The following is a 144,179-nucleotide window of genomic DNA, read 5'->3' as shown; positions in this document are numbered from 1 at the left end:
GTTGATCTTCAATAAAGTGAGTTCCTGTTTTACCCTTCATCACGTTGAGGCTGGTGTTTGGGTAACTGATCGACACTGGGGATTGCTATACGCTGAAGATTTGCTATACTCCCCTGGCTATAACTACTAGCTCTTGTAAGACCTGTTCCTGTTCCTGTTCCTGGTTCCTGTGGTGGTTTTGGTGTAGAGCGGAGTGCTTGGAGTCCTCGGGAAGCGGTAGGAGCATCCATCAATGGAGGTACCCAGTCAAAGTGCTAGGAGATCCGTTACAGCTAATTATGAAGCAAAAAAAAACTGTGGATGTCCATAGCACCCAGAGCATGCTGAAAGTAAAATTAAACAAAACATATAATTGTCAAAAAAACAATACAAGTTAAGAAAAATTCCCCTAAAAGCAAAACAATCTTGTAGAAATCCTGCAGGTTACTCAAGGGTTAATCTATTTCGAGGGTGTAAGAAGGTACAAGGAATCATCGTGGATGATAGGTACGATGTAAGAGCCGGTTTTTATGTTTCAGCAGCAGTTGCTGTTTGACACCTTGGTACTTAGCATGGCTGTAATAGCTGATCCGGGAAGGCTCTTACTGGGAGTAGTCAAAGTGCTGGGTGTCTCCGGGGATAATTTTGGTAGTGCACAACACCCAGACCCCACCCTATCCCGAGCCTGGCAAAATGTATTAATAGTAGATGGTAAACCACAACAAGCTGGGGCAGAGTCGGTGTTCCCCCGTTTTGTGGTTCAGCAGGATATGTTGTATCGAGTAAACCAGCTGCAGGGTGAACCCATTGAACAGTTGGTGGTGCCCCAGGCTTATCGCAAGCTTGTGTTAGAGTTAGCCCACCAACAAGTTCTCGAGGGTCATCTGGGAATGCAGAAAACACATGACCGGATTCTACGTTTTTACTGGCCCAGTGTGTTTAGGGAGGTGAACGAATTGTAAGTGTAAGTCTTGCTAGTCTTGCTAGACCTGCTAGGCAACAAGCCCACAGCACCTTTTCCGTAGTCCCTTGGTACTTCTCCCAATCATCGAGGTACCGTTTGAGCGTTTTGCTATGGACCTCGTAGGCCCAGTACAGAAGTCCGCTAGAAGACTTTTTGGTCGTCCTAGTTAACGCCACTCTGTACCCTGAGGCCGTGCCACTGCAACATACATCTGCTAAACTGATAGCTAAAGAGCTAATGGAATGTTCGATCAGGGGACCCCTTTTATGTCCAAGGTGATGAGGGAACTGTAAGTTGCTGCACATAAAACAGCTATGTTTACCATCCACAAACAGACGGTCTGTTAGAAAGGTTTAACCAAACATTAAAAATATGTTGAAAAGGGTGGTGGCTAAAGATGGGAAGGACTGGGACCTTTTTCTGCCTTATCTCATGTTCGCAATGTGAGTGGTACCCCAGGCCTCTACTGGGTGCTCGCCTTTCGAACTGCTATATGGCAGACACCCTTGCGGTCTCTTGGATGTAGCCAAAGAGGCATGGGAAAAACAGCCCACTCCACATAACAGCGTTATTGAGTTCGTTACCCAGATGCAAGATCAGATAGAGACAGTGTTGCCTCTTGATAGGGAGCATATGGAGGCAGCTCAGCGAGCCTAGAGTCGGGTCTATAATCGGCAAGCTCGGGTCCGGATCTTTAACCCAGGTGATCGGGCTTTGGTTCTGGTACCGACCGTGGACAGTAAGTTCCTGGCTAGGTGGCAGGGTGCTTACAAGGTACCCGAGAAAGTTGGAGATGTGAACTACAAGTTACACCAGCCGGGGCAGCGAAAGCCAGAATTTACTTTAGCCATGGAAGGATAGGGAGACCTCTACGGAAGATAGCCCTCTTCTGGGTTTTCTAGGGGAAGAGATTTCGGCCCCTTCTGATGCAAGGGAAGCGGTTGCTGCCGTAAAAGTTGCTGATAGCCTCTCCTCTAAACAGGCTCAGTAGACCAGGGAGTTTGTTAGTCGGAACACGGATGTGTTTTCAGACCTCCCTGGATGCACTTCCACAATCCAGCATGACAGAACCTCTCCACAGAACCTCAGGCCAAAGTCTGGTTAAAACCATACCGGGTACCCGAGGCTCGGCGACAAGCCATCTTGGAGGAAGTGCAGTTAATGCTGCAACTAGATTTCATTGAGGAGTCTAAAGTGAGTGGGCCAGTCAAATAGTCTTAATACCCAAGCCAGACAGGACGTTATGGTTCTGTAACGATTTTCGTAAACTGAACAAGATTTCCAAATTCGATGCACATTCCATGCCTCGGGTGGATGAGCTCATCGAGATGTTAGGACAAGCCCAATATTTTTCTGCTTTGGACCTCACCAAAGGGTCCTGGCAGGTGTCCTTAACGGAGGCTGCCAAAGAGAAAACTGCCTTCATCACACCTGAAGAGCTGTATCAGTACAAGGTGCTACCCTTTGGTCTGCATGGTGCCCTCGCCACTTTTCAACGGCTTATGGACATTGTGCTACGTCCACATCGTCGGGCGCTTCAGCTTACCTGGACGATATTGTCAGTCACAGTACCGACTGGGAAATTCACCTACCGAAAGTGCAGGCTGTAGTGGACTCCCTTCGGAAGGCGGGACTAACCGCTAACCCCAAAAAAGTGCAATAGGGATAAAGGAGACCTGGGGTATGTCATTTGGCACGGAGTCATCAAACCTCACGTCAACAAAATAGAGGCAATACGAAATTGGCCCCGACCTGTCACCACTAGGCAAGTAAAGTGATTTCTGGGAATGGTGGGCTATTACATGAGGTTTGTTCCCCACTTTGCTACAGTGGCCGCGCAATTGATACGGCTCTTGAAGGGACACAAGTCAGTGATGGTTTTCTGGGGTGATCGGGCGGAAGAGGCTTTCTCCGCTTTGAAGTTGGCCTTGTGCTGGTCCCCGGTTTTGGTGACACTCGTCTTCAAAAGGGAGTTTATAGTACAGACCGATGCCTCCGAAGTAGGCCTCGGTGCTGTACTGTCTCAGGAAGTCAACGGGGAGGAACATTTGTTGTCTTCTTCAGCCGTAAGCTCACCCCAGCCGAATCCAGGGACAGCACAGTGGAGAGAGAGTGCCTGGCTATCAAGTGGGCACTCGAGTCTCTCTCGCTATTTTTTGTTGGGCAGAACATTTCGCCTGTTGACTGACCACTCCCCTCTCAAGTGGATGAGCCAGGCCAAAGAGAGAAATGTCCGAGTCACCAGGTGGTTCCTGTCCTTACAAAACTTTAAGTTCTCAGTTGAACACAGTGCAAGACGGTTGCAAGGAAACGCGGATGCCCCGTACCGAGTATACTGTATGAATAGTGTTAACCCCCTCAAGGTTTAACAAAGGGGCATCATGTGTGAATAAACACTGAAGTTTGAATTAAACTTTGAATGAAACTTGTATTTTGCCTCTGTACTGTGCCCGCTTATCCTAACTATCAGAGCGAATCCCCACAAGGGGCAGACAGACTTAAAATACTCATGTCCTGGTTTAGATGGGCTACTAGGGTAGGAGTGGAGAGGGTGTCTCCTGATACAGCCAGCTGCCTTACACCCAGGACAGAGAGGAAGGAGACATGACTGATCTCCTGAGAAGATTTTATTGTGTAGTTTTTAATATAATCACAGGGTTTTCTTTTCTTTTTTTTTCTTTTTCTGCATTTCCTATATTTAGTGTTCCTTGAAGAAGTTAAAAGATGTCCCACAAGAGGACAATTCAGGAGCGCTTTAATCCCCACCCCCACCCCCACACAATATTTATATAATGGCTTGAATTGCTTTTTAATGCTATCCAATAAAAGTGCACATAATACAACCACACGCTGTACAGAACACGCAGCCGAGCCTCATGTAATCACTGGGAGCTGCATTTTCCAGGTAATGATTACCGCAGAGATGTGCAGGGTAATGCAATAAGAGGCGATGTCTCCGATCCAGGCATGTAGTATGTAAGGGCTGCTATATATATTATTAAATCCTCCGGAGCCGCAGGGACGACTGGAAACAGATTGAACGCATTAAAACATAGCGAAATACAACAGCGACAATTGCGGAACGATGTGTGGCAGCTCAGCTACATGTCCAGGGGATGTTGGGCTGCAGGCTTCCGCGGTAACATAATGGATGCTAAACGCTGCCTGGATCTGAAGCTACTTAATGCTGGGCGTTTGCATACGGCATATACATTTCTCCGTGCATCTGAATCCCACAGGAGCAGACGATACAGATGATACGGCTTCATCTCCTTGGAGGCTACAGACACTTTGCTTTTCATTTTTACATTTGATGAACGACACAAAAATGTAAACATTTTACGTTAAATGTGTTGCACGTCATTGTTTGAGACTGCTCAATTTACAACCAAAACTATTAAAAGGGTTGGTTCTCCAGTTTTTGGGCTTTTATGGAGGAGGCTTTTAATTATGTTGATTTTTTCTTTTTTTTGGGTGGGGGAGGGAGTAGTGGTATATGAAATATACATCAAATGGCTTTGTATTAATAATTTGCATTCATGTAAACGAGGCATAGAGGTTCGGAATACACTGCAGTACCTGGATTCTTGGAGAATACCCTCACCAGTCAGCAAATATGTACTTTCAAATCTAGTCCTTGGGTCTGAACCTGGCGGGACTGGTTACTGTAGCAGGATCGACAGGTATTAACAAGCCCCGCCCCCATTTACGTGAGATAAAAATGCAATTGTTTTCAAAGTTCCATGTGAGACAAAAAATATAAATCAGAAGATTTTGTTGTTTCTATGCAGATTTGTAAGATTTCATATCGTTCACCCGGCACGGCTATTATAAAAAGATCTCCGTGTACATGAGCCAAGGATTCTGAGGATTTGTTATATTTTTTTTCTATCTCCTCTGGTGAATACATTTAGAAGAAATTCATATAATATATCATATAAGAAATACCTATTAAAGAGAGAGAAAAAAAAATCCCTGCTCTTCTTTGTAAAATCTGGAATCTTCTGATTTATCTTTTATTTAAAAAAATCTACAATGTAGTATCTATCTATCTATCTCATATCTATCTATCTATCTATCTATCTATCTATCTCATATCTATCTATCTACCTATTATCTATCTAATATCTATCTATCTATCTATCTATCTATCTCATATCTATCTATCTATCTATCTATCTCCTATCTATCTATCTATCTATCTATCTATCTATCTATCTATCTATCTATCTCATATCTATCTATCTATCTATCTATCTCATATCTATCTATCTCATATCTATCTATCTATCTATCTCATATCTATCTATCTATCTATCTATCTCATATCTATCTATCTATCTATCTATCTATCTATCTATCTGTCTATCTTATATCTATCTCATATCTATCTAATTCTCTATCTATCTTTCTATCTATCTATCTATCTATCTCATATCTATCTATCTATCTATCTATCTATCTATCTATCTCATATCTATCTATCTATCTCATATCTATCTATCTATCTCATATCTATCTATCTATCTATCTATCTCATATCTATCTATCTATCTATCTATCTGTCTGTCTGTCTATCTTATATCTATCTCATATCTATCTATATATTCTCTATCTATCTCATATATTTCTATTATCTATCTATCTATCTATCTATCTCATATATATCTTTCTATCTATCTATCTATCTATCTATCTCATATATTTCTATTATCTATCTATCTATCTATCTATCTATCTATCTCATATATATCTTTCTATCTATCTATCTATCTATCTATCTATCTATCTATCTATCTATCATTATATATCTATCCATCTATCTATCATCTATCAAATTTAAATAAGCTTTATTGGTGGGTCTAAATACATATTAGCATTGCCAAAGAACATGGGAAACAATTAGATAGGAATGGAGAATGGGGATGGGGATACAACCAGGGGGGGATATAGGAGTGCATGGTGTATCAGGCTCCTCTCAGTCTATGGCAGGCAGTAATATATTGTGCTGCTGTGGCCGCTGTGTTCTCCTCTTCCCCCAGCAGTATGGAGAGTCTCTCTTCCTCCTCCATGGAGGTGAAGTCAGGGCAGAGATCAGACAGTCTCCTGAATTCAGTCTCCCTCACTGCTGAGTATTTAGGGCACCGCAGCAGGAAATGAGCCTCATCCTCAGTCTCCTGGTCGCACTGATGGCACTTAGTGATCACATATTGATGACCAATCCTGAAGATAGGTCATCCATATAAAGCCCCTTTAAAAGTTTGAACTTCATTGGAATATTACAGGATCCTGCAGCTTTGGCAATGATGACTTCTCCTTATACTTGCAGTGTAGACGCCCCACACACCCCTCTATAAACCTCCATTGCTGTCTGTGAAGTACAGGGAGGATGCACATCACAGATTTAATACAGTTCTGACCGACAGAAAGAAGCAGTTCTGTGTTTTAGTTATCCCACTGTGACAATGAAACGTGCATCTTGTTAAAGCCTCCCTGTGAGAACCCCCTGACTTTGATTCTCATTTCGACTTGTGTTTTCTCTAGCTGTGCTGCACACAGTGCACATCACACAGCACAGGCTCCTTCCTGCCGAGGACACCACTTCTAATTACTTAAAGGGTGACACTGCACTTGTGAGTCAATGCATGATTCAAGATGGTCGCCTCTCCTTCTATTATCAGAACATTATAATCAAAAAAACTTTCTGGCTGCTTTTGTCCTAAAATAATATCAAAATTATTGGAAAGGTTACCAGTTTTATTGTGCAGTTTGTGCCAAACTAAAAGGAGTTTCCAAAGAATGAACCTCTGCTTATATGTTTCTACTACCTGTACCGTATATCATAAATCCAAACATAAGTGATGAAAACTAGGGGTATTATTATAGTAGTTTTATTCTTGTACATAGGAGCAGTATTATAGTAGTTATATTCTTGTACATAGAAGCAGTATTATAGTAGTTATATTCTTGTACATAGGAGCAGTATCATAGTAGTTCTATTCTTGTACATAGGAGGCAGTATTATAGTAGTTATATTCTTGTACATAGGAGCAGTATTATAGTAGTTATATTCTTGTACATAGGAGGCAGTATTATAGTAGTTATATTCTTGTACATAGGAGCAGTATTATAGTAGTTATATTTTTGTACATAGGAGCAGTATTATAGTAGTTATATTCTTGTACATAAGAGCAGTATTATAGTAGTTATATTCTTGTACATAGGAGGCAGTATTATAGTAGTTATATTCTTGTACATAGGAGGCAGTATTATAGTAGTTTTATTCTTGTACATAGGAGCAGTATTATAGTAGTTATATTCTTGTATATAGGAGCAGTATTATAGTAGTTATATTCTTGTACATAGGAGCAGTATTATAGTAGTTATATTCTTGTACATAGGAGGCAGTATTATAGTAGTTATATTTTTGTACATAGGAGCAGTATTATAGTAGTTATATTCTTGTACATAGGAGGCAGTATTAAAGTAGTTATATTCTTGTACATAGGAGGCAGTATTATAGTAGTTATATTCTTGTACTTAGGAGGCAGTATTATAGTAGTTATATTCTTGTACATAGGAGCAGTATTATAGTAGTTATATTCTTGTACATAGGAACAGTATTATAGTAGTTATATTCTTGTACATAGGAGCAGTATTATAGTAGTTATATTCTTGTATATAGGAGCAGTATAATTGAAGTTATATTCTTGTACATAGGAGCAGTATTATAGTCATTATATTCTTGTACATAGGAGCAGCATTATAGTAGTTATATTCTTGTACATAGGAGCAGTATTATAGTAGTTATATTCTTGTACATAGGAGCAGTATTATAGTAGGTATATTCTTGTACATAGGAGGCAGTATTATAGTAGGTATATTCTTGTACATAGGACTAGTATTATAGTAGTAATATTCTTGTACATAGGAGGCAGTATTATAGTAGTTATATTCTTGTACATAGGAGGCAGTATTATGCATCAGGTTCAAAATTATTATGCAAATGATATTTCTCTCTGATTTTCATAAATGGTCTATGTTTATTCAGTAAACTTTCTAATGACAACAGTATTTTTTTCACAATTTAAAAAACTCTAAATGTTCCAAATTATTCTGCACAACAAAAAAAATCCCAAATTTACCAAAACTTTTGAAAAAATTGCAATTGTGAAAATTTCAATTTCTCTGCTTTCAAAACAGAAAGTGATACCTCATAAAATATTCATTACTTAACATCCCGCATATGTCTACTTTATGTTGCCATGATTTTGTAAATGTCATTTTATTTCTTTAGGATGTTAGAAGGCTTAGAATTTGAGAAGCAATTCTTAAAACATTTAAGAAAATTTCACCAGTTCAGTACTAAAGTCACTTTGTGGGGCTTACATAGTGGAAACCCCCCATAAATGACCCCATTGTAGGAAACTGCACCCCTCAAGTTACTCAAAACTGATTTTACAAACTTTGTTAATCCTTTAGGTGTTCCACAAGAATTAAAGGAAAATGGAGATAAAATTTTAATATTTTTTTTTTGTTTAACACATCGAGGGTTAACAGTCAAACAAAACTTAATATTTATTACCCTGATCCTGCAATTTACATAAACACCCCAAATTTGGTTGTAAACTGATGTAACGGCACACTGCAGGGCGTAGAAGGAAAGAATGTTTTTTGGAAAGCAGATTTTGCTGAACTGGTTTTTAGATGCCATGTCCCATTTGAAGCCCCCCTAATGCACCCTTACAGTAGAAACTCCAAAAAGTTGAACCCATTTTGGAAACTAGGGGATAAGGTGCCAGTTTTGTTGGTATTATTTTGTGGTACATATGATTTCGAATTGCTCTATATTAAGTTTTTTGTGAGGCAAGGTAATAAAAAAATGGCTGTTTTGGCACTGTTTTTATTTTTTACAACATTCATCTGAAAGGTTAGATCATGGACTATTTTTAAAGATTAGGTTGTTACGGACGCAATGATATCAACTATGTCTACTTTGTTTGTTTCAGTTTTACATATTAAACCAGTTTTGAGAAAAAAAATATGTTTTTGTGTCTCCATTTTAGGAACGCCATATTTTTTTTTTATGCCAATCGTCTTGTGCAGGGGCTCATTTTTTGCAGGAAGAGTTGTCGTTTTTATTGTTACCATTTTTGGGTACATATGATTTTTTTGATTATTTATTATTACACTTTATAGGGCAAGGTGCCCCACAAATTGGTTGTTTTAGCACAGTTTTTATTTTTTTATTTTTACAGTGTTCATCTGAGGGGTTAAGTCATGTGATATTTTTATAGAGCAGGTTGTTACGGACATGGCAATACCTAATATGTATACTTTTTATTATTTATTTAAGTTTTACACAATATTAGCATTTTATAAACCAAAAAATGATGTTTTAGTGTCTCCATAGTCTGAGAGCCATAGCTTTTTTATTTTTTGACCAATTGTCTTAGTTAGGATCTCATTTTTGTGGAATGAGGTTACGGTTTGATTGGCCGTATTTTGGGGGGCATAAGCCTTTTTGATCATTTGGTGTTGCAGTTTATGTGATATTAGGTGACAAAAAATGGCTCTTTTGGCACTGCTTTTATTTTATTTTTATTACGGTGTTCATGTGAGTGGTTAGGTCATGTGATATTTTTATACAACTGGCTGTTATGGACACGGAGATACCTAATATGTATACTTTTTTAATTTATTTCACTTTAACACAATAATAGCATTTTTTAAACAAAAAATGAAGTTTAAATGTCTCCTTGTTCTGAGAGTTATATATTTTTTTATTTTTTTTTAGTGAATTTTTGTAGGGGGTCATTTTTTGCGGGATGAGGTGACGGTTTTAGTACAATTTTGTGAGACATACACCTTTTAGATCACTTGTTGCACTTTTTGTGAGGTGTCAAAAATAGCTTTTTTTTTACATAGTTTTTATTTTTTATTTTTGATGGTGCTTATTGAATGGGATGGATCATGTCATATATTTATAGAGCTGCTCATCACTGAGGCAGCAATACCAAATATGTCTATTTTATTTTATTTTTTCTAGTTTTACCATTTTTTTTTATTACTTAATTGGGGATTTATTTATTTATTTTTTAATGTGAAACCTTTTTTTTTTTTTACACTTTGCGTCCCCCCCATAAGGTCATACAAGACCTCTGGGGGACATTTAACTCTCTTTTTTTTTTCACTGTTGATTTCTCCTGTAACTGGGGCTGACATAGTAGCCCCAGTTACAGGGGAAATACACCCCCCAGAGGGGCTGTACAGCATAATACAGCGCTGTACAGCCTCAGTGCAGGGGTGATCGAGGTCTGTAGAAGATGGGACAGTTCCTGCACTCTCCCGGCCCCAGCAGTCACATGACCACCGGGTCGGAACAGGAAGCGCATAGTAAGAGTTGTGTATGCAGCAATCTAGAAGGCAGGGACACCTGGGAACTGTCATTGCCTTCTCTTTGAGTTGCCCTGCTGTCACTGACAGCGGACCCCCTGCCATCTCTAAATGGACTTTTTAGAATGTCCATTTAGAGATAAACAACCGCCCATAGGACATTTATATCCTATGGGCGGTCAGGCAGTGGTCTTTAATTGGGTTCACCTGGCAAACTAATCACAGGTGATTTGAGATTGATTTCAGTGATCCAAACAGACTAAGGCTTAAATGATTATCTATTGAATCGAGTAATTCGATACCAAAAAAATCCTCAATGCGGGAGTGAAGCGCCTGCTATTACTTATAGCTCTGTGGTCAGCCGCCGGCCTGCACCGCGCTGCACTGTACTGTATCCTGACACATCCTCAGGTCATAGTGCACGTGAGTGCGCACTATGACCCGACGCTGTGTGACGTCAGGAACGACGGAGAAGAAGATGGAGGAGCTGTGGAGTGGCGCCCCTACAGGAAAGGTAAGTACTGCCGCTGGGGACATGGCCAGGAGGGGGAGATGGTGCCACTGGGGGGCAAGCTGGTGGCACTGGGAGGCAGTTGGTGGCACTGGGGGGAAAGCTGGTGGCACTGAGGGGGCAGCTGATGGCACTGGGGGGAGCCTGATGGCAATGGGGTGGCAGCTGGTGGCACAAGAGAGGAAGCTGATGGCACTGGGGAGTAGCTAGTGGCACTGGGGAGCAGCTGGTGGCACTGAGGAGCAGCTGGTGGCACTGAGGAGCAGCTGGTGGCACTGGGCGGCAACTGATGGCACTGGGGGGGAAGCTGATGCACTGGGAGGCAGATGATGGCATTGTGGGGGTGGCTGGTTGCACTGGGGAGAAGCTGGTGGCACTTGTCTGCAGCTGATGGAACTGGGGGGGCAGCTGATGGAACTGAGGGGTAGCTTATGGCACTGAGGGAGAAGCTGATGGCACTAGGGAGGAACCTGATGGCATGGGGGGGCAGCTGATGGCATGGGGGGGTAGCTGATGGCACGGGGGGGGGGGGCTGATGAGTTTTTATAAAGAAAAATGTTAATTTTTTTGTTATTAGAGTACTCTATTAATTATTGGATTAATTGATAGAATACTTGATTACAAAAATAGTCAATAGCTGCAGCCCTATTTGATACACCATACCATACATCTTTATGACAATTAAATCCAATTTGCATAATAATTTGGAATGCAGTGTAGTAGTTATATTCTTGTACATAAGAGCAAAATTATAGTATATTCTGACATGGATAATCTCAAATGAATCAAGAATTTGAATGAATCAAATGAATCAAGAAGATGAGAGACGTTTTGAAAAATTATATTTGTCAGTTTCCCGATGTTCGACTAATAATTTGATTTGTTGCAGATTAATTAGTCATGAATCGCTATGTTAAAACCTCATTGAGCCTATCACTGAATGGGACAGTTTTTTAGCGCCCACTTAGACAGAAGTTCCCCTGTCTTTCCATTATGATCACATGGTGACGTGATCAGTCATTATGCTGTGAGCGTTAAGTGACATCATCACGCTCAGCGCAGATCTTTCAGGAGGTCTTTTTCAATCAAGAGAGGAGTGGATTTCCCCTGCGCAATGAGGTGAGTTTTTTTTTTCTTTTGTTCTTTCTAAGACAACTCTAGCTGCAATTTGGACTGAACTCAACTTTGGATGCTTTGCTTCGCTCAACACGAAATTTTATATTTGAAGAAATTTTAAGAATATATGCAGCCACAGTTCAGTGTTTTAAATAGGGGTGTGCGAATTGCGCTTCAGATCCAAGATCCAAAGTCGATTTATTCCCCAACTTCGTTTTACTGCTGTCCCCGTACAGCATTCAAATGTATGGTCTTCGCGCAGGCAAAACTCATTAAGTCGAAAGTCGCTCGAGACTTTCATGACTAACTTTGGTCTTCGATTCTACAACTTTAAAAACATTTTAAAACAGGAATCCGAAGTCTGCTTCCTCGGTACCGAAGCTGAATTCGTATTCCTGTTTTAAAATGTTCTTGAAGTTGTAGAATCAAAACCTGAAGTCTCGCACGACTTTGGACTTAACGGATTTTGCCTCTTCGAAGCCCATCCATTTTAAAGCAGGTTTCCATACAGCATTAAAACAAAGTTGGGGAACGAATTGACTTTGGATCTTGGATCTGAAGCTTCAAATCGCTCACCCCTATACACTACGTGCAGAATTATTAGGCAAATGAGTATTTTGACCACATCATCTTCTTTATGCATGTTGTCTTACTCCAAGCTGTATAGGCTCGAAAGCCTACTACCAATTAAGCATATTAGGTGATGTGCATCTCTGTAATGAGAAGGGGTGTGGTCTAATGACATCAACACCCTATATCAGGTGTGCATAATTATTAGGCAACTTCCTTTCCTTTGGCAAAATGGGTCAAAAGAAGGACTTGACAGGCTTAGAAAAGTCAAAAATAGTGAGATATCTTGCAGAGGGATGCAGCACTCTTAAAATTGCAAAGCTTCTGAAGCGCGATCATCGAACAATCAAGCGTTTCATTCAAAATAGTCAACAGGGTCGCAAGAAGCGTGTGGAAAAACCAAGGCGTAAAATAACTGCCCATGAACTGAGAAAAGTCAAGCGTGCAGCTGCCAAGATGCCACTTGCCACCAGTTTGGCCATATTTCAGAGCTGCAACATCACTGGAGTGCCCAAAAGCACAAGGTGTGCAATACTCAGAGACATGGCCAAGGTAAGAAAGGCTGAAAGACGACCACCACTGAACAAGACACACAAGCTGAAACGTCAAGACTGGGCCAAGAAATATCTCAAGACTGATTTTTCTAAGGTTTTATGGACTGATGAAATGAGAGTGAGTCTTGATGGGCCAGATGGCTGGATTGGTAAAGGGCAGAGAGCTCCAGTCCGACTCAGACGCCAGCAAGGTGGAGGTGGAGTACTGGTTTGGGCTGGTATCATCAAAGGTTAGCTTGTGGGGCCTTTTTCGGTTGAGGATGGAGTCAAGCTCAACTCCCAGTCCTACTGCCAGTTTCTGGAAGACACCTTCTTCAAGCAGTGGTACAGGAAGAAGTCTGCAAGGTAAGAAAAACATGATTTTCATGCAGGACAATGCTCCATCACACGCGTCCAAGTACTCCACAACGTGGCTGGCAAGAAAGGGTATAAAAGAAGAAAATCTAATGACACTGGCCTCCTTGTTCACCTGATCTGAACCCCATTGAGAACCTGTGGTCCATCATCAAATGTGAGATTTACAAGGAGAAAAAACAGTACACCTCTCTGAACAGTGTCTGGGAGGCTGTGGTTGCTGCTGCACGCAATGTTGATGGTGAACAGATCAAAACACTGACAGAATCCATGGATGGCAGGCTTTTGAGTGTCCTTGCAAAGAAAGGTGGCTATATTGGTCACTGATTTGTTTTTGTTTTGTTTTTGAATGTCAGAAATGTATATTTGTGACTGTTGAGATGTTATATTGGTTTCACTGGTAAAAATAAATAATTGAAATGGGTATATATTGTTTTTTTGTTAAGTTGCCTAATAATTGTGTACAGTAATAGTCACCTGCACACACAGATATCCCCCTAAAATAGCTAAAACTAAAAACAAACTAAAAACTACTTCCAAAAATATTCAGCTTTGATATTAATGAGTTTTTTGGGTTCATTGAGAACATGGTTGTTGTTCAATAATAAAATTAATCCTCAACAATACAACTTGCCTAATAATTCTGCACTCCCTGTATAATCTTCCAGTTTTGTTCTGTCTATAAAACCTCCCGGTGCTCAGATTGTAGCACATTTAACTGGACAACGCCAGTGACTTGGGTTTCAAATGCCAAATCATTTTTACAGTAATAGATGTATTTGTTGTTTTCTTTTTATTTTAAATACATCATAAAGAATAAACTTCTGAAAAATTGCAATAAAACTTGTCTAACATTTCTATGGCATATTTTAGTTTTCTGTTGAAAGAATCCGAGCTCCTGGATCCAGCACATTAGGACATTAGATTTAGATTACAGCTAAAGGGATTAAAACAAAATCATAGGAGTAAGCTACAAACAGGCTGGAACCCCCATTGTCTTTCTTCTTCCTGATCTTAGACACAGAAGTCTCAGCGCAGTGTTATCAAAAAATTAAATCAAAAATTAAAACATCAGGGAGTCTGAATGTCTGCAGCCGGCTCAGAGCAGTTCTCCTGCGAGCTTCATCTCTTGCTGCTGCTGGAGCCGTCCTGCTTTCGCTCATAGACAGTGTTAAGTTACTTCTAAAGTGATGGATTTTGTGCTCTGTACATAAATATATTTTTTTATTTTACTGTCTGCAGCCTAGAAATCGATACCCGTAATAAATACATTAACACGTTTATTGTCCTAGTGGCTAGAGAGAACACGATCGGCTTCAGGCCTCCTGACCCCATGAAAAGAAGACGTTACAAGTGGATTGTGGGCAGGCGTCATGTGCCGCTCTGGTCATAATTCAGGATGTGACATTTATGCATTTCTTTAGACTCAGAGATGTATAAGCTTCCTTCAGTTTTCTGTGATCTGCAGAAAAACTCTATGCAATCTAAAGCCTCATGCATACAGTGGAGTAATGTGCACTGTGCCTGTACTGTGGAGTATTGCTCTATGTTCACATCTGCATTTCAGTGCCCATTTATAGTGGAAGCCACGGCACAGGTCCGGTCACATGGTAGATCAGAAACCAACAGCACCCAATGCGCTTTACCCAAAGAGGGGCCACAATGACTCTGTGGAGGTATCCATTGTTTTCACAGCAAAGATAATTTTACCTGCTGTGTTTTTCTTACTGCCAAATGTGAACAGAGCCCTAGGTCCCCTGTGTGCTGCCATATGGTACCTACATACAGCACTATAGCGGGAGGTGCCATATTAGCGACTATTCGATTGAATATTCGATTGAATTTTCGAGTTATATTTGGCAAAGTCGAATATTCGTCATTATTCTATTTATCGTGAATAATATGCGATTTAATTATTCACGTATTGCGATTTTCTTTTAACTGTATAAGGCTACTTTCCTATTGGTTGGCTATGGCTATTGGTTAATATGTGTATTTTCTAATATTCGCTATATTGCAATATATTCTTGTTTTAGAATATTACGAATATTCTAAAAAAACAAAGTTATAACAATATAGCGAATGTTCGTAAAATACACATATAGACTGCAATTTAGCTAATATAGTGTTATAGTATTTTTTTATAGTCTAATCTTTTTTGTCTCTTATGAACTTCAGATTTGGAAAAAATGTACACTATTAATAAAAATACTATAGCACTATATTAGCTAAATTGCAGTCTATGTGTGTATTTCACAAATATTTTCTATATTGCTATAACTTCATGTTTTAGAATATGACGAATATGACAAATATTCTAAAAAACTAAGTTATAGCAATATGGCGAATATATTCGTTATTTAGAATATTCGTCTTTTTTTTCTTCAATCTGTACTGTTATTCCACTTTGGCATACTCCTCACCGACAAGCGTCCCCGTCACCATGGGAACGCCTGTGGGTTAGAATATACAATCAGATCTGAGTTTTCACGATCGTAAGGAAAACTCAGATCCGATGGTATTTTCAAACCCACAGGCGTTCCCATGGTGACGGGGACGCTTGTCGGGGAGGAGTATATGAACAACTGTACAGATTGGGAAAAAAATGCAAATATTCTAAATAACGAATATATTCCCTATATTGCTATATATTTGTTTTTTAGAATATTTGTCATTTTATTTTCCATATGAAAACATGATTCCTTCCTGCTTAAGTTGCTCTATCGGATTTTCAGTGCAGCAGAGATTTTTTGTCCCCTTCTCCAGATCTGTGTCTCTACACAATCCCGTCTCTGAGCTCTACTGTCAGGGTGGGGGAAACCCCCCACCATACAGTGTCAGGAAAAATGGGGAAGCAGCTAGGCCAGGATACCGGAATCAGGGAGAAGGTCACCTCCTAAAGAGTCCCTAATCCTCGCCCTAACTCCTCACCGTATGAGCAGACCTGGATGGTAGGACAGCTCATACCCAGGATACCTAGGACCCTGAGTCGCCCTGATAATCCCTCAGATAGGAGCAGGGGAGAGACGACCTGTTCTTCCACGACTCGGATGAACAGGAGTCTCAACCAGGCCTAGTTGCAGAGAAAAGTGGAACAGCAGGTAAGTTTCCAGTGGCAGGGATAACCACTGAACCCAGAACCCAGGAAGGCATGGTAACTTACCCCTGGCAGCTGCTGGACAGCACAACAGAAGACCACAACAAGGTAAACTGGAACCCATAAAAACATACTGCAATCCAAACACAAAACAGATGCGGTATGTACTGACACACAGGAACCAGCACTCCAGCAACAGCTCACAGACTTGACATTTGGTTCACCCCTCGGGAAACCATGACACCCCCTTCAGGAGGCCATGACAGACAAACAGGGGAATATCTAGCATCCATGCCGGACAGAATAATACACCAAACACTGACCAGACACAGAACAACAACTAGACGAACAACCACCCCAGAACATGTACCCACACAAACATAACCACAGGTAAGGTAGGAAAAAAGGAGGAGACATAAGGAAGACATCGCTGTAGACCTCGATGTCCCGCTAGGAGGCCCTCAATCTGGGAGATGAAATATGAAGACCAGGAGCATAACTCCAGCACACATGATGGCTGGAGTCCCACTGACACCTGGCCTCTAGCCACAGGTAAGATGAAGCACCTAGTGACCACGCCCAACAAGGTGGTTAACCCCTTCAGCACCAGACAGAGGAAAAAACAACTGACAGGGGAAGTGAACACACACCAGCATAAAAAGCTACACGTTGCCGCAGGCAACAACATGCAAGGCAACCATATCACGGCACACACCACAAAGGCCTGTGACACTACCACCGCATGCTGAAACAGCAACACGTTGACACAGGCAACAGCAAGCGTGGCATAAGTGTCACAGAGCACACCAAAGGCCGTGACATCTACAGGCAGTTTTCTTCCCATGGCTTGGTTTTTGCTCTGATACATTATCAGCTGTGAGATCTTATATAGACAGGGCTGTATCTTTCCAAATCATGTCTAATCCACTGAATTTTCCACAGGTGACTCCAATCAAGGTGGAGAAATATCTCAAAGATGATTTAGAGAAATAGGAGGCCGCAGAGATAAATATCAAATGTTATAGCAAAGGGTATGAAACTCTGAATACTTAGTCCTTGTGAAATTGAAGTTTTTCCATTTTAGTAAATCTGCAAACATGTTTAAAATTCATGTTTTTACTTTCTCATTGTGGGGGATCGAGTGCAGAATTATGGAGAAAACATGACATTTTTACTTTATTTTAGCACAAGGAGCAACATAACAAAATGTGAGAAAAGTGAAAGGATCCAAATGCATTGTATACAGTATTTATTGCCTTTGTTGATGGAAGAACTGATAAGGGCTAAATGAAACATGTAACAAATGTAACAAAAAAATTTTAAAATTATTTTCCTCTCGTCAGAAGTATCTACAGTCAATGATGCCTGTGACGGGGAACCAATAATCAGCCTCCTCCTGCGTCTTTTATGTCACTGGTGAAGCGAACAGCATGGAAGAACGTGGTCTACTAGAAGTCAATGTCGCAAGAAATTGTAGCAAGAAAAATGACTGATCTTCCAGAACCTAGATGATGTAAATGATTGCCACTGGATCACCATGGTGAAAGCTATCTCCTATTCATTTATGAAGGAGAAACAAGCAAGGACATAAATCCAAAGAAAATGGTCAGATCCCACCAATGACACTTATAACTTGGTCTTTCAGTTGATTGCACCTCATAATAGATCTGCTTTCTAGACCCAGATCCCCAAATCCTCTGCTTCTCTTCACATAGCCATAGCCATACACTTCCCAGATTATTGGAATCATTCTTTCCAGATCCATTTTTCAAATGGGATCCTTCAAATTTTGATGATGGTTCCAGTCCTTTTAATGACAAGAATTTCACAGCAGATTTTGCCTAATGTGGATGTATTTTACTGTATGTTAAAATTCTGTCCACATGCAGCTATCACTGGGTAGAACTTGACAAGAAAGTTATACATTTCTCATTAAACTCAATTATAAATACGTCCCTATTAAGATGCTCCTAGTGGTGGCTGCCAGCATCTAAATTCTTATTATAAAAATTATTGGTTGTGTAAAGTAAGCTAGGAGATTGGAACACTATATCAGAAAAATGGAGTTCTTAAGACATATTATGTACAACGAAGTCTGGTCTTTAAAGGTGGCACCTGCCCACAACATTAAAACTACCACACCAAGAAGGATAAAGCCTGAAGCTTCTGCAAATCGAGAAAGTAGCAGGTGTTGCTAAGATCTGTATTTGATGGAATTATCCTATCTAGCTCCAATCTGTGGTATAGGGGAGTATCATAAAAGCCAGCAAACAAAGTTTATTAGCCACATGAGACCTCCTATTCATCAATGTGTCTGTTATCACCACTTGTCACAAAAAGATGGACAGAATCCTTGAACTGAGAGACCTTGGGTTATCACTCCGGCAGATCGATCTTCGCCTAGGCCTTGATGTCAGCACTGTTCAACGTTGTGTGTCCCAGTGGTTGGGAGAACAACGCCAAACTGGAATGACAGCAAGAGGTGCACAGAGAACTTCTGTCCAGGCAGATCATCTGATTAGAAGATGGGCACATCATAGAGACCTTGCTTACAATGGAGAAAGGCCAAAGCCAATTATTAGTTCTCTGCTGCCTGAAGCAAAAGATGAAATGATGCCCCCCCCCCCATCCCCAGTGCCAAATTCTCAATTGAACCACTCCCCTCCAGCCCTACTGCTAAAGACAAATTTGGATGGACATTACCTACAGTGCTACCAAACATACAGGAGAATACAGCACCAAATACAGTTTCTATTTCATCCAGTGATGACTCTTCTGATGTAGACATTCTCTTTCCTTATGTTCTCAATTCAAACCAGATTGCCATGACAACTTCTTTCAGCCATGTCTTGTCTCTGCATAGTTTGCCACACATACATCTTAGAATCTTTATTTTACAATCATCCTCCCACCATTCTCAACACAAACGCCATTTCCTGGTGCCCCCCAGTACTGAAGCCACTATGCTCCCCAATGCCCCCAAACATTAGTGACATACAATAGTACCACCCATGGTAATTGTACTCCACAAAAGTCAAAACAATAGTAATCATTTTCTGCCAGTGTGCCCTCACTAATCATATGTCCCCAATATTGAAGATGCTCCCCAAGAATGCCCCTATTAGTAGCAATGGCGTTCATATTGTGACCAATAATAATAATGTCTTTACAATATTCCCCGTAGTAATAATTCTGACTTAAAGATCCCAGTTTTTATAATGCCCCCAGTTATTACCCCCTAGTAGTACCATTTGTATTATAATGCCCACTGTAGTGCTATGTATAAAGATCTCATGTCCCCCCATAGTGCCAGTATAAAATGCTCCTCTATCCCCACAATAGTATCAGTATATATAATGTTTCCAATTCACCATACTGCCAGCATTTAATGATCCTCCATCTCCCCACTGTACTGCCAAAATATAATGCTCCTTTGCCCCACCTTGTAGTGTCAGTATGTATAATACTCCCCAAGCTCCCTATAGTGCAAGTATATTTGATGCTCCCCAGTCCCCCCCCCCCCCCATGGTGTTAGTATATACTGTTCTCTGTCCCTCCTGTAGTGCCAGTATATATAATCTTCCCCAGTCCCCCCACTCATAGTGCCAATATATAATGCTCCTTCCTCCCCCTGTAGTGTCAGTATAAAATAATCCTCCATCAACCCTCCCAATACTGCCCCGTTTAGTGCTGATGTATAATTCCACAACTTTTCCTTTTTCATGTTGCAAATTCAATATTGAGGAAAGAAAATTATACATAATCATACAGCAAGTTATACTGTATATAGTGATATGGAGCATGCAGGTATAACCTTGGCATCTCCAGTATATAATTACAGTCTGGTCCATAAATATTGGGACATCGTCACAATTCTAACATTTTTGGCTCTATACACCACCACAATAAATTTGAAATGAAACAAACAAGATGTGCTTTACCTGCAGACTGTCAGCTTTACCTGCAGACTGTCAGCTTTACCTGCAGACTGTCAGCTTTACCCGCAGACTGTCAGCTTTACCCGCAGACTGTCAGCTTTATCTGCAGACTGTCAGCTGTAATCTGAGGTATTTACGTCCAAATCAGGTGAACGGTGCAGGAATTACAACAGTTTGCATCTGTGCCTCCCACTTGTTAAGGGATCAAAAGTAATGGGACAATTGGCTTCTCAGCTGTCCCATGGCCGGTGTGTGTTATTCCCTCATTATCCCGATTACAATGAGCAGATAAAAGGTCCAGAGGTCATTTCCAGTCTGCTATTTGCATTTGGAATCAGTAGCTGTCAACTCTCAAGATGAGATCCAAAGAGCTGTCACTATCAGTGAAGCCATCATTCGGCTGAAAAAACACAACAAACCCATCAAAGAGATAGCAAAAAACATTAGGTGTGGCCAAAACAACTGTTTGGAACATTCTTAAAAAGAAGGAACGCATCGGTGAGCTCAGCAACTCCAAAAGACTAGGAAGACCACGGTGGTTGACCAAAGAATTCTTTCCCTGGTGAAGAAAACACCCTTCACAACAGTTGGCCAGATCAAGAACACTCTCCAGGAGGTAGGTGTATGTGTGTCAAAGTCAACAATCAAGAGAAGACTTCACCAGGGTGAATACAGAGGGTTCACCACAAGATGTAAACCATTGGTGAGCCTCAAAAACAGGAAGGCCAAATTAGTTTTTGCCAAACAACATCTAAAAAAGCCTTCACAGTTCTGGAACAACATCCTATGGACAGATGATCCCAAGATCAACTTGTACCAGAGTGATGGGAAGAGAAGAGTTTGGAGAAGGAACTGCTCATGATCCTAAGCATACCGCCTTATCAGTGAAGCATAGTGGTGGTAGTGTCATGGCATGGGCATGTATGGTTGCCAATGGAACTGGTTCTCTTGTATTTATTGATGATGTGACTGGTGAAAAAAGCAGCAGTATGAATTCTGAAGTGTTTCGGGCAAAATTATCTGCTTATATTCAGCCAAATGCTTCAGAACTCATTGTACGGCGCTTCACAGTGCAGATGGACAATGACCCAAAGCATACTGCAAAAGCAACCAAAGAGTTTTTTAAGGGAAAGAAGTGGAATGTTCTGCAATGGCCGAGTAAATCACCGGACCTGAATCCGATTGAGCATTTCACTTGCTGAAGACAAAACTGAAGGGAAAATGCCCCAAGAACAAGCAGGAACTGAAGACAGTTGCAGTAGAGACCGGGCAGAGCGTCACCAGGGATGAGACCAGCGTCTGGTGATGTCTATGCGTTTCAGACTTCAGGCTGTAATTGACTGCAAAGGATTTGCAACCAAGTATTAAAAAGGGAAAGTTTAATTTATAATTATTATTATGTCCCATTACTTTTGGTCCTGTAACAAGTGGGAGGCACAGATGTAACTGCTGTAATTCCTGCACCGTTCACCTGATTTGGATGTAAATCCCCTCAAATTACAGCAGACAGTCTGCAGGTAAAGCTGACAGTCTGCAGGTAAAGCACATATTGTTTGTTTCATTTCAAATCCATTGTGGTGGTGTATAGAGCCAAAAATGTTAGAATTGTGTGGATGTCCCAAAATTTATGGACCTGACTGTATATATGTACAGCTGGGATAAGTTATACAGTGCCTTGCAACATTATTCACCCCCCTTTGACTTTTTTTCATGTTTTGATGCCTCATAACCTGGAATTAACATGGATTGTTTGAGGATATGCATCATGTAATTTACAGAACATGCCCACAACTTTGAAGATTTTATTTTATTTTTTATTGTGAAGCAAACAACGAATAGGACAAAATAACAGAAAAAGTAAATGTGCATAACTATTCACCCCCCCCCCAAAGTCAATACTTTGTAGAGACACCTTTTACAGCAATCACAGCTCCAAGTCACTTTAGACAAGTCTCTATGAGCAGTTGCCACATCTTACCACTGAGATTTTTGCCCATTCCTCCTTGCAAAACTGCTCCAGCTCCTTCAGATTGGATGGTTTCTGCTTGTGAACAGCAATCTTTAAGTCTGAACAGATTTTCTATTGGATTGAGATCTGGGCTGTGACTCGGCCATTCCAACACATTTATATGTTTCCCCTTAAACCAGTCAAATGTTGCTTTAGCCGTGTTTGGGGTCATTGTCCTGCTGGAAGGTAAACCTCCGTCCTAGCCTCAGATCACGCACAGAGTGGTACAGGTTTTGCTGAAGAATATCCCTGTATTTAGCACCATCCATCTTTCCCTCAGCTCTGACCAGTTTCCCAGTCCTGTCCCCCCAGCATAATGCTGCCACCACCATGTCTCACTGTGGGGATGCTGTTCTTTGGGAGATGTGATGTGTTGGGTTTGCACCAGACATAGCTTTTTCTTTGATGGCCGAAAAGTTAAATGTTAGTTTCCTCAGACCAGAGCACCTTCCTCTATACATTTTGGGAGTCCCCCACATGCCTTTTCACAAACTCACAACGTGCCTTATTGTTTTTTTGCTGAATGTAATGGCTTTCTTCTGGCCACTCTGCCATAAATCCCAACTCTATGGAGCGTACGGCTTATTGTCGTCCTATGTACAGATCCTCCAGTCTCTGCTGTGGAACTCTGCAGCTCCTCCAGGGTTACCTTAGGTCTCTGCGCTGCCTCTCAGATTATTGTCCTCCTTGCCCAGTCCGTGAGTTTGTGGGCGGCCGTCTCTTGGCAGGTTTTCTGTTGTGCCATGTTCTTTCCATTTGGTTATGATAGATTTGATGGTGCTCCTGGGGTTTATCAAAGATTTGGATATTTTTTTTATAACCTAACCCTGACTTGTGCTTCTCCACAACATTGTCCCTTACTTGTTTGGAGAGTTCCTTGGTCTTCATGGCAGTGTTTAGTTAGTGATGCTTCTTGCGTAGGTGTTGCAGCCTCTGGGGCCTTTCAAAAAAGATGTGTATATGTAATGACAGATCATGTGACACTTAGATTGCACACAGGTGACATCGTGTCACTAATTATGTGACTTTTGACGGTAATTGGTTGCACCAGAGCTTTTTATGGGCTTCCTAACAAAGGGGGTGAATACATACGCACATGCCAATTTTCAGTTTTTTATTTCTAAACAATAGTTTTATTTATATATTTTTCTCATTTCACTTCACCATCTTAGACTATTGTGTTCTGATCTATCACATGAAATTCAGATTAACAAAACATTGAACTTAAGGCTGTAATGTAATAAAATACCAAAAAAAAGTCAAAGGGGGTAAATATTTATGCAAGGCACTGTACATCTTCTTGTATGTAGTGATATGGGCCATGCTGGTATAGCCTGGGTATCTCCTGTATATAATATTATATGTACAGCTGGTATAAGTTATACATCTACTTGTATATAGTGATATTGATCATGCTGGTATAACCTGGGTATCTCCTGTATATAATTATGTATGTACAGCTGGTATAACCTGGGCATCTCCTGTATATAATTATATATGTACGGCTGGTATAAGTTATACATCTTCTTGTATATAGTGATATGGATCATGCTGGTATAACCTGGGTATCTCCTGTATATAATTATGTATGTACAGCTGGTATAACCTGGGCATCTCCTGTATATAATTATATATGTACAGCTGGTATAAGTTATACATCTTCTTGTATATAGTGATATGGAGCATGCTGGTATAACCTGGGTATGTTCTGTATATAATTATGTATGCATAGCAGGTATAAGTTATACATCTTCTGGTATGTAGTGATGTAGAGCATGCTGGTATAACTTGGGTATCTTGTTTTACATTTGTATAGTATTATTTCCGTTTTGTATGTTTGTAATTCGGGTATACATTGTATGTTGGTGTTTTACCTACACGACTTTTGTTGGGCTCATTCTTGCAGCAATCCATCATTTCTGGCCATGTGGTTTGGCAGATGAGAAGTGTAGATGTGTTTTATCACATTCTGTGCATTCAGATGCCTGTAATGTGGTTGTTTGTCTAAATGGAGGCACACAGCCAAAGATTATTGATGCCTTTGTAAATTCCAACTATAGCTGCAGTTTTCTGTCACAGTTATAGCAGTAGCACATGGAGAAGTTTAACTCTGGGATCCTCAGCGGTGAAGAGCTTTGTTAACGTGAAGCTGTCATCATAATTTTTTCCTTACATAATACCTTAGAATATATTTGGATCTGAACTTCTTACGGAAATCGTAATTTCCCTTCCATTACTTCTTCCATGGGCATCTGGAGAATCACTTTAAAGAAAAACATTGCAGAAAGTCTCACAGATAAACCTGTTCATGTAATGTTCCATAAATGTACAAAATATGTAGTTTCAAATATTTGCATTTCATACTTTTCATCTTTATGTGTTATGCTCCTTTCTAGGGATAAGCAAATCAAATTATATCGAATCGAGTTTGTTTCAAATTTCACAACAATTTGTCTGAAAAACAAACCCGAAGCTTTTCAGGTTTGCTTCAGATGATTTGGCGGGCACGACCACGAAGAAGGAAGAAAGATGCAGTCATGATTGTGTGCTTACATGAACGTGGGAGGAAGTGGTTGAACGTCTTGGCCTGATTGGCTCACAGGCTGACAGACAACCTATATCAGCCAATCAGTGGGCAGCAGGCAGAGAGGTGGGTGGTTGAGAGCCGTTCTATGCAGTGTCTGCTCGAAAAACAATCTTACAGAGTATACAGAGACACAAGCAATCATCTCTTTTAGTGACAGTGTAGGGAAAGTATAGAATAAATAATTGAGGGACTTTGATCAGGGAAAGCAGTTTGAGGGAGTGAGGGGCCAGGGAAAAGTTCTTAATAATGCAGCTGCCGCATAACTTCTTGCTGTGCTACAAAACTAGCTACCTGCAAGAAAAGAAATATATATATGTTTCTTATTTGACTAGAGAGACAACTGTTTATTCACAAAACCTCAAGCTTCTATACATTATTATTATTAGCAGCACAGCACATTTTTTCAGTGCATTATATCTGTCCGATGTTATTAAACACATTGCATTATAGCAAAAGTATTTTACAGTACTTACACCATTTTTATACCAGTGAAAATAAACTTAAATTACACCATAATTTTACTGCCTTCCCTGCATCATTATACAGGTGAAACTCAAAAAATTAGAATATTGTGCAAAGTTGATTTATTTCAGTAATGCAACTTAAAAGGTGAAACTAATATATGAGACTCATTACAGGCAAAGCGAGATGTTTCAAGCCTTTATTTGTTATAATTTGGATGATTATGGCTTACAGCTTATGAAACCCTAAAGTCACAATTTCAGGTCCCCTTTGCTAAGGGGGTATGGATTGATTAGCTGACTAGAGTGCGACACTTTGAGCCTAGAATATTGAACCTTTTCACAAAATTCAAATTTTAGGCTGTATTAATGCAATTCCTTTTAATTTGCATTACTGAAATAAATGGACTTTTGCACGATATTCAAATTTTTCGAGTTTCACCTGCAATGTTGGTGTGCGGATAAGAATAATTACATTACAAGTTTGCAATGCGTGTTTTACAGTCCCGAAAGGTGTTTTCTGAAGCCGAGATTTGAACACAAATAACACAGTAGTCAAATCATACACTGGCCTTTCTTGCATGGTTATATTGGGGGGAAGGGGGACAACAATTGCATTGCAAGTTTGCAATGTGTGTTTTACTGTACAGTCGTGGCCAAAAGTTTTGAGAATGACACAAATAGTAGTTTTCACAAAGTTTGCTGCTAAACTGCTTTTAGATCTTTGTTTCAGTTGTTTCTGTGATGTAGTGAAATATAATTACACGCACTTCATACGTTTCAAAGGCTTTTATCGACAATTACATGACATTTATGCAGAGTCAGTATTTGCAGTGTTGGCCCTTCTTTTTCAGGACCTCTGCAATGCGACTGGGCATGCTCTCAATCAACTTCCGGGCCAATTCCTGACTGACAACCCATTCTTTCATAATCACTTCTTGGAGTTTGTCAGAATTAGTGGGTTTTTGTTTGTCCACCCGCCTCTTGAGGATTGACCACAAGTTCTCAATGGGATTAAGATCTGGGGAGTTTCCAGGCCATAGACCCAAAATGTCAACGTTTTGGTCCCCGAGCCACTTAGTTATCACTTTTGCCTTATGGCACGCTGCTCCATCGTGCTGGAAAATGCATTGTTCTTCACCAAACTGTTGTTGGATTGTTGGAAGAAGTTGCTGTTGGAGGGTGTTTTGGTACCATTCTTTATTCATGGCTGTGTTTTTGGGCAAAATTGTGACTGAGCCACTCCCTTGGATGAGAAGCAACCCCACACATGAATGGTCTCAGAATGCTTTACTGTTGGCATGACACAGGACTGATGGTAGCGCTCACCTTTTCTTCTCCGGACAAGCCTTTTTCCTGATGCCCCAAACAATTGGAAAGAGGCTTCATCTGAGAATATGACTTTGCCCCAGTCCTCAGCAGTCCATTTTACCATATTTTCTGCAGAAGATCAATCTGTCCCTGATGTTTTTTTGGGAGAGAAGTGGCTTCTTTGCTGCCCTTCTTGACACCAGGCCATCATCCAAAAGTCTTGGCCTCACTGTGCGTGCAGATGCGCTCACACCTGCCTGCTGCCATTCCTGAGCAAGCTCTGCACTGGTGGCACTCCGATCCCGCAGCTGAATCCTCTTTAGGAGACGATCCTGGCGCTTGCTGGACTTTCCTGGACGCCCTGAAGCCTTCTTAACAAGAATTGAACCTCTTTCCTTGAAGTTCTTGATGATCCTATAAATTGTTGATTGAGGTGCAATCTTAGTAGCCACGATATCCTTGCCTGTGAAGCCATTTTGATGCAACGCAATGATGGCTGCACGCGTTTCTTTGCAGGTTACCATGGTTAACAATGGAAGAACAATGATTTCAAGCATCACCCTCCTTTTAACAGGTCAAGTCTGCCATTTTAACCCAATCAGCCTGACATAATGATCTCCAGCCTTGTGCTCGTCAACATTCTCACCTGAGTTAACAAGACGATTACTGAAATGATCTCAGCAGGTCCATTAATGACAGCAATGAAATGCAGTGGAAAGTTCTTTTTTGGGATCAAGTTAATTTTCATGGCAAAGAAGGACTATGCAATTCATCTGATCACTCTTCATAACATTCTGGAGTATATGCAAAATGCTATTATAAAAACTTAAGCAGCAACTTCTCCAATTTCCAATATTTATGTAATTCTCAAAACTTTTGTCCACGACTGTAGAGAAAGTTATTTTATAAATATGCATTTTTGAATGCACATAACACAGAAGGCACAAATCTTAAGTAAGTTGTCAATAGCAGTATTCACTGTGTTTGTAGAATTAGGTCATTTAATTGTGTCTCTGTCTTTAACTTACAAAAAATACAGTTGCAGTTCTGCTATAATTGTTCCATAATTTATGTGACTGTGTATCAAACTGGTAACAGGAATACTGTGAGTTTACACTAGGCCTCATAATAAAATCTCTGGAATTTGGAAGGGTTCAAAACTAAAGCCGAGGTCTGTTTGCTATTTAAGCATGAAGAACCATGCATGCTTGAGAAAACAGGTGCAACCCCAAAAGGTCACAAGTGTGTGGATACATTGACTGTCCTCTCTGACCCCTGTGAACAGTCTCAATGCTACTGAGCCACATAGCCGATAAGTATATCTGTTACTGCACTTTATGCGGAACTTAACTTTATTGATTTTTAAACAGGAAGCTTGTATTTTGGATGACATTGAAGTGACTTCTGAGTCTGACACCATGCCTTAGAGCCAGGGGTCACAGAGTACCTCCTGCTCCTCCAACTTACAACCCCAGAGAAGGCTTTCAGTGGAGTCCACTCTGTCTTGACTGCCCTTTTCTAGCGGAGCATCTTCTTTTTTCCTAAGTAGAGGCAACAAAATCCCTCCCCGCACTTCAGTAGATCAGGGTCTCCCTGTGGATGACTTGTGTGTGAGCAGTCAGTGTTTGCACTGCCATGCGGGGAAGGTTTCGGGGAGGCTGATGATCCCATACCTAGCTGTGTTAGTGGTAGCGCTGACTGCACTTGTTGCCACGGTTGTGGTGGTAGGGGCAGTGGTAATTGGAGTAAATAAAGAGGAGGGAATTGGTGATAAAAGTGATGGTGAGGGTTAGGATAATGGCGATTATTGGGTGTTGGACAGGACCTGAGAGCTGGATCGGGGTGCTGAGTAAGAAGAGGAGACATGTACAGCCAAAGTCTCCAGAACAACTGTCAGGGCCTGATCTGCTTTTATTGTGGGCAGATCGGGAACTGGTGATGTCCCTGATACTGTGGGTGCAGGCACAAAACGTTCCAGACCTAGGCCAAACTCAGCTGCCTGTACCTCGGTGAGAATAATTCCCATATAGCATTTCTCCCAAGACCAGCAAACAAAACCATAGCCATGTGTAAGATCTGCAGGATCAAAATAAGCAGAGGATGTCCGAACACAAACTTTGAGCCTAGAATATTGAACCTTTTCACAAAATTTTAATTTTAAAGGGAGTCTTTCACCAAATATGACCATTACAGACCACTCAGATCAGGTTCTCCATTACATTCCCCAGATTACTATGGTACCTTTCATATTGCAGTCCATCGCCGATTTGCTCCAAAAAACACTTTTATACCATATGGTAATTAGGTTCTGAAGGTGCCCAGGGGCGGCGTTCATACTGCCAGTGCCCAGGCCCCTCGGCGCTTTGCTTACCAAACCCCTCCTCTTTAACCCCTCTGACCCGCCCTTGTTTTATCTGATTACCTCCTCCTCTCCGTCTAACCCATGTTATAAGGGAAAATAATAAAATCTACACCAATCCCAAACCAGACCTTTTGTGAAGAAGTCCGGGTTCGGGTCTGGGTACCAAAGATGCCGATTCAATAGGGCCGTAAAAGATGCGGACAACACAGTATTTCCACAAAATAATAGAACGCTTTCACAGACTAGAATAGGACTGTTCTATAAAGGCCAGGAAGCTACGTTCCACTAAACACTTTGTGGTTCTGCAATTTGCGGACCACAAAACATCCAAGGGTAGTGTGCATGAGCCCTAAGGAAAATGCATGGAAACTAGTGCAAAAGAAAACTGGAGCAGTTCTCCTTGGCAGCGAATCAGATTCCGCTTTTTTCAATTCAAAGCAGTGGCCTTATTAGTTACTATTGGCAACAGAGTTTATACTTCTCCATGGATGTATTAATACAGGCAATTAGCAGGATTGTAAATGCAGCTCTCGTAGTAACTAGAGAATAGCTCAAAACAGGTTCAACATAGCTATCATTTCCTTAATTTCTTAGAAATGTCCCGTCATTGAGATTGTTGTGATACAAACAGTTTGCTTTTACTTAAAGCCAACATGTAAAATGTAAAGGCCATTCTACATTAAAAACTTTATTTACATTGTATCTTTTTTTTTCTGTAAAAGTCAAATCCCAATTGATATACTGTATCTTCAGTTTTTTTGGTTTTTTTTACAGGACAGAAGTACGGCTGGACTATGTCTTAGCTGGTGACTCCTCCTTTAGTAGGGCACCCATGGGTAAAGCAACTAGATTGGAGGTCCCACGGAATGCATAATATTGGGGGCTTGTATATTGTTTTTACGTCCCTGCACCTCTGCTTCCTATGTGAAACTTATCAGGTCCATCTTTTGTCTCATGTGCCATTTAAAGGAAATGTTCACAAAGATTAATTCCAGACGCAAGTCGTCTCCTTACCAACTTTCAGTCCTCCTCGCGCCGTCCAATAAAAGCAGCACAACACTGGGAGAGCAAGGGTTAACCTTCTCCTTTATTCTACCCAGGTAAGAAATGTTTTATTCGCAGGTTTTAGAGAATAATCTCACCGGTGCAGGCTGAAAGAGGAGTGCAATGTGCTCATGCTAGTTTATCACTTCATGTGAGAAGCCGCGCAGCAGGAATGCAGAATCGCACATGTGCCCAGAATAAAGAGATTGGCAGAAAATGCAGCCCGCTGTTCTACGTGGGGCATCTCATTACCAGGACCAGCAGCACTGAGATCTCCTCCACTCGAGGAAAGAACGTGTGATATCCAACCTGGCAGCCCCACTTCCTTCACTACATCCTCTAATTCTGCATTGTGCTGCTCATCATCTCTGAAGGCACTCAAAGGGTTAACACTTGTCAATAAAGAGGAGGAATATCTGAAGCTTTGTGGCAACCCAGGGTGTTTCTTAAAGGGACTATATATATATATATTTTATTTTTTATTTTTATTTTTTTATTTTGCTAATAAATGTGTTTGGTCAGAAAAAAAATGTTTTCATTGTGTATCATTCTCCAGGTCTGTGAATAAAGCCTGCAGTGTAAAGAATAGTGTTGGCATGGCTACATCCACACAGACCTAAAGCTGAAGGTTTCATACATAGAGGGGAGTAAAACTGTCTATCAGGGGCATCCAGTCTCCTACCGCTCCGGGCAGTAACGACTCTCTGATTGTTGGCGGCATACAATTGATATATTGATACACCATAAAAACGGGGGGGGGGGGAGGGGGAGGTGATTTTGGGGGATACTTAGAGGTCCTTCTTACAGGGGATTCCTGGTTAGTTGTCTTTCTGTCCAGCTCTGTTCTCTAGGATTTCTTGCTGACATTAGTTATGGGGGAACTCTGGATGGGTCTTTGCTGAAGGAGATCTGAACTACTCAGGGGTCTATTTCATGTCCTACAGAAGTTCAAGAAGAAGTTCTGGGAAAATGTCTTTGCCCTGTTTTCAAGTGGGGGAAGCCTTGTGGTTTGCTACAAAATGACCTTATTAAAGAGAACCTTTCATCTCTCCTGACACTTCTGTTTTAGTAATTTCATGCAAAAACAATTCTGGTGCATATAGGAAAGTTGTGCCTATCCTCTATTATTCCTACTAGAAGTTTACTAATAATCAGCATTAGAGGTCCAACTGGGTGTTACCAGTTGAGGTGGTGTTTCTGCCCAGCCTGGCACTATCCAGTCAGAGCTGCCAGTGTTAAACATCCTCAACATAAGAAGCATGTAACATCAGGGGGCTCTATAACTAGTACCTAACAGCAATATCTAGACGCAAGATCACATTTTTTATCTCATTTGAAACATTGCTACGTTTCGATTTTTATGATTTAGAGAGTGAATTATAACCTGATATAAGGAGACAGGTGTGATGGGTGTGCAGGGTCGCATGCTACGTATAGAGGTGACATCACGAGGTATGAAGCCACCAATGCAGATACATCCTCCATCCCCAGTAACAACACCGACCTCGATTCTGCTCTGGAAAATAATAGGACATTTTCATGTCTAGGGGAGAAAATGAGAGTGTCCTCCTACGTCACTCGTCACAATGCGAGCCTCGTCCTTTGTGTCTTTATTCGCGGCGGCATGAAACGTCTTCCTGCAGAGAGGTGGACAGCTAGATTGCTCGGGCCACACTAATCCATTCTTCTTCACTTAAATCTAAAGCCGTGATTATCACCAATAGACAAAAGTGGCGCGTTACCCTCTAATGCCCCCTGTGCGGGAAGGAGGGGCACAAACAATTCACTGCACTGATGGCAAGCAAGGCTTTTACCACCCCCGGGAGCACAAAGCAGATTCTTCACAAGGGCCTCGCTGTCAAGACGCTTCAGATACAAGGAAATAATGGAAATCTCCAATGTTCCTGGTCAGCGTTCAGATTTCTGTATCTAATGCAAAATCCCAAGAAACAAGTTCTTCTTAATAAATGTGGACAATGTAACTGATAAAATGTATCGCATATATTTATACTATATATACTGTACTGTAAGGCAGCAGCACCATACATGCCAGACATAGTACGTATATAGTATCATCAGGTATAGTATAGATGCAGTATACGGTAATAGTGCGTATATAGTGCTACCAGGTATAGTACAGACACAGTATACAGTAATAGCGTATATAGAGTGTTATCAGGTATAGTGCAGATACAGTATACGGTAATATTGCTTATACAGTGCTATCAGGTATAGTGCAGATACAGTATACGGTAATAGTGCGGATATAGTGCTATCAGGTATAGTGCAGATACAGTTTACAGTAATATTGCTTATCCAGTGCTATCAGGTATAGTACAGATACAGTATACGGTAATAGTGTGTATATATCGCTATCAGGTATAGTACAGACACAGTATACGGTAATAGTGCGTATATAGTGCTATCAGGTATAGTGCTGATACAGTATACGGTTATAGTGCGGATATAGTGCTATCAGGTATAGTACAGACACAGTATACGGTAATATTGCTTATCCAGTGCTATCAGGTATAGTGCAGACACAGTATATGGTAATAATAGTGCGTATATAGTGCTACCAGGTATAGTACAGACACAGTATACAGTAATATTGCTTATCCAGTGCTATCAGGTATAGTACAGATACAGTATACGGTAATAGTGTGTATATATCGCTATCAGGTATAGTACAGACACAGTATACGGTAATAGTGCGTATATAGTGCTATCAGGTATAGTGCAGATACAGTATACGGTAATAGTGCGTATATAGTGCTACCAGGTATAGTGCAGACACAGTATACGGTAATATTGCTTATCCAGTGCTACCAGGTATAGTACAGACACAGTATACGGTAATAGTGCGTATATAGTGCTACCAGGTATAGTGCAGACACAGTATACGGTAATATTGCTTATACAGTGCTATCAGGTATAGTGCAGATACAGTATACGGTTATAGTGCGGATATAGTGCTATCAGGTATAGTACAGACACAGTATACGGTAATATTGCTTATACAGTGCTATCAGGTATAGTACAGACACAGTATACGGTAATATTGCTTATACAGTGCTATCAGGTATAGTACAGACACAGTATACGGTAATAGTGTGTATATAGTGCTACCAGGTATAGTACAGACACAGTATACGGTAATATTGCTTATACAGTGCTATCAGGTATAGTGCAGATACAGTACACGGTAATAGTGCGTATATAGTGCTATCAGGTATAGTGCAGATACAGTATACGGTTATAGTGCGTATATAGTGCTATCAGGTATAGTGCAGATACAGTACACGGTAATAGTGCGTATATAGTGCTATCAGGTATAGTGCAGATACAGTATACGGTTATAGTGCGGATACAGTGCTATCAGGTATAGTACAGACACAGTATACGGTAATAGTGTGTATATAGTGCTACCAGGTATAGTACAGACACAGTATACGGTAATATTGCTTATACAGTGCTATCAGGTATAGTGCAGATACAGTACACGGTAATAGTGCGTATATAGTGCTATCAGGTATAGTGCAGATACAGTATACGGTTATAGTGCGGATATAGTGCTACCAGGTATAGTGCAGACACAGTATACGGTAATATTGCTTATCCAGTGCTACCAGGTATAGTACAGACACAGTATACGGTAATAGTGCGTATATAGTGCTACCAGGTATAGTGCAGACACAGTATACGGTAATATTGCTTATACAGTGCTATCAGGTATAGTGCAGATACAGTATACGGTTATAGTGCGGATATAGTGCTATCAGGTATAGTACAGACACAGTATACGGTAATATTGCTTATACAGTGCTATCAGGTATAGTACAGACACAGTATACGGTAATATTGCTTATACAGTGCTATCAGGTATAGTACAGACACAGTATACGGTAATAGTGTGTATATAGTGCTACCAGGTATAGTACAGACACAGTATACGGTAATATTGCTTATACAGTGCTATCAGGTATAGTGCAGATACAGTACACGGTAATAGTGCGTATATAGTGCTATCAGGTATAGTGCAGATACAGTATACGGTTATAGTGCGGATATAGTGCTATCAGGTATAGTACAGATACAGTATACGGTAATATTGCTTATCCAGTGCTATCAGGTATAGTACAGATACAGTATACGGTAATAGTGTGTATATAGTGCTATCAGGTATAGTACAGACACAGTATACAGTAATATTGCTTATCCAGTGCTATCAGGTATAGTACAGATACAGTATACGGTAATAGTGTGTATATATCGCTATCAGGTATAGTACAGACACAGTATACGGTAATAGTGCGTATATAGTGCTATCAGGTATAGTGCAGATACAGTATACGGTAATAGTGCGTATATAGTGCTACCAGGTATAGTGCAGACACAGTATACGGTAATATTGCTTATCCAGTGCTACCAGGTATAGTACAGACACAGTATACGGTAATAGTGCGTATATAGTGCTACCAGGTATAGTGCAGACACAGTATACGGTAATATTGCTTATACAGTGCTATCAGGTATAGTGCAGATACAGTATACGGTTATAGTGCGGATATAGTGCTATCAGGTATAGTACAGACACAGTATACGGTAATATTGCTTATACAGTGCTATCAGGTATAGTGCAGACACAGTATACGGTAATATTGCTTATACAGTGCTATCAGGTATAGTACAGACACAGTATACGGTAATAGTGTGTATATAGTGCTACCAGGTATAGTACAGACACAGTATACGGTAATATTGCTTATACAGTGCTATCAGGTATAGTGCAGATACAGTACACGGTAATAGTGCGTATATAGTGCTATCAGGTATAGTGCAGATACAGTATACGGTTATAGTGCGGATATAGTGCTATCAGGTATAGTACAGACACAGTATACGGTAATATTGCTTATACAGTGCTATCAGGTATAGTGCAGATACAGTACACGGTAATAGTGCGGATATAGTGCTACCAGGTATAGTACAGACACAGTATACGGTAATAGTGCGTATATAGTGCTATCAGGTATAGTACAGACACAGTATACGGTAATATTGCTTATACAGTGCTATCAGGTATAGTAAAGATACAGTATACGGTAATAGTGTGTATATAGTGCTATCAGGTATAGTGCAGACACAGTATACGGTAATATTGCTTATCCAGTGCTATCAGGTATAGTACAGATACAGTATACGGTAATAGTGCGTATATAGTGCTATCAGGTATAGTGCAGATACAGTATACGGTAATAGTGTGAATATAGTGCTATCAGGTATAGTACAGATACAGTATACGGTAATAGCGTATATACAGTGCTATCATGTATAGTACAGATACAGTATACAGTAATATTGCTTATACAGTGCTATCAGGTATAGTACAGATACAGTATACGGTAATAGTGCGTATATAGTGCTATCAGGTATAGTGCAGATACAGTATACGGTAATAGTGTGTATATAGTGCTATCAGGTATAGTACAGATACAGTATACGGTAATAGTGCGTATATAGTGCTATCAGGTATAGTACAGATACAGTATGCGGTAATAGTGCGTATATAGTGCTATCAGGTATAGTGCAGACACAGTATACGGTAATAGTGCGTATATAGTGCTATCAGGTATAGTACAGATACAGTATACGGTAATAGTGTGTATATAGTGCTATCAGGTATAGTGCAGACACAGTATACAGTAATATTGCTTATCCAGTGCTATCAGGTATAGTGCAGACACAGTATACAGTAATATTGCTTATACAGTGATATCAGGTATAGTGCAGATACAGTATACGGTAATAGTGTGTATATAGTGCTATCAGGTATAGTGCAGATACAGTATACGGTAATAGTGCGTATATAGTGCTATCAGGTATAGTGCAGATACAGTATACGGTAATATTGCTTATCCAGTGCTATCAGGTATAGTGCAGACACAGTATACAGTAATATTGCTTATCCAGTGCTATCAGGTATAGTACAGATACAGTATACGGTAATAGTGTGTATATAGTGCTATCAGGTATAGTGCAGACACAGTATACAGTAATATTGCTTATACAGTGATATCAGGTATAGTGCAGATACAGTATACGGTAATAGTGTGTATATAGTGCTATCAGGTATAGTGCAGATACAGTATACGGTAATAGTGCGTATATAGTGCTATCAGGTATAGTGCAGATACAGTATACGGTAATATTGCTTATCCAGTGCTATCAGGTATAGTGCAGACACAGTATACAGTAATATTGCTTATCCAGTGCTATCAGGTATAGTACAGACACAGTATACGGTAATAGTGTGTATATATCGCTATCAGGTATAGTACAGACACAGTATACGGTAATATTGCTTATCCAGTCCTATCAGATATAGTACAGATACAGCATACCTCACAACTTTGTAAATTAACAAAGAGGGGCACATTATTCGACAGATTTTTTCCACACTAGGCCACAGCTCTAACTCCGCCCAAAACATAACTGTACTCCCACCCAGTCCCCTTAATGCTCCCACAGTAATAAGCCCAGCTGTGCCCCCAGTAATATGCCCAGCTGTGCCCCCAGTAATATGCCCAGCTGTGCCCCCAGTAATATGCCCAGCTGTGCCCCCAGTAATATGCCCAGCTGTGCCCCCAGTAATATGCCCACATTGTGCCCCTCACAGAAAGTAAAAAAAAATAAACTCCACATACTTAGCTTGTTTGTAGCATCAGCAGGACATTGGCTGCTCTGGTCTGTGAAGGAGGCGGAGCCAAGGCTGACTGCCAGCCGGCTCCGCCCCCGCACAGACCAGTGGAGTGGAGAGCGGCAGGAATGATGAAGCAGGGAGCTGATGCTGGTGACCGCTCTTTGCTTCATTATGGCAACTGTCTCTGATTCCAATGGATGCAGAAACAGCTGCCAGAAAGCGGGACATACCTCCCCCGTACCGGGACAGAGGGACAGCCACTGTAATCCGGGACTGTCCTGCTGGACCTGGGACGGTTGGAAGGTATGTATACGGTGATAGTGCGTATATAGTGCTATCAGGTATAGCACAGCTACCGTATATGGTAATAGTGAGTATATCGTGTTATCAGAAATATATTATAGTGCCAGGCATAGTGCATATACAGTAGTATTAAGTATAATACTAGCTATAGTACACATACATATAATAGTACCATGCATAGTGCATATACAGTAGTATTACGTATAATACTAGCTATAGTACACATACATATAATAGTACCATGCATAGTGCATATACAGTAGTATTACGTATAATACTAGCTATAGTACACATACATATAATAGTACCATGCATAGTGCATATACAGTAGTATTAAGTATAATACTAGCTATAGTACACATACATATAATAGTACCATGCATAGTGCATATACAGTAGTATCAGAAATAGTACATATATAATAGAAGCAGGCATAGTGGACACCATTGATAGCATCAGGCAGAGTTCATATATGAAATTATAAGGTATAGTACACATTTTTTAATGCTAGGAATACTACATACAGTAAATAAAAGTACCAGGCATAGTACATTTAAAATAGCATCAGGTGTAGTGTATGTATGGTAGTGCCAGGCAAGTTATAGTACATTTACTGTATAATGGCACCAGTTACAGTCCACATTTAATAGTGGTAACCATACATAACCGTACACCGTTAAGTGTTACCCGTACATAATAGGTATGTTACATATATAATAGTACCAGCCATAGTATGCTGCATATACATTATAATTGTGTTAGGTATAGCACCTACAGGGAGTGCAGAATTATTAGGCAAATGAGTATTTTGACCACATCATCCTCTTTATGCATGTTGTCTTACTCCAAGCTGTATAGGCTCGAAAGCCTACTACCAATTAAGCATATTAGGTGATGTGCATCTCTGTAATGAGAAGGGGTGTGGTCTAATGACATCAACACCCTATATCAGGTGTGCATAATTATTAGGCAACTTCCTTTCCTTTGGCAAAATGGGTCAAAAGAAGGACTTGACAGGCTCAGAAAAGTCAGAAATAGTGAGATATCTTGCAGAGGGATGCAGCACTCTTAAAATTGCAAAGCTTCTGAAGCGTGATCATCGAACAATCAAGCGTTTCATTCAAAATAGTCAACAGGGTCGCAAGAAGCGTGTGGAAAAACCAAGGCGCAAAATAACTGCCCATGAACTGAGAAAAGTCAAGCGTGCAGCTGCCAAGATGCCACTTGCCACCAGTTTGGCCATATTTCAGAGATGCAACATCACTGGAGTGCCCAAAAGCACAAGGTGTGCAATACTCAGAGACATGGCCAAGGTAAGAAAGGCTGAAAGACGACCACCACTGAACAAGACACACAAGCTGAAACGTCAAGACTGGGCCAAGAAATATCTCAAGACTGATTTTTCTAAGGTTTTATGGACTGATGAAATGAGAGTGAGTCTTGATGGGCCAGATGGATGGGCCCGTGGCTGGATTGGTAAAGGGCAGAGAGCTCCAGTCCGACTCAGACGCCAGCAAGGTGGACTTGGAGTACTGGTTTGGGTTGGCATCATCAAAGATGAGCTTGTGGGGCCTTTTTGGGTTTAGGATGGAGTCAAGCTCAACTCCCAGTCCTACTGCCAGTTTCTGGAAGACACCTTCTTCAAGCAGTGGTACAGGAAGAAGTCTGCATCCTTCAAGAAAAACATGATTTTCATGCAGGACAATGCTCCATCACACGCGTCCAAGTACTCCACAGCGTGGCTGGCAAGAAAGGGTATAAAAGAAGAAAATCTAATGACATGGCCTCCTTGTTCCCCTGATCTGAACCCCATTGAGAACCTGTGGTCCATCATCAAATGTGAGATTTACAAGGAGGGAAAACAGTCCACCTCTCTGAACAGTGTCTGGGAGGCTGTGGTTGCTGCTGCACGCAATGTTGATGGTGAACAGATCAAAACACTGACAGAATCCATGGATGGCAGGCTTTTGAGTGTCCTTGCAAAGAAAGGTGGCTATATTGGTCACTGATTTGTTTTTGTTTTGTTTTTGAATGTCAGAAATGTATATTTGTGACTGTTGAGATGTTATATTGGTTTCACTGGTAAAAATAAATAATTGAAATGGGTAAATATTTGTTTTTTGTTAAGTTGCCTAATAATTATGCACAGTAATAGTCACCTGCACACACAGATATCCCCCTAAAATAGCTAAAACTAAAAACAAACTAAAAACTACTTCCAAAAATATTCAGCTTTGATATTAATGAGTTTTTTGGGTTCATTGAGAACATGGTTGTTGTTCAATAATAAAATTAATCCTCAAAAATACAACTTGCCTAATAATTCTGCACTCCCTGTATATAAAAGGTCCATAATGCATAGAGTAATAGTTACAGATGTAATGCACACAAATGTAGCAAATGTTAACTTGACATTTACTGAACAATGCTTTAAATGCACAGTATATAACAGTGACAGTCATAGTACATACTGTATATATAGTACCAGCTGTAGTAATAGCACTTACATAATAGCGATGTAAGATTTAATACATATATAATATTGTCAGCATTTGTTCACAAGCCATAAAACCCTCGTCCTTACAAAATATTGGGGGGTACAGCATAAATGCATAAATAACAGTACCAGCCTCCCATGTGCCCAGTATAGGGCGGTGTATAGATGAAGTCCAACCATTACATTATGTAACCAGAGCAGAGAGCTCTAAGAATAAGCCATCCATATGGTGTCCCCTCAGAAGGGTGAACATTAGGGGGAAATCATCCCGGCCCTGGCAGGACTGAGCCCATGTATGTCTGATGAGGCAGAATCGGGGGCCACCTTTACTGTGTCTTCACTAATCACATTTCCCTCCTCCGTCCCCCGCTGCATTTGTCGTAAAGGTACAATATATATGCATATTACAGCAGCCGGTTTATGACACCATAAAATAGTTTTTATTCGTTTTTATCGTCTCCCATAGAGGATAATTAGCTGTGGAAGTTGAAACGTAATTATATGATATCTATATTTCCTGCTTCCAGTGGATATTATTGTAAAAATAGAGAAAAAAACTGAGCTGCAGTCGAATCTGAAGCTCAAAGGAAATATTATTCCCTCCAATCCCTAGAATGCTGTTTAGCGGAGTGAACGTGATTGAGGCGCCAGGAAGCAGAAGGCACTCTAAAGCGTTTTGTAAGTTTGCTGAGTGTTCAGTAAGAAATGTACAGTCAGAAAAATGCACATGATATGCAGGGGGGCACCGCCAATGATACGCAGGGGGGCACCGCCAATGATACGCAGGGGTGCACCGCCAATGATACGCAGGGGTGCACCGCTAATGATATGCAGGGGGGCACCGCCAATGATACGCAGGGGGGCACCGCCAATGATACGCAGGGGGGCACCGCCAATGATATGCAGGGGGGCACCGCCAATGATACGCAGGGGGGCACCGCCAATGATACGCAGGGGGGCACCGCCAATGATACGCAGGGGGGCACCGCCAATGATACGCAGGGGGGCACCGCCAATGAGGCGAGGTGAGGCAATGGACTCAGGCTGCACCAGGTAGGAGCAAGAGGGGGGCAGCGGAAGGGCCATGGGCAATGAGTGCTTTCATGGTACATATTCAACTGCAGCACTGTACTCAGGACAGCGATACAGGTGAATGCTGTGATGGGGCATAGGAGCGATGTCTCCCTGAGCCACAGTTTCCTCCAATAGGCTTTATTACTAGTTCCTGTAGCCTATCAGAGGCGGTGACATCATTATCGCGTTGCATGACCCGGGCTACATGGAGCTCGGTGCACAGACTAGAAGAGGTCGCTGACAGCAGAATGGAGGTAAGTATTTGAGTTTATTATTATTTTTGGCCGCATGGTGTTAGGCCACAATGGGGTGGGAGCCATTATTGTAACTAGAGAAAGAACTATGAGGACATTGCTGTAAAATGGAGCATTTTTGTACTGGCACACATTATATGGGGACATTCGTTCTACTGGGGCCACTAAAAGGGGATAGGTTTTGTACTGACACATGATATAAGGGAAAAAATGTTGTATTAGCTCATAAGGGGGCATTTTCTGTACTTAGCGCACATTATAAGGGAGCATTTTTGTACTTTCACACATAATAAGTAGTGTTGGGTGAGCATGCTCGGCCGAACACCTTTTACACTCGAGCATCGCGATGCTCGGCACATCGCTGTGTTCGGCCGAATTAAGTTTTTTTTTTTTTTAGGGAGTTTTGAGTGTTGAAAAGTGTTAGAGATCCAACGGTCCTTTTAAAGACTTTCATTTTATCTGGCTGTGAAATATATTAGTGCAACGTGCGCTAAATTGCATGCAATTGTTTGGCTGCTGGTGACAGCAGCAACATTACCTGCGCTGAATCCTCTGTATAACGTTTGCACATCCCAAATAGCTGTGGCATTCCCGGTAATTTTTTATTAGCCACTAGTGACAGCGAAATTACCTGCGCTACATCTCCTGTATAACGTTTGCCCATCCTAAATATCAGTGACATTCAGTTTAATTTATTTGCGCATACACTTACAAAACCTGCGCTACTGTACGTGTGACATACTTGCAAGCATATATACCATTTAATATGCTCAAGGTGAGCTGTAAGGGACGGGGCAGTGGTGTGCTGCTGATGGTGCACGTAGAGGCCGTGGCCCTGGGCGCGGTGAAACTGTGTCTGCTGCCAGAGCACAAGAAACACACTCACCCACGATACCTAGCTTCATGTCCAAGTTTGCAGGACGGCGCAGGACACCACTCTCAAAGTCAGACCAGTGCGACCAGGTGGTCGGTTGGATTGCAGCAGATAATGCTTCCAGTCGGTTAAGCACCACCCTCTGTCTTCCACCAAGTCCAGATCTCAGTAGCCAAGAGTCTGGTCAACAGAATCCTCACCCTGATCCTCCTTCCTCCCACCATGGAGAGTCTTGGCAAACAAGTGATCCCACACTCTGATATTCCGAGGAGCTCTTTTCATTGCCATTCCTTGATTTGGGCCTCTCGCCAAGCCCGCTTGAAGAGGGACATGAGGAGATCGTGTGCACTGATGCCCAAACTCTTGAGTATCCACAGTCAGAAGAAGATGACGGTGGGGAACAGCAATTAGTATCTCATGAGGTGGGTGATGATAATGAGACACAGTTGCCAATAAGTCAATGGCAATTAGTGTCTCAAGAGGTTGATGATGAGAATGAGACACAGTTGTCAATAAGTGAGGTTGTTGTTAGGTCAACAAGTCAGGAGAATGACCAGAGTAAGGAAGTGGAAGAGGAGGTGGTGGACAATGAAGTCACTGACCCAACCTGGGAAGGTGGCAAGCCGAGCGAGGACAGCAGTACAGAGGGACAGGGATCCTCAGCACCGCAACAGGCTGGAAGAGGCAGTGGTGTGGCAAAAGGGAGAAGGCGGTCCACACCAAGAAGGCTCGCAACTGTTCCCTGGAGCACCCCCTTGCGGCAATCTCCCTTCCCTAGGGCTAGGTGTTCCACAGTCTGGCGCTTTTTTGAGGAAAGTGTGGACGATAAAAGAATTTTAATTTGCAACCTGTGCCATTACCAAAATGAGCAGGAGCGTGAACACTAGCAACCTCACCACCACCAGCATGGTCCGCCACATGGCATCAAAGCACCCTAATAGGTGGGCCGAATGGCTGGGTCCGCAATCACTGTCTGCGGGTCACACCACTGCCTCCTCTTCCCCTGTGTTACGTGCTGGGGGCATAATAACTGATAAGCGCGTCCGCGTGTCAACTGAAAATGCTGACAGGTTGACTCTTATTCAAATGAACAAGGCCTGGATTGCCCCTGACTTCTGTACTCCACCAGAGGAAAGAGGCTGAACATAAAGGCACTTTAAATGTGGATTTTATGGTGTATTGAATTCCCATGTACCCCTTCCACTGCAAAAAAGGGTATATTGTTCAATCTTCCTTTTCTCGTTCTCCTTCTCCTCCATCATTTCATGCTTATTAGGCTGCCCTCGCTACTAGTGTTTTAGAGGGTCAGCTCAGCAGTAAACCCTTACCCCTAATGTTTTAGAGGGTCACCAGAGGGCCCTTGCCCATAATGTTTTAGATGGTCAGATCAGCAGAAGATCCTCGCCCCTAATGTTTTAGAAGGTGTGGGGATTCGCTCTGGTAGTTAGTACTAGCGGATGCAGTATAAAGGCAAAGTACACAGTTCTTGAATCAAACAGCGGTGTTTATTCACACATTGGTGTATAACAAAATGCACATAAGGTGTATCACAAAACACAGGAGGCTTGGTGTTTGTTCACACACAAGGAAAGTCCATAAACAATAAAAGTCACCATTTCTCCTGGGTTTTAATTTACACCCTGTTAGCAGTTCAACCTCATCAAGTCCATAGGCGGCCTGTTTCCCTTTAGAGAGGCCTGAGTCCTCCAGCCCAGCTCAAACCTCAAATCCCATCACAGGCCTCAGTTCACGGCACACAGACTCTTGAGCTCCACTGTCAGAGGGAGGTAAATCCACACACCTGGTAGTAATGGCTGGTTTTTATGCCTGGCAAAACCCGGCCTGGAACATGGGGAGTAGTCACCCACCCAGCACTTTGACTACTCCCAGTAAGAGCTGTCCCGGATCAGCTATGACAGCCATGCTAAATCTCAAGGTGTCAATTAGCAATAGCTGCTGCTGACACATAAAATACCAGCTCTTACTTCACTGAGGCCAGGAATCTTGGTAACACATACCTTCGATTCAGGATGATTCCAGGTACCTTCTTACAAGGGTCAGTTCAGCAGTAGACCCTCACCCAAATTTTTTAGATGGTCAGATCAGCAGCAATCCCTCACCCCTAAATTTTTTGATGGTTAGCTCAGCAGCAGACCATCATCCCTATTTGTTTAGATGGTCAGCTCAGCAGCAAAGCCTTAACCCTAATGTTTTAGATGGTGAGATCAGCAGCAGACCCTCAGCCCGAATTTTTTAGATGGTCATCTCAGCAGCAGACCCTCACCCCTAATGTTTTAGATGCTCAGATCAGCAGCAGAACTTCACCCCTAATTTTTTAGATGATCAGCTCAGCAGCAGGCCCTCTACCCTAATGTTTTAGAGGGTCACCAGCAGTCCCTTGCTCCTAATGTTTTGGAGGGTCACCAGCAGGCCCTTGCTCCTAATGTTTTGGAGGGTCACCAGCAGGCCATCAATCATAATTTTTCAAGGCTGTGTAATATTTTTTCAAGGCTGGATCAACTTGCAGGATAACAGGCTGAACTGGATGGACAAATGTCTTTTTTTGGCCTTATATACTATGTTACTATGTGTATGATGCCCTCCTTTATGTGTAATAAAGGGTGTATTGGAGTGCCGGTTCCTTGTAATTTTTGGCAGCCCTTTCACTTAGTGCATAGGCTTTATGTGTGTAGGAGTCCCACTACCTGAACACTTGTACCACAATGTGAATGAGGCCCTCCTTTATGTGATATACAGGTTGTATCGGAGCCTCTTCAGTGTAATTTTTGGCAGCACTTGCACTTTATATACAAGTAAATATACAGGAAAGAATGTTTCCTAACAATTTTTCCTCTAAAACCGATTTTATCTTCGGTTTGGTGCGTATTATTGTCAGTCTGTAAACTTGGCGTACTACTCGGACAACATCGTTCCCAGCAGCGACCTGGGAGTCCAAGATGCATCCAGACATCCTCCCCATGCTGTTCCCGAACCATTTCAGTGGTGTTTCCATCAATTTCTGTCCTTTTCCTGTGAACCAGACACCCCCCCCCCCTTCTTTAGAGCAGGGGGGCCTGGTTTAATGCTCGGGTTCTTCCATTGACTTCCATTGTGCTCGGGTGGATGTTTTCTTAGTATGACCTATGACATATTATGAAACATTGGTTAACATTGTGCCTTTTATTAACAATGTTTTTTATGGTCTCCTGATTAAAGTCAATGCACTATTATATTATCTGATCCGTGGCCGTCCTGGGATGGAGGGCGTCTGACTCCGCTGATCTCAGCCCTGACCTTTACTTACTGTCAGCTAATAACCATTGACTTCACTTTTAGTCATTTGAGAACGCTGTAAACATCGGTCAACAATCTTCTTATTGCTGTTTGAATCGTGACCTTTCCAGATGACATCTCCATTCTGAGGATCCTCCAAGGCGATATTGCATCAGAAATAGATATCAGATCAGCAGCTATCAATTCTAAGACGACACAGGCTGAGGATGGAGACATTCTGAGTAGACGTACGTAGGTAGGTAGGTGTATGATCCGTGCTGCGATGTCCACTACCTGCTATGTTATGGCGCCAGGTCCATGCAATGTCGTCCTGCATTCTTCTCAAATGGATAATCTCATCATGATGAATGAGCTAGAACGTATCTAATGTTAGCCTCTCACCGGCTCTGAGGGGAATTATGACGTCATCTTACTAAAGTCTGTGTCGGTAGAATTTGTGTCAAAATTATCAACTTGAAAAAAGCATCAAATATTATCAACTATTAGATACGTTTAGTGCATCTTGAAGTCTAAGGCTGGCTGCACATAATGCGGATTACAAACCCTTTTTCTTTGTGGATTTCACAGCGTAGAATTGTACCAGCAAAGTGAAGGAGATTAGACACACCTAATGCCTGCTCGGCTTTTCTCCTTAGGTGCAGAAATTATTCTGCTGTTCAGATTTTAAAATCCACCGCATGTCAATTCTTTGTGCTATTCCGCACCTTATGTAGAGGTTTTTTTCCTAAAGATTTCAATGGGGTTGTTTACGTAAAAAAGAAAAAAATCACATTAAAAACTGCATAAAAATGTACAAAAAATGCACCAGAACCTGATAAATAGTGAAGATTTATGTGCATTTTTTGGGCAGTTTTGGTGCAGATTTGATGTGATTTTTTGCACATAAAGGTCTGCACTGTGTGCAGAGACCCCTACACGTCTGTCTTCAGATGACTTTACTTCCTACACCTCCCCTTTATTAGAGTGTAATTCTGAAAAGTGTTACTTTTTAAAAAGGCACAGTTGATAAATCTGTCTTCAGTCAGCTCCGCCGGCTAACCCGTCCACTTTGCCACCAACTTGTGAGTGAATGATAAAAGAATAAAAAGCTGCAAAAACATTGTTTCTGCAACTTTTAGAAAGCAGAGTTCTGGAGCACAGGAAAAAATCTCCCCTGATGACTCATCCATGAGAAATCAAAATTTAGGTTCATAATTTGCACAAGATAATGAACAGGATGGCTGTGGTTTTATCAGGCATAAAGAACACAATTAGTGCAGACCTCCGAGAATAGCCAGTCTAGAGGACGACTTCTCCAAAATGAAAATTTTAAGTAACTAAGAGCTTCTATTAGACTGTTCCTTATAATCAGTGGAGATGGAGTAGGTTTTACTGGACTGCAAAATCAAATTACAAAAGCCAAAGGAAAAGTCAAGAAAATGTTTCTTACAACTATTATTTTAACTCATTAGGTGTCAATTTTGGGACTTCTACAACAGTTTGAGTCTATGGTGCAATGTTTAATTCTGCATATGAAGCAGTGTTATAGTTGTTACTGTATGTTACTGTACATAGGAGCAGTATTATAGTAGTTATCTTCTTGTACATAGGAGCAGTATTATAGTAGTTATATCCTTGTACATAGGAGACAGTATTATAGTAGTTATATTCTTGTACATAGGAGCAGTATTATAGTAGTTATATCCTTGTACATAGGAGACAGTATGTACATAGAAGCAGTATTATAGTACATAGGAGCAGTATTATAGTAGTTATATTCTTGTATATAGAAGCAGTATTATAGTAGTTATATTCTTGTACATAGGAGCAGTATTATAGTAGTTATATTCTTGTACATAGGAGCAGTATTATAGTAGTTATATTCTTGTACATAGGAGCAGTATTATAGTAGTTATATTCTTGTACATAGGAGGTAGTATTATAGTAGTTATATTCTTGTACATAGGGGCAGTATTATAGTAGTTATATTCCTGTACATAGGAGGCAGCAATATAGTAGTTATATTCTTGTACATAGGAGCAGTATTATAGTAGTTATATTCTTGTACATAGGAGGCAGCAATATAGTAGTTATATTCTTGTACATAGGAGCAGTATTATAGTAGTTATATTCTTGTACATAGGGGCAGTATTATAGTAGTTATATTCTTGTACATAGGGGCAGTATTATAGTAGTTATATTCTTGTACATAGGAGCAGTATTATAGTAGTTATATTCTTGTACATAGGAGCAGTATTATAGTAGTTATATTCTTGTACATAGGAGGCAGCAATATAGTAGTTATATTCTTGTACATAGGAGCAGTATTATAGTAGTTATATTCTTGTACATAGGAGCAGTATTATAGTAGTAGTTATATTCTTGTACATAGGGGCAGTATTATAGTAGTTATATTCTTGTACATAGGAGGCAGCAATATAGTAGTTATATTCTTGTACATAGGAGCAGTATTATAGTAGTTATATTCTTGTACATAGGAGGCAGTAATATAGTAGTTATATTATTATACAAACCGGATTCCAAAAAAGTTGGGACACTAAACAAATTGTGAATAAAAACTGAATGCAATGATGTGGAGATGGCAAATGTCAATATTTTATTTGTAATAGAACGTAGATGACAGATCAAACGTTTAATCCGAGTAAATGTATCATTTTAAAGGAAAAATACGTTGATTCAAATTTTCACGGTGTCAACAAATCCCAAAAAAGTTGGGACATGTAGCAATAAGAGGCTGGAAAAAGTAAATTTGAGCATAACAAAGAGCTGGAAGACCAATTAACACTAATTAGGTCAATTGGCAACATGATTGGGTATAAAATGAGCTTCTCAGAGTGGCAGTGTCTCTCAGAAGCCAAGATGGGTAGAGGATCACCAATTCCCACAATGTTGCGCAGAAAGATAGTGGAGCAATATCAGAAAGGTGTTACCCAGCGAAACATTGCAAAGACTTTGCATCTATCATCATCAACTGTGCATAACATCATCCGAAGATTCAGAGAATCTGGAACAATCTCTGTGCGTAAGGGTCAAGGCCGTAAAACCATACTGGATGCCCGTGATCTCCGGGCCCTTACACGACACTGCACCACAAACAGGAATGCTACTGTAAAGGAAATCACAGAATGGGCTCAGGAATACTTCCAGAAACCATTGTCAGTGAACACAATCCACCGTGCCATCCGCCGTTGCCAGCTGAAACTCTACAGTGCAAAGAAGAAGCCATTTCTAAGCAAGATCCACGAGCTCAGGCGTTTTCACTGGGCCAGGGATCATTTAAAATGGAGTGTGGCAAAATGGAAGACTGTTCTGTGGTCAGACGAGTCACGATTCAAAGTTCTTTTTGGAAATCTGGGACGCCATGTCATCCGGACCAAAGAGGACAAGGACAACCCAAGTTGTTATCAACGCTCAGTTCAGAAGCCTGCATCTCTGATGGTATGGGGTGGCATGAGTGCGTGTGGCATGGGCAGCTTGCATGTCTGGAAAGGCACCATCAATGCAGAAAAATATATTCAGGTTCTAGAACAACCTCTGCTCCCATCCAGACGTCATCTCTTTCAGGGAAGACCCTGCATTTTTCAACAAGATAATGCCAGACCACATTCTGCATCAATCACAACATCATGGCTGCGTAGGAGAAGGATCCGGGTACTGAAATGGCCAGTCTGCAGTCCAGACCTTTTTTGGGGATTTGTTGACACCATGAAATTCTGATTCAACATATTTTTCCCTTATAATTGTACATTTTCTCCGTTTAAACTTTTGTTCCGTGATTTATGTTCTATTCTGAATAAAATATTAGAAGTTGGCACCTCCACATCATTGCATTCAGTTTTTATTCACGATTTGTATAGTGTCCCAACTTTTTTGGAATCCGGTTTGCACATAGGAGCAGTATTATAGTAGTTATATTCTTGTACATAGGAGCAGTATTATAGCAGTTATATTCTTGTACATAGGAGCAGTATTATAGTAGTTATATTCTTGTACATAGGAGACAGTATTATAGTAGTTATATTTTTGTACATAGAAGCAGTATTATAGTAGTAATATTCTTGTATATAGGAGACAGTATTATAGTAGTTATATTCTTGTAGTTATCTTCTTGTACATAGGGGGCAGTATTATAGTAGTTATATTCTTGTACATAGGAGCAGTATTATAGTAGTTTATCTTGTACATAGGGCAGTATTATAGTAGTTATATTCTTGTACATAGGAGCAGTATTATAGTAGTTATATTCTTGTAGTTATTTCTTGTACATAGGAGCAGTATTATAGTAGTTATATTCTTGTACATAGGAGCAGTATTATAGTAGTTTATTCTTGTACATAGGGCAGTATTATAGTAGTTATATTCTTGTACATAGGAGCAGTATTATAGTAGTTATATTCTTGTACATAGGAGCAGTATTATAGTAGTTATATTCTTACATAGGAGCAGTATTATAGTAGTTATATTCTTGTACATAGGAGCAGTATTATAGTAGTTATATTCTTGTACATAGGAGCAGTATTATAGTAGTTATATTCTTGTACATAGGAGCAGTATTATAGTAGTTATATTCTTGTACATAGGAGCAGTATTATAGTAGTTATATTCTTGTACATAGGAGCAGTATTATAGTACCTATATTCTTGCACATATGAGCAGTATTATAGTAGTTATATTCTTGTAGATAGAAGGCAGTATTATAGTAGTTATATTCTTGTACAAAGGAGCAGTATTATAGTAGTTATATTCTTGTACATAGGAGGCAGTATTATAGTAGTTATATCCCTGTACATAGGAGCAGTATTATAGTAGTTATATTCTTGTACATAGGAGCAGTATTATAGTAGCTATATTCTTGTACATAGGAGCAGTATTATAGTAGTTATATTCTTGCACATAGGAGCAGTATTATAGTAGTTATATTCTTGTACATAGGAGGTAGTATTATAGTAGTTATATTCTTGTACATAGGAGCAGTATTATAGTAGTTATATTCTTGTACATAGGAGCAGTATTATAGTAGTTATATTCCTGTACATAGGAGCAGTATCATAGTAGTTATATTCTTGTACATAGGAAGCAGTATTATAGTAGTTATATTCTTGTACAAAGGAGCAGTATTATAGTAGTTATATTCTTGCAAAGGAGCAGTATTATAGTAGTTAATTCTTGCACATTGGAGCAGTATTATAGTAGTTATATTCTTGTAGATAGGAGGCAGTATTATAGTAGTTATATTCTTGTACACAGAAGGCAGTATTATAGTAGTTATATTCTTGTTCAAAGGAGCAGTCTTGTACATAGGAGACAGTATTATAGTAGTTATATTCTTGTACATAGGAGCAGTATTATAGTAGTTATATTCCTGTACATAGGAGCAGTATTATAGTAGTTATATTCCTGTACATTGGAGCAGTTTTATAGTAGTTATATTCTTGTACATAGGAGCAGTATTATAGTAGTTATATTCTTGTATATAGGAGCAGTATTATAGTAGTTATATTCTTGTACATAGGAGCAGTATTATAGTAGTTATATTCTTGTACATAGGAGCAGTATTATAGTAGTTATATTCTTGTACATAGGAGCAGTATTATAGTAGTTATATTCTTGTACATAGGAGCAGTATTATAGTAGTTATATTCTTGTACATAGGAGCAGTATTATAGTAGTTATATTCTTGTACATAGGAGCAGTATTTTAGTAGTTATATTTTTGTACATATGAGCATTATTATAGTAGTTATATTCCTGTACATTGGAGCAGTATTATAGTAGTTATATTCTTGTACATAGGGGCAGTATTATAGTAGTTATATTCTTGTACATAGGAGACAGTATTATAGTAGTTATATTCCTGTACATAGGAGCAGTATTATAGTAGTTATAATCTTGTACATTGGAGCAGTTTTATAGTAGTTATATTCTTGTACATAGGAGCAGTATTATAGTAGTTATATTCTTGTACATAGGAGGCAGTATTATAGTAGTTATATTCTTGTACATAGGAGCAGTATTATAGTAGTTATATTCTTGTACATAGGAGCAGTATTTTAGTAGTTATATTTTTGTACATAGGAGCAGTATTATAGGGGTTATATTCTTTGTCAAATTTCTTTTTATTAAGTAAAGACAATAACAAAGGGAAGGATCCAACCCCTCTCCTCATTTGCACAGTCAATACAGAGACATTAAAGGCAAACATAGACAGGCAATGCATATAAGCACATCATACAGTACATTAGAGTTTCACCATCATTGTATATATAGTATGAAGTACTAGTCAATCGTCTTTTGCAAACAGTCCCATATATGTAAAGTGCCACCACCATAAGTTCGCTTTGTGCAGAGAAAGCCAGACTTTTTTCAATAATATACAGGTTGGGTTCTGCTACTAAGTGATAACTCTGTCCCCTAGTAACCAGGCAAACATGGCCCATTTCAAATTAGAAGTATACAGAAGCTAAAAAGAGGACCAGGATCCGAATGGGGCAGAGAGGGAAGGGGGGGAGAGGGAAGGTCACCTTCCTATAACTGGGGGTGGGGGAAATGGGATAAGTAGGCCTCGTGTAGGAGGCCCTCCTGTACTCGCATGTCTCAAGTGCTTCCTATGTGAACATTGCCTTAGAAGAGCTCTAATAGGCGGTACCACTGTCTAACCGTCTAGGATAAGCTCAGAAGAGGGTATCTAAATTAGTGTACAGACTCACTACCTACTACCCATAAAGTTTTACTCATGACTCCTAAATGTCAGCCATGGGGTCCATATTTTCAAGTAATTCTCATGTCGTCTGGCTTCCCACCCGACCAGCTCCTCCATTCTGCACAACTGGTCCACTTTTAACTCCCAGTGCGATAAAGAGGACGGATCCTCACTGAGCCATTTCTGTGGTATTAGTAGCCTCGCTGCTTGTATCAAGTGTGTGGGTAAGCTCCGTTTAGATGGGAACAAGGCCGGCGTGGGGAGCCAGAGAAGCACCAGCTCTGGTGTCAGCTGGATGTGAGTGTTCATTACTTTATCTATCGTAGCTGAGACCCCATCCCAATACGTGCGAAGTTTTGGGCAAGCCCAAAATATGTGAGTTTGCGTTCCAGTCGCTTCTTTGCACCTCCAGCACAGGTCAGATTTACTTAGGCCCTTGGTGAATAGTTGCTTAGGAGTCTGGTACCACTGGGTCAACGTTTTGTATGAGTGTTCTTGCACCTTCACGCATCTCGAAAAGCCATGTGAGTGTGCGTGAACGCGCAAAATGTCAGTTTCAGAGAAATCTAGATCTAGTTCAGTGGCCCAGGTCTTTAAGTAGTATGGGATCCCTGTAGGAGTTTGCACATTAAGTGCTAAATACAACTTGGAAATCGCTTTTCTAGGGGGAGAATCTAACTGCATCAGCTTCTCAAACCAAGTGGTGTCTGCTGTGCCCTGTCTACTATCCAGCAATGGTTTACTAACAGAGTTGAGTTCTATAGTATCTAGGAAGTTGCTAGAAGGTGATAGGGTACCATTGACTCTAATCCTGGCGCTAGGGTCACCGTACAGCGACATGATAGCGCTTTGGAACTGTTGTGGGAAGCCGAACTTTTGCAGGGTTCTCATCATATAGGCCCAGTTCACCCGGTCGAAGGCCTTCTCCGCATCTATACCAAGCAGGACCAGAGGGAGGCGTTTGTTCACGGCTAGCTGTATGGTGGACAGAATTCTACAGAAATTATGACTGCCTTCCCTACCAGGGACAAAACCCGCCTGTTCAGGGTTAATGAGTTTCGGTAGGAGAACACTTATCCTAGTTGCTAGGAGTTTCGCCCAGACCTTGACGTCGACATTTAAAAGCGAGATTGGTCTATAACTGCCACATAACTTCGGGTCCTTCCCAGGTTTAGGGAGAATAGTGACTGTGGCCTCGAGGGACTGTTTAGGTAGACTAGAGCCAGTCATGAGCTCATTGCACCAGGCAGCTATGTAGGGAGTAAGGGTGCTTGCAAATTTCTTATAATATCCCACTGGGAAGCCGTCGGGGCCCGGGCTCTTCCCCATTGGCATAGATCCTAGGATGCTAGTAATATCCTTCTCCGTTACAGGGGAGAGTACAGTTTGACCTTCCTCCTTTGTCAAGGATGGGAGGTGTAGGTGTTGTAAAAAATTATCTATCAGTGTACTCCTCTCTGCAGTAGACCCAGATACCTCATCAGGGAGACCATATAGGTTGCAGTAGAATCTCTGAAATTCGTCTGCTATATCTGATGTTTTATGTAAGGTAGTGCCATCGTTCGTATTAATTCCCGCTATATACATCGACTCCTTTTTTTGCTTAAGAAGGGAAGACATGAGTTTCGTGCCTTTGTCCCCATGGGAATAAAATTGAAATTGAGAATATTGATATGTTTTAGCATATCCGACATTCAGGTGATCTGTCAGCTGCCTACGTAATATGGTCAGCTGCTCTTGGGCCGTCAGGGCTCTAGAACGTTTATGCACCGATTCAATAGCAGCAATCTTTTTGAGTAAAGAATTTAAATACTCCTGTCTGTCTTTTTTAACCTTGCTGCCCAGTGCAATGAGCTCACCCCTCATGACCTGTTTGTGCATCTCCCAGACAGTTGTGAGTGGCATACCCTCTGTACAGTTCTCTTTAAAGAACCAGGTCATTTTCTGGTTGAGATCTGCTTGTTTGTCTAAAAGTGTCTCATTTAACCGCCATTGTCTGGTATGTGTTGGTAGGGTTGGAAACTGGAGGGAGGCAGTCACTGGTGCATGGTCGGAAACCACTATGGGTTCAATGGTAGATCTCTCCACCCTATCAGCACAGCTACCCGAAATCAGGACATAGTCTAACCTCTTATAGGTATTATGCGGGGCTGAAAAGAACGTATAGTCTTTTTCGGCAGGGTGGAGCAACCTCCATGAGTCTACTAAATTGACATCAGCCAAATATGCGTTAACCCGTCCCAAGGCCGCCTGAGTCAATTGAGACGTGCCATCAGACGCGTCTACCAAGGGGTTTAGAGTCATATTAAGGTCGCCTACTATTAACCTGATTCCTTCCGCAAAGGATGCGAATGTCTTCAGGGTATTAATGAGCCATTTTGTCTGGCCTCGATTAGGGCCGTATAGACTGGCTAGGGTAACTACCTGGGTACCTATTGTGCCCTTAACGAATACATACCGTCCATCCGGGTCATTTTGCGTGCAGTTTAATTGGAAAGGGACTCTCTTCGATATAGCGATACCCACCCCTCTTGCTGCCCCACTATACCCGCTAGTAAACCAATGCTGAAAGTAATTTTTGGGGAGGGTGGGGACATGCACTGACTTAAAGTGCAGTTCCTGCAGGAAACAGACATCTGTGTGTAATTTCCTCATCATGCGAATTACCTGTGACCTCTTCTGCGGGGTGTTGAACCATCTAACATTAAATGAGGTACATTTAATCAGTGCCATAGTACAAGCTAGATGGGTACCATAGAGCTATCAGCAGTTTGTGTACATGCGTGTGACCAGGGAAACATGTTAAAACAAGAACCGTTAAGAACAACCGGAAAATGGAGTAGATCTCCAACATAGGAATCGGATGACTTGTGCCCAACGCGCAGCTCATCAGAAGGAGGCAAAGCGCGAATGGCCCAAGCCAGCCTTTTTTGAGGCGCTTGCACCAGGATTGCGCCAATAAATCCCTGGTGATTGTCATTTAGGTCCGAGTACCAACAGCGGTACGGGGGGAGGGAGCCGTTTAGTCTCCCACGCCATAGCAAACAGAATCTTATATAAGACGAATAGCTTATCAACCTAGCTATCAATCTAATGGTCTAACCAACCCCAAGGCTCTCTAATAGGCCCAGACAGACCATACCACATTGCCCCAGCAGTTAAGTAGTGAAACACATCATATGAACTACTACAAACTATTTGAACCGATATACGGGATATACATATAGCTGTCCGGAACGTAGTTGCACACCTCGTCTATGCTAGAAGGGAGGGTGTTGCATAGAAGTGTACCGTGGACCACCCAGCCGGGCCGGACCACCCGGGAGCTGCATAACCGCCACCCAGCAGCTAGGTGTATCCCATTCTGGGCCTTGTGACCCGATGTAGCGGCCGGACACCTCCCAGTAGGTAGCAAACAAACAGGCATATAAAGTGTCAGTGTATACTTGCATAACCGAGCGCTGGAAGTGTCTATGACACAAGTCGGCCCAAGTTCTCCGGTTCAGGCAGCCGCCCTCTGCCAGCAAGATGAGCGCTTAAAAGCAAGACATACAGATCAGGGCCTGTTATTAAATCTTCTTTTTCGCCGCCGCTTTGATCCATCTCTGTTCCGATGGCTGTTCAGGCAGTGGGACTCCCGTATCTGCAGACGGGAGCCATGACGGAACGTCCAGGGGAGTCGTTTGGAGCAGGGTCCACGCCGCTGGTAGGTCCGCCGGGGTGCTGATTGTGCATCTTCTACCCTCAGAGGAGAAGGTCAATCCAAATGGGAAGAGCCACTTGTAGGGAAGCTTGATAGCCCTCAGATGGTCTGTGAGCGGCCTCAGGGCTCTCCGTTTGGCCAATGTTGACGGTGCCAAGTCCTGGAAGAAGAGAACTTTGGCTCCTTCATAGAGCGGTTCCTTCTGCTCTCTGGCGGCTTTAAGGATCGCCGCTGTATCTGTGTACCGCAAGAGACCACAGACTACGTCCCTCGGTGGGTCAGTGTCCTTTGGCTTCGGCCGTAACGCTCTGTGGATTCGTTCCACACAAACTTCTGCGGCTCGTTCGCCGCCCAATAGGCCGGAGAATATGGCGGCCACCGCTTCCGGAAGTGCTTCATGCGGCACTAGCTCTGGGAGACCCCGCAGCCTGATATTTTTTCTCTGACTGCGGTTCTCCTGGTCTTCTATTAGAGCGTACGCAGTGTCCAGAGAGGAGGCAAGTGCAGCGCTGTTGTCACCCAACGTCTGGGCAAAAGTTAGTATGGCCGCTTGTGTGTGCTCCAACTTCTCCACACGGTGCCCAATGTGCTTCACGTCGCTCTTGATTTCATTTAGATCTTGTATCACTGGAGCCAACGCTGATGTCAGGGCCTGCTGTATGAATTGGCGCGAGATGGGTGCTGAGGAATAAGCACGGGGCCCAGCGTCTATATCTGAGGAGACGCCGTCCGCTCCCTCTGCATCTTGTAGACAGTCCTCATGCTCCGGCGGTGCCATCTTGGCAGCACTCGCGGCTGGAGGTTTCTTGTTCAGAAATTTGTCAATTTCTTGCGGACCGCGGTCCAATCTGTGGGGTTCAGGCTTGCCACTGGGTATATATCGACCCACTTTGCCCATTCTTTTCGAGCTAGGTAGCAAAATTAACTAGTTTGCTGGCTCACATGGAGAGGAGCTCTCTCACATGCGTCTGGCTTGGTCAGAAGTCAAGCTCCGCCCCCCATAGGGGTTATATTCTTGTACATAGGAGCAGTATTATAGGGGTTATATTCTTGTAAATAGGAGCTGTATTACAGTATTTATTTTCTTATTCATAGGGCAGAGTAATATATAGTCATATTCTTGTAAATAGGTATTACATTATCTTAAATACTGCTAGTTACTCAGGTTGTCAGGTTAGGACTGCAACAGTCTGTTTTCCAAGTGGTAATTAATTATGCATACAAATTAAGTTGAGTTCTGCAAGTTTTGCCAAGTCCCACATTCCTGACATTACACAACTTTTTCTGATTCATTATTTGGGACTTTAGAAATATATATGTAGATGTTCATGTGAGAAGTGGACAGCAAAGCCTCATTAGTGCCATGACAAATTAGAATTTGGATAACAGGATTTTGTTGGGGAGAAGTTTAGATTACGTAGACAATATACGGAGTCATTAATGCTCAATTATCTGAAAATGAGGCCACACAATTTGAATCATCATCAGGAATATTCCATTAGTCCCTCCAGCAATGTCTTCCAAACATTGATTACAAAGGAATGCAAGAGTCATACTGGAGTTGATTGCCTGTCAAGGTGATTAGATCACAATTCCTGACATTTATGAATATGAAGCATCAGAATAAGAATTCGGAGATAAGCTAATAGGAACTCCAAAAAATCTGCAATTTCATTTGATATGAACGGAAATAAAGTATACAGTCAATGAAGTATATCGCCAGCGCCATGGAATGTGTAAGAAACACATCGGTAACCTAAAGATTATCTAACCATTTGTTGACAAAACTGCTCAGAGTGCTCTTCCCCTTCAGCATTCATGGGCTCTGCTTGGCTTTCTGAAAGTGTGGAATACAGATTCCATATCGTTTTATGAACTCATACTCCACATGCTCAAAAATCTGTGTTGATAAAAGCCAAAGGTAAAGTCTTCTCTAAGCAATTCTTCCCCTTTGATTTTTGATTTTTTTTGTTTTTCTATCATTGGTTTAGATACCCATTAAATGTACTTATGCACACAGAGCATAAAACCACTTTTGAATACAGTCTATGACCTGCACCAAGATTATTAAAGAAATATGCACTTGTACTCAGATTTTGTTTGGTGCATAACGTAGCCCAGTTGTACTTTTTAACAAGAAACTCCTCTGGCTCTCCCCATCTAACAACATATGACAACTACCGCTTTTTACTGGCCTCATCAATGAGGAGAAGCAGAGCAGTGGAGCTGTACCTACTAGGTGAATAATTGTCAATTTTCTCGATGAAAATGGACAACCCTTTTAGGCAATTTTTGGGGAATTTTTGTCATCACAATTAGAGATGAGCGAATCGAAGCTGACAAAGTGGTATTTGCACCGAATGTGAATTTCCTTACGCTTTGTGGTAATGAATCACATTTTTCCTAAAATGGCTGCTGCACGTGTGAGGACATGGAGCAAGGAACTCTGGGAAGGCGGGATCACCCATACTGACATGCATGCAGCCAATCAGCAGCCAGCCAGCCCTGTGATGTCACAGCCCTATAAATGCGGCAGCCATCTTAGATTCTGCCATTTTTCAGTGCACTTAGTGCAGGGGGAGACGTGTCCGCAGGCGCTAGGGACAGTGGCAAAAAAACATCATTGTGCTAAGAAAAAATGATTTACAAGTGCAGGAAAAGATTATTCAAGGTGTAGGGAAAGGACAGGGAGGAATCATTCCACAGCATTTATGTAGAACAGGGTTCAGTCGGGGAGGTTACAGCCTGGGTAATAGGAACAATCCTATTACACCTGACTGACTGCGGATCCACATTGCCATTATACAGCTCTGTAATTACAGCAAACCGTTCTTGTTATTGGGGTGCAAGTGCTGTGTGATACCGCCATTAACAGGGTTTATTACAAGGAAATATTTCTAAGTCTTATTTTCCCTTGTGCGGTGCAGTTATCTGTTCTAAAGCATTTTTTGGCTTGTATTAGTGGGAAAAAAGGGCTTATTAGCCGTTGTGTGGTGAAGTGCAAAAATTACAGCCCTTTTAGTCATGTATTAGTGGCAAAATACAAATATACTCGCCTTTCATCGTTGCACTTATCTGTTGAAAAGCCTTTTGTGTAAAAATATAAAAAAAGTAGGTCCTAATTGCCGTTCAGCGGTGCAGTTATATGTGGTGAAGCACTTTTCGCAGGCTGGACCGAATGACGTATTGGTGAAATTTTTTATGTGAAACAGGCTTTTTTGGGGAAAATTGCTGGGTGAGAGTAGACTTTCTTCTGTATGAACCAAATTCCATTATCCTTTCCTTGGTGAAAAAAATATTTCTTCAGGAAAATTTATGCTGATTGTACACCTCCTTTTGTGGTATGGAACAACTTACTTAGTGGTGAAATTCTGTATGTGACATGGGCTTTTTTGCAGAAAATGTATGGGTGAATGTACATCTCCTTTTGCGGTATGGAACGATTAACTTTGTGGTGAAATTCTGTATGTGACATGGGCTTTTTTAGGAAAATGTATGTGTTTTTTGAAACAAGCTTTTATGGGTAAAATTGATTGGTGACTGTACACATCCTTTTGCTATATGGGCTGAATTACGCAGTGTTGAAATTTTAAATTTCAAAGTAAACTCCACTGCTCTGTATTTCTTGTGAAGTCAATGCCCCTCTTGCGATTTACACCAAATACATTATTTTGATGTAGAGATCTAAGAATTATGTTGGAGGCATGTTGTGTATGCAAGCCATGTGTGACCCCTCTCATCACTCTCACACTGGTTTGCCTCGGCGAACGGAGTCACACAAGGAAGAAATCAAATCCTGGCTTTCTCCGCAACAACTGAAAATCGTAACCATGGTGACCGACAACGGGAAGAACATGGTGTTGGCGCTGCATCAAGGAAGGCTGAGCCATGCGCCCTTTATGGCACACGTATTTAATCTGGTTGTCAAGCGGTTCCTGAAGTCTTCCACCCATCTGCAAGACATCCTAAAAATGGCCAGGAAACTTTAAATGCACTTCAGCCACTCGTTCACAGCAAAGCACACCCTTTTTGAGCTACAGCTGCAGAACGGCGTCCCCCAACATAGGCTGATATGCAACATTTCCACCTGTTGGAATTCCACCCTCCATATGTTGGACCGACTGTACAAACAGAGAAAGGCCGTAAACGATTTCTTGATGATGCAAGCGGACAGGAGGACTCCCCTGTGTAACTTCGATGTCAGCCAGTGGCAGCTCATGTGTGACACCTGCCGTTTGCTAATTTTTCATTCGCCAGGACTACGGGATGAACAATGGCATTCCACTGCTTCATGTCCTGGAACAGATGCTGGTAAATCTGGCTGATCAGGGGGCTGGAGACGTGGCGCCTAGATCTCATGGCCACATGAGCCCTGTGGGGGCTGAACTGGAGGAGGAGGAGGACATTGGAGCACAAGCAATCTGTAGCGAAATGGGTGGTTTTTATACACAGGGGACAGGAGAGGAGGAGCAGGAGCAGCCAGGGGGCAACAGGGTGATGAGGAAGATGAGGCAGAGGACCCAAACACACCGTGGCAGTATGCAGTGGAGATGGAGGCAGGGAGTCCCTCCGAGTCACTTGCGCAAATGGGCCTCTGCATGCTCGATTGCTTGGGTAGTGACAGCCGAATTGTCACCATTCGGCAGAGGGATGACTACTGGCTAGCTACTGGTCCAAAATGGGTACCTTTTTTACACCAGCTGAGAGGGAGGACAAACTGAACTACTATAGCTGCTGGGGATGGGTAGGGTGGCAAGAGCAGTGCCAGCTCCATCAGCAGCAGCTTGAGTCTAGAGTCGCTGATGAGCAGCTTTCTTCACCCGCCTAGTGAAGAAACTACTCACCAGCAGCAGCATCTAGACCTGGAGAAGAACCTTAACCAGCAGGTGGTGGCATACTTTACTTGGAGTGCACCCTGCCAGCCGTCATTGAAGATCCGCTTGACTACTGGGCATCCAAACTGGATTTGTGGCCACAACTGGCCTAATTTGCCATGAAAAAACTGTCCTGCTATGTCACTATGTCATAGGGCCCTTCTGTAGACTTATTATGCTGTTCTTACCCTCCCCACTTCATGACTAGGTCACTATTTTGCCTTTCGGCCTGGCTGACATCATCATTTTTTTTTAACCTTCTTCTGATCTGTCAGAAGGAAGGAAAAATTAGATGCACAACAGATCCTGTCTGAGTAGCAGCTGTAAGGCCTGTATGGTCCTATTAGAATTGGCTTTTAATTTGGTAGCCAAAAGCAGGAGTGGGTACAAAACACAGAAGACATGCAAATATTCCATTCACGTGTCATCTCTGTTTTAGATCTACTCCTGTTTTTTTGGCATTAGTAATACTGATGGATTACTGACCAAATGCTGACCGACTGAAGGCGGATGCTGAACAGACAGGATCTGTTTTTTTGTGGTTTACTGTTCTGACGGATCAGAAGAAGGGCAAAATAATCAGTGACGTCAACACAAACTTACTGCTGACACCCTCTCCACTCTGTCAGGTGGCTCTACTTGTATAAGCGTTTAATAGAACAAGTTCTGTAGACATCTATGTGGAATCAACTGACGACGGTGTAAAAGGAGTGCGCTTCTTCTTGGCGCTAACATCGACCTGTAAGATTGAGTTCACACTTGAGTTATTTGGTCAGTTTTTCACCCTGTGACTGCCCAAATAAGTGAAGTGCTTGATAAAGGCTATGCTGTAGCCAAAATGTAGCAATCTTTTAAACACGTTTTACATGTAAGCAGTTCCCAATAAAGGGATTTTCACCGGACATGCTGCCTCCGTTATCACTTATTGGATTCAAATAAGTGAAGTGTGCAGTGATTCTAAGAGTGACGCCTGTCATCTGCATGTCATACAGACTCACATTGTTATTTCACTACCAAAGCAGACTCCCTATGCGTGTTACTGCAAGGCACAGTGTTCTACACCGCTATACAGGCACAGTGTTCTACACCACCATAAAGGCTCTCTGCAGCCAGGAAACAGCAGTTTTTAACGCGATTCGTCACAAATATATTTGGACCGAACCAAATTTTTTTTTTAAATTAGGCGAATCAGCAAATCGAATTTCTGGAAAATTTGCTCATCTCTAATCACAATTCAAAAAGCACAGCTTTTTATTTTTTAGTTATTGTAGCCATAGGTGTTCTCATTTTTGGTAGTAAGAGTATTTTTATGGTAGAAATTGAGGTGCATACAGGGTACCACTGGTCAAAAAAGCATGTTCCAAAAACAGTAGTCATTGATTCTCCTAAGAAGCTCTGAAAATGAAAATGGTTGAGGTCTACAAAGCAAGAGAAGGCTATAAGAAGATAGCAAAGCGTTTTCAGTTTGCAATTTTCTCAGTTCGAAATGTAATTAATAAATAGCAGTTAACAGAAGAGGTCAAGCGAAGGTCTAGAAGACCAAGAAAAATTTCAGAGACAGCTTCTCGTAGAATTGCTAGAATAAGCAAATCAGAACCCTCCTCTTGACTGCAAAAGACCTTCAGGAAGATTTAGCAGACTCTGGTGTTATGATACATTGTTTTACTCTTCAGTGACACCTGCACAAATATGGCCTTCATGAAAGAGTCATCAGAAGAAAACTTTTCCTGCATCCTCACCACAAAATTCAACATCAAATGTTTGCACACGAAAATCTAAACAAGCACATGATGCATTTTGGAAACAAGTCCTGTGGACCGATGAGGTTAAAATAGAATTCTTTGGCTAAAATGAGCAAAGGCATGTTTGGTGAAAAAGGGCACATTTTATGAAAGGAACACCTCTCCAAACATTAAGCAGGTGGGGTGTCAATCTTGCTTTGAGGTTGTGTTGCAGCTAACAGCATGGGGAATGGGAAGATTAGATTCAATGAAATTCCAGCAAATTCTGGAAGTAAACAGAACATCGACTGTAAAATAGCCAAATCTGAAAAGAGGATGGCTTCTACAAGTAGATAATCATCCTAAAAACACCACAAAATCCACAAAAGACAACCTCAAAAGGTGCAAGCAGAGGATTTTTACCATGACCCTCATAGTTCCCTGATCTGATTATAATTGGAAATCTGTGGCTAGACTTCAAAAGAGCAGTGCAAGCAAGATGGCCCAGGAATCTAACAGAAGTGGAAGACTTCTACAAATAGAAATGGATGAAAATCCCCCCCAAAAAATTAAATTCTCTTGACTGGCTATCAAAAGCATTTACAAGCTGTGATACTTGCCAAAGAGGGTGCTACTGTGTACTAACCATGCAGGCGTCCTACATTTTTGCTTTGGGTCTTTTTCCTTATTTTAAAAATGTAAAAGATAAAAATATATATTTTTTTTTGTTTAACTATCTAACTGTTTTGCACAGCCCTGGCAGAAGGGGAAGGAAGGGAAGGAGGGGATATTTAGTTGCTCATATGTCCTGATTGGTAGCTAAAGATATTGGCCTAGTCTTGTTTGAAAGCCCACGATAAGCAGGCAATATCACTGTTAGAATTTGATTCAGAATAAAAGTGGCAAACCCTGCATTTATTTTGTTTCAACTGCATTCACTGCATCCTAAATTCTAACATGGATATCTTCCCATGACTGGAGATAATGCTGTGATTCTGGTATTGTTTGAAAGCTTTGAATGTCAAGTCTCTATCTGCTACCTATCCAGAGATATAAGCAGTTAAAGTAACCACCCCCCTCCGCTTCAGTATGTAGGAGGAGGGGTCAGCTGGGAAGCTGATAGCCTGCAGGAGGAGAGAATTTTTATTTATAGAAATGTGGCATTATCATCATTGTAGCGACCCATATAAAAAAGTTATGTTATTTATACTACTCAGTGAATACCTTAAATAAAGTTATTTTATAAACTATATATACCCCAAATATTTTAAAAAAACCTACAACTAATCCCACAAAATAAAAAGTTACAAATTAAAACGTTATGACTGCTGGAACACGAAGGAGGAAATTGTTACTGGTCCTTGAGGCTAAAATTAATTACTTCAGACACAGATTAAAAATCTACAATAGTAGTGACATTTTTGGGAGGGTTTTTTCCAATTTTAATGTGACTGTTTGGAAGTTAAAATACAAAGGGAATGTGACATATTTAAGTTTATGCCTTTTGGAGATCATTTCATCTTCAACTTGCTTAACTCTTCGCAGTCACAGTCATTTTCACCAGGGATTCCCAAACTTTTGCATGCTTCTGTATAATGCACTACTTTTTATAACTTTTTTGTAGAAGGATAAAAAACAACAGAAGCGCTGCCATAGTTTTTTTACTTATAATGTGTTCACCGTGCAGAAATAGAACATTCTGTCGATCGATAAGTAATCCTGCAGCACAATTATGTAGCTGCTAAAAAAAATGCTACTTTTGCACAAAAAAATGTTTTTTTGCATAGTTATATTTTAAATTTTTTGGTTTAAAAAAAAAAAAAACACATGAAAAATGTTTTGTCTGTTTCTGCATCGCTATAACTTTGTTATTTTATTCTCTCGATAGAGTTGTGTGGGATGCTTTGAAGTTTTAACTGCCACCAGTTTGGGGTATATACAACTTTTTGATCAGTTTTTTATTCATTTGTTTTGTAAAGAAAAATGAACCAAAAACAGCAATCCTGCCATTGTGATATATTCTTATTTGTTCACAGTGCAAATATTGCTTAATACTTATTTTATGCATCATATTTTTTTTAAATGTCACTATTATTGCAGTATGTAGGAATTTTGTAAGAAAAGGGGATTCTGCTGTTTATATTTAGCCCTTTTTATATAAACTTTATTTTTTTATGACTGCAACCATCTGATCTCTTTAATAATACATTTCAATACTTCTACTGTACATTATACCAGTGTCAGGCACAGTTTTGCCTTTTCTGTAGTACATGCAGTATGGAGGCTGTAATTTTTTTTTCTTTTGTAGTTTATCCATTCATATTTTTACCTGGGGATTTATGTTTGTGTCATTTTTATATGTGTATTTTTATTTATTTGTTGATAAGGCAGTAAAAATATAATGTCTGGCCTCTTTAATTAAAGTTCAGAGGGAGCAGCAGATGCAGAGAGAGACGAGTCTCTAGGTGTAATGGCAACGCCCCTCTTGCTCCTAGAGGCTCATTTTCATATGCTAAAACTTCAATATAGGTAAAACTAAAGAACCTACCTGCACTACCGCTTAAATAACTGTGCCTTTTTCTCTCTCAAACTAAAAATGAGGAAAGAATCGCTGCTGGACAACCTATATGTGGGTAAACTGCCCATACCCAATAACACACTAGCATAAGTAATACAAAGGATAAAAACTGGTACCCACGCTGGTAATGTCACACTATTGAAAGTCTTGATTGATAATAATTCTAAAAAAGTATACTTGCTGTGATGGACATATATGGGAGGGAAACCGGAGACTTGGTCCTTTCTCCTGTAACTTAGATTGCATTATTCCTCCTCTGCTACTTCTGCTTGCACCCATTGGCAGTGTGCAGCTTCGGCCGGAAGCTAACACGCGCATGGGGAAGGCAGCAAGTAGTTGCTGTATGGGAGCTTCTGTGTGATGTCACATTCCTGTTCGGATACCTCAAAGGATCAAAAACCGTTTTGGATTACAGAATACGAGAGAATATGTGTATTCAAAAATGCACATGAGTTACACAGCATTACCCTAGCTGAGTACCACAAACTCGGCAGGATACCCCATGGACTCAGGTGCCATCTACGTCTGAAGACCAAGACTTCAGGAATCGCTTTCAACAGATACTGAACATGTGCTCAATGGATCTGATTTTACTAAACCTAGAGTTCCTTCAAAAATCCGTAGCCAATCGAAATAAAATCTCAATGCTATAGAGTCACAACTGACCTCCATTTTTCCATCCAAAGACCTCACGGCTTTGAAGATCAAGACACATCAAACAATGAAAGATCATTCAAGAAAGAAAACGGAAATCCAACAAGATGCTAACGACTATACTTCTAACTTTGTGTTCAGATGGGTGGAGAATCCATTTTGCAACTACACAAGATCATGAAGAGAGGACCGTCACTACGATTCTACCAGCTCTGGCAGCAAACCTCTCATGGACGAAGACAAGCATCGACTTTTTTAGGACAGGCAGAAGAAGGGTAAACCAACCCATAGATCGCAACGTTCCAGAAAACACATCAGGCCAATCCAGACACAATCTCAGGTAAGACGACACCTGAATTAATTATAAACATTTCCTCTTACACCTCATCTGAATTACAAGTGTTACAGAAAGGCCTCTTTTTCTGCCCTGATACCTTTCCCTTAGCCCAAGAACTGAAAAGGTTCTACAGAACCTTGAAAGTAAAAGCCCATTTTGGGGAGGAACAGTATGTAACTAAAGAAAAGGACATTGTATTTCCATCAGAATTGTCAATAGAAAAATTAGTTTTACGCATACCAAGCAACTAAGTCAAACCATGGAGTCGAAACTTACATTACTTTAATCAACCGTGATATTTAAAAGATCACCACTGAGTTCAAACAAGGCACATACCCTACTTAACAGAACATGACGTAAAATAAACAAGCCGCCCTCCGTAATCTCAAGAACAACCAAAATATAATTGTTAAACCAGCCAACAAAGGCGGTGCGATCGTTGTCATGGACAAAAAAGACTATATCACAGAAATTGAGCAGCAATTTTCTGACACAACAACCTACTCTAGACTCACAGGCGACCCAATCCACTCTATCCGGTCCAAAATACAAGGAACGCTAGACAAATACCTAACAAACAAAGCCATTGACAACAAAAAAATACTATTTTCTTATCAACCCACATCCAATTACCCCGGTATTCTACATCCTCCCCAAAATTCACATATCTTTTACTAACCCACCTGGTAGACCTATTGTCGCATTCACAGAATCCATTCTAGCCCCGCTTTCAATTTTCCTAGAAAAGATTCTCACCCCACTCACCCGTAATTCCAGATCTTTCCTCTTGGACACAGGCCACTTCTTAAACATTTTACAAGATATGTCCACAATTCCTCCTACATCTCATCTGGTGACACTTGATGTGAACAGCCTATATACATCCATTACCCATGACCTTGGTATAGAAGCCACATGACTGTCCCTCATTGATACACAAACTCTAACCCACGATTCCATCAACTTCTGTCTTGACTCTTTGACACTAGTTCTCAAATAAAACTATTTCCTGTTTGGAGATACTTACTATATTCAGACATGCGGGACCGACATGGGTTCAAATGTGGCGCCGCCATATGCCAACACATACATGGCACAATTTGAAACTACCTTCATTTATGAGAATTCACCATTCCAACAGTTTGCCCTTTGCTGGTACGGATACATAGATGATGTATTCTGTATATAGACAGGCCCTGTTCACACTCTCACACAGTTCGTGGACAACATTAATCAGATAAGAACAGAACTACAATTTACCCAACACTATGACTATAATTCTGTCAGCTTCCTGGATACACTGGTCCAAAAAGATGAGAACAGTATTCTTTCTACAGATCGCTACACAAAACCATCAGACAGGAATGGCCTCCTTTAGTACACCAGCTGCCACCCTCATAACACCAAAAAATCCCTAACAAGATCCCAATTCACCGGATTACAAAGCATTGTGTCCAACCCGACCAACCAACTGATCCAATTAGAAAAAAAATGCACAAAAAATTCAGAGACAGAGGATATCCAGACCATTTCTTAGTATAAGAAACAACTAGGGCACTACACCCCCACAACATCCCCATAAGAACCACTACTAACAGAGTGGCTTTTGTTCACACATACCATCTCATTGTCCCCAACATACAACATTTGGAAACATTGGCCCTTATTACAGCAAACATACCCCCAAAATCACAGAATTCTAAACACTGGCTTTAATGTGCCTCAAAAGACCTAACACTTCAGAGACTACCTAATACGGGCAAATATCAAAACAAACTTCCCAGAGAGTTATTCTTGCATACCAAAATCAAAAGCACATTTCCATGCTTACATTGTGCAAGCTGTAACAATGTTCTGAAGGGCAACGTGATATATCATCCACACACAGTACACCCCTTCCCAATCAAGGATTACTACACATGTGACTCTAACTTTGTCATTTACCTAATCAAATGCCCATGTGGACTCATCTACGTCTGCAAAACTATCGAGACAATTAACCACTTCAGCCCCGCTAGCTGAAACCCCCTTCATGACCAGAGCACTTTTTACACTTCGGCACTACACTACTTTCACAGTTTATCGCTCGGTCATGCAACTTACCACCCAAATGAATTTTACCTCCTTTTCTTCTCACTAATAGAGCTTTCATTTGGTGGTATTTTATTGCTGCTGACATTTTTACTTTTTTTGTTATTAATCGAAATGTAACGATTTTTTTGCAAAAAAATGACATTTTTCACTTTCAGCTGTAAAATTTTGCAAAAAAAACGACATCCATAAATACATTTTTCGCTAAATTTATAGTTCTACATGTCTTTGATAAAAAAAAAATGTTTGGGCAAAAAAAAAATGGTTTGGGTAAAAGTTATAGCGTTTACAAACTATGGTACAAAAATGTGAATTTCCGCTTTTTGAAGCAGCTCTGACATTCTGAGCACCTGTCATGTTTCCTGAGGTTCTACAAGGCCCAGACAGTAGAAAAACCCCACAAATGACCCCATTTCGGAAAGTAGACACCCTAAGGTATTCGCTTATGGGCATAGTGAGTTCATAGAACTTTTTATTTTTTGTCACAAGTTAGCGGAAAATGATGATGATTTTTTATTTTAATTTTTTTCTTACAAAGTCTCATATTCCACTAACTTGCGACAAAAAATAAAAAATTCTAGGAACTCGCCGTGCCCCTCAGGAATACCTTGGGGTGTCTTCTTTCCAAAATGGGGTCACTTGTGGGGTAGTTATACTGCCCTGGCAATTTAGGGGCCCAAATGTGTGAGAAGAACTTTGCAATCAAAATGTGTAAAAAATGACCGGTGAAATCCGAAAGGTGCACTTTGGAATATGTGCCCCTTTGCCCACCTTGGCTGCAAAAAAGTGTCACACATCTGGTATCGCCGTACTCAGGAGAAGTTGGGGAATGTGTTTTGGGGTGTCATTTTACATATACCCATGCTGGGTGAGAGAAATATCTTGGCAAAAGACAACTTTTCCAATTTTTTTATACAAAGTTGGCATTTGACCAAGATATTTTTCTCACCCAGCATGGGTATATGTAAAATGACACCCCAAAACACATTGCCCAACTTCTCCTGAGTACGGCGATACCACATGTGTGACACTTTTTTGCAGCCAAGGTGGGCAAAGGGGCACATATTCCAAAGTGCACCTTTTGGATTTCACCGGCCATTTTTTACACATTTTGATTGCAAAGTACTTCTCACACATATGGGCCCCTAAATTGCCAGGGCAGTATAACTACGCCACAAGTGACCCCATTTTGGAAAGAAGACACCCCAAGGTATTCCGTGAGGGGCACGGCGAGTTCCTAGAATTTTTTATTTTTTGTCGCAAGTTAGTGGAATATGAGACTTTGTAAGGAAAAAAGAAAAAAAAAGAAAAATCATCATTTTCCGCTAACTTGTGACAAAAAATAAAAAATTCTAGGAACTCGCCGTGCCCCTCACGGAATACCTTGGGGTGTCTTCTTTCCAAAATGGGGTCACTTGTGGCGTAGTTATACTGCCCTGGCAATTTAGGGGCCCAAATGTGTGAGAAGTACCTTGCAATCAAAATCTGTAAAAAATGGCCTGTGAAATCCGAAAGGTGCTCTTTGGAATATGTGCCCCTTTGCCCACCTTGGCTGCAAAAAAGTGTCACACATCTGGTATCGCCGTACTCAGGAGAAGTTGGGCAATGTGTTTTGGGGTGTCATTTTACATATAACCATGCTGGGTGAGAGAAATATCTTGGCAAAAGATAACATTTCCCAATTTTTTATACAAAGTTGCCATTTGACCAAGATATTTTTCTCACCCAGCATGGGTATATGTAAAATGACACCCCAAAACACATTGCCCAACTTCTCCTGAGTACGGCGATACCAGATGTGTGACACTTTTTTGCAGCCTAGATGCGCAAAGGTGCCCAAATTCCTTTTAGGAGGGCATTTTTAGACATTTGAATCCCAGACTTCTTCTCACGCTTTCGGGCCCCTAAAAAGCCAGGGCAGTATAAATACCCCACATGTGACCCCACTTTGGAAAGAAGACACCCCGAGGTATTCAATGAGGGGCCTGGTGAGTTCATAGAAATTTTTTTTTTTTTGCATAAGTTAGCGGATATTGTTTTTTTTTGTTTTTTTCTCACAAAGTCTCACTTTCCGCTAACTTAGGACAAAAATTTCAATCTTTTATGGACTCAATATGCCCCTCACGGAATACCTTGGGGTGTCTTCTTTCCGAAATGGGGTCACATGTGGGGTATTTATACTGCCCTGGCTTTTTAGGGGCCCTAAAGCGTGAGAAGAAGTCTGGAATATAAATGTCTAAAAATGTTTACGCATTTGGATTCCGTGAGGGGTATGGCGAGTTCATGTGAGATTTTAATTTTTGACACAAGTTAGTGGAATATTAGACTTTGTAAGAAAAAACAAAAACAAAAACAAACAAAAAATTTCCGCTAACTTGGGCCAAAAAAATTTCTGAATGGAGCCTTACGGGGGGGGTGATCAATGACAGGGGAGTGATCAATGACAGGGGGGTGATCAATGACAGGGGGGTAATCACCCATATAGACTCCCGGATCACCCCCCTGTCATTGATCACCCCCCTGGTAAGGCTCCATTCAGACGTCCGTATGATTTTTACGGATCCATAAAACACATGCGGACGTCTGAATGGAGCCTTACAGGGGGGTGATCAATGACAGGGGGGTGATCACCCATATAGACTCCCTGATCACCCCCCTGTCATTGATCACCCCCCTGTAAGGCTCCATTCAGACGTCCGTATGATTTTTACGGATCCATGGATCGGATCCGCAAAACACATGCGGACGTCTGAATGGAGCCTTACAGGGGGGTTATCAATGACAGGGGGTGATCAGGGTGATCACCCCCCTGTCACTGATCACCCCCCCTGTAAGGCTCCATTCAGACGTCCGTATGATTTTTACGGATCCATGGATACATGGATCGGATCCGCAAAACACATGCGGACGTCTGAATGGAGCCTTACAGGGGGGTTATCAATGACAGGGGGTGATCAGGGTGATCACCCCCCTGTCACTGATCACCCCCCCTGTAAGGCTCCATTCAGACGTCCGCATGTGTTTTGCGGATCCGATCTATGTATCCATGGATCAGTAAAAATCATGCGGACGTCTGAATGGAGCCTTACAGGGGGTGATCAATGACAGGGGGTGATCAGGGAGTGTATATGGGTGATCACCCGCCTGTCATTGATCACCCCCCTGTAAGGCTCCATTCAGACGTCCGCATGTGTTTTGCGGATCCGATCCATGTATCCATGGATCCGTAAAAATCATACGGACGTCTGAATGGAGCCTTACAGGGGGGTGATCAATGACAGGGGGGTGATCAATGACAGGGGGTGATCAGGGAGTGTATATGGGTGATCACCCGCCTGTCATTGATCACCCCCCCTGTAAGGCTCCATTCAGACGTCCGCATGTGTTTTGCGGATCCGATCCATGTATCCGTGGATCCGTAAAAATCACACGGACGTCTGAACGGAGCCTGACAGGGGGGTGATCAATGACAGGGGGGTGATCAATGACAGGGGGGTGATCAGGGAGTTTATATGGGGTGATCATGGGTGATCAGGGGTTTATAAGGGGTTAATAAGTGACGGGGGGGTGTAGTGTAGTGTGGTGTTGGGTGTGACTTTACTGACCTACCTGTGTCCTCTGGTGGTCGATCCTAACAAAAGGGACCACCAGAGGACCAGGTAGCAGGTATATTAGACGCTGTTATCAAAACAGCGTCTAATATACCTGTTAGGGGTTAAAAAATTTGGATCTCCAGCCTGCCAGCGAGCGATCGCCGCTGGCAGGCTGGAGATCCACTCGCTTACCTTCCGTTCCTGTGAGCGCGCGCGCCTGTGTGCGCGCGTTCACAGGAAATCCCGGCCCTCGCGAGATGACGCGTATATGCGTCGTTGAGCGCAGGGCTGCCGCCTCCGGACCGCACATCTGCGTTAGGCGGTCCGGAGGTGGTTAAAGATAGAATAGCCAGCCATAAATCAACAATATGATGCCAAAAGACGTGGCTTTCATTATCAGACCATTTTAAAAAGGAGGGATACAACGTTGCAGAGTTACGGTTCATCAAAAATCATCAGACAGTTAACAAGACCAAGACCCAACGGCAACCACGTTGGACTTCTAAAGAAAAGGGAATCCTATTGGATTCATACCTTGGGGACACTGGCCTCCAGAGGCCTCAATCATGAATATGACATTTTTACGTCATAACCCTGATAATGTATCTCATACATATTTGTGTATATGTGATTTCTCATTTTAATTGACACTATTTTTTCTTTTCTTTCTTAGACACGCTGTAAACACTCTCCCCGCCCCCTTACAGGTAGTATAAGGTCCCAACTCTAGTCCTTACCCTCCTCTCCTTTCCACCTCTTACTCCCCCTTCTTCCTTCTATCCCAACTATCACCTTCATTTATTCTCTTTTTTTTATTATGTATTATTGAATCTAGTATTTTTCACTTTTCTTTATCTCTATTCTCCCCTTTTCCTACTTTTTCTCATTTTTCCTATTATTTGTTCATTCTATTCATGTATTTCACTTTCATTACGTATCCATCTTCCCCTTCCTATCTCCTTCTCTCTCCTTCCTTACCTCACACACATACCATTTCCTCTCCCTCATTATCATACTTATTTTTTATTACATCTTATCTACTCATAGTGATTCCATCCATAATACACTGCCTGTCCAAATAAAAAAATTGCACACTCTAATATTTCGTTGGAACGCCTTTAGCTTTGACTACGGCACACATGTGCTGTGGCATTGTTTCGATAAGCTTCTGCAATGTCGAAAGAATTATTTACATCCTGTGTTGCATTAATTTTTCACCAAGATCTTGCATTGATGATGGTAGAGTCTGACCACTGTGCAATGCCTTCTCCAGGACGTCCCAAAGATTATGGGGTTAAGGTCTAGACTCTGTGGTGGCCAATCCATGTGTGAAAATGATGTCTCTTGCTCCCACAATTTGAGCCCGATGAATCCTGGCATTGTCATTTTGGAATATGCCCGTGCCATCACAGAAGAAAAAATTCATTGATGGAATAACCTGGCCATTCAGTATGTTCAGTTAGTCGGCTGACATTATTCTTGGAGCACATACTGTTGCTGAACCTAGACCTGACCAACTGCAGCAACCCCAGATCATAGCGCTGCCCCCACAGGCTGGTACAGGAGGCACTAGGCATGATGGGGGCATCACTTCATCTGCCTCTCTTCTTACCCTGATGCGCCCATCACTCTGGAACAGGTTAAATCTGGACTCATCAGACCACATCACCTTCTTCCATTGCTCCAGAGTCCAATGTTTATGCTCCCTAGCAAATTGAAGCCTTTTTTCTGGTTTGCCTCACTGATTAGTGATTTTCTTACGGCTACACAGCTGTTCAGTCCCAATCCCTTGAGTTCCCTTTGCATTGCGTTTGGAAATGCTCTTACTTTCACTATTAAACATAGCCCTGAGTTCTACTGTTGTTTTTCTTCGATTTAGAAACATAGAATGTGTCGGCAGATAAGAACCATTTGGCCCATCTAGTCTGCCCAATATACTGAATACTATGGATAGCCCCTGGCCCTATCTTATATGAAGGATGGCCTTATGCCTATCCCATGCATGCTTAAACTCCTCCACTGTATTTGCAGCTACCACTTCTGCAGGAAGGCTATTCCATGCATCCACTACTCTCTCAGTAAATTAATACTTCCTAATATTACTTTTAAACCTTTGCCCCTCTAATTTAAAACGATGTCCTCTTGTAGCAGTTTTTCTTCTTTTTTTTCTATCATATCCCCTCTGTCTCGTCTTTCTTCCAAGCTCTACATGTTAAGGTCCTTTAATCTTTCCTGGTAAGTTTTGTCCTGCAATCCATGTACTAGTTTAGTAGCTCTTTTCTGAATTCTCTCCAAAGTATCAATATCCTTCTGGAGATATGGTCTCCAGTACTGAGCACAATACTCCAGATGAGGTCTCACTAGTGCTCTGTAGAGCGGCATGAGCACCTCCCTCTCTCTACTGGTAATGCCTCTCCCTATACACCCCAGCATTCTGCTAGCATCTCCTGCTGCTCTATGACATTGTCTGCCTACCTTTGATTTCACCAAACGTTTAAGAGATCGCCGATCACGATCATTCAGGATTTTTTTTCCCACCACATTTCTTCCTCGAATACGATGGGTCGCCACTATCCTTCCAGTTTATAATAATGGGTTTGGACAGTTCTTAACCCAATTTTAGTAGTTTCTGCAATTTCCTTAGATTTTTTCTCTGCTTGATGCATGCCAATGATTTGACCCTTCTCAAACAGACTAACATCTTTTCCACGACCACGAGATGTGTCTTTCGACATAGTTGTTTAAGAAATGACAAGCAACTTATTGCACCAGTTGGGGTTAAATAACTTGTTGCTGAAAGATAATCGCCCATGCAGTAATTATCCAATAGGGGGCTCAGAACTATTTGCTTAATTAAATCCAGGTGGCGACTTTTTTTTTGGACAGGCAGTGTACATTCTGATGAAATTCCAGCTTCCGAGATGGCCACCGTCACTTCAGAACTTCCAATACGCAAGCACACACTGCTCACACTCCCAATGAAACACAGCACAAGCGCTCCCTTCTGTAAGATGGCTGACGCTAACCTCACATCCTCTATACACACAGTCCGCATGCTCCATCTTCTCCAAAATGGCTACCACATGCCTCACATCTCTAGCGTGCATGCGTAATCGGCCACGCTCACACACAGGAAGTGGTGTATAGCGGGCGTATTTACGGACACCCACACCACAGCCCCACATAGCAGCTCTATTCTGAGTCCACACCTGGACTGCCATCTCTCCATCCGACCATCCCTCTGGTAAGCTATACTCTTTCTCCCTTCCATGCCCCTCATTCTCTGACCCGGCACCTGCCCCATGGTCTCCTCACTTACATAGTATCTTGGCTAACTTCTCCCTGCCTCATACCTGGAGTTATGTAGTATTATTATTTCAACTTTCTTATGTTCCATTATACCTCTACACTTTGAAGCTCACATCTCATGCCCCTAAGTCACTCTGTGCATAACTGCTCCTCCCGCTTCCTCTGTCAGCCCCTCCACCTCCTTCTCGATTGGCAGGACCAGCCAAGATGACTATGGAGGAACCTGGACTAGAAGTGAAAGCTACCTGTCACGGAAGGTGTACAGAAAACTAGAAGACACAAAATGAAGATCCGACTGACTGGATCCAAAACTAAGGAATCAAAGGGAAAGTCCTGCAACAGACCTGGCTCTCTCCCTAACTGCTCAGCCTATGCAAAAATCTTAATGGTAGATGATCGCATATCCTCGTTCCTCGACTGTATAACACCTGAACACCCTATAATAGTGAGGGGACACGACCACCGGCTCCCTACACTTGATACGGAGGGAGTCAGGGTCACCTGGGATCCAGCAAACAGGAAAACACAAATGAATGAAACAAAACTTATCTGGAGAAGACTCAGTAGTAGCATCCAGCATGCACACACTCCAGGAAGTTGTATAAACCGCAAAGTGATGCAGTATGGGAAGGGATTTAAAGGGATGCAATCAGTGCAACTACATGACAGCTGAGAGAGGCTAACGAGATGAGAAAACGAAAGCAAAACAAATGGAACCTCAAGCAGGAGTTTCTGAATGACGTCTGTCAGAACTTCTCAGATGTCTGGTGGTGACACTACCATTACATATAGCCAAGCTAGCCCTAAAAGGCTTAACAGTGAATCTTGTGGTTACACAGTCTCACATAGCATCTCTGCCTTCTCTCTCTGGAGGGTCCTGCTGTCTCTGACAGTGGCTCTTCATTCCTCCAGCTGTAACAACTGTGGAGACTTTTAGAAACATCTCTTCATGTATATGTTCTATGTAGACTAATCGGACATCTATAGACACTGGACAGTCTTTGAGCCATTAAATACCTTTACCAGTAATTAATATAGTATTTGCTGAAAAATTCAGTAACTTTTCCAATGAAAATGTCCGTCATTCGGCCAGAAGTAATCTTAATATTAGAAAAGTGCAAAGCTGGCAATCCAGGAATCCATCTGACAGTTCGTGGTAAGAAGTCATTTTTAATAGCTGACATCCAGTCCAATCCTTCCAGAATGTGAAGATCATCTGCAGCCATCTTCTGCTCTGTCAATCACAGGGTGTAATTCATCATAATTACCAGCTCAATGTAAATTCTTCTCGTCGGATACTTAACAAAAATAGAGTCTATGCTTAGGAAAAGCTGGGCTTGCATTTTTTTGAATTTGGTGTTTTTTTTGTCTATTGTGGACTTGCAAGAATCAGTGTAACCCTAAGCAGCACCGGGCTGTATTCACACAAGGAGATACTGTCACAGTGTAACGTTTACCTCATTCCATAATATTTACTTTATACACATTGTCCACATGGCAGGATTGTAGTCTATCGTCTGGTGCACCGTACTAATACGAGCTATTGTAATGTAATGCTGGATGCATCGTTTCATTTAGTTTTCTGCCTTATAGCTGTTAAAGGTTACTTTCACACAGGTTTTTGTTGCCATTTTTCAGCATTTTTTGCTCCCGTATCGTTTTATTTGCTGTATTAATTGCAAAAAAAAAAACATCAGCTCCAGATGCTAGTCTATGGGAAGTATGAAATTCAGGACAAACAAGTGTTTTTTTTTATTGGGTTCTTTTTTTTTTCCTTCTGGCTTCTTTTCAAAAACATACCATGCTGGAGCACTTGCCATTTTTTTTAAATGTTTTCTAAAATGTCACTGTCTGCAAACATACCAGAAAAAAACCACCTCAAAACCACAGAAAAAAACAAAAAAAATAAAAACACAGGTGTATTAAAAAAAGCCCTGTTTGCACTTAATTTGGTAGTTGAAATTGAAATTTGAGTTGAAATTAGTGTGTGTAAGTATTTTTTTTTTTACATGACACATAGGGGTTTTTTTAGAATACAAAACAAACTTTTTTATTTAAAAAAAATCATTGCTCCTTAAAAGGATTATTTACTATTCTGAAATACACCTAAATTCGGCATATTTCAAGTGGCGTAGCTAGAAATGACTGGGCCCCACAGAAAATTTTTGAATGGGGCCCCCCTCCCCCAGTAATTTTTTTGCAACCCCTTCCTTTCATGCCGCCCCCATTCCTGTGGCTAGTAAATATTGCTCTCTCAGACCAGGGCTGGCGGCTGTTCCATCGGTTTTATACACTGTCTATACTGTCACTGTATATAATTTCATTGTGTAATACTGTTGAGGGGACCCTGACAAAATCTTTTAGTCCTCCTCATCCTGGATGGGCCCCTTCTGGGTCAGGGCCCCAAAGCAGCCGCTCAAAGTAAAACAAATAAAACAAGTAAAATAAATGAGGGCCCTGTGATAAATTCTGCACTGGGGCCCAGGAGCTTGGAGTGACATCTCTTCTTCTATGTAACATGGCAAATAGCTTTTTGGGATTCTGAAAAAGCTGGACAACAACCATCTGGCACAGGGATCATCAACCTCCGGCACTCCAGATGTTCTGAAACTACAACTCCCAGAATGCTCCATTTACTTCTTTAGGAGTTGTGAGAACAGCCGAGCATGTTTGCATGCTGGGAGTTGTAGTTTCAAAGCAGCTGGAGCGCAGAAGGTTGCCGATCCCTGCTCTAACATCTGTGCATGCAGAACAAGTTCACGAAAATCCATAGCAATGATGGAACAATTCTTGAGAAGCTGATGTTTACAGGTTTGGGAAATGTAACAGTGACTGAGAGGAATGGAAACAACTGTATCATTACAGGACGCAGAGTAACCGGACCCCTCTGTCCAGTGTATGAGGGGTGGACGACCAGACCTCAGCACTGTTTACATACAGATGGTGTGAACCGCACAGAAACTAAGCAGATGTGAGCCTGAAACATGAATCACAGCGATTACGGGTCTGACTGTACGGAGATGATGTGCGCCAGATGTCTCCCGCGACAGAGAGCAGCCAGCAGGTTGTAGATGTCCTACATAAAGTCTGCACATTACAGTCCCAGTGATTCTGCCTCCGCCGGACACATGCCTTTCATTTTCTGACAAAGAGCATTACTACAAAGGCTGTGATGGAGACAGCCCTTCCATAGATTTCCAGGTCTTTGCAATCAATTATTTTTATTGATTGCAACTACTATACGAGAAGGAAGCAACTTTTCGAGTGGTCTTAATTGTATGCATGCAGATCCTACGCAGACCTAAGTGTCTCCATTATTAAAGGCTGCAAACCAGCGCTGTGTAGTCTGGCCCTGCAGGCATGTGTTAGGCTAGTTTCACATTAGCAATTTTAGATCCGGCAGGCTGTTCCCTACCAGATCTCTTTGCATTCTGGTATTATCGGAAGCTACCGCATCGCCGTCCAGCCCCATTCATATGCTACAAGCCAGAAAATGTGCAGAAAATTGGCCAGAAGAAAACCGCTGCTCGCAGGTATCGTCCGGCAATGATGGATCCAGACATCTCCAGCAAATGCAACTGTCTTACTAGTCTTAACAAATTTCCTTTGCACCTTCCCTTCTACTGTCCGCAGGTTATCAATGAGAGGGGGCAGAAGAAGTGGGGTCTATTGTAATGCATGACAAGACTGCTTTTTTAATAAAAATATATAGAGGTAAAGGTCAAAGTAAAACGACGACTACAGTATATTTGTGCCTACCTTATATCTAGAGATGAGCGAAGTTTTGAAAAATTCAATTCAACCAAAGTTTGTCCCAAAATCGCTACGTTAAAACCCTATTCAGACTATCAATCAACGGCCAATTGGACAGAAGTGACACGTAAAAACAGTAATACGCTAGTGCAATGTGGCCTTTTGGCTGGCGATGACGCCACTGCGCATTCCCAGAGTGATCACGCTCAGTGCAGGTCTTTTCAGCAGACTGCCTCCGCACAAGCAAGTGGATGAAGTGAGTATTTTGGATTTTTTTTTTCCACTAGGAAAAATGGTTTGTTACCAAAGTGTGGCAAATCTAATTTTTCCTAAAATTCGGACCCAATTCCATTTCGGATGCTTTGCTTCCCTCAACACTACTTATAATCCATGACTGTATCAATGGCCTTCCCATTGTCCACATTCAGGGCAGACATTACGCTATACAGTATAGTCCTAGGCCAGGAGAAGGGGGTTTCTACCTTTACACTCAATATATCTATAAGGCCTCATGCACACAAACTATTTTCGGGTCCGCATCCGATCCGTGTGCTGTCGGCATCCGTTGCTCTGTTCCGAGGCCCCGCAAATTGTGGAAGACACACATGGGCGCCTTCCGTTTTTTGCGGATCTGAGGTTTGTAGTTATAGGAGTCGTGGTGGTCTCTGTTTCAGCCCCTAAGCCAGGTAAGCCCACAGGCCCTCTCACCACCCTGATGCTGAGCAGACTAAAGGTATGTTGCTAAATGTGTTTTATTTATTTGTATATGTTATTAAAACCCCAATAATAACTTTGTGCTAAAAAATAAATAAATAAAATCTCCTCAGAGACACAGAAGTCCACTTCCTACAAGGCTTTGGCTGTTCTTTATTTTGTTGCACTCAATCCATGTCAAGCCTTTACATTCGGGCCCAGCTGAGCGCTAACTAAACATGTGAGACTCACAGACTGGCTAACTACTAACCACTCCAACAAAGTTACATTGAAGCAATTTTCCAAGGCTTTAGAACTGATGGTCTATTCTCTGGATAGGTCTTCGCTATCTGATCGGTGGGGGTCCAACACCCGGGACACCAACCGATCAGCTATTTGAGAAGGCAGTAGCGCTGTGGCCTTCTATCTGCTTTGCTAGGCCATATGACGCCATGTTCATCGGTCACGTGGCCTAGGCGCAGCTCAGCCCCATTGAAGTGACTGGGGCTAAATGCAATATTAAGCATGGCCACTATACACTGTGCTTGGTGAGCTGAGAGAAGACCATGGTGCTCACAGTGAGCACCGGTGCAATTCTCGAAAAGATGATTGACGGGAAGGGGGGGTATTTAGTCCCACCCACTGATCAGAAACTGATGACCTATCCAGAGTATAGGTCATCAGTATTAAAATTTTAGAAAACCCTTTTACCCTTTCCTGATATTTAAATATGGAGTCTGCTCCGGAGACTGAGTGAGCGCCATAGCTGCCAGGTGCTTGCTATTTCACACAGTAGACCACAAAGGCTGACGAATATGATTGGCAATAACACAGATCGCGGACATTTAACCACTTACATGTCACAATCAAATATGACCATGGCATCTGGGTGATGAAAATGTTGGAGCCTCCCGCTCCCTCTCTGGTAACGACTTTTCCCAGCTGAGAACTGGCAAGCTGTTACCTGGTAGTGATAGGCTGGAGCCTACTTGAGGCATCGATGCCTATCACTGGTATAATCCAATACAGGCCTGCAGGTGGCAGAAATGTAATGGAATATACTGAAGTATTTGGTAATGGATAAAATAACATTAGAGAATAAAAATGGCAAACAAATGGTTGCTTGTTAGAGTCACCTAGGGTGACTTAACCCCTGCACTCCCAGAGGAATTTTCGTTTTTGCATTTTCACTTTTCACTCTCTGCCTTTCCGGGGCCAGAACATTTTTTATTTTTATTTTTTAAAGTTGAGATAGCCATAGTTGAACAAGTTGTATTTTCAAGTGGCACCATTTTATCTTTAACATGCAGGTATTCAGTCTGTTTTGTGGAGTTCTGCAGCAGCTGTCGCCACATAACTTATTACTGATGTTTACTATTCCCATCATTTCCAGTTTGGGGAGAGTTTATGGCACCACATATAATGTAAATCACACAACATTTCTGTTCTATAGCATTTTCCCTTTGTGGCCATTAGTGGAACAAAACAGAGAGAAGCTGGTATCCAACAAATTGTCCCCTTACCAGCACATTGGCATATTTGTATTATTTAATTGGCCGCTGGGTACGAGAAAAAGAACTGTGGCCTTTTCATTATGTGCATCAGTGAGTATTTATCATTATACTCCAGTGGGAAAAATCAAGATAGGAAATTAAGAAGGTTAATCTATTGTGACATTTACTGTATAGGATCACTTTAAGGATTTTCAGATTTTTTTTACTATTATTTTATTTTGCAGACACCATAATTATAACAAGAGCATTTTTACACCCCACACGTTAGATTAAAGCTCATGAGTCAATGAGTCCCACAGTTGCATGTTACAGGCTATAAACACAAAAATACTACTCCAGAGCTACACTCACTATTCTGCTGGTGCAGTCACTGTGTACATACATTACTTATCCTGTACCGATCCTGAGTTACATCCTGTATTATACTCCAGAGCTGCACTCACTATTCTGCTGGTGCAGTCACTGTGTACATACATTACTTATCCTGTACTGATCCTGAGTTACATCCTGTATTATACTCCAGAGCTGCACTCACTATTCTGCTGGTGCAGTCACTGTGTACATACATTACTTATCCTGTACTGATCCTGAGTTACATCCTGTATTATACTCCAGAGCTGCACTCACTATTCTGCTGGTTCAGTCACTGTGTACATACATTACTTATCCTGTACTGATCCTGAGTTACATCCTGTATTATACTCCAGAGCTGCACTCACTATTCTGCTGGTGCAGTCACTGTGTACATACATTACTTATCCTGTACTGATCCTGAGTTACATCCTGTATTATACTCCAGAGCTGCACTCACTATTCTGCTGGTGCAGTCACTGTGTACAAACATTACTTATCCTGTACCGATCCTGAGTTACATCCTGTATTATACTCCAGAGCTGCACTCACTATTCTGCTGGTGCAGTCACTGTGTACATACATTACTTATCCTGTACTGATCCTGAGTTACATCCTGTATTATACTCCAGAGCTGCACTCACTATTCTGCTGGTGCAGTCACTGAGCACATACATTACTTATCCTGTACTGATCCTGAGTTACATCCTGTATTATACTCCAGAGCTGCACTCACTATTCTGCTGGTGCAGTCACTGTGTGCATACATTACTTATCCTGTACTGATCCTGAGTTACATCCTGTATTATACTCCAGAGCTGCACTCACTATTCTGCTGGTGCAGTCACTGTGTACATACATTACTTATCCTGTACTGATCCTGAGTTACATCCTGTATTATACTCCAGAGCTGCACTCACTATTCTGCTGGTGGAGGGACTGTACACAAAATATTACATCACTAATTATACAGAGTCTTTATTATACTCCAGAGCTGCACTCACTATTCTGCTGGTGCAGTCACTGTGTACATACATTACTTATCCTGTACTGATCCTGAGTTACATCCTGTATTATATTCCAGAGCTGCACTCACTATTCTGCTGGTGCAGTTACTGTGTACATACATTACTTATCCTGTACTGATCCTGAGTTATATCCTGTATTATACTCCAGAGCTGTACTCACTATTCTGCTGGTGCAGTCACTGTGTACATACGTTACTTACCCGTTAATGACCCTGAGTTACATCCTGTATTATATTCCAGAGCTGCACTCACTATTCTGCTGGTGCAGTCACTGTGTACATACGTTACTTACCCGTTAATGACCCTGAGTTACATCCTGTATTATACTCCAGAGCTGTACTATTTTGCAAGCATCAGAGTTGACGTCTCCCAGCTGTCCCTGCTCGTTCATCTGTGAAGTGTCGTCCTTACACCCGGCAGTGTACAGTGATTTGTTATAGGAACTACATGACTTCATTGGATATGTTGTTGAATAATGTAGAGCAGAGGAATCATTTCTATTTAACAAGCAGCAATTAAATATTTAATCAATATTGATCAGGGGAGTAACAAGTAGCCGTGCCAGGCGCAATACTGGTAAATAATGGACCAGACCCAACTCCAGCAAAGAACGCAGCCGCTAAGTTCCTGCTGAACAGATGCTTCTTAATCTGTGCTCAGGAAAAGGAGACCAAAGAAATTTAAATCTCTGGGCTACTCAGGAAACTACAACCACCAGCATGTCAGGAACCTGAGAGTTATAGTTTCACAACACTGGCACATATAGAGGTGGAATGCCAGTAATCAAAACCGCTCTGTATGATATGACTGCCAACAATAACTACAGAAAAAGAGGATCCTTTAAAATTAAACTCATAATCTGCAGAAAACTCAATAAAGCCAGGGCAGAACAGCGGACCCCCTCCTCTGCGCTGCTCACAAAATTCTAAAAATTAATAATGCAGAAAGTAGAGAAAAGTGTCCAGATTCTGGAGCCTGAGTTAAATCCAGGAGACCTCAGCATTTACCGCAGCTCCAGATGAGACTAGAGAAGACAATGCTACTACACAATGACAGGACCGGAGATTCTGCCTAAATAATTGGGAGCAGCTCGCTCACCGGCTGCTGGTGTCTGGATACGACAACTTCATGGCATACAATATAGCAGACACTTAAAGAGTAACTAAACCTTTGTATGAAATTTTAATCGGATGTCCCTAACGCCCTAAAAAAATAATAATTCTAATGTATTTTAATAATTAATTTAGTATTTTTTAAAGTTTTTTCCCTACCTAAAGTGCACGCTTCCCTACCTAAAGTGTGCGCTTAAAACTCAGTTGTCTGTACACCGCTGACAGCTCAGTACGGGCATGACATTTTTATGAACAGGGCCGCAGCATAGTGAGTATGGGCAGGAGCGCACATTGCTACTCCTGCCCGCGCCCACCAGAGCTGGCATACCACATGGGTACCCTTTAAGCATTACTTTGCCAGGATTAGCTCCTGCTTCTGCCTGCTAAGTTAAAAGAACTGCATGTAAGCTCTTAGGTTAGCGGAGCAGGCAGAAGCAGGAGCCGCACCGCTCAGCTAATCCTGGCATAGTACATGCGCACAGGGATAGTACGCTCCTGCCCATACTCACAGCGCTGCTGCAGCCCCATTCATAAATTTCACAGCCTGTACTCCGCACACCGCTGAGCTGTCAGAGTTGTACAGAGAACTGAGTTTTAAGCGCACAGTGAATGGTGCGCTTTAGGTAGGGAGAAGACAAAATTACTTATTAAAATATATAAGAAAAAGTTTTAATAGGGACACCATATTAAAATTTGATACAAAAGTTTAGTTAGTTTTGGAGGTGAACCTTTCAGAACCTCCTCCTTGAGTTTTCTTTGTTTTGCTTTCAGTTCCTCATCTCGTTAGCCTCTCTCAGCTGTCATGTAGTTGGACTGATTGCAACCCTTTAAATTCCTCCCCATAATGCATTAGTGTGCGGCTTATACAACTTCCTGGAGTGTGTGTGCATGCTGATCCTATCTTCCAGCCTTCTACAAGATAAGTGCTGTACATTTATTTGTGATTTTCTGTTTGCTGGATCCCAGGTGACCCTGACTCCCTCCGTGTCTAGTGTAGGGAGCCGGTGGTCGTATCCCCTCACTATTGTAGGGTGTTCAGGTGGTATATAGTCGAGGTACGTGGATATGCGATCATCCACAATTGGGATTTTCGCATAGGCTGAGCAGACAGGGAGAGAGCCAGGTCTGATGCAGGGGTCTCCCTTTTGTTCCTTAGTTTTGGATCCAGTGAGTCATATATTCATTTTGCATTGTCTTGTTTCCTGTACACCTTCCGTGACAGCTGGACATTGGTTTCACTGCATGGTTTTACAATGTGGGCCTCATGCGCACAGCCGCAATTTGTGGTCCCCAATGCACGGGCAACGTCCGTGTGGCGGTCAGGACGGATCGGTCCGTGATCTGTGCGCACCGCAAAAAAATAGAACATGTTTTATTTTTTTGCGTCGCGGAGGCACGGACAGAAACACCGGACTTGCGGAACCCATTCAAGTGAATCCGTGATGCGGGGAGCACACAGCCAGTGCCCGCATATTACGGACCCACTGTTTGCGGGACACAATAAGGCCACAACTGGGCAACGGCCATTTGCATGAGGCCTTAGGGATGAGCGACGTTCTCAAAACTTCGATTCGGCTGCTTTGCCAAATTTCACAAACAAATTTGCTTAGTGACATATTACTTTCTTTGAGTAGTGAGCGCAATGACAGGGAGCGGTGATTACACCGTCCCCGCCATTGAACCCCTCAAATGATGCATTCATTGCTGATAGTGCAGTACGCAGACCTGCAGGGTATTGCGATGTGAGGTCACGGTTAATAGTCATACGAGGGTTGCTCTGGGTTACTCACAGTTTGTAGGAGGACCCTGGGCAGGCGTACAGCAGTGATCGAGAGGCTGACACAGGGGTCCTCTGGGGCACTCTCGGTGTATAGAGACCAGGCCTGATGTTGGGTGAGGTGCCCTGGATGTTGCAGATGTTTAATGTGCCGGGGGCAAGGTCCCTTTAAGATTCGTGACGCCAATGCCTGTAACGGTTTCACACCGATTTATAGTAGTAATAAGTGAGGAACACAATGTTGAGGTGAACCAAACTTCCTTTACTGAAACAGTTAACTTTATATAGTCTGAGTTCAGTTCCACATGGCAGCAGCAATCAATAGCAGGCTTTTACATTAATGGCAGGTACAATGTTCTTTGCAAGATACTCAGAGGGTAAATACACTCACAGATCAGGCTGCACCTTTTCCTCAGAAATCCTGTGCACTATTCCTCAGAACTCCTGGCTGTCTCAATCCCAAGGCCCGTGTGCCCTAATGCTGGCTTTATCCTTGGTAGCAATCCTCCTCAGGTATTTATCCTTGCTTTGGGTGAATCCTTCTGCCCTTCAGCTCCTTTGTCTAGCTGGAATACTGGCTCTGCTCTGCTTATGGGAACTTGGTTTCTCTCAGGAGGCAAACCCTTCTCCTGGTGTAAATCTTCTGAGCTAACTCTGGCTCAATATCCTCAGGCAGGCTGGAACTGCATCCACTAGCCTCCTGCTGGCAACTAGAAGCCTGGGCTGTCTAGCTGCATGTCAGGAGGTGGCCCTCAGCTTCTCTCTGGCTAAGGTGCCCGCTCACTTCTGTCTCTCCACAGACTCCTGACTACACAGACTGACTCCTCCCTGTCTGGGCCTAAATATATATACTGGGGGTTCCCTAGCTCCCTCTAGTGTCTAGGAGGAGGAACTACACCCTAATAGGCCTGCTACACACATCACAGGGAAGAATACACATAAAAGCATATAAGAATACATTAAAATGGACCGCTAGATATACCGCCACTGTCCCTCAGGAGCAGGAGAACCACGTGGCCCAATTGACCCTTGTGTAGTGCCCACATTTACCTAGTGGGACACTACAATAGCGACATCTGAGATGACCATTGAGAGCTGTCAGGGGTTAACCTGTTAAAAATAAAAAATAAATACTCACCTTATCCATTTGATCGTGAAGAGCCCGCTGTGGCCATCTTGCTGAAGATCCAGCGCGGAATTTCACTCAGGCTGGTTGGTGTGGTGACGTCATATGTCACTGCACATGAGATTTTGCATGGGATCTTTAATCAAGATGGTCGCGAAGGACTCTGGGTGCTTAAATAGATGAGATAAGTATTATTTTTTTCATTATTTTTACTACTATTTTCACACTCGCGTTTGGTGCGGATCCGTCATGGATCTGCACAGACGGATCCGTTCAGATAATACAACTGTCTGCATCCGTTCAGAACGGATCCGTTTGTATTATCTTTAACATAGCCATGACGGATCCGTTTTCTATTGTCCCAGATTGTGTCATAGAAAACGGATCCGTCCCCATTCACTTACATTGTGTGTCAGAACGGATCCATTTGGCTCAGTTTCGTCAGACGGACACCAAAACGCTGCAGGCGGCCTCCAGAGCGGAATGGAGACGGAACGGAGGCAAACTGATGCATTCTGAGCGGATCCTTTTCCATTCAGAATACATTGGGGCTGGACTGATCCGCTAAGCCCTGAACGGATCTCACAAGCGGAAAGCCAAAATGCCAGTGTGAAAATCGGTAGGGAAAATTTACTCATTACCCCTAAGCACAAGGAAATTTGCACATGACCGTATGTATTTTGCGGTCCACAAAATATGGTTTCACAAAAAAAAAGGAAGACATCCGTGTGACGTCCGTGTTGCATTCGTTTTTTTTGCTGATCCATTGTAACAATGCGGACATATGGAAACGGAATGCACATTGAAATTAATGTTTCCTTATACAGACCTGTAAAAAACGGAATGGAAACAGAAGAAAAATACGTTTGTGTGCATGAGTTCTAAGTCTGCAGTTTTTTTTGTATGTTAGGCCTTTAAATAACTTTTGTTTTTGTGCCTATTTGTCAGGTGTAGTGAATGCTCTGTGCATTTATTTCCAGTATCTAGAACCCTGGTCCATTGGCTTTGTTTCAGTGCATCCTGGGATTTGTGGTTCCTCGGTCTTATTGTTGTCTGACTTGTAGTTGTGTTGGCCGTGGCTTCAGCTTTCTGAGTGGGTTCGGTGATCATGTTGACTGTCTTGTTGGACTCAGCAGCTCAGGGTCAGTTTTTGCAGGGTTTGATTCCTCTTTCTTGGAGGATAACAGGCTGAGGTGGATGGACAGATGTCTTTTTTCAGCCTTATAAACTAAGTTACTGTGTTACCATGTTACAATCATCACTTTCCACCTGTATTAGGCCATTGCCACCTGCCAGCTGTTCCAGTGCTGGACTCCTCCTCATCTCTATCCATCCCCAACAGATTAGATTTTTCTTCATTTCTTGCCTGTCAGTTTGATACATGCTTCATATATCTTTTCTTGCGGCCCTCAGGTTGACGTCATCTTGTGCAGTCTTACCAACAACTGGCATCACTGCACCGAAAACAAAAGGGTCGGCCAATGGAAACAACTGATCTCCCTCATCCCAATCTCACCAGACACATTAGATTGCTGGCCAGTCCTGCACATTTTGCACATTAAATGTCCTAGGTTGAACTATCCTGACGTTTAACCTGCAGCCTCCATATTGTGAACACTCAGTATGCACCCACATACATTTGCTCTAATACTGCCCCAAACCATACTAATGTAGTATGAAACCCATACTGGAGGGTGGTGCTCCCTCATTACCATCCTGTTGCTTCTTCATCCACTGTACACAGCAGAATATTTCTAGTTTTTAATCCCATTACAATCGTTACTATTCAGCCAGAGCTTCCGCGTCTCTGCAAACCATTCTAATTTGCTTAAGGCTACACGCTTGTTAATCTAACATTCATGCAGTGGAAATTGATTTTTTTGCAGATTTTCTCCGCTATGTATATGTGATTTGAGAACAACAGAATGGTTAGACAGTAAGACTGCCGAGAAATCATCCTCCATACCATGCAGAACGCATACCAAAGTATTTAAAGTGACAGTCAACGCTCTATAGGTTAAGAGAATTCTTATTGTTATAGACAGGATCGAGTACTCTCAGGAAATTGGATTTCACACTCATTTTCCCAGTAAAAGGGCTCAGATAGTTTCATGTAAATAAAGCTTAATTTTTATGCAATTAAAAGCCCCAACTTGCAAACTGCAACCAAATTTATGGATATCATTGCACATTCTAAAATTGTGTAATCCTTACTTTGTTTCTGCCAGGCTCGCCAAAAGTTGCAAAGTATTTGTGGAGTACTAGGAGGAAGCATTGTAGACAAAGTTACTAATATTATATTCCTAAAATGACACAAATCCATGCTTAGATATTATTTTCCGACCTTAGCCAAGTCCAAAGGATGCCACCATTATTAGGAGGTATGCATTTTTGCTCCAACAATCTCTTCCTTTAAACAATGGTTTCTCAACTCCGGTCCTTGGGACCCACCTACCGGTCAGGATTTGAGGAATATTGTGAGATTGTAAAACAGCTATTTCTGCATAATGTCTTTACTTAAACTGTCATTTGGCATTCCGGGCAGTAGAGGCCACTGTTTTGCCACTACAGCAGCACACTCTGAGATTTAAATATGCAAAACAGATGATGACTCATGCTGATGACTCATTCTGCTGCCTGTGAGTGAACCAGGAAGTGTGTTGATCTGGCATGGTGGAAGGATTGTGCTGTGAGGGACTGAATCTGATTCCATCCTGGCTTGCAGATGTCTGGCAGTTAATGGACACTCAGAAGAAGGAAAGTAGCTGTTATACCCTGACTGAATCCAGCTCTTCTGAAAGAGAGGTTGTCCCAGGAAGACCAGTTTAGTGTGTGGACAGAAGGCCTCATCATCAAGCAAGGCCGCACGGTTGCTAAGAGATTGGTGGCCATCCCTGGTAGGCTGCATCCTCGGGCCCAGGACGGAAGCAGGTCAGTACACCTGGTTACTGATTGTTATATTGTGTGGTGCCTGTAGATACAGAGACTAGCCTAGGCCTAGCACTTGTTAGTTAGTTAGGATTAGATTGTTTTGCTAGGCTGTACTGTACTGTACTGGACTGCAGCGCAGTTATTGACTTGCAGGCTCTGCTTTGTTTGCCATCGGCTAGGGGTGTCCTCTGTAGCGGCACAGTACGACTTGCAGGCTCTGCTGTGTCCGCCATCGGCTAGGCCTGTCCAGTGGGCAGGGACGTTGACTGTGGGTCCAGGAATATAGCGTTTTCTATGCATGTTTGTATTGTTCTCATGTTATTACTCGTCTAAGTAAAGTTTCTGTTCTTGCATAGTAAGCTGGTGTCAGTGTCGCTTTCCTTGTCTGTGACTTCGCTGTATTCTGGGGAGCCCACCCCGGTACACGGCTTACAATATCACACAGAATGAATACCTGGGGTAAGTCTTGATGCATGGACACTAATTATATCACCTGCTCAATAATAAGGAAATCCTGACAAGAATGACTAGTAGGTGGGTCCCCAGGAGCGGAGTTGAGAAACCCTGCTTTAGACTGTTGGATGACACTAAGGTCTTAATAAACTTGCTCCATTGTGCTTTAATTCTCATGAAACACCTCTGCTTTCTGTCAGAGTATGGAAACATTCTTGTTTACATCCAGAGGTTTAGCAGCAGTACATACCTAATGCATCTTACAGCTAAGGGTTTGTTACAGTGGTATCCAGTCTATACCGAGGGTAAGAACCCTAAAGATCTACTTTTGGTAGGTCTTGAGATCTACTTAGCTCTAAGAACCATGGAAGAAATGGATAATAAGTTATCAATGGCATTGCTAGGGAGATTCAGTCTACGTGCACACATGGCTATACATTCACTGACAAAAAAATGACACAACCAAGTATTAATGTTGGATTGCTGGGAAACTCAGCATGCAGTTATGTCTCAGGCCGATTAGTAAATTATTACAGGTGTCGATTACAGGACCCCAAAACATTGTCAAAATTAGGGCTATTCAGTTTAGAAAAAAGACGACTGAGGGGAGATCTAATCACTATGTATAAATATATCAGGGGTCAGTACAGAGATCTCTCCCATCATCTATTTATCCCAAGGACTGTGACGAGGGGACATCCTCTGCGTCTGGAGGAAAGAAGGTTTGTACACAAACATAGAAGAGGATTCTTTACGGTAAGAGCAGTGAGACTATGGAGCTCTCTGCCTGAGGAGGTGGTGATGGTGAGTACAATAAAGGAATTCAAGAGGGGCCTGGATGTATTTCTGGAGTGTAATAATATTACAGGCTATAGCTACTAGAGAGGGGTCATTGATCCAGGGAGTTATTCTGTTTGCCTGATCAAAGTTGGGAAGGAATTTTTTTCCCCTGTAATGAGGAAAATTTGCTTCTACCTCACCGTTTTTTTTTTTTTGCCTTCCTCTGGATTGAGTTGATGGATAACAGACCGAACTGAATGGACAAGGGCCTTTTTCAGCCTTACAAACTATGTTACTATGTCTGATTAGTCACTGGGTCTTGGTACAAGAGAGGGGTAAAAGCGTTTCCTGGATTCCCTATAAAAAGCTCTCAGAGGCTACTTTTGGGTAGTGAACCTTTAGTGATAGATAGCTAACAGCTACACAAGCCACTACAATGCACTCAAAGACATTTGACCTAGTTGACAGACTTTGAGTGGGGATGCATCATTTGACTGAGGGAAGCAGGATGGTTATTTCAACAAAATGCCATTCTGACCAAGCTGTTAGGAGTTGTTGAGAGCAATGGTTTTGTGAATGCATGCAAACATAGCAAACAGACTCCAGATGTCCCAGACTGACCACCAGTAGAGGGAATCACTTGAACCACTGACTCCACAGTGGCTCCCACAGTTTCATTGCCCACTGTCACGAACCAGCGGGTGTGAACCCACTGTGCAACATGTCCCACTTCCTCTAAGGGCGTTGTCTAAGTGTACCAATCGAATATTCACAGTACTCCTGATGGTGGGGATATACTTTCCCGAGGGGAACACCAGGTCGCTACCTCTTGAGGCAGCTGGTCCAGGCAGACCAGGAGGTACCTGAGTAGGTACCAGAAGTACAAGCGTAGTCAGGCAGGCGGGGTCATTACCAGGAGCAACAGCACAGGACCGAAGGATGAGGAGTAGTCAGACAGGCAAAAGGTCAGGTCAGGCAGCACAGGAACAGGTCAGGCAATCCGTGTCAGCAACAGGAGAGTCAAGGCAAGCAGACAGAGATCAGACTAGTAGCAGATTCCATGAACAAGGCATAAGTCAGGAGCACACGTGAGTATCAGGAGCTTAGCAAACACAATGACCTTGACACTGAGGCATCTAGGAAGGGGGCTCAGCCACTTTACTGCAGGAGGGCCTGGGTCGGTCAGTGATGTCACATAACCCAACCCATGCAGCCCAGAGAGTGATGCACGCTGCCCCTAGGGCAGTGTAACAAGAAACCAGCAGCAAGCATGCTGTGACCAGCGCTGAGTGGAACCTGTGGAGCGGAATCCTCAGCACCACAGCATGTACAGCGACAGAGCCCAGGACTGCAGCGGTGGATGGAAGGATCACCGCTGAGCACGGCGCCCAGGACCACGGCGGTAAGCTGGGGAACAGCGGTGTACAGCAGCCGCTGTTACACCCACCATTTAGACAAAGGTGACACCTTCTTTGCCCATTCATTTTTCTGTTCGGACCATTTCCAGGCACTTACCAGAAGGAAATTTGGTGTCACGCCGCCCATTGACAGCCACGTTGCCTTGTGCTGCAGAATTTTCTTTTCACTGACCATATTTTATTTGGATTTTTCCAGTAGCATACTATCAGTACTAACAGAGTTCCTGGAGTGGAGACCATAAAAATTAACTATAATCGTACTGCGGCATGCTACAGGCAATGAGTGCATATCCACTGTGCCAACAAACCGGCTTGACTAGTCCCCAGGCTGCTACCACTTGGAATAGTCTGAGTATGGTTGGCTGCTGAGCCACTGGCTCAGAAACACCGATGCCAAGCACAGAGGGATCAAGCACTACTCATAGTCAGTAAACAGGCAGAGGTTGGGGAAGGCAGAGTACATGTAAATCAGTGAAACAGTCCAGAAGTCTTCAGGTGGCAGACCATTAGGATCCAGGAAACAGGCATAGGTTGGTACGCAGACAGACAAACAGATGTAGCTCTTTTGCAGGGCCTATCAAGCAAGTTTAACCAAAAGTAATTTATTGTTCAGGCAATTGGTAAAACAAACAGCCCAGCATATATAGTGGAGCTAGTGGTCACATTACTCAAACAGCTGAGCACAGGATTAGAAAGGGGAATTAACCCTTGCAGTGCTGCAGAGAAAGGATCAATGAATAGACACTAATACATACACTGAAGGAAAACTAGAAGCCACCCTGGAACCTGCAGTAGGGCACACAGGAGTCTGGCAACCAGCCCCAGACAGAAGCTAGGTGAGTGATGTGCTGCCTGTGTCCACCGCCTTTCTATCCACATTGCCATGACACTGTGGTTATAGCCATTTAGTAAAGAAAATTATCCTCTTCTAGATATAATTAGGGAGCCTTTTGGATCTAATTCTGCATGAAACAATTTGTCATTTAAGTTTTTTGGTCTCCAGTAGGCTATGAGTCACCTAAAATAGAACCCCAACGCTCCCTTAAATTTTTGAGATTTTGCCACTAATGGGAGAATAAGTCAAAACAAATGTCAAGAATAGTCTCAGGGTATCGAAGCTGGAAAAAAAATTGTCACACATAGCTTTTAGTCTAACGTCAACTCTTTTCTCATCCAACACTTAATAACTGACTAGAAGGTGAGGAGTTGATCGTATTTTTTGGGTGATTACTATAGAATGTGAGCAGGTTATTTCTGTCAGTTAGTTTAATAAAAAGATCTGTCACCAACCCATCACCCTCAATATTCACAGTGATATCAGAAAATTATATTTGACTTCAAGAGAAGGCAAGTGTAAATCGCAGTTCAGAATAATGGGAATTAAATGAATCCTTAAACTCAAAGACAAAGCCTTCATTGCTCTTCCACTTGCACCTCATCCGGCCCCCGCTGGATTGCAAAGATAGGAACATAAAATGTTCTGTGGATTCTGCTATAAAATATAGGCCAATGTGGATGTACCTCTTTAAACATTATCCTGATAAAAAAAAATGCTATATTGTGCAACTAGAGATGAGAGAATCAATTCAAAAATTTTGAAACTCGACACAATTTTTTTTTAAATTTTCCAAATTTTTTGTGATTTGATTCAGGAGAATAGAGGAGGGGCGAGAGAAAAAGAGAGACACTGACTTCCAGGCAGACAGTCCCGCAGCTCATGTCATTATCCATGTCTTTATGTTTTTGTTTTAATTATTACTCTTTATTTTCATTACGTCTATCATTTGTAAAGCGATTAAAGGTCAGAGTAGGTGCTTATTAGTGATGAGCGGCAGGGGTCATGTTCAAATTAGTGATATTTTGTGAATATTTTGTAGAATATTCATCCAATATTGGAGAATTTGATTATCCGTTCTATTCTACATTCTTTTTTTTTTTGTTACTCGAAAATCGGCAAGGTAATGATTGCGTAATATGCGAATATTACGCGATCAATACAGGCGTGAGTCAAAAACGAATATATAGCACTATAAAATATAGTGCTATATATTTGATTTTAGAATATTCGTCATTTTTTTCTATCTGAAGTTATGATTCCTCCCTGCTTGAGTTGCTTGTGGGCTAATGACTCATTGGCCCACGAGCAAGAAGCAGGGAGGAATCATGTGCTCAGATGGGAAAAATGACGAATATTCGATATAACGAATATATAGCACTATATTCTCTAAATATTCGCGAATTCTCGAAGTGGCGATTTTCGAGATAAAAATTAGCTTTTCGAATATTCGGGCTCAAAACTAGTATTTATCATAATTCCTGTTCCTATTCCTGTTATCTTGACCAATATTGTTCTATTGTCAAAGTTATGTCTTTCATTTAAAGGTATCCAATCCATGTTTTATATGTATTTTATCCTGTTTAGGCTGGTAGTCCAGTCCCAGTTTTATATGCAATTTTTATGCCTAGTTAAATGGGCGAAATAGTCATTTTTCCTTTTCAGTTTTATATTTCTTGGCTACTGACTGAAGAAGGGGACAGGAGCGTTGAAACTGATGTAGCCTAACCAGTCAAAAACTGCTTTCACTGTGCCGGAACACGCTGGCTGCATCTAGGCTGGAGAAGATCAGCTGTGCATGAGAAAACCTGGGCGCACTCCCTGTAATACCTCTGTGGCACATGCAATAAACTCCCTGCTCACTGAGATGAGTCTCCACAAGCCACGACCATCACCAGCAGACTGTTAGTATGGTGGGTGAGTGAAAAAACTCTTTGACTGTTGCAATTAGAGATGAGCTAATCAAAGCTGACGAAGTGGAATTCGTTACGAATTTCAGGAAAAATTTGATTTGCACCAAATGCAAATTTCCTCGTGTGAGGACATAGAGAAAGGAAGTCTGGGAAGGCGGGATCACCCATACTGACATGCATGCAGCCAATCAGCAACCAGCCAGCCCTGTGATGTCACAGCTGTATAAATGCGGCAGCCATCTTAGATTCTGCCATTTACCAGTGTACTTAGTTCAGGGAGAGACGTCAGCAGGCGCTAGGGACAGTGCTAGGAAAATCGTCATTGTGCTAAAAAAAAAAAAGATTTACAAGTGCAGGGAAAGATTATTCAAGGTGCAGGGGAAGGATAGGGAGGAAATTCCACAGCGTTTATGTAGAACAGGGTTCAGTAGGGGAAGTTATGGCCTGGGTAATAGGAACAATCCTTGCTGCACTGACTGCGGATCCAAATTACCATTATACAGCTCTGTAATTCCAGCAAACCGTTCTTGTTATTGGGGTGCAAGTGCTGTGTGATACCGGCATTACAGGGGTTATTACAAGGAAATATTTCTGCGTTTTATTTGCCCTTGTGCGGTGCAGCTATATGTTCTAAAGCATTTTTTGGCTTGTATTAGTAGGAAAAAAAGTGCCTTTTAGCCATTGTGTGGTGAAGTGCGAAAATGAAAGCCCTTTTTGTTTTGTATTAGTGGCAAAAATAAAATATATTTGCCGTTCATCAGTGTATTAGTGGAAAAAGAAAAAACATCTTTGCCGCTCAGTGGTACAGTGAGATATTTTACAGCCCAGTTCGCCGTGTATTAGTGGTGAAATACAAATATATTCGCCGTTCATCTTTGTTCTTATCTGTTGAAAAGCCATTTTTGTAAAAATAGAAAAAAAAAATAGGGCCTAATTGCCGTTCAGCGGTGCAGTGAGATATTTTACAGCCCAGTTTGCTGTGTATTACTGGCGAAATACAAATATATTTCCCATAGAAAAAAATTAGGGCCTAATTGCCATTCAGCGGTGCAGTTATATATGGTAAAGCACTTTTCGCAGGATGGACCGAATTACGTGAAACAGGCTTTTTTGGGGAAAATTGCTGGGTGATAGTACACTTTCTTCTGTAGTAACCAAATTCCAATATCTTTTCATTGGTGACATTTTTAATTTCAACCATGTTTTCTTCTGGTAAATTGATGGGTGATTGTACACCTCATTTAGCGGCATGGACCAAATTACGTAGTGGTGAAATTATTTATGCGAAACAGACTTTTGGGGGGAAAATTGCTGGGTGATAGTACACTTTTTTTCTTTATGAACCGAATTCCAATATAATTTCATTGGAGAAATGTATAATTTCAACCATGTTTTCTTCTGGTAAATTGATGGTTGTACTTTTTTCATTATTTTCATGTAGAGATCCAAGAATTATGTTGGAGGCATGTAGTGTATGCAAGCCATGTGCTACCCCTCTCACCACTCTCACGCTGTTCTGTACTTGGTTTGCCTGGGCGAACGGAGTCACACAGGGGAGCAACTTCTCAGTGTCCTTCAGGAAAAAATCAAATCCTGGCTTTCTCCACGACAACTCAAAATTGGAACCATGGTGAACGATAACGGGAAGAACATGGTGTCGGTGCTGCGACAAGGAGGGCTGAGCCATGCGCCCGGCATGGCACACGTGTTCAATCTGGTTGTCAAGCGGTTCCTGAAGTCTTCCACCCATCTGCAAGACATTCTAAAAATGGCCAGGAAACATTGCATGCACTTCAGCCACTCGTACACCGCAAAACACACCCTCCTTGAGCTGCAACAGCAGAACAGCATCTCCCAAGTTGATATGTGACGTTTCCAACCATTAGAATTCTACTCCCCATATGTTCTCTGTACAAACAGAGAAAGGCCGTAAACGATTTTCTGATGATCCAAGCGGACAGGAGTACTCCTCTGTGTAACTAACGATGTCAGTTAGTGGCAGCTCATGCGTGACACCTGCTGTTTGCTCAGGCCCTTTGAGGAGGCCACGTTATTTGTCAGTCGCCAGGACTACAGGCTGAACAACGTTATTCCACTGCTTCATGTCCTGGAACAGATGCTGGTAAATCTGGCTGGTCAGGGGACTGGAGATGTGGTGCCTAGAAAGATGGCGGCAGAGTTTGATACGTTTGTCAATATTAGTGTTGAGCACGAATATTTGAATAGTGAAATTTTATCGTGAATATCGCCACTTCGAGAATTTGTGAATATTTAGAATATAGTGTTATATATTTGTTATATCGAATATTCAGCATTATTTTCCTATCGGAACACATGATTCCTCTCTGCTTCTTGCTTGTGGGCCAATGAGAAGGAAGCAATGTCAAGTTCACAACAATACTTAGTGCACCAATCAGTAATCTGTAGTCAGACCTGCTAAAATGTGAAGTTGCGCGTAGTGCGAAAAAATATTTTAATCACTGCTGATTAGCGCAATCACGAATATATTGGAGCACTTGAGTCTATCTGCATATAAAGCTATTGTAATGTTCTGCCGTACCAACCATTTTATCCAGTCTCAGGAAACTTATACCAGCTTGAAAAATTTTGCCAAAGTGACCCACGCCTGTATTTCGCGTTACGAATTCGCATTAGGTGATTTTTACATTGCCGATTTATCGCATTCAATAAAATAATCTCGAATTCTTAAAATTCGCGAATATATGACGAATATTCTCCAAAATATTCGTGATATATTGCAAATTCGAGTATAGCCCCTGCCTCTCCTCACTTGTCAATATCTCAGTTTATAGTGAACGGGAACCTCATTTAACACCAACCGATGTGATGTTAACCGCCAGAAGTAGGTCATCGGCACAAAGGAGAAGTCATTTTCAAAGCTCAAGGTATCCTCCCGGAAACTTGACCTCTGCACATCGATGGTCTGCATTGCGGAGTTTGTCCAAAAATAATAATCCCGTAGTGCACTCCCTTGTAGGAAACTCTTGATATGGCACAGACTACTTTGCTCCTTCAAAAACAATGGACCCTGTACAGTGTGACACCGATGTATAATTTCTCATACACCAGAATAAAAGAGTATTCCAAGTACTGTCTGCTCACATAGCTGCCAAGAAGCAGAAGGGTCTTGCCTTTGAAGTGGGCTCAGAGCTGAACCTATAAGCCAACTTTTCCTGTTTACCCGGATTCAAAGGAAAGGACAATGATCCACTGGCTGTGCTCATACAGATTTCATCCAAGCCTCCAATTACCAAGGCAAGCACAGATGACCGGATTGTGTGAACAGGTTGGTTCTGCAGGACGTACAAAGAGGATGATATGTCGAAGGTTTTACATAAGATATTTACTTGCCTCCCGCTCTTCCTGTATAACGGCTCGGAGGCGCTCACAGCTAGGTACGTGGTTCCAAATAAACTTTGACTGTTGTTTCGGTAATCTGGTGATCATTTCTCAGGACCTTACGTGGTTAGCAGCGATGTGGACCGGGTATGTTGTGTCTAGATCAGTGTCGGCCACAGATCTTGTTTTCTCTGCACCCGTTGAAGCTCGCCTGGACATTTCTTATGCCATCCACACTGAGGACTTCAAGACCTCATGGAATGATATTCATAAATCAAAGGACGAGGTCACGTTGGAGGAAGTGGACAATTTATTCCTATGTCTTTGCTCGCATTTCTTCAGACACTTTAGAATCCACTTATCAGCAACCCAGCTTGTCACAGAATGAGCTGGAGTCGGCTTGTCTTCCAGTTATCAGCCATAACCCCATACATTTCTTGATCCGTATGCATTACCCTCATGGTCACCCCGAAACTAGTCATCAATCCATTTTTGTTGATGAAGCACTTTTTTTTTCTAGTTTGACTTTTAAATCTTGTGGTTTTGCCCCTTCTGTGCTGTATTTTATGTGTGTTAATATTCTGTTTGTTAAATAAACTTAGTTTTTTTCTCCCCCGTTCAAAAAAAATAAAAAAATAAATGGCTTATGATTTGGCAGCCAAAAGCAGGAGTGGGTACAAAGGACATGCAACTATTCCATTCACATGTCATCTCTGTTTTGGATCCACTCCTGTTTTTTTTTTTGCATTAGCAATACTGATGGATTACTGACCCAATGCTGACCATGTGGAGGCGGATTCTTAAAAGACAGGGTCGGTTTTTTGGTGTTGTTTTTATGACGGATCAGACGAAGGGCATAATAATCTGTGATGTCAACACAAATTTACTGCTGACCCCCTCTCAACTCTGTCATGGGGGCCACTACTTGTATCAGCTTGCAAATGAACAGGTTCTGTAGACATCTATGTGGAATCAGCTAATCATGGTGTAAAAAGAAGTGTGCTTCTTCTCGGTGCTAACATCGACCTGTAAGGCTGAGTTCATACTTGAGTTATTTGGTCAGTTTTGGCCCAGTGACTGCCCAAATAAGTGGTGTGTGGTGATTCTAAGAGCGACGCCTGTAATCTGCATGTCATATGGGCTCACAGTATTATTTCACTACCACAGCAGGCTCCCTATGCGTGTTACTGCAAGGCTCAGTGTTCTACACCACTAGAAAGGCTCTCTGCAGCCAGGAAATAGTAGTTTTTTTTATGCAATTCACGCAAATTTATTTGGATCAAAACACATTTTTCCAAAATGTTACAATAATTCCCATGCCTCCATATTAGCTGCTTTACATCACTGGAGGAATGTGATTGTCATTGAACAGATCATTGAACTGAAATTTATGAACCTCCATCGAAGTGTAGCTCACTCTTCAGATGAATGTATTTGCTTGAACTTTCACCAATTGGAGAGTTGATTGACTTATGGTGTATCTAAATCTCACAGCCTATAATCATTTATTGATACTAGACCAAATTGCCCATATGCATGTAATTAATAATAATTTATTATCATTACTACCATCCATGTTTTTAGGATACTTTTGTGTTGTGTCATCATTGTCTGTTTTACATTCAGTAAAACTTCACTTATACTTTATGTCTTGAAAGCCTGATTGTTTATGCATTTTGTCTCAATAAAGGGGAGGTTCCAGAGACAAGCAGACTTTTGACAGTGTTGCCTTTAATAGTATAACTAGTTAGGCTCACTTGGCTGATGTCCATATCCAACATAACACAGGCCCTGTAGGTTCACCAATCATAGACATAACTGTAGGTCTAGTATAGATAGTTTTTTTTATGCAAAAGCAGAAGCTGTCTTTTAAAAAGAAACCAGAGATAGGTAATATTATGGTCCTCATCTTGAACCACAGCCTTCAAACCCAGAAACTGCTACCAGTCTCCCTTAACCATTATGTCTTCCAGAACCATGAGCGACAAAGAGTGCCAAAAAAGTGTATGAGGGATTCATTCAAACGCTAACTACTGTCGGAAAACAAGGGAATCAGTGGAAACCAATTCAACAGATGACGCTTTAATCCAGAAACAAGCTACAGTCAGAATACCAGAAATATCCATAGAAACCAATTCAACAGTCAATGGGTTGATCCAGAAACAAGCTATAGTAAGAATACCAGAAGTATCCATGGAAACCAATTCAAGGGGTTGATCCAGAAACAAGCCACAATCAGAACACCAGCAGAGTTAGTAAAAGCCAATTCAGCAGGCGAGGAGTGAATCCAGAAAACAAGCCACAGTTGGTACATAAAGAGATAACAAGTAGCTCTTGAGTTCAGGTAAAGAGCACAGAGGTACAAACAGAGGTACAGAGGTACAAACAGTGTCAGGAGACTTTACACAATCACAGGAAGCTGACAATTACAAAGTAGCAAATCGTCTGTCTAGCTCTTGGATTAGATGCTGAGCCAGGGCCCTGATGGCTCTGCTTCCAGCTTCTCTAATAGGTTGACCAGACAGAGCTTGACTGGTATGGCAATCCTCCCAGCACACCATGCATAGTATCTTGGCTATGTAAACTCCGGAGAAGAGAGAAGTGCTTCATGTGTAGGACAACCGTATACTAGTGAGGGTATAAAGGCTGACAGTAATGCACCCACCAGATGGTGTATTATTGGGCGTGACACCACTGCTGGTTGTATGATTATTTCAGTTTCATTCCCCGGATTGCTGCCTTAGTTCAGAGCCGCCACAATAGGAGTTGGAGAAACGATCAAGAAAAATGATGATGTTAGTCTGGCTCTTTCATCGGTGGTTGAATATTTCCATTCTAATTGATTTCTTCTAATAAAGGTTTTTATTTTCAAGTCATTTATGTCTCAAAGTCTACAGGTTACAACAGATGGTACAGACCACAGGAAAGCCTGCCTTAAGTAGATTTGTCCCTTTAAGGATCAAGTAATCTGCCAGGAAATGCTAGAATATTATATACAATATATCCAGCAGAAGAGAAAACACACAATGAATTTTCTAAATCCTCCTCCTTTATCAGACAAGAAAGCGACTTGAAAGAGGTGTAGATTTTTGCACGCCATGAGAAAATTCTTTTTTTTAACTACTTTTAAGAAGAAAACAAAAAATGTGAACCCCATATTAAGCGATTAGTAAGAAAAATCCTTGGATCTCATCACAGCAGCTTTTATAGGGAAGCAACGCACTTCAAACATTCTGTTCACCGGGCAGATATCTTTCAGGCTGCACAATGAACATCTCGGCCTTTGTAGTTGACATCCCGTACGTGAGTCCTGTTCAATAATGCATCATAACCTCATCAGATAAAAAAAAATACTTTGCTACATCTTAATCTTTTAAAAATGCCTTTATTCTTCCATGGACTCCCTGCAGCACAATGATGTTACACAGACTTCTGCAGGAAGATTGAGAAGAAAATACCATGGTTTGTGCAGTAATAAAATGAACACCACACCGTATAACATTTAGAATATGGGTCCAGTATTCAAAACCACATTGAGAAAAAAGGGCCTTAAAAATATATAATGACAATCAAGTATATAAGTATAAGCACTAGATCCACAGATAAATGATAGATAAATAAATAGATAGATAGATATGAGATGGAAAGACAGACAGATATACGTAGATAGACAGCAATATATTTGGCTTGTGAGTGAAATTTCAGGATGAACCTAAAATGCACTCTAACCTTTACAGGTAAAGGTGAACTTAATGGGACCTTCTCTAACCTTCTGAATGCACATGTCCAACTGTTCAATGTTTCAATACTTTTTGCACAACTTGCTGTTCTCTAACAAGGAGCTTAACATCAAAATTCGCAGGTGTTTGATCCATGAATCACCCAATAAATTTCCTGGTTCAATTAAAATTGGTATTTAGACAGTCCTTCTCATCATGCTGTTCACATTTTGACATCATGACTGAGACCAAAACAGTACCTAACAATTGATCAACATTGCCTCACTATTGTGAGGCTTCAAGCAGGATGTTCTCAGAGGGAAGTGGCCACTGAGCTTACAGTGTCGCAGTGTCATCAGCAGGCAGATTGTATTAGAGATACAGAGACACTGGAAGAATCAAAGAAAGGCAGAGAAGTGGACGCCCTTGTGCCACATCACACACTGATGACCGCTTCATTGTGAACAATGCCCTGCGGAACCGGATGATGAATGCCACACCACTCCAGACACATTATAGTCATGTCAGACCAGTTGAAACTTTTTACATCAGCGTGGTCTGCGTGCTCAATGACCTGCAAGGGTACCTGACCACACCACCAGGAACAGTGAGCATCTACGCTGGACGAGGGACCAGTGGGCCTCAGTTCTGGTGAAATTCGATTCATGCTGAGCATAAATGATGGCTCCAACAATGTTGTAGATGTCAAGGAGAGCGCTATGCATCAGCCAGTGTTTGCCTTTGGTGGTGGTGGTGTTACAGTGTGGGCAGGTATGTCTAGTAAATACAGAACTGCCTTACACTTTGTGAATGCTTCAGTGACAAGCCCATAGTACTTGAAGAACATCATTAATCCAGTCATTGTGTTTCTGCATGAACAACACAGGCCTAATTTTATCTTCATGGACGACAATGCTCCAACTCATCAAGGTTGCATCATTAGGGAATGACTTCTGGAGACTGCGGGACCTCAAATGGAGTGGCCTGCACTTACTCCAGACCTGAATCCATTGAAAACCTATGGGATCAGCTGAGTCGCCGTGTAGAGGCTAGTAACTCTTTACCTCAGAAACTCAAGGACCTAAGGGCCGCCTTTTAAAAAGAGTGGGATGCCATGCCTCAGCAGACAATAAGTTGACTTCTGAACAGCAGGAGACGTGTGCTCAAGGCCACAGACAGATAGATATGATAAACAGATATTAGATATATACATAGATATTAAATCAATGATAGACAGCAAGATAGAAAGATCTCAGTTTGATTGGAGTCGTGGCCCCACACATCGCTGGTCAGGACTTCCCATTCAACCACTTTCACGTATAGTAAGTTTCTCTTAATCCTGTGTCTGTTTGTCTTTCATTTGCCTTTTACTCTTTTGATTGCTACATTTTAATCCATTTGCAGGAATATTTTGACACAATCCGACAAGTTCCCTCCGACTTCACAAATAACTGAATAATCTAAGAAACAGGGAAAAAAACTGCTTACTGACCTTCAAAAAGATGGAATAATATTTTGGAGGGTTTTGCGCGCCGTCTGTCACAACAGCTGATCTCCCCTCTGAAAATCAGTTTTCTACCTTTTTCTTTGCCCATATTAAACCTAATATATTTTCTCTTTGACATGGCTTCATTGTTACAATTTAATCATGTTCCCTACTGTGACATCACTTGCCAATCCATAATGCAGCCCTGCTATCTCTTACTTGCAGATAGTTTGAAAGACTTTGAAAAATATATCCATTTTCACAAGCGCTTTGTGAGATGTCAACACGGACAACAATAAAATAGCTTCATTACCTGAGATGTGAGAATATATTTGCACCATTGTTCATGCTTTTTACAGGCAGAGCTTGGAATTTTGCAATCGGAATCATCTTCAGGCTAAAATTCCTAAGTACAATTCAAGAGAATTATTGGCGCCTTCATCAATGGGTGCAGTTTTTGTTCTGTTACCTTCAAATAGTGTCCCCTTTGAGATGTCTTCTATTCTTGCATAATGGTTCAGTGTGGTGTAATTTTTGACAGAGGAAATCTGACTGAAGATATGTTTAGAATTACATATTATTACTGTTTTTGTGTATTTAAAGGGATAGGTTTTGTTGGACAGACCCTATTTCTACATGTGATAGAGGAGGAGCCGCTTCCATATGCGAGGAGTAGTTCTCCAGCACCGAATCCCTCCAAACATTTTCAAGCAGGTTCCTTGAGGACCCTTAAGGACCGGACTCTCCAGAACAAGTATTGCAAAGATTTACATAAGGACCAAGAAGTGCGTTCAGTCTAACACCAATTCCCCATTTTGTGTGTATTTTTAAAATTTTATTTGCTTCTTTTAGTTTTGTCATCATTTTTATGTATTTATTGTCTTGTGCTTTGTATTTGCTTTAGATTTTTTTAATGTTTGCTATTTTTATACTTTTATGTAGGGATGAGCGAACTCGAACTGTATAGTTCGGGTTCGTACCGAATTTTGGGGTGTCCGTGACACGGACCCGAACCCGGACATTTTCGTAAAAGTCCGGGTTCGGGTTCGGTGTTCGTCGCTTTCTTCGCGCTTTTGTGACGCTTTCTTGGCGCTTTTTGAAAGGCTGCAAAGCAGCCAATCAACAAGCGTCATACTACTTGCCCCAAGAGGCCATCACAGCCATGCCTACTATTGGCATGGCTGTGATTGGCCAGAGCACCATGTGACCCAGCCTCTATTTAAGCTGGAGTCACATAGCGCCGCCCGTCACTCTGCTCTGATTAGCGTAGGGAGAGGTTGCGGCTGCGACAGTAGGGCGAGATTAGGCAGATTAACTCCTCCAAAGGACTTGATTAACTGATCGATCTGCAGCTGTGGATCATTGAGCTGCTGATCCTCAATTGCTCACTGTTTTTAGGCTGCACAGACCGTTTGTCAGTCACATTTTTCTGGGGTGATCGGCGGCCATTTTGTGTCTTGTGGTGCGCCAGCACAAGCTGCGACCAAGTGCATTTAACCCTCAATGGTGTGGTTGTTTTTTGGCTAAGGCCTACATCAGGGTGAAGCTGTCACACCAAGTGCATTTAACCAGCAATAGTCTGTTTATTTTTTGGCCATATACTACATCAGGGGCAAGCTGCGCCTGTCACCAAGTGCATTTAACCCTCAATGGTGCGTTTGTTTTTTGGCTAAAGCCTACATCAGGGTGAAGCTGTCACACCAAGTGCATTTAACCAGCAATAGTCTGTTTATTTTTTGGCCATATACTACATCAGGGGCAAGCTGCGCCCGTCACCAAGTGCATTTAACCCTCAGTAGTGTGGTTGGTCAAGCTATCACACCAAGTGCATTTAACCAGCAATAGTCTGTTCATTTTTTGGCCATATACTAAATCAGGGGCAAGCTGCGCCCGTCACCAAGTGCATTTAACCAGCAATAGTCTGTTCATTTTTTGGCCATATACTACATCAGGGGCAAGCTGCGCCCGTCACCAAGTGCATTTAACCCTCAGTAGTGTGGTTGGTCAAGCTGTGACACCAAGTGCATTTAACCAGCAATAGTCTGTTCATTTTTTGGCCATATACTACATCAGGGGCAAGCTGCGCCCGTCACCAAGTGCATTTAACCAGCAATAGTGTGGTTATTTTTTGGCCATATCCCAGTCTAATTCTGTCACTAAATCCATACCGGTCACCCAGCGCCTAAATACTAGGCCTCAAATTTATATCCCGCTAAATCTCTCGTTACCGCTGTCCTGTTGTGGCTGGGAAAGTTATTTAATGTCCGTCAAAGCACATTTTTTGTTCTGGGTTGAAATACAATTCCCAATTTAGCAATTAAAAAATTTAGTGGTTTCTGCTATATCAGAGCTATTTGAAATCTATCCCTAAAAGGGTATATAATATTCAAGGTGCACATAGGGTCATTCAGAATAACTTCACACACCCGCTACTGTGCATTTCCAAGTCTAATTCTGTCACTAAACCCATACCGGTCACCCAGCGCCTAAATACTAGGCCTCAAATTCATATCCAGCTAAATCTGTCGTTAGTGCTGTAGCTGGGCGAGTTATTTAGTGTCCGTTCAAGCACATTTCTTGTTCTGGGTTGAAATACAATTCCCAATTTAGCAATTTCATAATTTAGTGGTTTCTGCTATATCAGAGCTATTTGAAATCTATCCCTAAAAGGGTATATAATATTCAAGGTGCACATTGGGTCATTCAGAATAACTTCACACACACCCGCTACTGTGTATTTCCAAGTCTAATTCTGTCACTAAACCCATACCTGTCACCCAGCGCCTAAATACTAGGCCTCAAATTTATATCCAGCTAAATCTGTCCTTAGTGCTGTAGCTGGGCGAGTTATTTAGTGTCCGTTCAAGCACATTTCTTGTTCTAGGTTGAAATACAATTCCCAATTTAGCAATTTCATAATTTAGTGGTTTCTGCTATATCAGAGCTATTTGAAATCTATCCCTAAAAGGGTATATAATATTCAAGGTGCACATTGGGTCATTCAGAATAACTTCACACACACCCGCTACTGTGTATTTCCAAGTCTAATTCTGTCACTAAACCCATACCTGTCACCCAGCGCCTAAATACTAGGCCTCAAATTCATATCCAGCTAAATCTGTCGTTAGTGCTGTAGCTGGGCGAGTTATTTAGTGTCCGTTCAAGCACATTTCTTGTTCTGGGTTGAAATACAATTTCCAATTTAGCAATTTCATAATTTAGTGGTTTCTGCTATATCAGAGCTATTTGAAATCTATCCCTAAAAGGGTAGATCATATTGAAGGTGCACATAGGGACATTCAGAATAACTTCACACACCCGCTACTGTGCATTTCCAAGTCTAATTCTGTCACTAAACCCATACCTGTCACCCAGCGCCTAAATACTAGGCCTCAAATTTATATCCAGCTAAATCTGTCCCTAGTGCTGTAGCTGGGCGAGTTATTTAGTGTCCGTTCAAGCACATTTCTTGTTCTGGGTTGAAATACAATTCCCAATTTAGCAATTTCATAATTTAGTGGTTACTGCTATATCAGAGCTATTTGAAATCTATCCCTAAAAGGGTATATAATATTCAAGGTGCACATTGGGTCATTCAGAATAACTTCACACACACCCGCTACTGTGTATTTCCAAGTCTAATTCTGTCACTAAACCCATACCTGTCACCCAGCGCCTAAATACTAGGCCTCAAATTTATATCCCGCTAAATCTGTCCTTAGTGCTGTAGCTGGGCGAGTTATTTAGTGTCCGTTCAAGCACATTTCTTGTTCTGGGTTGAAATACAATTCCCAATTTAGCAATTTCATAATTTAGTGGTTTCTGCTATATCAGAGCTATTTGAAATCTATCCCTAAAAGGGTAGATCATATTGAAGGTGCACATAGGGACATTCAGAATAACTTCACACACACCCGCTACTGTGCATTTCCAAGTCTAATTCTGTCACTAAACCCATACCTGTCACCCAGCGCCTAAATACTAGGCCTCAAATTTATATCCAGCTAAATCTGTCCTTAGTGCTGTAGCTGGGCGAGTTATTTAGTGTCCGTTCAAGCACATTTCTTGTTCTGGGTTGAAATACAATTCCCAATTTAGCAATTTCATAATTTAGTGGTTTCTGCTATATCAGAGCTATTTGAAATCTATCCCTAAAAGGGTAGATCATATTGAAGGTGCACATAGGGACATTCAGAATAACTTCACACACCCGCTACTGTGCATTTCCAAGTCTAATTCTGTCACTAAACCCATACCTGTCACCCAGCGCCTAAATACTAGGCCTCAAATTTATATCCAGCTAAATCTGTCCCTAGTGCTGTAGCTGGGCGAGTTATTTAGTGTCCGTTCAAGCACATTTCTTGTTCTGGGTTGAAATACAATTCCCAATTTAGCAATTTCATAATTTAGTGGTTTCTGCTATATCAGAGCTATTTGAAATCTATCCCTAAAAGGGTATATAATATTCAAGGTGCACATTGGGTCATTCAGAATAACTTCACACACACCCGCTACTGTGTATTTCCAAGTCTAATTCTGTCACTAAACCCATACCTGTCACCCAGCGCCTAAATACTAGGCCTCAAATTTATATCCTGCTAAATCTCTCGTTAACGCTGTCCTGTTGTGGCTGGGAAAGTTATTTAGTGTCCGTCAAAGCACATTTTTTGTTCTGGGTTGAAATACAATTCCCAATTTAGCAATTTCATAATTTAGTGGTTTCTGCTATATCAGAGCTATTTGAAATCTATCCCTAAAAGGGTATATAATATTCAAGGTGCACATTGGGTCATTCAGAATAACTTCACACACACCCGCTACTGTGTATTTCTAAGTCTAATTCTGTCACTAAACCCATACCTGTCACCCAGCGCCTAAATACTAGGCCTCAAATTTATATCCTGCTAAATCTCTCGTTAACGCTGTCCTGTTGTGGCTGGGAAAGTTATTTAGTGTCCGTCAAAGCACATTTTTTGTTCTGGGTTGAAATACAATTCCCAATTTAGCAATTTCATAATTTAGTGGTTTCTGCTATATCAGAGCTATTTGAAATCTATCCCTAAAAGGGTATATAATATTCAAGGTGCACATTGGGTCATTCAGAATAACTTCACACACACACGCTTCTGTGCATTTCCAAGTCTAATTCTGTCACTAAATCCATACCGGTCACCCAGCAACTAAATAATAGGCCTCAAATTTATATCCCGCTGAATTTGAATACAATACATTGGGCCAAATAATATATTTGTTGTTGTGGTGAACCATAACAATGAGAAAAACATCTAGTAAGGGACGCGGACGTGGACATGGTCGTGGTGGTGTTAGTGGACCCTCTGGTGCTGGGAGAGGACGTGGCCGTTCTGCCACATCCACACGTCCTAGTGTACCAACTACCTCAGGTCCCAGTAGCCGCCAGAATTTACAGCGATATATGGTGGGGCCCAATGCCGTTCTAAGGATGGTAAGGCCTGAGCAGGTACAGGCATTAGTCAATTGGGTGGCCGACAGTGGATCCAGCACGTTCACATTATCTCCCACCCAGTCTTCTGCAGAAAGCGCACAGATGGCGCCTGAAAACCAACCCCATCAGTCTGTCACATCACCCCCATGCATACCAGGGAAACTGTCTCAGCCTCAAGTTATGCAGCAGTCTCTTATGCTGTTTGAAGACTCCGCTGGCAGGGTTTCCCAAGGGCATCCACCTAGCCCTTCCCCAGCGGTGAAAGACATAGAATGCACTGACGCACAACCACTTATGTTTCCTGATGATGAGGACATGGGAATACCACCTCAGCATGTCTCTGATGATGACGAAACACAGGTGCCAACTGCTGCGTCTTTCTGCAGTGTGCAGACTGAACAGGAGGTCAGGGATCAAGACTGGGTGGAAGACGATGCAGGGGACGATGAGGTCCTAGACCCCACATGGAATGAAGGTCGTGCCACTGACTTTCACAGTTCGGAGGAAGAGGCAGTGGTGAGACCGAGCCAACAGCGTAGCAAAAGAGGGAGCAGTGGGCAAAAGCAGAACACCCGCCGCCAAGAGACTCCGCCTGCTACTGACCGCCGCCATCTGGGACCGAGCACCCCAAAGGCAGCTTCAAGGAGTTCCCTGGCATGGCACTTCTTCAAACAATGTGCTGACGACAAGACCCGAGTGGTTTGCACGCTGTGCCATCAGAGCCTGAAGCGAGGCATTAACGTTCTGAGCCTGAGCACAACCTGCATGACCAGGCACCTGCATGCAAAGCATGAACTGCAGTGGAGTAAACACCTTAAAACCAAGGAAGTCACTCAGGCTCCCCCTGCTACCTCTTCTGCTGCTGCCGCCTCGGCCTATTCTGCTGCTGCCGCCTCGGCCTCTTCCTCCGCCTCTGGAGGAACGTTGGCACCTGCCGCCCAGCAAACAGGGGATGTACCACCAACACCACCACCACCTCCGTCACCAAGCGTCTCAACCATGTCACACGCCAGCGTTCAGCTCTCCATCTCACAAACATTTGAGAGAAAGCGTAAATTCCCACCTAGCCACCCTCGATCCCTGGCCCTGAATGCCAGCATTTCTAAACTACTGGCCTATGAAATGCTGTCATTTAGGCTGGTGGACACAGACAGCTTCAAACAGCTCATGTCGCTTGCTGTCCCACAGTATGTTGTTCCCAGCCGGCACTACTTCTCCAAGAGAGCCGTGCCTTCCCTGCACAACCAAGTATCCGATAAAATCAAGTGTGCACTGCGCAACGCCATCTGTAGCAAGGTCCACCTAACCACAGATATGTGGACCAGTAAGCACGGCCAGGGACGCTATATCTCCCTAACTGCACACTGGGTAAATGTAGTGGCAGCTGGGCCCCAGGCGGAGAGCTGTTTGGCGCACGTCCTTCCGCCGCCAAGGATCGCAGGGCAACATTCTTTGCCTCCTGTTGCCACCTCCTCCTTCTCGGCTTCCTCCTCCTCTTCTTCCACCTGCTCATCCAGTCAGCCACACACCTTCACCACCAACTTCAGCACAGCCCGGGGTAAACGTCAGCAGGCCATTCTGAAACTCATATGTTTGGGGGACAGGCCCCACACCGCACAGGAGTTGTGGCGGGGTATTGAACAACAGACCGACGAGTGGTTGCTGCCGGTGAGCCTCAAGCCCGGCCTGGTGGTGTGTGATAATGGGCGAAATCTCGTTGCAGCTCTGGGACTAGCCAATTTGACGCACATCCCTTGCTTGGCGCATGTGCTGAATTTGGTGGTGCAGAAGTTCATTCACAACTACCCCGACATGTCAGAGCTGCTGCATAAAGTGCGGGCCGTCTGTTCGCGCTTCCGGCGTTCACATCCTGCTGCTGCTCGCCTGTCTGCGCTACAGCGTAACTTCGGCCTTCCCGCTCACCGCCTCATATGCGACGTGCCCACCAGGTGGAACTCCACCTTGCACATGCTGGACAGACTGTGCGAGCAGCAGCAGGCCATAGTGGAGTTTCAGCTGCAGCACGCACGGGTCAGTCGCACTACAGAACAGCACCACTTCACCACCAATGACTGGGCCTCCATGCGAGACCTGTGTGCCCTGTTGCGCTGTTTCGAGTACTCCACCAACATGGCCAGTGGCGATGACACCGTTATCAGCGTTACAATACCACTTCTATGTCTCCTTGAGAAAACACTTAGGGCGATGATGGAAGAGGAGGTGGCCCAGGAGGAGGAGGAGGAGGAGGAGGAAGAGGGGTCATTTTTAGCACTTTCAGGCCAGTCTCTTCGAAGTGACTCAGAGGGAGGTTTTTGGCAACAGCAGAGGCCAGGTACAAATGTGGCCAGCCAGGGCCCACTACTGGAGGACGAGGAGGACGAGGATGAGGAGGAGGTGGAGGAGGATGAGGATGAAGCATGGTCACAGCGGGGTGGCACCCAACGCAGCTCGGGTCCATCACTGGTGCGTGGCTGGGGGGAAAGGCAGGACGATGACGATACGCCTCCCACAGAGGACAGCTTGTCCTTACCCCTGGGCAGCCTGGCACACATGAGCGACTACATGCTGCAGTGCCTGCGCAACGACAGCAGAGTTGCCCACATTTTAACCTGTGCGGACTACTGGGTTGCCACCCTGCTGGATCCACGCTACAAAGACAATGTGCCCACCTTACTTCCTGCACTGGAGCGTGATAGGAAGATGCGCGAGTACAAGCGCACGTTGGTAGACGCGCTACTGAGAGCATTCCCAAATGTCACAGGGGAACAAGTGGAAGCCCAAGGCCAAGGCAGAGGAGGAGCAAGAGGTCGCCAAGGCAGCTGTGTCACGGCCAGCTCCTCTGAGGGCAGGGTTAGCATGGCAGAGATGTGGAAAACTTTTGTCAACACGCCACAGCTAACTGCACCACCACCTGATACGCAACGTGTTAGCAGGAGGCAACATTTCACTAACATGGTGGAACAGTACGTGTGCACACCCCTCCACGTACTGACTGATGGTTCGGCCCCATTCAACTTCTGGGTCTCTAAATTGTCCACGTGGCCAGAGCTAGCCTTTTATGCCTTGGAGGTGCTGGCCTGCCCGGCAGCCAGCGTTTTGTCTGAACGTGTATTCAGCACGGCAGGGGGCGTCATTACAGACAAACGCAGCCGCCTGTCTACAGCCAATGTGGACAAGCTGACGTTCATAAAAATGAACCAGGCATGGATCCCACAGGACCTGTCCATCCCTTGTGCAGATTAGACATTAACTACCTCCCCTTAACCATATATTATTGGACTCCAGGGCACTTCCTCATTCAATCCTATTTTTATTTTCATTTTACCATTATATTGCGAGGCTACCCAAAGTTGAATGAACCTCTCCTCTGCCTGTGTGCTAGGCCTAAATATATGCCAATGGACTGTTGCAGTGGTGGCTGACATGAAGCCTGATTCTCTGCTATGACATGCAGACTAATTCTCTGCTGACATGAAGCCAGATTGTCTGTTACGGGACCTCTCTCCTCTGCCTGGGTGCTGGGCCTAAATTTATGACAATGGACTGTTGCAGTGGTGGCTGACGTGAAGCCTGATTCTCTGCTATGACATGCAGACTGATTCTCTGCTGACATGAAGCCAGATTGTCTGTTACGGGACCTCTCTGCTCTGCCTGTGTGCTAGGCCTAAATATATGCCAATGGACTGTTGCAGTGGTGGGTGACGTGAAGCCTCATTCTCTGCTATGACATGCAGACTGATTCTCTGCTGACATGAAGCCAGATTGTCTGTTACGGGACCTCTCTCCTCTGCCTGTGTGCTAGGCCTAAATATATGCCAATGGACTGTTGCAGTGGTGGCTGACGTGAAGCCTCATTCTCTGCTATGACATGCAGACTGATTCTCTGCTGACATGAAGCCAGATCCTCTGTTACGGGACCTCTCTGCTCTGCCTGTGTGTGTGCTGGGCCTAAATATATGCCAATGGACTGTTGCAGTGGTGGCTGACGTGAAGCCTCATTCTCTGCTATGACATGCAGACTAATTCTCTGCTGACATGAAGACAGATTCTCTGTTACGGGACCTCTCTCCTCTGCCTGTGTGTGTGCTGGGCCTAAATATATGCCAATGGACTGTTGCAGTGGTGGCTGACGTGAAGCCTCATTCTCTGCTATGACATGCAGACTGATTCTCTGCTGACATGAAGCCAGATTCTCTGTTACGGGACCTCTCTCCTCTGCCTGTGTGTGTGCTGGGCCTAAATTTATGACAATGGACTGTTGCAGTGGTGGCTGACGTGAAGCCTGATTCTCTGCTATGACATGCAGACTGATTCTCTGCTGACATGAAGCCAGATCCTCTGTTACGGGACCTCTCTCCTCTGCCTGGGTGCTGGGCCTAAATTTATGACAATGGACTGTTGCAGTGGTGGCTGACGTGAAGCCTCATTCTCTGCTATGACATGCAGACTAATTCTCTGCTGAAATGAAGACAGATTCTCTGTTACGGGACCTCCCTCCTCTGCCTGGGTGCTGGGCCTAAATATATGCCAATGGACTGTTGCAGTGGTGGCTGACGTGAAGCCTCATTCTCTGCTATGACATGCAGACTAATTCTCTGCTGACATGAAGACAGATTCTCTGTTACGGACCTCTCTCCTCTGCCTGGGTGCCGGGGCCTAAATATCTGAGAATGGACTGTTCCAGTGGTGGGTGACGGGAAGCCAGATTCTCTGCTATGGAACCTCTCTCCAATTGATTTTGGTTAATTTTTATTTATTTAATTTTTATTTTAATTCATTTCCTTATCCACATTTGTTTGCAGGGGATTTACCTACATGTTGCTGCCTTTTGCAGCCCTCTAGCTCTTTCCTGGGCTGTTTTACAGCCTTTTTAGTGCCGAAAAGTTCGGGTCCCCATTGACTTCAATGGGGTTCGGGTTCGGGACGAAGTTCGGATCGGGTTCGGATCCCGAACCCGAACATTTCCGGGATGTTCGGCCGAACTTCTCGAACCCGAACATCCAGGTGTTCGCTCAACTCTACTTTTATGTTATATTTTTCATGATCTTTGTTTATTTTTAATTTAATATTCATTGTAAAGAAAATGGACATGGGGATTTGGGAATGGCTGTTTTTGTTGTCAATTAAGATCTTTATTTATTTATTTTTGAACAGCTCAAAAACAACAAATTGCTAGTCCAAGCTGAATCTTTTGCATAGAACTAAACAGATGAAGTCTTGGGTGTCATGTGTTGTTTCTTTTATCTTTGGCATATTTAAGGAAAAAATGACTCAAGCTTTAGTCATAATCCTTCAGATTTACAAGAAAAAAATGATATCATGGCAGATTGTACCAGAACATAAAACGAAAAGATGGTTAACTGCAAGTTCAGGAGCGTCACCCAAGATAAAGCTGAGATATTACATCTATCATGGACTGAATTCATGCTATTGCTCATAAACTAATCAAAGAAATGTACAATATCTTCTAGTCCTCAAAAGATTAGGAGTCTCCAGTAGTCACAGTGTGGTGCCGGCCTGTCTCTGCTGTCAAGGTAGATTATAGTCAGCATAAAATGTGTGAAATGACAGTGGGATAGCGGTACTAGGTAACAGTGACGTGTAGGGGCAATGGGTTTAGATCTTACTTTTCTCCTCATGCAATTCTCTATTGTGTTACTTTTCCCCAGGTTTCAAAGACATATTGAACAAAATACTACAAGTACTATTGCTACTATTACTAACACTACTGCTACTATAACTACTACTACTATTACTATTGCTACTACTGCTACTATAACTACTACTACTGCTACTATAACTACTACTATTACTACTACTGCTACTATAACTACAGTACTACTACTATTACTATCACTACTACTGCTACTATAACTACTACTACTGTTACTACTACTACTGTTACTACTACTACTGAAACTATAACTACTAATACTATTACTACTACTGCTACTATAACTAATGCTACTATTACTACTGCTGCTACTATTACTACTACTGCTGCTACTATAACTACTGATACTATTACTATTACTACTACTGCTACTATAACTACTACTACTGCTACTATAACTACTACTACTACTGTTACTACTACTACTGAAACTATAACTACTAATACTATTACTACTACTGCTACTATAACTAATGCTACTATTACTACTGCTGCTACTATCACTACTACTGCTGCTACTATAACTACTGCTACTATTACTATCGCTACTACTGCTACTATAACTACTACTACTGATACTATAACTACTACTATTACTACTACAACTACAGTACTACTACTATTACTATCACTACTACTGCTACTATAACTACTACTACTGTTACTACTACTACTGAAACTATAACTACTAATACTATTACTACTGCTGCTACTATAACTAATGCTACTATTACTACTGCTGCTACTATTACTACTACTGCTGCTACTATAACTACTGCTACTATTACTATTACTACTACTGCTGCTATACAGTGGAGCAAAAAAGTATTTAGTCAGTCACCAATTGTGGAGGTTCTCCCACTTAAAAAGATGAGCGAGGCCTGTACTTTTCATCATAGGTAAACCTCAACTATGAGAGACATAATGAGAAAAAAAAATCCTGAAAGTCACATTGTCTGATTTTTAAATAATTTATTTGCAAATTATGGTGGAAAATAAGTATTTGGTCAATAACAAAAGTTAATCTCAATACTTTGTTATATGCCCTTTGTTGGCAGTGACAGAGGTCACATTTTCTGCAATTCTTCACAAGGTTTTTACACACTCTTGCTGGTATTTTGGGCCATTCCTCCATGCAGATCTCCTCTAGAGCAGTGATGTTTTGGGGCTGTCACTGGGCAACACAGACTTTCAACTACTACTACTATTACTGCCACTACTACTACTATTACTACTACTACTACTACTACTATTACTACTACTACTATTACTGCCACTACTACTGCTACTATTACTACTACTGCTACTATTACTGCCACTACTACTACTATTACTACTACTACTAATAATAATAATAATTGTGGTACAAAAAGAAGGAGAAGACTTCATTCACCAAGGTAGCACCATGACATAAAGTAAACTACTCCTTACTATTGTTTAGTTTACAATTACAGATGAGCGAATCGAAGCTGACGAAGTGGAATTCGATCCGAATTTCAGGAAAAATTCATTTTGCAACAAATGCGAATTTCCTCGCGCTTCGTGGTAACAAATCGCATTTTTCCTAAAATGGCGGCTACACGTGTGAGGGCTGAGTACATGGGGCAAGGAACTCTGGGAAGGCGGGATCACCCAGATTGACATAATAAAAGGGAGTTGAAGCCGCGCTGCTCTAGATTAGGTTCCCCGGTCAGTGATGAATAGTGTTGGGCTCCACACGCCTTTTCTCTGTCACTCTAACAGGGCTCGATCTTCCAAACACAGTAGCCTCTGTGAGGTTCAAAGAACAGGCAAAATAGTGAAGTACCCTTTATCAGATGGTATAAAAAGATTTTAATGTACTCACAACAAAGTTGTTCAACAAAGGCATATAGTAATTATTCCACTTTACAACGTCTCGTTCCTGCCCGACCCGGGTTTCGCTGTCTCGCTTCCTCAGGGGCGAACGTACATGGGGCAAGGAACTCTGGGAAGGCGGGATCACCCAGATTGACATGCACACATGCAGCCAGTCAGCAGCCAGTCAGCCCTGTGATGTCACAGCCCTATAAATACTGGGAGCGGCAGAGGCCTAAATGTTTCTGGCGCAGGCACTTCAAGAGGCCTGAGCTCCCAGTGTCAGCTAGCGGTCGTGTCTTGACCAGCAACCCAGCGGTTCTTGAATGGTTGACTCAATCTTCGGCCTTGTCACAAGTGACAGACAGTTTGTCAGACACAACTCTTAGTTGGCATGGGCTGAGAGCAGGCCCTGTGCCCTCACCTGTCCTCAACCTGCCTCTGTCCTTTTCTGTTCCCTCACCCAGAGAAGTATTTTATGCTGTGGGCTTAGCTCCACTATACAGTGAGGATGAGCTACTAGAGGACAAGCCAAGCCAAGATGTGACATCCGCGGCTTCCTCCACTAGACAGGCAAGTAGTGATGAGGAGAGTGGCGTAGAAGCTGACCCATAGATGGTTGAGGAGGACATCAGTGACTACTATTACTACTACTACTACTACTACTACTACTACTAAAAATAATAATAATAATAATTGTAGTACAAATAGAAGGAGAAGGAGAAGACTTCATTCACCAAGGTAGCACCATGACATAAAGTAAACTACTCCTTACCCGTGGCTTTTTGCAAGGGAGCATGGGAGCGTCTGACGTGCTACGCTAGGCTCCGCCCTCCCGCTCCCCCCTGCACGCCGGCTGTCCGGTCCGCTCGCTACTATGCTGATGCACTCGCTGGGGACGCCGACACCAGGGTACTGATACCTGGGTCTGCCACTGCCAGGAGGTGTTTGACGTGGATGCCGCTGTCCTGGTGATGAGTCGCAGGTGATGAGGAATGGAGGATTCGAGCCAGAGGAGGCTATGAGCTAAGTGTTTGAGCTGGAGCATCGGTGACCGAGGGTAAAAAGACAGAGACCGCAGCACCTGTCCAAGGCTTGTGGGGCTGTCCATCTTCCCCCCTCCTGAGCAGCCTGAAGTGGGAGCTGACTTTGATGATTCTCAGAGGCGCTGTTGGTCTTGAGCCCCGTACAGAGTGCAGAGTGGAGTCCACCGTTTTTATGTCTGTTCTGATGCCCCTTACTCTATAATAGATAGAGCCAGAGATATCTCTAGGGGTTGGAAGTTGGAGTGTGGAGAGGAAAATGGAGGTTGTTTTACGCAAAACTTCACAGTACTGGTATGAGGGGGTAGAGTGTCCTTTTGGAAGAAAGAAAGTAATAAGTGAGAGAAGGGGGAGGAAAAAAAAAACAGGGGTGAAGATACCTTGTCGGTTGTGGACTACAGTGTATAGCAGCCGTTTTATTTGTATTTAAGCCCCTATCACTACCTCCATTTTGATCTTGATTCTAACCCTCTGAAGAAGCTCTGTTATAGGACTAACCCCCTTCTAACACCCACAAAACTCTCCCAGACTAACCAGGGACTAATCCGCTCTAATTTAGCTTAACCCTCTTATTGAAGGTATAAGCCGGGCAATTGTTTTTGCCAAACCTGACTTTTTTTGTGTGACTTTTTTCAAAACGTGTGTGGGTTGGTGGACACAGTTTTTTTATTTTATTTTATTTACTTTACGTGATATTTTTGGATACCAGGAAAACGTGTTCACAACCTGGTTGTCGGATCTCTTTTTTTTCCCTTTTTTGGGGGGGTTCTTTTTCTCTGTGATATTAATATTCTCTGTCTTTAATAATCTGTCTCCTTCTTGACTAAACTGAAATGTATGGTTATGTCTAACTGACATTATATAGAAAATTCTAGCGTTACTACATGTTAACAGATTTAATGTTTCTGATCAAGACAACCATACTTCTGTGTTTTTGAGATAACTGTTGGGAAGGGTTGGGATAGTGTAGGGTGAAGAGAGAGGAGGAAGGGAGGGAGAAAAAGGGCAGCGGAGTAGGTAGCGAGGAAAGGCAGAAGGGGAAGGAAGGAGGGGAGGTAAAAAGGGGAAAAAGAGAGAGAAGAGCAGGTTTAAAAATGCCCCCTAAGAAAAAGGAGGAACTGGTGGTGGGGGCAGGAGATCAGTAACAGGGTTAGAGAGCGGGTCCAAACAATAGGGTCTAAATAATTTTTTGGTTCCAAACTCACCAGGTCTCAGATCACCACAGAAAGAAAAAATTACAGATGCAGGGTCTCAGGGTTTGACGCACGAGAATGGGTCCACGGCTGAAGAGGGAGAGAGGGGAACCTCGACAATATTTACAGAAATTGGTGCAAGAATGATGAAGGACATATTTTGCACTGTCTCGAGGATGGAAAATGTTATGGGTAATATAGTGACACAGATCGAGGCAGTGCAAATGGATGTCAGTGTAATACGGGATGAGATGGAGAAAATAAGGCAACGTTTACATGAGATGGAGAAAAGGATCCCTGTTCTGGAACATTCTGTTCATAATTTAGAGAAGGAGGTGGTATCTTTGAAAGAGATGAATGGCAAGATGGAACAAAAATTAATAAACCAAGAAGATAGATCAAAAAGATCCAATATAAGATGTGTAGGGATCCCAGAGCGTGCAGAGGGAGACAACTGTACTGAATTTATGGAGAAATGGATAAGGGAGAATTGTAAGGAGGGTACTCTCTCCCGTTGTTTGCTATTGAAAGAGCACACAGGGTCCCCACAAAAAAGAGGGTCCCAGGGGATTACCCCAGACAGATATTGCTCAAATGTCTACTTGCAAAGGACAGCGATACAATAATATCTGATGCTAGGAATTCGGAAAAATATTAGATACAGGGCGAAAAGTAAGACTCTTTCCAGATTATTCCGCTTATACTAATGCCCATAGAAAAGAGTTTATCGCTGTTAAAAAGAGACTGAGGGAGGCAGGCCTAATGTACAGCTTACTTTTTCCAGCAAAATTAAAGGTGGAATATAAAGGCAAGACTTTTTTTTTCAGACCCCGGAGGAGGTTAGCGAGTGGGCGGATGGGAAGGGCCTTTGAGGTTGGGGGTGGCGGAGGGGAAAGGAGTCATTATGCTAAGATATGGAGTCGCCCTGACTGCTGGTTAGCAGAGGGGAGGGCTATCTAGGGTGGGGGGGGGGGGGCATTTATGGGATGAGGGAGAGAGGACGTGTTTTTTTTTTTTTTTTCTCTTTCGTTTTATTTTGTCTGTTTGTTCTGCTCTTCCCTCTCTGCTAGATGGTTAGGATTCTTTCGTTGAATGTGAGAGGTTTACGAGAGAGAGTAAAGAGATATGCTATCCTTGAGTGGATGAAGAGGTTCTTGCCAGCCATCATCTGCCTCCAAGAGACACACCTGGATAAGGAATCTCTAAGGTGGTTGGAGAAGAGATGGATAGTGGAAGGGTACCACTCTGTATATACCACCTATTCTAGAGGGGTCTCAATTTTGATACACAACAAGATTAAATTTGAGTGTCTGGCATATGAGGCCGATGACTATGGCAGATACCTCTTTCTATATTGTAATATAGAAGGGGTTAAAATGGTAATTGCAAATATATATATTCCACCACCATATAAGCCAGATGTCTTGTATCAACTGCATAGATTTATGTTGAATAGACAGGAATGTATAATGATCGCGATAGGAGATTATAATGCGGTAATGGATCCACTCAGGGATAGAATGTCTAGCAGAGGGGGAAGAACACAAAAAGTAGATTTTTTTAAACTAGCCCAGGAATTTAATTGGGTTGATGTTTGGCGCTTCCAGAACCTGGATGAAACCATGCATTCCTGTTACTCCAAAACACATCAAACTTGATCAAGAATAGATATGGTCATGGGAAATAAAAATCTAATGTCCCAAAAAAGGATTAAGATAAAATACTTGCCCATGGCCCTATCAGATCATAGTGCAGTGGTAATGGAATTAGACCTGATTAAAAGGAATGTTTTGCCACTGTTTAAGTTTAATTCCCACTGGTTACCGCTGATCCCAGATAAAGAGAGTATAATGGAAGAACTAAAATTATTTTTTGGGGAGAATAACGATTCCGCTAGTAGGCTAATTGTTTGGGATACTGCCAAGGCATATTTAAGAGGATTGCTGTTTAAAAAGGTGAATTATTGGAAAAAAAAGTACTAGTGAAAGAGGTAACGCACTGGAAAAAAAGTACAAGAAGCAAGAACAACATGTATAATGTACCATACTGATTATAATAGGAAAGTATGGGAGGAAGAACAGGAAAAGTTAAAGGTACATCAAATGGATAGAAGTAGAAAATAATTACTTTTTCAAGGGATCCGGTTAGCCTCAGAGGGAGAAAAGGTTGGTAAAATGTTGGCAAGTATAGTATGAAATCAAAGAGGTAAATCCTGGATAGGGGCGATTAAAGATAAAATGGGTGAAATAATTAGTACACCGTAAGGAATTAAAGAAGTGTTTCTGGAATATTTCCAGGAACTATATAAGTCCAGGGTACAATACCCAAAACAAGATCTGGACCTATATCTAGACCAGATTCCTCTCAGAGAGATATCCCAGGCCCAAAAAGAATATTTAGAATAATAAAGATCGATGGCAGAAATAAATGAGGTTTTGGGGAAGGTAAAAGCTGAAAAAGCACCAGGATGTGATGGGCTCCCCTTTGAAATATATAAAACCTTCTCTCAGGTGTTAGTACCAGAACTAAAAACAACATTGAATGAGGCCCAAACAATAGGTGATCTACCAGATTCCATGAAAGAGGCAATTATCACACTAATCCCAAAAAAGGGTAAAGAACAACTAGACCCCGGATCATAAAGGCCAATATCTCTCCTAAACACGGACGTTAACATTTTGGCAAAGGTCCTGGCCGATAGGCTATCGAAGGTGATTAAAGTTGTAATAAATGAAGATCAGACAGGTTTTATACTCGGTAGAACAATATATACAAACATAAGAAGGCTGTTCCTAAATATCGAAGCTAATAGATTAGAAGTAGGGGAGAAAGCGGTACTTTCACTGGGCGCTCAAAAGGCATTTGACTGTATTGAATGGGAGTATTTGTGGGGCAGTATTAAAAAGGGTTGGTATAGGCGAGGGATTTATAAGATGGATCCAGCTAATATATCATAATCCAAGGGCTAGGGTGATGGTGGATGGGAGCTTGTCCCTGCCTCTTGCCCTTTATCGGGGCACTAGGCAGGGATGCCCTCTCTCCCCATTACTATTAGCTATTGCGATTGAGCCCCTGGCAAGTATAATAAGAAATGATAGGGAGATTAAAGGTTTTCAATATGCGGGAGGAGAAGAAAAACTGTTAATGTATGCGGACAATATTTTATTATTTATGCACAATACTGGGGATCAGTTTAATAGAGTTATAGATATAATAGATACATTTTTTTTTTTCGGGACTAAATATTAATTGGGGGAAATCACATATGCTGATATTAGGAGACGCACAGTCACAGGGAGACTTAAGGGTGCATGTGCTTGAAAAACACGAGAACTTTAAATATCTAGGCATACAAATCTCTGGAAATATAGAAGAATATGAAAAATTAAATGTACTCCCCGTACTAAAAGAACTTAGAACCAAAATACACATTTGGAGAAGATTACCAATGTCAATACAGGGTCGGGTAAATCTAATAAAAATTGTTTTCCTCCCTAAAATACTCTACGTCCTCCAAAATGCCCCATTGAGATTACCGCAGAATATTTTTTAAGTTATTCGATAGCCTAATGGGGGATTTTCTTTGGAAAGGTGCTATCCCTAGGATAAAGAAAGAGGTAGTTCAGCTCCCAGTGAGAGAGGGTGGATTAGCTGTTCCGAATTGTTTTTTCTATTATTTAATAACACAATACGGTCATATAAAAGGTAGTTTAAATGGCTTAGTGGGTAGGCAGGAAGTAGATTGGGGTGGAAAGAGGAATGGAATCACTTAGAGGTGTTGGAATCAGGTACACTGGGGAAAAATAATACAGGAAATAGAATATTAAATTCACTGGAGTATATATGGGTGGAAATTAAAAAAAAATATTAGAGATTAAAGGGTTTCTGCATTATACACCTATTTGGAAAAATGTCAATCTCAAGGAACTGCAAACGATTAAGATGTATATAGATTGGGGAAAAAAGGGATGAAATACCTAGGCCAGATATTTGAACAGGACAAACTGAAAGACTTTAATACATTGGTTAGAGAGTTTGGGATTCCCCAAAAGGATATGTATAAATATTTTCAGCTTAGGAATGCGTTGCAGACAGTGGAGCAGGATGATAAATATAGAAGGGAAAAATCTGATAGATTGTGCAAATTTACCAACGAGGGCGAAAGAGGAGGAATAACCGCAAAAAGATACAGGATTTTGATGGAGGGAAAGAAAAAACGGATTATAATACTTGCCAGGAAAAAATGGCAAAATGAACTACAATCTTTTACGGAAGAGAAATGGAAAGATGCTCTTAAAAGTTATGCTGGGGTCTCTGATAGGGGTTCACATAAGATTTCACAGTTTTTTTATAGTTCATAGATTACATCGATCCCCATGGATGTTGAAAAGAATGGGCGTGAGAGCCTCGGACAAGTGCCCAAAATGTAGGGGAGAGAACGCAGACTTAATACATTGTTTCTGGAGATGTCCCAGATTGTTCAGATATTGGACAGAAATAGCAGAGACTGTATATCAAATTTTGAATGTCCAAATATCCGAAGATCCAGTAACTGATATATTAGGGGCAACTGAACATCTGAAGTTAAATAAAAATATACGAATGGTCCTGAGTAGGGATGAGCGAACTCGAACTGTATAGTTCGGGTTCGTACCGAATTTTGGGGTGTCCGTGACACGGACCCGAACCCGGACATTTTCGTAAAAGTCCGGGTTCGGGTTCGGTGTTCGTCGCTTTCTTCGCGCTTTTGTGACGCTTTCTTGGCGCTTTTTGAAAGGCTGCAAAGCAGCCAATCAACAAGCGTCATACTACTTGCCCCAAGAGGCCATCACAGCCATGCCTACTATTGGCATGGCTGTGATTGGCCAGAGCACCATGTGACCCAGCCTCTATTTAAGCTGGAGTCACATAGCGCCGCCCGTCACTCTGCTCTGATTAGCGTAGGGAGAGGTTGCGGCTGCGACAGTAGGGCGAGATTAGGCAGATTAACTCCTCCAAAGGACTTGATTAACTGATCGATCTGCAGCTGTGGACCATTGAGCTGCTGATCCTCAATTGCTCACTGTTTTTAGGCTGCACAGACCGTTTGTCAGTCTCATTTTTCTGGGGTGATCGGCGGCCATTTTGTGTCTTGTGGTGCGCCAGCACAAGCTGCGACCAAGTGCATTTAACCCTCAATGGTGTGGTTGTTTTTTGGCTAAAGCCTACATCAGGGTGAAGCTGTCACACCAAGTGCATTTAACCAGCAATAGTCTGTTCATTTTTTGGCCATATACAAAATCAGGGGCAAGCTGCGCCTGTCACCAAGTGCATTTAACCCTCAATGGTGTGGTTGTTTTTTGGCTAAAGCCTACATCAGGGTGAAGCTGTCACACCAAGTGCATTTAACCAGCAATAGTCTGTTCATTTTTTGGCCATATACAAAATCAGGGGCAAGCTGCGCCTGTCACCAAGTGCATTTAACCCTCAATGGTGTGGTTGTTTTTTGGCTAAAGCCTACATCAGGGTGAAGCTGTCACACCAAGTGCATTTAACCAGCAATAGTCTGTTCATTTTTTGGCCATATACAAAATCAGGGGCAAGCTGCGCCTGTCACCAAGTGCATTTAACCCTCAATGGTGTGGTTGTTTTTTGGCTAAAGCCTACATCAGGGTGAAGCTGTCACACCAAGTGCATTTAACCAGCAATAGTCTGTTCATTTTTTGGCCATATCCCAGTCTAATTCTGTCACTAAATCCATACCGGTCACCCAGCGCCTAAATACTAGGCCTCAAATTTATATCCAGCTAAATCTGTCCCTAGTGCTGTAGCTGGGCGAGTTATTTAGTGTCCGTTCAAGCACATTTCTTGTTCTGGGTTGAAATACAATTCCCAATTTAGCAATTTCATAATTTAGTGGTTCCTGCTATATCAGAGCTATTTGAAATCTATCCCAAAAAGGGTATATAATATTGAAGGTGCACATAGGGTCATTCAGAATAACTTCACACACACCCGCTACTGTGTATTTCCAAGTCTAATTCTGTCACTAAACCCATACCTGTCACCCAGCGCCTAAATACTAGGCCTCAAATTTAAATCCCTCTAAATCTCTCGTTACCGTTGTCCTGTTGTAGCTGGGAAAGTTATTTAGTGCCCGTCAAAGCACATTTTTTGTTCTGGGTTGAAGTACAATTCCCAATTTAGCAATTTCATAATTTAGTGGTTCCTGCTATATCAGAGCTATTTGAAATCTATCCCAAAAAGGGTATATAATATTGAAGGTGCACATAGGGTCATTCAGAATAACTTCACACACACCCGCTACTGTGTATTTCCAAGTCTAATTCTGTCACTAAACCCATACCTGTCACCCAGCGCCTAAATACTAGGCCTCAAATTTAAATCCCTCTAAATCTCTCGTTACCGTTGTCCTGTTGTAGCTGGGAAAGTTATTTAGTGCCCGTCAAAGCACATTTTTTGTTCTGGGTTGAAGTACAATTCCCAATTTAGCAATTTCATAATTTAGTGGTTTCTGCTATATCAGAGCTATTTGAAATCTATCCCTAAAAGGGTATATAATATTGAAGGTGCACATAGGGTCATTCAGAATAACTTCACACACACCCGCTACTGTGTATTTCCAAGTCTAATTCTGTCACTAAACCCATACCTGTCACCCAGCGCCTAAATACTAGGCCTCAAATTTAAATCCCTCTAAATCTCTCGTTACCGTTGTCCTGTTGTAGCTGGGAAAGTTATTTAGTGCCCGTCAAAGCACATTTTTTGTTCTGGGTTGAAGTACAATTCCCAATTTAGCAATTTCATAATTTAGTGGTTCCTGCTATATCAGAGCTATTTGAAATCTATCCCAAAAAGGGTATATAATATTGAAGGTGCACATAGGGTCATTCAGAATAACTTCACACACACGCTACTGTGTATTTCCAAGTCTAATTCTGTCACTAAATCCATACCGGTGACCCAGCGCCTAAATACTAGGCCTCAAATTTAATTCCCTCTAAATCTCTCGTTACCCACCGCTGTACTGTTGTTGCTGGGCAAGATATTTAGTGTCCGTCAAAGCACATTTTTTGTTCTGGGTTGAAGTACAATTCCCAATTTAGCAATTTCATAATTTAGTGGTTTCTGCTATATCAGAGCTATTTGAAATCTATCCCTAAAAGGGTATATAATATTGAAGGTGCACATAGGGTCATTCAGAATAACTTCACACACACCCGCTACTGTGTATTTCCAAGTCTAATTCTGTCACTAAACCCATACCTGTCACCCAGCGCCTAAATACTAGGCCTCAAATTTAAATCCCTCTAAATCTCTCGTTACCGTTGTCCTGTTGTAGCTGGGAAAGTTATTTAGTGCCCGTCAAAGCACATTTTTTGTTCTGGGTTGAAGTACAATTCCCAATTTAGCAATTTCATAATTTAGTGGTTCCTGCTATATCAGAGCTATTTGAAATCTATCCCAAAAAGGGTATATAATATTGAAGGTGCACATAGGGTCATTCAGAATAACTTCACACACACCCGCTACTGTGTATTTCCAAGTCTAATTCTGTCACTAAATCCATACCGGTGACCCAGCGCCTAAATACTAGGCCTCAAATTTAATTCCCTCTAAATCTCTCGTTACCCACCGCTGTACTGTTGTTGCTGGGCAAGATATTTAGTGTCCGTCAAAGCACATTTTTTGTTCTGGGTTGAAGTACAATTCCCAATTTAGCAATTTCATAATTTAGTGGTTTCTGCTATATCAGAGCTATTTGAAATCTATCCCTAAAAGGGTATATAATATTGAAGGTGCACATAGGGTCATTCAGAATAACTTCACACACACCCGCTACTGTATATTTCCAAGTCTAATTCTGTCACTAAACCCATACCTGTCACCCAGCGCCTAAATACTAGGCCTCAAATTTAAATCCCTCTAAATCTCTCGTTACCGTTGTCCTGTTGTAGCTGGGAAAGTTATTTAGTGCCCGTCAAAGCACATTTTTTGTTCTGGGTTGAAGTACAATTCCCAATTTAGCAATTTCATAATTTAGTGGTTTCTGCTATATCAGAGCTATTTGAAATCTATCCCTAAAAGGGTATATAATATTGAAGGTGCACATAGGGTCATTCAGAATAACTTCACACACACCCGCTACTGTGTATTTCCAAGTCTAATTCTGTCACTAAACCCATACCTGTCACCCAGCGCCTAAATACTAGGCCTCAAATTTAAATCCCTCTAAATCTCTCGTTACCGTTGTCCTGTTGTAGCTGGGAAAGTTATTTAGTGCCCGTCAAAGCACATTTTTTGTTCTGGGTTGAAGTACAATTCCCAATTTAGCAATTTCATAATTTAGTGGTTCCTGCTATATCAGAGCTATTTGAAATCTATCCCTAAAAGGGTATATAATATTGAAGGTGCACATAGGGTCATTCAGAATAACTTCACACACACGCTACTGTGTATTTCCAAGTCTAATTCTGTCACTAAACCCATACCTGTCACCCAGCGCCTAAATACTAGGCCTCAAATTTAAATCCCTCTAAATCTCTCGTTACCGTTGTCCTGTTGTAGCTGGGAAAGTTATTTAGTGCCCGTCAAAGCACATTTTTTGTTCTGGGTTGAAGTACAATTCCCAATTTAGCAATTTCATAATTTAGTGGTTTCTGCTATATCAGAGCTATTTGAAATCTATCCCAAAAAGGGTATATAATATTCAAGGTGCACATTGGGTCATTCAGAATAACTTCACACACACGCTTCTGTGCATTTCCAAGTCTAATTCTGTCACTAAATCCATACCGGTCACCCAGCGCCTAAATACTAGGCCTCAAATTTATATCCCGCTGAATTTGAATACAATACATTGGGCCAAATAATATATTTGTTGTTGTGGTGAACCATAACAATGAGAAAAACATCTAGTAAGGGACGCGGACGTGGACATGGTCGTGGTGGTGTTAGTGGACCCTCTGGTGCTGGGAGAGGACGTGGCCGTTCTGCCACATCCACACGTCCTAGTGTACCAACTACCTCAGGTCCCAGTAGCCGCCAGAATTTACAGCGATATATGGTGGGGCCCAATGCCGTTCTAAGGATGGTAAGGCCTGAGCAGGTACAGGCATTAGTCAATTGGGTGGCCGACAGTGGATCCAGCACGTTCACATTATCTCCCACCCAGTCTTCTGCAGAAAGCGCACAGATGGCGCCTAAAAACCAACCCCATCAGTCTGTCACATCACCCCCATGCATACCAGGGAAACTGTCTCAGCCTCAAGTTATGCAGCAGTCTCTTATGCTGTTTGAAGACTCCGCTGGCAGGGTTTCCCAAGGGCATCCACCTAGCCCTTCCCCAGCGGTGAAAGACATAGAATGCACTGACGCACAACCACTTATGTTTCCTGATGATGAGGACATGGGAATACCACCTCAGCATGTCTCTGATGATGACGAAACACAGGTGCCAACTGCTGCGTCTTTCTGCAGTGTGCAGACTGAACAGGAGGTCAGGGATCAAGACTGGGTGGAAGACGATGCAGGGGACGATGAGGTCCTAGACCCCACATGGAATGAAGGTCGTGCCACTGACTTTCACAGTTCGGAGGAAGAGGCAGTGGTGAGACCGAGCCAACAGCGTAGCAAAAGAGGGAGCAGTGGGCAAAAGCAGAACACCCGCCGCCAAGAGACTCCGCCTGCTACTGACCGCCGCCATCTGGGACCGAGCACCCCAAAGGCAGCTTCAAGGAGTTCCCTGGCATGGCACTTCTTCAAACAATGTGCTGACGACAAGACCCGAGTGGTTTGCACGCTGTGCCATCAGAGCCTGAAGCGAGGCATTAACGTTCTGAACCTGAGCACAACCTGCATGACCAGGCACCTGCATGCAAAGCATGAACTGCAGTGGAGTAAACACCTTAAAACCAAGGAAGTCACTCAGGCTCCCCCTGCTACCTCTTCTGCTGCTGCAGCCTCGGCCTCTTCTGCTGCTGCCGCCTCGGCCTCTTCCTCCGCCTCTGGAGGAACGTTGGCACCTGCCGCCCAGCAAACAGGGGATGTACCACCAACACCACCACCACCACCTCCGTCACCAAGCGTCTCAACCATGTCACACGCCAGCGTTCAGCTCTCCATCTCACAAACATTTGATAGAAAGCGTAAATTCCCACCTAGCCACCCTCGATCCCTGGCCCTGAATGCCAGCATTTCTAAACTACTGGCCTATGAAATGCTGTCATTTAGGCTGGTGGACACAGACAGCTTCAAACAGCTCATGTCGCTTGCTGTCCCACAGTATGTTGTTCCCAGCCGGCACTACTTCTCCAAGAGAGCCGTGCCTTCCCTGCACAACCAAGTATCCGATAAAATCAAGTGTGCACTGCGCAACGCCATCTGTGGCAAGGTCCACCTAACCACAGATACGTGGACCAGTAAGCACGGCCAGGGACGCTATATCTCCCTAACTGCACACTGGGTAAATGTAGTGGCAGCTGGGCCCCAGGCGGAGAGCTGTTTGGCGCACGTCCTTCCGCCGCCAAGGATCGCAGGGCAACATTCTTTGCCTCCTGTTGCCACCTCCTCCTTCTCGGCTTCCTCCTCCTCTTCTTCCACCTGCTCATCCAGTCAGCCACACACCTTCACCACCAACTTCAGCACAGCCCGGGGTAAACGTCAGCAGGCCATTCTGAAACTCATATGTTTGGGGGACAGGCCCCACACCGCACAGGAGTTGTGGCGGGGTATAGAACAACAGACCGACGAGTGGTTGCTGCCGGTGAGCCTCAAGCCCGGCCTGGTGGTGTGTGATAATGGGCGAAATCTCGTTGCAGCTCTGGGACTAGCCAATTTGACGCACATCCCTTGCTTGGCGCATGTGCTGAATTTGGTGGTGCAGAAGTTCATTCACAACTACCCCGACATGTCAGAGCTGCTGCATAAAGTGCGGGCCGTCTGTTCGCGCTTCCGGCGTTCACATCCTGCTGCTGCTCGCCTGTCTGCGCTACAGCGTAACTTCGGCCTTCCCGCTCACCGCCTCATATGCGACGTGCCCACCAGGTGGAACTCCACCTTGCACATGCTGGACAGACTGTGCGAGCAGCAGCAGGCCATAGTGGAGTTTCAGCTGCAGCACGCACGGGTCAGTCGCACTACAGAACAGCACCACTTCACCACCAATGACTGGGCCTCCATGCGAGACCTGTGTGCCCTGTTGCGCTGTTTCGAGTACTCCACCAACATGGCCAGTGGCGATGACACCGTTATCAGCGTTACAATACCACTTCTATGTCTCCTTGAGAAAACACTTAGGGCGATGATGGAAGAGGAGGTGGCCCAGGAGGAGGAGGAGGAGGATGAGGAAGAGGGGTCATTTTTAGCACTTTCAGGCCAGTCTCTTCGAAGTGACTCAGAGGGAGGTTTTTTGCAACAGCAGAGGCCAGGTACAAATGTGGCCAGCCAGGGCCCACTACTGGAGGACGAGGAGGACGAGGATGAGGAGGAGGTGGAGGAGGATGAGGATGAAGCATGGTCACAGCGGGGTGGCACCCAACGCAGCTCGGGTCCATCACTGGTGCGTGGCTGGGGGGAAAGGCAGGACGATGACGATACGCCTCCCACAGAGGACAGCTTGTCCTTATCCCTGGGCAGCCTGGCACACATGAGCGACTACATGCTGCAGTGCCTGCGCAACGACAGCAGAGTTGCCCACATTTTAACCTGTGCGGACTACTGGGTTGCCACCCTGCTGGATCCACGCTACAAAGACAATGTGCCCACCTTACTTCCTGCACTGGAGCGTGATAGGAAGATGCGCGAGTACAAGCGCACGTTGGTAGACGCGCTACTGAGAGCATTCCCAAATGTCACAGGGGAACAAGTGGAAGCCCAAGGCCAAGGCAGAGGAGGAGCAAGAGGTCGCCAAGGCAGCTGTGTCACGGCCAGCTCCTCTGAGGGCAGGGTTAGCATGGCAGAGATGTGGAAAACTTTTGTCAACACGCCACAGCTAACTGCACCACCACCTGATACGCAACGTGTTAGCAGGAGGCAACATTTCACTAACATGGTGGAACAGTACGTGTGCACACCCCTCCACGTACTGACTGATGGTTCGGCCCCATTCAACTTCTGGGTCTCTAAATTGTCCACGTGGCCAGAGCTAGCCTTTTATGCCTTGGAGGTGCTGGCCTGCCCGGCAGCCAGCGTTTTGTCTGAACGTGTATTCAGCACGGCAGGGGGCGTCATTACAGACAAACGCAGCCGCCTGTCTACAGCCAATGTGGACAAGCTGACGTTCATAAAAATGAACCAGGCATGGATCCCACAGGACCTGTCCGTCCCTTGTCCAGATTAGACATTAACTACCTCCCCATAACCATATATTATTGGACTCCAGGGCACTTCCTCATTCAATCCTATTTTTATTTTCATTTTACCATTATATTGCGATGCTACCCAAAGTTGAATGAACCTCTCCTCTGCCTGTGTGCTAGGCCTAAATATATGCCAATGGACTGTTGCAGTGGTGGCTGACATGAAGCCTGATTCTCTGCTATGACATGCAGACTAATTCTCTGCTGACATGAAGCCAGATTGTCTGTTACGGGACCTTTCTCCTCTGCCTGGGTTCTGGGCCTAAATTTATGAAAATTGACTCTTACAGTGGTGGGTGACGTGAAGCCTGATTCTCTGCTATGATATGAAGACTGATTCTCTGCTGTCATGAAGCCAGATTGTCTGTTACGGGACCTCTCTGCTCTGCCTGTGTGCTAGGCCTAAATATATGCCAATGGACTGTTGCAGTGGTGGGTGACGTGAAGCCTGATTCTCTGCTATGATATGAAGACTGATTCTCTGCTGACATGAAGCCAGATTGTCTGTTACGGGACCTCCCTCCTCTGCCTGGGTGCTGGGCCTAAATATATGCCAATGGACTGTTGCAGTGGTGGCTGACGTGAAGCCTCATTCTCTGCTATGACATGCAGACTAATTCTCTGCTGACATGAAGACAGATTCTCTGTTACGGGACCTCCCTCCTCTGCCTGGGTGCTGGGCCTAAATATATGCCAATGGACTGTTGCAGTGGTGGCTGACGTGAAGCCTCATTCTCTGCTATGACATGCAGACTAATTCTCTGCTGACATGAAGACAGATTCTCTGTTACGGGACCTCCCTCCTCTGCCTGTGTGCTGGGCCTAAATATATGCCAATGGACTGTTGCAGTGGTGGCTGACGTGAAGCCTCATTCTCTGCTATGACATGCAGACTGATTCTCTGCTGTCATGAAGCCAGATTGTCTGTTACGGGACCTCTCTGCTCTGCCTGTGTGCTAGGCCTAAATATATGCCAATGGACTGTTGCAGTGGTGGGTGACGTGAAGCCTGATTCTCTGCTATGATATGAAGACTGATTCTCTGCTGACATGAAGCCAGATTGTCTGTTACGGGACCTTTCTCCTCTGCCTGGGTTCTGGGCCTAAATTTATGAAAATTGACTCTTACAGTGGTGGGTGACGTGAAGCCTGATTCTCTGCTATGATATGAAGACTGATTCTCTGCTGACATGAAGCCAGATTGTCTGTTACGGGACCTTTCTCCTCTGCCTGGGTTCTGGGCCTAAATTTATGAAAATTGACTCTTACAGTGGTGGGTGACGTGAAGCCTGATTCTCTGCTATGATATGAAGACTGATTCTCTGCTGACATGAAGCCAGATTGTCTGTTACGGGACCTTTCTCCTCTGCCTGGGTTCTGGGCCTAAATTTTTGAAAATTGACTCTTACAGTGGTGGGTGACGTGAAGCCTGATTCTCTGCTATGATATGAAGACTGATTCTCTGCTGACATGAAGCCAGATTCTCTGTTACGGGACCTCCCTCCTCTGCCTGGGTGCTGGGCCTAAATATATGCCAATGGACTGTTGCAGTGGTGGCTGACGTGAAGCCTCATTCTCTGCTATGACATGCAGACTAATTCTCTGCTGACATGAAGACAGATTCTCTGTTACGGGACCTCCCTCCTCTGCCTGGGTGCTGGGCCTAAATATATGCCAATGGACTGTTGCAGTGGTGGCTGACGTGAAGCCTCATTCTCTGCTATGACATGCAGACTGATTCTCTGCTGTCATGAAGCCAGATTGTCTGTTACGGGACCTCTCTGCTCTGCCTGTGTGCTAGGCCTAAATATATGCCAATGGACTGTTGCAGTGGTGGGTGACGTGAAGCCTGATTCTCTGCTATGATATGAAGACTGATTCTCTGCTGACATGAAGCCAGATTGTCTGTTACGGGACCTTTCTCCTCTGCCTGGGTTCTGGGCCTAAATTTATGAAAATTGACTCTTACAGTGGTGGGTGACGTGAAGCCTGATTCTCTGCTATGATATGAAGACTGATTCTCTGCTGACATGAAGCCAGATTGTCTGTTACGGGACCTTTCTCCTCTGCCTGGGTTCTGGGCCTAAATTTATGAAAATTGACTCTTACAGTGGTGGGTGACGTGAAGCCTGATTCTCTGCTATGATATGAAGACTGATTCTCTGCTGACATGAAGCCAGATTGTCTGTTACGGGACCTTTCTCCTCTGCCTGGGTTCTGGGCCTAAATTTATGAAAATTGACTCTTACAGTGGTGGGTGACGTGAAGCCTAATTCTCTGCTATGATATGAAGACTGATTCTCTGCTGACATGAAGCCAGATTCTCTGTTACGGGACCTCCCTCCTCTGCCTGGGTGCTGGGCCTAAATATATGCCAATGGACTGTTGCAGTGGTGGCTGACGTGAAGCCTCATTCTCTGCTATGACATGCAGACTGATTCTCTGCTGACATGAAGCCAGATTCTCTGTTACGGGACCTCTCTCCTCTGCCTGTGTGTGTGCTGGGCCTAAATATATGCCAATGGACTGTTGCAGTGGTGGCTGACGTGAAGCCTCATTCTCTGCTATGACATGCAGACTAATTCTCTGCTGACATGAAGACAGATTCTCTGTTACGGGACCTCCCTCCTCTGCCTGGGTGCTGGGCCTAAATATATGCCAATGGACTGTTGCAGTGGTGGCTGACGTGAAGCCTCATTCTCTGCTATGACATGCAGACTAATTCTCTGCTGACATGAAGACAGATTCTCTGTTACGGGACCTCTCTCCTCTGCCTGGGTGCCGGGGCCTAAATATCTGAGAATGGACTGTTCCAGTGGTGGGTGACGGGAAGCCAGATTCTCTGCTATGGAACCTCTCTCCAATTGATTTTGGTTAATTTTTATTTATTTAATTTTTATTTTAATTCATTTCCCTATCCACATTTGTTTGCAGGGGATTTACCTACATGTTGCTGCCTTTTGCAGCCCTCTAGCTCTTTCCTGGGCTGTTTTACAGCCTTTTTAGTGCCGAAAAGTTCGGGTCCCCATTGACTTCAATGGGGTTCGGGTTCGGGACGAAGTTCGGATCGGGTTCGGATCCCGAACCCGAACATTTCCGGGATGTTCGGCCGAACTTCTCGAACCCGAACATCCAGGTGTTCGCTCAACTCTAGTCCTGAGCAAAGTATTATTTCAAGCTAGACTCCTTATACTTAAGAAATGGGTAAAGGTAGATCCTCCGACAGCGGGACAGTGGAGAAAAGCAGTCGACAATCTGATTAAAGAAGAATGGGTGCTGGAGGGCCATAGCAAAAAATCACAAAATGTTGATGAAGTATGGGAAAAATGGTTACTTTAGGGCTGGATAATTGGTTTTCCTTTTTTTTTTCTTCGTCCCCCTCCCCCTAAGGGTGGTGGGTGGATAAATGGGGACTGAAAATAGTTTTTTTAAGCATAGAAAAATCTGCTGTTTTAATAAATTTGAAACTTAATTATTGATAATATGGAATTGGAAATAAAAAGATAAAAAAAAAATAACTACTCCTTACTATTGTTTAGTTTACAATTAGAGATGAGCGAATCGAAGTCGACGAAGTGGAATTCAATCCGAATTTCAGGAAAAATTCATTTTGCAACAAATGCGAATTTACTCGCGCTTCATGGTAGCAAATCGCATTTTTCCTAAAATGGCGGCTACACGTGTGAGGGCTGAGTACATGGGGCAAGGAACTCTGGGATGGCGGGATCACCTAGATTGACATGCACACATGCAGCCAGTCAGCAGCCAGTCAGCCCTGTGATGTCACAGCCCTATAAATACGGGGAGCGGCAGAGGCCTAAATGTTTCTAGCGCAGGCACTTCAAGAGGCCTGAGCTACCAGTGTCAGCTAGCGGTCGTGTCTTGACCAGCAACCCAGCGGTTCTTGAATGGTTGACTCAATCTTCGGCCGGGCTGGGCATGGGCTGAGAGCAGGCCCTGTGCCCTCACCTGTCCTCAACCTGCCTCTGTCCTTTTCTGTTCCCTCACCCAGAGAAGTATTTTATGCTGTTGGGTTAGCTCCGCTATACAGTGAGGATGAGCTACTAGAAGACAAGCCAAGCCAAGATGTGACATTCTCTGCTTCCTCCACTAGGCAGGCAAGTAGTGATGAGGAGAGTGGCGTAGAAGCTGGTGTTGCGAGCGGTCAGGCTCCTGACCCATAGATGGTTGAGGAGGACATCAGTGACATGTAGACAGTACTCGATGGTGATGATATAGATGATGTAGCTGATCGAAGCCGAGTGACGAAAGAGATTCATAATCGGGAGAAGAGGGTGGCAGCTTACCTGTGAGGCAGCGTTGGAGCCAGCAAGTTGCTAGCGTGGAAGGGAGTCAGCAGGGGGGAAGCAGTGGGAGGTCGGGAGCCAAACGTACCCGGGGTAGAACACCCGCTTAGCAGGAGCCTACCTGCCTGGGAAGTTGCATTGCAGCGGTACGTGGAGGCAGTGGTGGTAGCCTTCAATCAGTTCATAGTGTTGGGGGTAAAATCACCTACTCATCAGTGGGGCAGTATTTTGTTAAGCCGCCGGACGAGGTGAACATGACCGTATGTAGAATCTGTGGGCAGAAGGTGAAGCGTGGCCAGGGTGCTAATGTTGGCACAACGGCTCTGCGTCAACATATGCAGAATCACCATAAAGTGGCCTGGGAGAACCAGTGGTGGCTCCAATGTGGTGGTCCAGCCTTCCGCAGCAACCGCTGTATCACCCAGTGGCATGCACCCGGTTTCAGGCAGTCAAGGCTCCACCACCTCAGCCGAAGGGATCTATCTGTCCTTCCCATCTTCTGCTGGTCATGATGCTCCTGCTCCTCTTCCTCCTACTCCTCGTCAGTCATTCCGTTAGCAATTGATCACCAAAGCGATTGCCAAGAGACAACAGTATGCGTGCACTCATCCAATGGCGCAGAAGCTGAACGTGCTCCTGTCCAAGTTGCTGTTGCTGCAGTCCCTCCCTTTCCAAGTGGTGGACTCTGCACCTTTCAGAGAACTGATGGCTTGTGCTGAGCCAAGGTAGAGGTCCCGAACCGTCATTTATTTGCCAAAAAGGCAGTACCAGCCCTGCAAACACATGTAGAACAGAAGGTTGGCCAGTCCTTGAGCTTTTCGGTGTCTTCCAAAGTGCACGGCAGCGCCGACGTGTGGAGCTGTAACTACGGTCAGGGACAATACATGTCCTTTACTGCCCACTGGGTGAATGTGGTTCCTGCACCCCCTCCGCATTGTCACGCCATTGGTCCTGCGACAATGTCCGCCATTGCCTCCTCATCCTCCACCGTGTCTTCAGCCTCCACTGCAGGGACAATTCACAGTACCCCTCCAGCATACCACATGTGCAGGGCACGGAGGGTCACGCTGTTCTGCACCTTGTTTGCCTGAGTCACACAGGGGAGGAACTGCTCTGTGTCCTTCATCTAGAAATCGAATCCTGGCTTTCTCCACGACAACTCAAAATCGGAACGATGGTGACTGACAACAGGAAGAACATTGTGTCGACACTGCATCAAGGAGGGCTGAGTCATGTGCCTTGCAAGGCACAAGTGTTCAATCTGGTTGTCAAGCGGTTCCTGAAGTCTTCCACACATCTGCAAGACATCCTAAAAATGGTCAGGAAAGTTTGCATGCACTTCAGCCATTCATACACCGCAAAGCACACCCTCCTTGAGCTGCAGCGGCAGAACGGCTGATATGCAACGTTTCCACCAATTGGAATTCCACCCTCCATATGTTGGACCGACTGTACAAATAGAGAAAGGCCTTAAAGGGGTATTCCCATCTTGCTAAATCAGCCAGAGCTGCAGTTACAGCAGAATTCACTTCCTGGTTTTCTGCTGCTAAGGATGGGCGGGCTTAGGCAGCTAGAGTAAAGGCCGGCCACACCTCCTTATGACATCACACTGAGAGCTCAGTCCTACGTGCTCGTTCATGTGAAATGTATGAGTCATCAGTGTAGCAGCCTGCAGAGTGTGAGGCCCCTCCCCCTGCTGGGGAATCGTCACTCAGAGAGCACTGGTCAGTTTATTTACACAATAAATGGTCACTGTCCTGCAGTCTAATACAGTTTTACACATAGAACCTGTCTTATCTTTTACAAATCCATTCTGTGCAGCAAAACAATAATTCACTACTATACATGAGCCCACAAGCATGTCAGCCAGTAGCCATATGATCTGTTCTTTTGACTCCCATAAAACATGACCACCCCCCACCGACCAGCACTGATGCAGATTTTTTCCAATACAGCTCTACTACAGTTGTGTATAAACCATAGACTTTTTATCAGTATAGATGCATATATAGCTCTGCTACATCTATCTTCTCCTCCCCAACCAGCACTGAGTCAGATCTGCGGCATATACAGCTCTGCTACATCAGTGTGTTTCTCTATTCCATCCAGCACTGTGTCAGATCTGCGGCATATACAGCTCTGCCACATCAGTATGTTTCTCTATTCCATCCAGCACTGTGTCAGATCTGCGGCATATTCAGCTCTGTTACATCAGTGTGTTTCTCTATTCCATCCAGCACTGTGTCAGATCTGCGGCATATTCAGCTCTGCTACATCAGTTGTGTTTCTCTATTCCAACAACACTTAGTCTGAACTGCCGCATATTCAGCTCTAGTACATCTGTCTATTGATCTCTCCCCCAAGCACATACAGCTCTGCTACATCTGTCTTCCCCCTCCCCCACAAGCACTTTCAATACAGCTCTGCCACTAAATAAAATTGTCCCCGTGTCCCTGCACTCTCCTCCGATCGCTCCAATGCACACCCCCTCTATGCGCAGCTGGATCCAGATTCCGCGCTGCATACATTGTTTCCAGTATGGGATAACTGTTTTATTGGTACTAATTTGGGGGGCATACGCCGATCGCTTGGTATTACACTTTTTGTGATGTAAGGTGACAGAAAATAGCATTTTGGGAATTTTTTTTTATGGTGTTCACCTGAGGTTAGGTCATGTGATATTTTTATAGAGCAGGTTGTTTCGGACATGGTGATACCTAATATGTATAATTTTTTTATTTATTTCACTTTAACACAATAATAGCATTTATGAAACCAAAAAAATTTTTTTTTTTATATCTCCATGTTCTGAGAGCTATATATATATATATATATTTTTTAACGATTTTCTTATGTAGGGGCTAATTTTTTGCGGGATGAGGTGACGGTTTTATTGGTACCAAATTGTGGGACATACGCCTTTTTGATCACTTGGTGTTGCACTTTTTGTGATGTAAGGTGACAAAAATAGCTTTTTTGCCATTGCTTTTATAGAGCTGATTTTTACGGACGCGGTGATACCTAATATGTCTATTTTATTTATCTGTTTCTATTTTTAAAAATTTTTAATTACTTGGGATTTTTATTTATTTTTTTACATGTGAAACTTTTATTTTATTTTTTATAAAATACTTTATTTTTATTTAATACTTTTTTCATATTTTTTTTTTTTACTCAGACCTACTTGGTTCTTGAAGATCCACTGGGTCTGATGCCTCTAGAATACAATGCAGTACACTGTAAAGTGTACTGCAGTGTATTTTCTATTACACTTAGCCTGGTCAGGCTCCTTTCTTCCTAGCAAGAGCCTGATCAGGCTTAGGGTACTTTCACACTGGCGGCAGGATAGCCTGCCGGATCCGTACTGCCGCTATTTCGCCGTGCCGCCTCTCCTTTCCCCCCACATTGACTATAATGGGCAGGGGGTGGAGCGCTGTGCGCTGTGAGAGGCCGCCGGACGAAAAAGTTGGACCTGCAGTACTTTTCATCCGGCGGCCTCTCACCGCACACTGCCGGCCCCCCTCCTCCTCCACCACCTGAAAGGGGGGGTTGGCACAGTTACACACAACAGCGCAGCCCCGTTCTCCTCACCATTCACTGATCGGGGCTGCGCTCCTGAAGCCTGACAGCTCCCATCCTCCTCCACCATTCTCTCCCTCTACGGCCGCTGCATACAGAGCATGCGCGGCTCTGTTTGTGAAGCGGCAACGCTCTAAGCATGCGCGGCATTGGGCGGCGTGCGTGCTCATGTGATGACTGAGCGGCTGGTAAGAAGAAAGAAGAGGAGCTTATGCGCAAGCGCGGCCCAGGGACTCGCTTCAGAGGAGGTGGACGTTTCTAGGGGAGACCAAATCAAACACTGGGGTACAATCCACAATATTTGACCTAGAAAGGTAGAAATTTAATAATAGTTTATAATGGCAAAAATGATCATTGGCACATACTTAATGAAATAAGGTATGATCATTAAGATGAGAATACCCCTTTAAACAATTTCTTGATGATTTAAGCAGACAGAAGTACTCCCCTGTGTAACTTTGATGTCAGCCAGTGGCAGCTCATGCGTGACACCTGCCGTTTGCTCAGGCCCTTTGAGGAGGCCACGTTATTTGTCAGTCGCCAGGACTAAGGGATGAACAATGTCATTCCACTGCTTTATGTCCTGGAACAGATGCTGGTAAATCTGGCTGGTCAGGAGACTGGAGACATGGCTCCTAGATCTCATGGCCACATGAGCCCTATGGGGGCTGAACTGGAGGAGGAGGAGAAGGACATTAGAGCACAAGCAATGTATAGAGAAATTGGCGTTTTTATTTTTACACAGGTGACAGGAGAGGAGGAGCAGAATCAGCCAGAGAAGCTACAGGGTGATGAGGAAGATGAGGCAGAGGACCCAGACACACCGTGGCAGTATGCAGTGGAGATGGAAGCAAGGAGTCCCTTGAGTCACTTGCACAAATGGTCTGATGCATGCTCCCTTGCTTGTGTAGTGACAGCCGAATTGTAACCATTAGGCAGAGGGAAGACTTCTGGCTCTCCACCTTGTTGGACCCTCACTACCGGTCCAAAATGGGGGCCTTTTTTACACCCGCTAAGAGGCAAAACAAACTGAACTATTATAGAGACATCCTATGTAGTCAGTTGGCCACTGCCTATCTGCACCATCGTCCATCCTCTCGCAGGTCTGACCGGGGGGCCCTCTGCACACATGTCTTACTGCCATGGCTGCTGGGGAGGGTAGGGGTGGGGTGGCAGGAGCCGTTCCAGCTCCATCAGCAGCAGCCTGAGTCTAGAATCGCTGATGAGCAGCTTTCTTCAACTGCCTAGTGAAGAAACTACTCACCAGAAGCAGCATCTAGACCTGGAGCAGAACCTGAACCAGCAAGTGGTGGCATACTTGGGCAGCACCCTGCCACCCCACATTAAAGATCCGCTGGATTACTGGGCAGCTAAACTGGATTTATGGCCGAAACTGGTCGAGTTTCTCCTGGAAAAGCTGTCCTGCCTGGCCAGTAGTGTGGCATCAGATCGGGTGTTTAGTGCGGCGGGGTTAATAGTTACCCCAAGAATAACTTGCCTGTCCACCCAAAATGTGTAGAGAATTACCTTTGTCAAGATGAATCAGGTGTGGATCAGCCAGGATTTCCACCCACAAATGCGTTATGCATCAGACTAGATCATCCATGGTGCCACACCAACACTTTGACAAAAGAGACTGGTTTCATCTGGCTACCTGCCTCAGCTACTATTCTGATGCTGCCACCCGCCTGATGCCACACATCTGATGCCAAGTGCTTATTTTTTCACCTACCATCTTCAGCTAGTACTGGTATTGCCACCCACCTTCCCACTCTGTCACCGGGTCACTCTGTGGTCTCCTGATGCTGCTGTCACCTCCAAACTATGTCACCTTGCCACTCCTTAGTTTTAGGAAATAAATTCAGCAAAGCCGTCTCCGGTCGAGGAGCTAAAGAAGATGTACATCATCATTTATTTGACCCTTCTTCTGATCTGTCAGAAGGAAGGAAAAATGAGGTGCACAACAGATCCTGTCTGTGTAGCATCTGTAAGGTCCCATCAGAATTAGCTTCTGATTTGGTAGTCAAGAGCAGGAGTGGGTACAAAACACAGAAGACATGTAAATATTCCATTCACGTGTCATCTCTGTTTTGGATCCACTCCATTTTTTGGGGTTTAGCAATACTGATGTATTACTGACCAAATGCTGACTGAGTGAAGGTGGATGCTCCACAGACAGGATCGTTTTTTTGGGGTTATTGTTTTGACAGATCAGAGAAAGGGCAAAATAATCAGTGATTCCAACACAAACTTACTGCTGACCCCCTCTCCACTCTGTCGGGGGCTCTACTTGTATAAGGGGTAAATAGAACAGGTTCTGTAGACATCTATGTGGAATCAGCTGAGGACGGTGTAAAAGGAGTGCGCTTCTTCTTGCCGCTAACATTGACCTTTAAGTCTGAGTTCATACTTGAGTTATTTGGTCAGTTTTGGCCCCGTGACTGCCCAAATAATTGAAGTGTGCAGTGATTCTAAGAGCAATGCCTGTAATCTGCATGTCATACAGACTCACAGTATTATTTCACTACCACAGCAGACTCCCTGTGCGTGTTACTGCAAGACACAGAGCTCTACACCACTAGAAAGGCCAGGAAATAGCTGGGGGTTTTTACGCTATTCGCCTCAAATAAATTTGGATCAAACCAAATTTTTATAAAAATTTGCTCATCTCTAGTGAAGATGTATCACATAAAATACACAAATATATAATGTAGATGAACAGTGTGGTTTAGAGAGCAGTAGTTTGAAAATTATATCATAAAATACACTGAAGACTCTGCACACAGCAGGCACATATAGTTTACATTATTAGTGTGAGTAAGGGAGCAGCAGTGTGAAGCTACATCACATAAAAATACACTGGAGATTCTACATGGAAAGCATATATAGTATAGATGAATATTGTGACTTAAGGAGAAGCAGTGTGAAGCAGCATTTAATAAAAAATACACTGGAGATTGTGCACATAGCAGACACCATAAACAGTTAGTGTGAGTGACAGGAGTTGTATAACTCTGCAGCTAATCACTGTATAAACTCACATAGTATATCAAGACTATAATAAACCCTCATATTAAGATACTAGGACAGCTCTACATTTTAATAACTGCTGGATAAAATTAATTTATTGCATTTCCAACTTGAAAAATGGAAGTTCATGATCTTCTGGTCTTTCAGTCCAAAAAACCTTTGCCGTATTGACCCAGAAGCACTGTTGGAGTTCATCTCAAAATCAGAATTAGAAGACATCTGTCAAATGTATTAAGGCTTGAAATGTGTCAGTGATGTCTTCACATTTTTCAGAAATGCATAAAGAAGATGGTTCACCGTTCCTGGGACAAAGCATTATAAAGGTTATCCCACCTTCACAGACAGTGCATACAGAAGCAAACTTATTTTTCAATTCTCTTTAATTAATTATATTTTAACAATATCAGAAAAAGCAAAGACAAATAACAAGTCCAGTAAGAGAACAATTTTCAACCTAATAATGCCATCCACACAAGCAGTGAGAAATAAAAGGAATAATATATTACAAATATGCAAAAAGGTATCTCCCAAGAAAGAGAAACAGCTCGCTAGCGCCACCTATTGGAAGTGGCCCTCTGCGAGTCAAGATCCAACTTTCCAAAAAGCCTCTTTGTACATCTACAATACACTGTAATACTTCTATATTGAAGTGAATTGTTACTTTACTGGCATACTTGCCGAGGCAGAGTATAATAGGAGTCCTAACATGGCAGGTCTGGTGGCCTTCACAACTGATACAATGGCAACCACTTAGCACCCTACGTTTTATCACGGTAAGGGTATCAATTGGGGCAAGAGTTGTTTCTGATCCCAGCTGCTGCAGGCGGTGTCAGATGTATAACCACCCTGTATAGAGTGGGCTCAGATCCTGAGCCCGTTTCATACATTCCCAGTGTACCTACGACATACAGTTGCATTTCTGCACACATGGAGGTTAACTGGTGTTTTGTATATTTCTTATTAAATATACATAATTTTAAGCCCTTCTTGACATCCGCTGTACGGCAGATGTCAGGTCTTTAAAGATGGCGATTACTCAAGAGCAGAGCGAGCGCCATAGCCGCCAGGTGCCTGCTCTTTTATACACCCCAAGCTAAAGTCCATGATTGGCGGTAATGCCAACTGCAGACATTTAACCACTCAGATGCTGTGGTCAAATGTGACCATGGCATCTGAGAGGGCTAAAACCCTAAAACGCGCACTTCTAGATAGTGAACGGAGATCAGGGAAAGTGTTCATACATGATAATGAGCCTGAGCCTGTACTAGGTTTCCAGACTCATTACTAGTGTTGAGCGCGAATATTCGAATCGCGAATTTTTTTCGCGAATATCGGCACTTCGCTAATTCGCGAATATTTCGAATATAGTGCTATAAATTCGCAATTTCGAATATTTTTTTTTTTTTTTTTTTTTTTTTTTTATTGTTATATTTTTTCCTTTCCCACTTCCCTAAAGTTGTTCTTACCTGTCCTTTGGATTCCTGGCTTCCTGGCTGCTCCAGTCAGTGCCCGTTGCCGCTTCTGCCGCCTTCCGTGCTCATGGAGCGTCCCCATCTCCATGGGAACGTCTCCATATACTAGAATGTACTGTCGGATTTGAGAATTACGTTGAAATCGCAATTGCGATTAATATAACACGAAATAATCGCATTTGCGATTTCAACGTAATTCTCAAATCCGACAGTACATTCTAGTATATGGAGACGTTCCCATGAGCATGGAATATAGCATTACTAAGTTAAAAATCGCAAATGCGATTATTTCGTGTTATATTAATCGCATTTGCGATTTTTTTTTTTTTTTTTTTACTATGGTTGGCTTCAATGGTAGAATTAGCGAATATGACGAATATATTCGTTATATTCCACAAAACGAATATACGAATGTATTCGTCATATTCCACAAAACGAAGATAACGAAGTATTCTGCGTCTCAGTTATATCTACCTATTCATCAACTTCGCTAATTCTAGCAATCATATAGGACAGTTTACTATAGAGACAGCTAAGTATAATTCGCTATGCGATTATATGACTGCTTTTTTTTATATAAATAGAATAATTATAATACCTGATAATTATTATAATCTATTTATATAAAAAAGCAAAGTAATATAATCGCATAGCGAATTATACTTATCTGTCTTTATAGTAAACTTTCCTATATGATTGCTAGAATTAGCGAAGTTGATGAATAGGTAGATATAACTGAGATGCAGAATACTTCGTTATCTTCGTTTTGTGGAATATGACGAATACATTCGTATATTCGTTTTGTGGAATATAACGAATATATTCGTCATATTCGCTAATTCTACCATTGAAGCCAACCATAGTAAAAAAAAAAAAAAAAAAAATCGCAAATGCGATTAATATAACACGAAATAATCGCATTTGCGATTTTTAACTTAGTAATGCTATATTCCATGCTCATGGGAACGTCTCCATATACTAGAATGTACTGTCGGATTTGAGAATTACGTTGAAATCGCAAATGCGATTATTTCGTGTTATATTAATCGCAATTGCGATTTCAACGTAATTCTCAAATCCGACAGTACATTCTAGTATATGGAGACGTTCCCATGGAGATGGGGACGCTCCATGAGCATGGAATATAGCAGGGATCAGCAACCT

The sequence above is a fragment of the Bufo gargarizans genome, chromosome 9 (assembly GCF_014858855.1).
Source record: "Bufo gargarizans isolate SCDJY-AF-19 chromosome 9, ASM1485885v1, whole genome shotgun sequence".
Classification (NCBI taxonomy): Eukaryota; Metazoa; Chordata; class Amphibia; order Anura; family Bufonidae; genus Bufo; species Bufo gargarizans.
The sequence above is the reverse complement of the archived record's forward strand: the minus strand, read 5'-3'. Positions refer to the sequence as shown.